Below are 144,179 nucleotides of genomic sequence, written 5' to 3'. Positions count from 1 at the left end.
GATGCCACAAATACATTTAACAAAAAAGATCTTCATTCATTCATATAAAGTAACATTTCATAATACCATTCATGTAACAATTTTCATAACATATTTTGAACATATCTTTATAAAGATAATACTCACAATGGGCTTGTTTCCAGTAATCCTCTACGAAAGTTCGTCCTACATAAACACATATGAACATTGATAATAAATTATGATCAATTGATTTACTTTTCTTTTCTAATCAAATTAATCGAATTACTCATCTTTTCTAATCAATTTACTTATATGGTTTCTAGTTTAATTTAATGCTAAATTAGACTTAATTAATGCATAGAGATTATTGGAAAATGAAAAACAAAAGAGAATACGAATAAAAAGATGCATTTAAAAATATGTTGAAACAGTGTGTCCACTCGAGCGGTGAATGCAAATACTCAGTAATTTTTTTCTGCAAAATAAGATATTGGTTGCCTCGAAAGTTCGCTTGAGCGGTTTGCAAAAATTTAGTTTTCAAAGACTACGAAAATAGCTTCCAAATTGCAATTCCAAGACTTCGGTTCAAACATGGCTTTGCTAAAAACATGTATTCTTTTTAATAATCAAGAAAACATGATCAATTTCAAACCATTTATAACCAAACTCTTTTAATTTCAAGATTAAACTCAAAAAAAATATTCATAAACTCATAATTTTCCAATTCTTCTTTCAAAACATTAAATTAATCCTTCAAAACTTTTGAAAGGCTATGATGCATGTGCAATTAAAACTCAAAACTAATGGAATTTATTCATGCATGTAGAAATGAAACTCTAATATATGCGAGACAACAAAAATCAAATCCAATTTTCAAATTAATTTCTATAATTTTGAACCTAGCTCAATTTCTTCATCCTTTTACTAATTCCATTCAAATTACATGAAATTAAACCCAATTACTTCTTAATTTCAGGTTTTAGGTGACTTATCTACAAGATTCAAGTTTCAATTTCTTACCTAGAGTCTCCAATTTGGTGAGATTTCTTGATTTCCTTCTTTTCTTCTTTATGCTTCTTCTCTTAAGCTCTTGATTTGGGTTCCAGCACAAGCTCTCTCTCTCTCTCCCACGATTTTCTTCAGCAAGACTATTGAAATAAAAAGGCCCAGCACGCTTGTACCCCTTTTTGATTTAATTTCTCCAAATTATAGAATTCTCTCCAACTTTCATCTTTCATAATTAATTGGATAGAATTAGATTAATTGCTAATGACTCATTAACTTAATTAGCTAATGACTCATTAACTTAATTAATCAATGATTAGGCTTAATTCATTTTGTTTAGTCTCAAATCAAATTACTTTCAATTAATTCTTGATTTAATCATTCTTAATTTATACCAATCTCACTCAGTCCTAATTAATTATGATTAATGTATAATTTAATTAATCTCAATTAAAGCTTAATTTAATCATTCCTAATTCTACTAATCTAAATCAAAATTTTAATTAAACTCTCATAACGCTTTATATGTTAAACTGATTCAATTAGGCTCGTCACTTATGGTTTCTCAAATCATCTCGGCTTTCAATTTCTGATTCAAAATAAAATCTCCCATTAAACGAATCACTATATACATGAATTCTAATTAAGTAATCATGTCTAACTCCAATCAATTAGAATTAATTCTTGATTTATATTATTAAATTAATCTCAATTAAGCTAATTTAATTTTATATAATTCCATTAATTCCGATTGATGTTCTCATAAAATACCCAAAATACTCAACACATCAAATTAATGTTATTAAGCTTCTCAATTAATATTTCCCTAAGTATGGATCTAATATTTTCTTAAATCTTATAATTCTTGACACGTGTATTTCCCTCACATTCTTAACCAATTGTATTCATTTCCAATTAATTTCTATTTACTAATTTACATTTCTATCCCTTGATATTATGAGGTACGCAAATTCAATTAAATATTTTTATTGATGTTAATGATTATTTTAACAAGGAATTCATGTGCACACAACTTATTCACTATATTCTTTTTCAAGTAATAAATTATTTATTCTATATAATCAAATAGCTTAATTTTGGTTTAAGGTATTGAAAAGTGCCTAATATTAATTATCATTATTGGCATTATTGGAGGTGTTACATTAATAATTAGAGAGCATATGAATGTGGTTGAACCAGCCTATCCAGGTCTTATTCTGAAAATGAGATAACTGGACAATTGCTTGAGGATTCAACTCTTAGCCTTTTGTATCCTGCGGGTGCTCCACTTTCTTCATCTCTCCCCGAGCTTGCGCTATCTATTCTGATTCTGAATGTGCCACTCCATGAATCACATTGATTATGCCCCTTAGGTGTTCTGCTTTCCCTTCATTTCCTCCTTGTTGGGTGTTTTGCCTAGCACAATGCTGATCTCCTATGAAGTCATTTAAGTGTCCAACTACTGTCATCTTATCTAAGTATCGTTCAAACGAAAAGCAGTCCTCTATTTTGTGGCCTACGTCGTCATGGTAGTCACATTTTGCCCTCTAGTTCCTTGCTTTTCGATCTCCTTTTATCTTGGTTGGCCACTTGAACCAGGGCTTGTTCTTAATTTCTGGTAGGATTTGCCAAATTGGAAGCTTGAACACCGTCTGGATGGCATAGTCTGAATCCTTATTTTTGCTGATCTGAGGTTTGTTGTCTTTCACCTCCTTGCATTGCACGTTCGTCCTCTGTGTGCTAATTTGCGCACTCACCTGCTTCATTGATATCTGATCTTCCTCCAACTTGCTGCACTGATCTATCTTTATTTGTAGTTCAACAATTGTCCTGGTTGGCTTCTTGGATAATGACTGCCGCAATTTGTCTTCAGGTGCCAGACCTTGCTTGAAGGTTGAGATAACCTATGAAGCACGGACACGGACACGGACACGCATACGGACACGGACACGGACACGGGACACAGCAATTTCTAAAAAATGGGGACACGGACACGGCAGGGGACACGGCAAATTTTTTAATTTTTTTTATAAATATTTTTATTTTAATACATATTAATTATTTTATTTATTTATTATATTTTTTAAATAATGTGTTCCAATTAATTGTTTTATTTTATTTTCATACATGTGCTTATTTTTTTCATTTATTAATATGTATAAGTATATATTATCTTATACTATGTTATATAATAACTATTATATAATAGTTATAATATATAATAATAATAGTTATTATATATGAGTATTATTATATAATAATAATAGTTATAATATATAATAATAACTAATATATATGAGTATTATTATATAATAATAATAGTATTATTATATAATAATAATAGTTATTATATAATATATGATGAATCAGAAGAGGAGAAGATAAAGACGGGAGAGAACTGAGGGAGGCAGACGGAAGCAAGACAGAAGCGCGAGAGAGGGAGGCGATCGCGATCGCGATCGCGATCGCGATGGAGAGAGAGGATCGCGATCGCGAGGGAGAGAAAAAAGGCGAGAGAGAGAGAGAGAGAGTTCTGAGACGACAAAGGGGCGAGAGAGAGAGAGAGAGAGATCTGAGAAGGCAAAGGCGAGAGACAGAGCTCGTCGAAGTCAAATGGGGCTCTGGATCGTCGCTGATCAGGTTTGTACTCGTTTTTCCTTTCATTTTACTCTTGTCGCTATGTCGTTGTGTCCATGGCATGTCCAGATTTGGACACGCGTGTTCCCGCAGTGTCTCTTCCGTATCCCTTGTAAAAAAATAAATTAAATTAAGGGGACACGCCAGATGCCGTGTCCCGTACGTGTCTCCGGCGTGTCCCCGTGTCCCCGGCGTGTCCCCGTATCCGACACCCCCACGGCTTCCATTTTGGCGTGTCCATGCTTCATAGGAGATAACCACCTTATATGAATAGTCTTCCTCCGCGTTTCCCAATACAATTGAGCATACTGTTTGATAGTTACTCTAGTGTCTTTTTTAAAGCCATCAGGGTGTCAAGTCCCTTAGCCTGTTTATTGTTGGCTATGAAGCGTTCAATAAACTTATCAGTGCCTTATTTTTGTTCCAGAAAGCCATAGCATGGCGGTAGTAACGCAAGTGATCCAAGGGCTCTGTCCGTCCATCATACAATTCAAACTTTGGGATGTTGAATTTCTTGGGTGGTTCTACGCTGGCAATTCTTTTAGTGAACGGTGAGACTAGCAGGACCGGTCTTTTGTTGGTTGCTCTAAATACGATTCCTTTGGACACCTTTCGAGCAGGATTCTCGGCCTTAGGTTTTACTTGATTGACCTTCTCAATATGATGAATGGCTGTCCTCCGCGGGTCCCTGTGGCTGGCAGCCCTGTGACTGGTCCTGTCACATGGGTTCATTTGTCTCGAAGTAGCGATAAAAGTTCTAAAGTGCATCTTTGTCTGCTCTTAGGTTGCTCTCTCTTACCTTTTAATATTTAAAAAGGCTCTCATATCCTCCAAAGGGAAATCAAAACTTTGGGTTGGTCCTGATCTCCTTGGGCATTTCCCTTGTGCAATTTCCCTCCTATGCAAGAAAGACCTCACGTCATCCGAATAGGCATAATTTTCAAAATGATGTTCATTTTGTTTAGAAGAGGTTGGATTGCGCTTTTCTGAATGGGGAAAACTACTAGCAACATGGCTAGATTCTCCTGCCCTACGTGTTGGTGCAAGTCTTTGGGCTACTTCAGGTCGTGGCTTTCCCTTAGGTTGGTGGGAAGGTTTCTTTCTAGGGGGGCGTAAGCCTCCTTCAGCTTGCTGTTCATGCGTAGGTGGTTGGTTTTGTCCCTGCTTCAAGATTCTGACTTGGTTGGCCAATTCCTTAAGCTATTGACCCATGGTTGATCACGGCAGGTTAGTTCTTGCATTCAGTTGCTGCATTCGGAGTATTCAATAGTGGGCAAGTCATATATCTCTCGATTACGTTGTTCTTGTGACATTTCAACGTCAACTGGACATCTTCATTGGGTTGGGAAATGTGGTTCGTCTGGTTCTTCTCCAGCTGGAAGATTGACGTTTTTCACCACCATGTGTGCACTGAACTCTTCACAGTTAGAACAAGGCTTTTTGCTGCAGATTTTCCACAGATGGTGCCAAATTATAATGGGTAAAAACTGGTACCACCTTGTTGCGGCAGTGCTCTGGCGATTGTTGAACTCTTTGGAACCTACAAACACTCACAAAAGATAAAGGGACTAGCTAGGGAGCAGTCTGAGAACACTTCGATGCCTAAGTTAATAAACAAGTAGACAAAGGAACAGAATGTATGCGTATGAGTACAAGTAAGGTTTTTCTTCTTTTTTTCAAGTAAGGTTTTTTTTTTTTTTTTTTTTTTTTTTTTGAACATGAAAAAAGGATGTTCTGAGGTGTCATCACTACATTCGTAGACCCAGGCCCCGGGGGGGTAGCTGGTTGCCAGCCTGATTTAATCCTATGGGTTGCCAGCCTGATTTAACCCAACCCCTAGGACCCAGGCCCCGGGATAGCTGGTTGCCAGCCTGATTTAACCCAACCCATAGGAAGGGACCCGCCACTGAGACACTAGTGGAGCTCATCAACCGCCCCAGCCACGGACAAGTTTCGATCGGAGTACAGTGCGAGGCCGCAGAAGCGAGCCCCTGGAAAATCTAGGATTTTTCGCGCCCCCCAAGAGTCGAACTTGACTCATGGCTGTGGAAAGGCAATGCCTTCACCACTGGGCCACCACCCTCGGTGGTGAGTACAAGTAAGGTTGAATGTGTACCTTAACCATGGAAGTTACCTTTATTTACACTCTACTCCTCACGTCTTCCCATTTATTTAGGGATCATGTTCCATGTGGTTTTCTAGGAGTCAGTTGGGCCAATAATTTAGGAACACGCCTTCACTACTGCAGCTCGAGGGCGCGCTCCATGGTGCGCTGGTCCTGGTCCTTCACGTCTAGATCTGGGCCCAATATCCTAGCCTTGGTCTTTTTGGACCTAGACCCCTGGTCCTGGACCTCCAATCATGTGGACCTGTTACCCTGGATATGGATTTCTGGACTGACCCTATTGTAGCACATTTTTACCTCCCATAGCTTCAATGTCAATTTATACCAATATAAAAGGTGAAAAATAATATGAAATACATATATAAATAAACATTTTTCTTATATTCATATTGAGATGCAAAATATGGCAATTGTAAGATAAGCTATCTACACTTGTGAGAAACAAATTTTTTTTATTATTATTATTATTATATATTGTTCAAATTATTAAATTTTATACTTTGAAACCCATATTTCATAGATGCATTAGTGTAATTCGTGCAACTACCTAATCTTTTCTTAAAACAAGGGGGGTGAATCTATATAAAATGAAAATAACTAATAGAAAATACAAGTATATAAAGGAGTGTTTTGAAATCATAAGGGGAGCAATCATTTCTTCTTACCGCCTTCTAAATCCATCCTTAAGAATCATACCTCAACGTCAGATGAAAAATGTTATAGCTCAAAAATTTTGGACAGTCGTGTGGTTGTAGTGTGTTTTGGTGATCCCTAATCTATAAAAAATAAATAATAAAATAAAGAGAAAATTGGTGATAAATCTATGTTCTCACTCCTATAAGTCATTAAGGACAAGGGTACATAAGGATATTTATTGGTCAAAAGGATATTTGTCGGTTATGGTCACTAAGTCTATTTTCCCTATATGTTGAAATTCACTATGCCCATTTTTTCCTATCTGTTGAAATTCACCAAACAACCTATTTGTTGAAATTTACCAAGCTTATTTGCCTTATTTGTTGAAATTCACCAAGCCTATTTTTCATATCTGTTAAAATTCACCAAGCCTATTTTTCCTATCTATTGAAATTCACCAAGCCTATTTCCCCTTATCTGTTGAAAACAAAATCATTTTTACATGTAATATGACTTTAAAGCCTAGATATAGTTAAAAAAAACTCCCAAATCAAGATAATCTACAATCCCCTAATAGAATCTAACAATTAAAGATAACAAAGAAAATCTCCGAAGGTAAATTATCTCCAAACAACATGAAATCACCGAGCAGACTCAGACTTGTAGAAGTTGAATCAAAATAGATTAAAGATTCAAAGAGAGAGAGAGAGAGAGAGAGAGAGAGAGAGATACAAAAATGATGCCAAAAGTAAGATGTTCTCAATTGACAACTATAGTTGGTTTTGTGTGTGCACACAAAAGACAAGAACGTATCAATATGTATATATATATATATATATGAATAGATGTGTAATGAATGTTGCGAGTTGAAGTTCTCTCACATTTAAACCCTATCGGAGAACACATTTCTATGCTCAACCTTCCCCATATCGATTTGGATATTCGAAACAGCGATTGGGCGGTGTAATGCCCCCAAAATATTGAAACCCGATTTATTAGATATATTTCACATTCAAGACTAGATTCTCATATAAACATAATTTGCGTGCAGAAACAATAAATATTCTAGACAATACATTAATTAACGTTATTCTCAATCTTTGTATTTCATTCATAGCTTTCATTTGAGGAGGGGAAAAAAAAAGAAGAAAAAAGAAAAAAAAAAGAATCACATGCATTAGTACATTCACAATTCCTAAGACTTGAATTTATAGCATGTGATTACAATAATTTAAAGCGAACAAGTTTATGTTGTAAAGGCTACAAGTTCCAAGGCCTTGCCCAATTACATCAAAAGTGGGTTTCAAACCCAATACAAATAAGTCCTTGACTTTACAAGCACTATAACAAAAGAAAAAAAAACTTCACACACCAAAATTTTGCCAAGTCATTGCCTTAGCGAAGACATGCCGTCAATACCTAAAAATGGTTTTCCACACAGGGATGAGAATAAAGCCCCCTGCAAAGATATTATTAATGAAGTGCATGAAATTTAACAATATCATGAGGTGAAATGCAATGGGATGTTCCTCTAAGAAACCAATTATTATTAATCAAAGTGATTTAGAAATCGAACAAATTGAAGAAAGACTAAAGATTGGAAATTACCTACAAAAGATATAGATTGTCTTTATGATAAAAAATTTGAACTCAAACAAACGTATAAAATCAAAATTGTTGAACAAATTTTACCCGTAACCCAAGATAATCAGAATTTTCAATTGTTAGACTATAACACTATTCTCAAATTTCAAAAAAGATTCAACTTTTTACATCTTTGTTTAGTCCAAGTAGGAATCAAACACATGACCCGTATGCATCTCAACAAATCTATATTATGTACTCTCCATGACATGCGCCATCATGACTATGATGACTCCTTATTAGGAGTAATCAAATCCAGCTTAGCTTATAGACCCATATATTTCGAATGATTTCCTAATTTTGAAGTATCCTTACTTGATCCAACCATTCTCAACACTCTTACTTTAAATGTTCAAACAAAATGATACAAAATGGATTCTTCTTCCTTTAACATCATGGTTTGCTATCGAATTTACCTCAAAACTATGACTACATCTTGTCCTGGCTTTAAATATATTCCATCTAACCCACCCAAAAGAATCAACAATACTTTTCCAATCACACCAAGAACATACTGAAGTCATGATTCCTAAGGTCATAACCTGGCAAGAAGTCATACAAGCTGATGTGGAAGATGATGAAGATACTTGGGTCATTCCAAATGTTATATCTGCTTTAACTACACAACATCAAACTAATCCTGAAACGATTATGCAAAATTCGAATGGATTTGTAGTCCTTCGGTTTCAACTATCCAGATTTGTTAGATCTTAAGCATCTGATAGACCAAAATCTCAATCCTTACACTCTAACTCTACTTGGTCATACACCTCTTCAAACAGCACGATATTTGCCTTCACATTCTATCGATATACCTTTACACTCTACCCAACAACAACCAAATCAGATTTCTCATACAAATTATGAAGATTTTAGCCAATTTAATCAAGATATTGATTTTGATATAGACTCCTTATCCATCAATGTCATCCAAAACAATTTTACCATATATCATAAACTCATTTCCAAAGAATAAAATGCTCCTTATAATTTACAAAATAGAATCTATTTTAAACAACACAACTTGTCACAACAACAAACAATTAGGTCTAAATACTTTCTTACTTTACAAGCAATGCAAACACATGTGCCATTTTTCAATTGGTATTTCTATACCTATTGTTCTAATCACCATATTGAAGTCCCAATCACCCTACTTAATGAACATTTAAATGCCATACAGAAGAATTGGCATATTCTTAGTGGTGAAACTGTCCAATCTGTCTATCCTAGTAAAACTTGCACTTTACGAGGTACTGGATTTACTTTTTATGCTAAACCATACAATCGACCCCCTCTGGAAGGCACTCAATCATCCAAAACCGCACCGTCTACTTGTTTCGATGTTGAACAAGTTTATGAACAACTAAATTTTACCAACCTGCATCTCCAAACCATTGGTGAACAAACTACACGAACAGAAGAATGAGTTGATAAATTATATATTTTTGTACCTCCTGATCAAATCCGCCAACCTCCTCTAATCCAAAATTTACCTTACGCTGCCTATTCCTTTACTAGACCTTCTAATGAATTCCTTGCCGAACTACATAAATGAAAAGTCGTTCTAACAAAAGTCCTTGATAACAAAGATCCCATAACATATCCTATTGTCGACACCACTACTCCTTTTACTCCAAAAAGAGAAGGAAAAGAAAAAATATAACATGGCGGTACAATAAATGTTTTGCAAGATGATGTCCTCTTACACAATTTATATAAACAATTTACATCAAATTCTCCTATCTAAATCAATGAAACCTCTATGATATCTGCCCAACCACCAGTTTGTAATTATTACCCACGACCGACACCCGACGATCTTTAGCTCGAAGAACGACGTTTTGATATGCTCTTTTCTTATTTTGGTAGTGTTCTTCGAGAATGGAATCTGGATGGCAAATCTGATTATCAAATCCTCAATCTTGGCCAACATATGGCAATGGTTGCCAATGCTACTCTTGCCAAACATCCCTCTACAAATAGCAATGTAATCGTCACTCGCGTGCTTATCTCAGGTTTCACTAGCCAATTAAAAGGCTGGTGGGATAATTACCTTAATATTGAACAAAGACAAGCAGTTTTAACCGCTGTCAAACGAGATCAAACAGATACTCCAATCTTAAATTCGACTACTTGTCAACCAATCAGTGATGTAGTCACCGCTTTTGTGACCGCGATAACTCAACATTTTTTATCAAAAATACGCAAATTGTTCTTGAACAATCCAAAGAACTCCTAATCAATTTATGTTGTCCAACCCTTACCCATTTTCAATAGTATAAGGATATCTTCCTCTCAAAGCTATCCCAGTGTCGTGATGCTAATCAAGATTTTTGGAAAGAACAATTTGTTGCTAGACTCCCAACATTCTTTGCAGAAAAAGTTAAGACTAGAATTTGTGCAAAACATAATGGACAAATTCCTTACAATCAATATACATTTGGCGAATTGATATCCAAAATATGTGCTAAAGTTCTATCTCTCTGTAATGATATTAAACTTAAAAAAGAACGCAAAACTGGTCACACCGAACTAGGACAATTTTGTTACCAATTTTGTTACAATTCCATTTTACCACCTCTTACAAAATCTTCTTCGACCTAAAGAACTCCTATTCACAAATCTCGAAGGTATTCAAATAAAAAATAGTCTTATCAAAAATTTCAAACTTATAAGAACAAACCTTATTATAGAAAGTTCAATAATTCTAAATCCTACAATCCTTCAAAAGCTAACCCAAGTACTTCAAAGAAAACAACAACTTGCAAGAAATGTGGCAAAGCTGGTCATTATGCAAACAGATGTTTAACAAAAGAGAAAATCCACGAACTTGAAGTTTTTGGTGAATTCAAAAATCAATTAAAATCCATCATCCTCTTAGACAAAGAGCCTGAATCTAATATCGAATGTTCTGATGACACCTCCAATGATGAATTCCAAATTAATGCAATCGATAATGATATTCTCTTGTATTTTGATGAAGAGCCTGAAGAAGATCATCATGCACCTCCTCATGACTGTCCATGTCAATCCTCAAATGATTATTATAAAGCTATTTTAGAAATGAATGGTCTTAGTATCAATGTTTTAACTACACAAGAAAAAATGATCCTTGAATTTATTGATACTATTGATGATCTAGAAAAAAAAAAAAAAAAAACATGCTATGTTCAAATATTCTATTTCCAAACAACAACCCACTCAATCTTCAAACATTACACAAAAATTAAAATATGATACTTATGATTTCAAAGATGTTCTTGATAAAGTAAATAAAGTTCCTACTCCACTTAATACACCAACAATACAAGATTTACAAAATGAAACTCGCAATCTAAAGATTGATGTTCAAAATTTACAATCCAAAGTAATTACCCTTGAACAAAACTCTCGAGACGATTTTCTCGAAGATACATCATTTCCTTATGAACCCCACCTTCAAGAATCTTCAACCAAGAACCCTGACAAACAACCACTTGTAATTAATGATTATGTTAACTTACTCATCAATAGCATCTCGCTCCAAAGTGGTACATTGAAATCAAGGTAGTAATGCATGACTTTATTCTAACTACTAAGGCATTAGTTGATTCTAGTGCCGATCTCGATTGTATTCGTGAAGGCTTAGTACCTTTCAAATATTTTGAAAAGACAGATCAATCTTTAAGCATTGCCAATGGTGGCTCTATGGAAATCAATTACAAAATTTCTCATGCTCAAATTTGCAATCAAGGTATTTGTTTAAATACTGAATTCCTTCTTGTCAAAAATATGTCACAGTTAATTATATTAGAAACCTCATTCCTCACCATGATAGCTCCATTTACCATTTACCAATGAAGGAATTTCTATCGTCCTTATTAACCAAGACATTATTTTCAAATTTCTCATTCCTCCCTAAGAACATGAAATCAATAAACCAATCATTCTTTCATTTTAATAAAATACGAGGTGGTAAATATGACTCCAGAAATCCTTATGTATGTGTCTACTAGCAGTCTCACAGAACACTATTGAATCCATTTTACCGGCTCTTAACCAGAAGGAAATTGGAACCTACTTCGTGCGTATTTAAGGACTTTCACCATAGACCTAAAGCCAACTTAATTCTCAACCAAACCACACCCCCTAACCGAATTCACCAAGATATTTACCCCATTTTCTCAACACATTTCAATTGTTCTTAACAATTTTCAAAAGTTCACAATGAATTGAATCACATTGCCTTTCTCAAAATGCAATAAAATTGAAGTCATAAAAATCATGCGATGCTCAATGATTTGTATGTCTTTGTAAGTGTTTTGATTTCCCTAATTCACATGCAATTTTTGCAATACATCAGTGCAATCCTTCATCGATTGCCAAAACAATTATCTCTAATTCAATATTCAAAAATAGGCAATATATAGAGCATAATTTAATAACTCCCACAATTCCAAAATAGAATACCATTTCCCAAAATTTTCATAATATTATCATCTTTCAATACATAACTAAAGCTTATAATTTTCCCATGAATCTCATAGATTCTCAATTCTCAACACATTCTCAATATTTCACAATTCTAGGGTTTTGGAGGAAAATTTGGGGATTTCTTTAGTTAAGTGAAGAATTTTCAAATTAGCAAGCCATGAAGTATTTTGAGTGAAACAATTTGAAGAATTGATAGCCAAAAGAGAAATTCCTCACTTTTTATGCATTACATTAGTATATCAAACCCTAATTCTCCAAACATTACTAACTATCAAAATAGCACATAATAAAACTAAATAGCATACACAACGTTAAGAAAATTCCTACCTCAATAACTAGAAGAGAAGAGAAGAGAAGAGAAGACAAGCGAAGCAAAAGCCCTAATTTCCAAAATTATCGAATTTTGATCTTCTCCAATCAAAACGTAGCCCTCGAAATACTCGTCGTTTTGGCCTAAAAAGCTAGGGTCTGAAACTTAATGGATGTTGATGGATTAGAGAAAATGTGTGAGTTTGGCTGTGTTGGTAGAGAGAAAAAGGGTTGAGAGAGAGAGAGAGAGAGAGAGAGAGAGATGCGAATAGTAAGGGAAATGAGAAGGGTAGGATCAGATTTGAGGAGTTTGACATAATTTGAGACAAAAAACACAAAAGGCCGCATGTGTGGAAACCTTGTTGCACATGCGAGAACCCCCCTCCGTACATGCGGTTTGCTGCAACGAGTTTTGGCTTGAAGTTCAAATCTACCGCACGTGCAATCCCCAACCCAGAATCCTAATTCTCCCTTGCACTAAACCGCACGTGAGGGCTCCCCTGCCACACGTGCAAGAATGCCTGATGGTCCAAAATTTTTCTATAAGGCATTTCCACATTTCTCTGTTTCGTCTCTATGCCCAAAACTCCAAATAATAATAATAATAATAATAATAATAATAAATAAATAAAAATAACTCACCAAACAATATGTAAAGCTGGGCAAGGCTAAAGCACAAACAATAACACGGCACTCGATGCTCAAGGCTCGAAAGTAAAACAAATAGTCCAAAAAAGTACAATCAAATCAGGTCAACAACCCGAAACATCACAAGCGGTGATTGGTGCGGATTCGTGGATGATCTCCTGAATTTCCTTCAAGATTGCCGGAGTGAGGTCTCCAATAGAAGAGAGGTTGGATTTATAGTGGCGAGAGGTAAGGCAGAGAAAGAAAGAAGAAGACAAGGATAATGATTGCTCCAATGAAGATTCCAACACTACCCATAGTCGGAGTCCAAAAATTGAGGTGGGTTTTGAGAGCTTTGGGCACAATTTGTACGGAGTCTTTATGGGCCAAGTGTCCTTATGGACCCAAACAAAAAGACCTGTAAATCTAAAGTTCAAAAAATCTATAAAAAGGACCTATGAAGCTATTTAAATCTTAACTTGTAATTCCCCTCTCACATATGGTTTGAACTCTGACGTAAATATACTTGGTTGATTCACTATTTCCAGTCAACATAAGGGCTACCACAGTTTTTAGTCCACATCGCAGCCATATTTATTAAGCATTATGTAGTAGGATACTTATTTGGTATTTCATAACCTAATTCAATATATTAAAGTAAGAGAACAGTTAAGTTCCTTTGATAATTATAATTAGTATTTGTGTGAGTGATTTTCTGATTACACTACCCGTTTAGTAATTAGCTAGAGAGCACCGGCAGAATAGATGGCTTCAGCTAACCTGTAACAGAAAGAGAAGGCTCCGGTGGTGGTTTTATCACCCGGGGGCACCCCGACGATCAAGTTAGTATATCTCTCAAAGATAATCAAGTGCTAAACTCACTGCTCAAAGCATAAATTGCATACCTTAGACCCACGGGGGAGCCTCTCTTTTATAGTTAACTCAATCCTAGTCCCACTAGAAGCCTGACTTCTATGGACTCTAATTCAGTACTTACTTTGGACTCCTCAAGAGATAAAGATAAACTCCCTAAGAGCTTTATCCTCATCTTGACTAAGTCTCCTCTTTGTTCTAGGACTCTTGTCCCTTATCTCTTATCCGCTTATCTCGGATTCCGATATCTTCGAAGATAACCTCGGCTTGACCGAGATCACCTCGGCGTTATGACCCTGACATGTGACACCTCGGCTGACATGTCGGCGTCATCTTGCCACGTGTCGGTACTAAAAAATATATCCCCACAACTGCCGCCTAGGTTCTATTACCTCGGCATTCTGAGGTGATGGAACCTATATCATTCCGTTTTTCCAATACGTCGATCATTATTTTGGCCAACATGTCTTTGAAGAACAAGAACTTCAAGAATCCTTTCACGCGTATGAGCTGTCATACACCATAATTCAACCATTTTTAACCACGCATTTCCTTCTTATTGGTTCGTACCTGTGACGCGCCTGCAAGCCGTCTCTCTTTCACGTGCGCCGTCTGACGCATACGTTCTTCCAAGCATATTGATTACTTTTTGCCGCTGTTTTCATTTTCAACAAAACACCTCTTCGATTTTTCCCTTTCACTTTATTCTTGTTTCTGGAAAACTTTTTCTCTCTCTAACTTTCTCTTCTCGAGTCCACCATTGTTCAAGCTTCCTTGCTCTGAAACTTATTCCGTTCACCCCTTCCGGCGTGTTTTGCACCATTTCGTTGCTTCCACGACCGTCGTCTGACTTCAGCGATTTTTACACCGGCTTCATATTTTCTGGTAAGCAACTGTTTTCTTCTTATTCCAGTTCTTGATCTTTTCTGGAATTTCTTGTTATTACTACCTTGCTCAAACATTTAATTTGTGAATCATACATCTGAATGCGTTGATTTTACTTTTTGCTTATGCCTTGAATACATGTGCTGTTCATAGTTCTCTTGCACGTCTTGCCACTGTTCTTGGCCTTCAACCCTTTGTATTCTTCATGTTTTTGATAGTCCACCTCTGTTCTTGATTCTGAAACTTCGCCTTTGTTTTCTGTTTTTTGTGTCTTTTCCAAATCTGTGCCTTTAATCTTCATCTCCATAGTTTTAGGTTTGGGATTTGTCTGTAGAACCCACATTTTAGGAAGAACTGAAACATCCCTTACAAATTTCTGCATCAGTTCAAACCTAGGTTTTTTGCCGAGGTTCCAATAACCCTTTTTGAAACATCTTCTTTCTGAAATCCAATACCTTTAGTTATCCCAATATCATGGGTATGTGGAAACATCGGGTAGACACCCCTTCTAAGCTAGACTTTTTTAGGCAAGAGTTTGAAATCCCAGCCGATGTCAATCTGAGGTTGGCTGGGGATGATGACTCCATCACGCCTACTGATCACGCCATGCCCTTCCATATAGTTGCCTTTATTGAGTGTGGACTTCGGTTTCCACTTGACCATTTTTTCCGTCAAATCCTTCACTTCTATAAGTTGAACCCAATGCAACTCGTCATCAATTCTTACTGAGTTATTACTGGTACCATAGCTTTAGTTAAACAAGAGAATGCCAGGATTACACTTGCCGACTTCCAATACCGTTATACCATGTGTCGTCTTAGAAAAGACATGGACTATGTTTACTACCTTAAGCCGAGATCTACCGAATATAAAATCATAGCCGACCTCCCAGACTCCAACAAGGGAGGTGGAGACGATTACTTCATTGTCTCGGGCAATTGGGAGTTTCAACCAAACGACAACCTCCATCTTTATCCCCTAAGCCGCACTGTTTTGGGAGAAGGAGTTGGTAAGGGCCACCCTGCATAAGTTTCTTTTTATCTTCTTGTATAAAGTTTTCAATATTCTTGTTCTAATGTCTGTGCTGTTTTTATCTTTTGCAGTTCTTCCTCAACCTCTAAAGAATTTTTGCCAATCCTTCTATCCCAGCGAGGATTTGAAAAAACTTCTGAACTTACCAATTCACAAACGAAAGGCGCCTCTGCTCCTCAACTTTATTCCAACATACAGGTCCGCTTTGCCCGACGTCCCTAGGAGGAAGAAAAAAAGCCTTTCTCCACCATCTTCCACAACGCCACAGACCGCATCCACATCTCGGACAGACCAGGGATCAACCTATGATCCAGCCGAGCAACTGTCAACTTTTGCTCCATACTTGGTTCCAATATCACAACGCCGTCGCCGACGCCGAACAGTCTCTACTACCGAGATGGGTCGCCCAAAACCAGTTATAAAAGATTTTCTGGCCAGCATTCCATCATCTGTTGACGATCAACCAGCACAAACCCAACCTCCACCGAAGCCGAAAAGAATAAAGAAGGCTCAACCAAAGGCTAAGATAGCTCAGGTTGAATCTGAAGACACCTTGCCTATCTCAAAGTTGGCTGAGAGTGATAAATCTCAGCCTTCTGCTGGGAAGAGGCACTCTGAGTCTCAACCACCAGAATCCCAAAAACCAAAAAAGCCGAGGTCTTCTTCTGCAACAACCTCGAGATCAAAAAAACCTGATGCCCTCTGGGCCCTCTCAATTACTCTGGAAGACAAGCCTGTTATGGCAAGTGACAGTGTCGAGGATATTAATGTCAGCGTTGCGCTCAGTACTGCTCTGCTGTTACCAGGTGATTTGGAGCGAAACGCCTAGTACAGTGAGTATGAGAATTACGCTCTAATGCTTCAGCACTTTGTTCAGGTAGATGTCTTCTATTTCATAATTTTCTTCTTTCTTTCTCTTTATTTCGTGCTTTGAATATTCTCTAATACCTCTGTTTTCTTTCAGGCCATCCAACATGCCCACTCTTTCTCAATGTAGTCTTTTGAGAATCGGGAGAGGCTTGTCGAGATGAAGAGGGAGTTCTCTTCCCTCCAAAAGACCAACAAAGGTCTTCAATCAAAGATGAAAAAATTGGAAGACCAAGCCGAGGCTGCAATCAAAGCTCAGACCAATGCCGAAGAGAAGGCTGAGGCTGCTGAGGCTATCAGGAAAGTGGCTGAGTCTCAGAAGAGAGAAACCGAGGAAAAAATGGTCCAAGCCGAAAAGGAGCTTCAGGAGGCACTGGCCACCAAAGAAGCTGAAATAAAAGACGCCGACGAGAAGGCGTATGCCCATGGCATGGCCGACGTCACAGATGCCTACGAACAACAAGTGAAGGAGGCATGCAACAAGGGTTTCACCCTTGGTTGGATGTCCCTTCTAAAGAAACTTAATGTCCCAGAGGACTCACTACTGAGGAAAGCTGATGCCATTCCTCTTCCATTCCCTCCAACTCAACCTCCAAGTCAAGATGTCGGCGAATCTGAGTCTGAGGATGGTGATGAGGAAGAGGATGAGGCTTTGGTAAGAAAATCCAAAGATGCTAATGGGGCCAAGTCCCCTCTTCAGAATGAGCAAGTCCTAGACTTGACTCAGGATGAAGAAGGCGATGAGGTTAACAAAGACGCTGCTTATATGAAGGAATCAGCCGATGCCACCCTTGCTGATAAGAACCTTGACGACACTCTTACAGAAATTGACGCCGAGGTCGCGGCAGATAAGGCTGCTGAGATGTCTTCTCAACAAACATCTGATCTTCAAATTCAACCAACTAGTGGAGAGGAGTCTTAGCTTCTTGTTTTTCTTTTGCTTACTTGTATTTTTTTTCTTCTTTATCTTTTTGGAACAATGTAAGCCTTTGTATGGCCGATGTGTCCTTTTCTTGGTGAATGCTAATGCAACTTTTCTTTTTCTAAGTGCTTGCACTCTTGTCTTCTCTTCATTGCTTCTGCATGATTCTATACTTAGAATATTCTGCATCTTTTTCACATACTTTTTCTTCCTTGTATAATCTTCTCGGGGTGACACACCCTGGATAGATGAACGTCTTGGCTTTAATCTTAACTTGTAAACTTTTAACAAGTGTTGAACATCATACTGGTTTAACTTAACTTGTAAATTGTCCACAAATTTCAACAAGTGTTAAACAATGACTTCGGCTTAACTTCAACTTGTAAATTGTCCACAAATTTCAACAAGTGTTAAGCAATAATTTTGGTTTAACTTAACTTGCAAATTGTCCACAAATTTCAACAAGTGTTAAACAATGATTTCGGCTTAACTTTAACTTGTAAATTGTCCACAAATTTCAACAAGTGTTAAGCAATAATTTTGGTTTAACTTAACTTGTAAATTGTCCACAAATTCCAACAAGTGTTAAACAATGATTTCAGCTTAACTTCAACTTGTAAATTGTCCACAAATTTCAACAAGTGTTAAGCAATAATTTCGGTTTAACTTAACTTGTAAATTATCCACAAATTCCAACAAGTGTTAAACAATGATTTCGACTTAACTTCAACTTGTAAATTGTCAACAAATTTCAACAAGTGTTAAGTAATAATTTCGGTTTAACTTAACTTGTTAATTGTCCACAAATTTCAACAAGTGTTAAACAATGATTTCGGCTTAACTTTAACTTGTAAATTGTCCACAAATTTTAACAAGTATTAAGCAATAATTTCGGTTTAACTTAACTTGTAAATTGTCCACAAATTTCAACAAGTGTTAAATAATAATTTCGGTTTAACTTAACTTGTAAATTGTCCACAAATTTCAACAAATGTTAAACAATGATTTTGGTTTAACTTAACTTGTAAATTGTCCACAAATTTCAACAAGTGTTAAGCAATAATTTCGGTTTAACTTAACTTGTAAATTGTCCACAAATTTCAACAAGCGTTAAGCAATAATTTCGGTTTAACTTAACTTGTAAATTGTCTACAAATTTCAACAAGTGTTAAACAATGATTTCGGTTTAACTTCAACTTGTAAATTGTTCACAAATTTCAACAAGTGTTAAGCATATTCTTTTTCTCTCTGTCCCCTAATGTGAACCTGAGTTCCACTTGGGTTCTCATTATGCATGTATTCTAGAGACAATGTCAAGTTTTCTTGAAAAGAGAACAGAATCTTTATTTATTTACTTCGACGAATGGCAAAGGAACAAAGAAATTCTAATGATAGAAAAATTTCAAATTACAAGTGTTCCAAGGTCTTGGCAACTCTTTGCCCTCATTATCTTCAGGTCGATATGCCCCATTACCCAGTACCGAGGTGATTCTGTAGGGTCCTTCCCAGTTTGGGCCAAGCTTGCCCTCTCTGGGATCCTTCTTATTGCTGACGACTTTCCTCAGGACTAGGTCACCGACTTGAAATTCTCTTGGATTGACTTTCTTGTTATAAGTTTTTGCAAGTTGCTGCTGGTATGCTGCAAGCTAGATTGCAGCTTTCTCTCTTCTTTCTTCTAAAAGATCCAGATCTCGGGTTAACAGTACATCATTAGTCCCGTTTTCAACTCCCTGGGTTCTGATTCCTGGGATGCCGATCTCCAGCGGAATGACTGCTTCTGTGCCATAAGCCATAGCGAAGGGGAATTCTCCTGTTGATCTTCTTGGCGTAGTCCGATATGCCCAGAGTACATTGGGCAATTCGTCTACCCACTTGCCTTTTGTTGCCTGCAGCCTCTTCTTTATTCCATCCAAAATTACTTTGTTGGATGCTTCTGCTTGTCCATTGCTTTGTGGAAAGCTTGGGGTTGAAAAGTAGTTCTTGATCTTGAACTTTGCACAGAAGTTCTTGATTAGCTTGCTGTCAAATTGAGTTCTATTGTCTGCAACAATTGCTCTTGGAATTCCAAATCTGGTGATGATGTTTCTCCATATGAAGTTCTTGACATCCACATCTCGGATTTTAGCAAGAGGCTCTACTTCTATCCATTTTGTGAAGTAATCTGTTGCTACCAGCAAGTACTTTCTTTGTCCAGTTGCTTGGGGTAATTGGCCAACGAGATCCATGCCCCATTTGTCAAATGGCAAAGGACTGGATACAGGGTTCAGGTCAGCAGCTGGCTGGTGTATCAAGGGTGCAAACATTTGGCATTGTTCACACTTCTTCACGTAGGCTTCTGCATCTTTTTGCATGTAAGGCCACCAATACCCCTGGGTAATGGCCCTGTGAGCTAGTGATCTGCCCCCAGCGTGGCTTCCACAAATTCCTTCATGGATTTCGTATAAAAAATCTTCAACCTGTGAAGGGTGTATGCACCTTAAAAGGGGTCCAGTGAAGGATCTTCTATAGAGGTTTTCCTCTGCTGTTAGACTGAATCTTGCCGACTTCAATCTGATCTTGTGTGCCTCCTTGCGGTCGTCTGGCAGCTTTCCTTCTTTTAGGAATGCAACAATTGCGTCTATCCAGCTTGGTCCCATGTCTATGCACATTGCTTCATGCTCTGTGGTTACTGGTTCAATGCTTGGGCCCGACAGGTAGTCAATCATTATCCTTGCTTTTCTAGGTTGTACTGCACTAGCTAGGTTAGCCAACGCATCGACGTGGTTGTTGTCATCTCGGCTTACCTGAAGTAGTCGGCAATTCTGAAATAAGGCAGACAGTCTGATGACTTTCTTTGCATAGGCCGACATTCGTTCATCTCGGGCTGCAAACTCACCTGTTGTCTGGTTAACTATTAGTTGTGAATCACAAAAAACTATTACCTCATCTGCTTGCACTGTTGCTACCAACTTCAGTCCTGCAATGAGTGCTTCATACTCTGCTTTATTATTTGAGGCCTTGAACCCCAAACGAATTGACTGTTCTAGTACCTGCCCATCTGGGGATATCAATATTACTCATGCCCCCGCTTCTTGTCGGTTTGAACTCCCATCAACAAACAGTTGAAAGGAGTTGCCGATGTAAATGCTGCAGGGTCTGAGTTTGTCCTCTTTCCTTTGTTCTTTTGCCTTTGGCTGTGCTTCTCCTTGCTTGGTTGGACATCGCTCTTCTTGGCTCAACGGAGCCCGACGTCAGATGGATTCTGGTGTGAACTCAACCACGAAGTCGGCCAGAACCTGGCCTTTGATTGCTGTCCTTGGCCTGTACTCCAGATCATACTGGCCTAGGGTGACTGTCCATCTGGCTATTCTTCCTGTCAGGTCTCCTTGCTACAGTAAGGACTTCAAGGGGTGCTCTGTTAGCACCACAATTTTATGGGTCTGGAAGTAATGGTTCAATTTCTTTGAAGCCATTACTAAAGCTAGTGCCAATTTCTCTAAGGGTAGATCTATTGTTTCTGCATCGGCTAGGGTTTTGCTTACATAGTAAACAGCCCTTTGCTTCCCTTTTTCTTCTCGGATTAGTACTGCACTTATCCCGTGTTCTGAAACGGCTAAGTACAGAAACAGCTCCTCCTCAAGTTCTGGATTTGAAAGAACTAGAGCTGTGGTCAAGTACTTTTTCAGGTCGGCCAAAGCGGCTTCGCATTCTTCTGTCCACAAGAAGTCTGTGGCTTTCTTTATCAAGTTGAAGAAAGGTTTGCACTTATCTGAGCTTCTGCTGATGAATCTGTTCAGGGTTGCAGCCCTTCCAGTTAGCATCTGCACTTGCTTTGCCGACGTCAAGCTCTTCAACTCTAAGATGGCCTTGATCTGATCTGGGCTAGCCTCGATGCCCCTTTTGGTCACCAGGTATCCTAAAAACTTACCAGATCCAACTCCGAATGCACACTTCGATGCATTGAGTCGGAGTCGATATGTTTTAAGGATTTCAAAGATTGTTTTCAGATCGGCAAGATGACCCTCAGGCTCCTTGGTCTTAACGACCATGTCGTCGATGTAAATTTCTACTGTTCGGCCAATCAGGTGCTTGAACATTTTGGTTACCAGCCTTTGGTAAGTTGCTCCTGCGTTTTTTAACCCGAAAGGCATTACTCTGTAACAGTATAGGCCTTTTGGGGTGATAAATGCTGTCTTCTCTTCGTCTGGGGAGTACATGGCTATCTGGTGGTACCCCCTGTAGGCATCTAGGAAGCTCATCCTTCCATGTCCAGATGTGGCGTCCACCAGCTGGTCGATCTTGGGTAGAGGAAAGCTGTCTTTAGGACAGGCTTTGTTGAGGCTGGTGAAGTCTACGCAGACCCTCCATTCACCGTTCTTCTTCTTTACCACCACTGTATTGGATAGCCATGTGGGGTAGTGTACTTCTCTAATGGCCCTGGCCTCTAGGAGCCTGTCTACTTCTTCTTTTACTGTTTCGACGTGCATCAACGTCGGTCTTCTGGCTCGTTGAATTATAGGTTTGGCCGACCTGTCAACATTCAGTTTGTCGCACGTGACCTCGGGGTCAATGCCAGGCATTCATAAGGTGTCCAAGCAAACACCTCAATATTTGCTCTCCAAAAAGTTTCCAACTCCTTTTCCTCTTCTTCGGCTAAGCCCGAGCCGAGAAGAAAGAAGCGTTCTTCATCCCCATCCTGGACGAGGATTTTCTTCCGTGCCTCTTCGCTCTTCTCGGCTGGCTTTTTGCCGACGTCTTCTAGGACTTCCACGTCCTCATCTTCAATTTTTGCCTTCTCTGGCTCTCGTACGCTACAGGTAGATTTCATTGCTGCCATGGAGCAATTCTTCGCCTGCAGCTGATCGCCTCTGACTTCTTCTATCCCATGCACTGTTGGGAATCGCAATAGTTGATGCAATGTTGAGGGAACTGCCCACATTGTATGCAACCATGGCCTCCCCAAGATGATGTTGTAAGGGGAGGGTGTGTCGATGATGGTGAATTCTGTCTTGATCTTCCTGGTGCCAGCCTGCACCTCCAAGCTTACTACTCCCAGAGGCCATGTCGGCGTTCTATTGAACCCAACCATTGGGCCATTGGACTGTTCCATATCATCTTGGTGAAGGCCGAGCTCTTTGTAACATCGGACGTACATGATGTCACAAGAGCTGCCTTGATCAATCAGAATGCGTTTCACTTGGCACTCCCCAACCTGGAGGGATACTACCAAGGCATCATTATGCGGATGTTAGACTGTCTCTAGGTCGGCTTCAGTAAAGGTTATCATTGGTCCTTGGCGTTCCTCTACCCGATGTCTTTTTTCCCTGACTTGGTAGACATGTTGCAAGTGCTTCACTTTCTGGGTCTCTCCTCGGATTTCATTTTCGTTGACCTTCGAGTGGATTACATTGATTATCCGAGGTCCTCCTGCATGCGGCTGTTGTGCTGGGGGAGGTGGGACTGCTGGTGCCTGAGGCAATCTTGCCCGTTCTTCCTTTGTTCTGGTCTCATCGACAAGGTCTCTCAGATGTCCTTGTCTCACCGGATCTTCCAAATATGTTTTCAGGGCTCTACAACCCTAAGTTGTATGCCCATCTTCATTATGGTAGGCACAATGCCTGCCAATGTTTCTTCCCATGAACTCTCCTAGAGTCTTTTCTGGTGTTCTGAAATAGGGCTGGTTCTGAATTTGATCCAGGACTTTGGGAATTGGGATTCGGAACACAGTTATTACTGCTTGTGTGGCCCTCAGTTCTGCCTCTTGCCTGCTCGTTCCGTTGTTACCTCGACCTCGCTTCGGCGAGCCATTTCCTTTCTCTTGTTTTATCTCTTTAGTTCCCGATGTGTCTTCTTCGGCTCTGGCGTACTTCTCGATTCTGCCATGAGCTCCTCCATACTTTTTGGCAATGTCTTTGCCAGAGACTTTCGTAGTGGACAGTTGTCTTTCAAGCCGTTCTTGAAAGATACGACTGCCACCTCTTGATTATATTCGGGTATTCGATTGAACACCTCATAGTATCTTTTTGCATAGGCCCTAAGGCCTTCATCCTTGCTGATCTTCAAAGCCATTAATACGTTCACCCTTAATGGCTGTAACTTGTTTGTCACAAACCTGGCCACAAACATCTCGGCCAGGCCTTCCCAAGTCTTTACGCTTCCCTTCGGTAGTTTGTGGAACCAATCTGATGCAATCTCCCCGAAGGATGAGGGAAACACTTTGCAGAGCAACAGCTCGTTCCCACTATACAATGCCATTGAATTCAAATATAATCCAACGTGGAAGTTGGGGTCTGACTTTCCATCGTATATTTGAAACCTTGGCATACTGAATCGCTTTGGTGCCTCAAATCTGTCTAATTCCATCGAGAATGGTGTCCTCGGCTTATCTGGAGAGGTTACCTCGGCTTCGGCATTCTGTTGCTTCCTCTTGAGGTAATCTCTTAAGTCTTCTTTGCTCCGCCCAGGAGCTCAGCTATCTTTCGACTTTAGTCTTTTCGGTATACTACTCTCGGCCTCGTGGTGAGCCCTTTTCGATCCTTCTCCATAAGTTGTGTCGAAACACAATGCCTGCCCCTGAACATGCCGATGTCCTTTGGGGTCTGCCTCCTTTGTGCGATGCGTCCTCTGTGATCATTCTCTTCTTGATTCTCTTTGTCCGTCCTCTCTAGAAGGTCGGTGAGAGTATCTCTCGTCTCCATTGTGCTGAGGGGCTACGGGGATTGTTTTCTGTCCTCCCTTTTGGGTATTGGCCACTGGAATCAGCGTGTTGTGCAGCGGGTATGGTGGCTGCATGACGTTATTTTGCATCATGAAATTGACGATCGACTGCAGGTCTGCCAATTTGTTTGCCATCTCTTTTACCTCTTCGTCCCTCCGTAGGCACCTATCCTTCCAAACTTGGAGGTCGTCTTCGTTGTAGTACTTGTTTTGATCAGGTTTCTTTGGTGCGTCGCTAGTCTGGCCGATGTCTTTTGCTCCGTGATTTTGTTCATGAGTTTCTGCGTTCGACCTTTCTCCTTCGCCATCGAGGTCAATAGGTCTTCCACTCCCAGCAGGAGTGTTGTCCCCAATCTTTTTCTTCTGTCCGTTACTGGCCATCTATTCTACGTTCGATTCCCATAGACGGCGCCAAATTGTGTGAGTGATTTTCTGATCACACTGCCCGTTTAGTAATCAGCTAGAGAGCACCGATAGAATAGATGGCTTCAGCTAACCTGTAATAGAAAGAGAAAGCTCCGATGGTGGTTCTACCACCCGGGGGCACTCCGACGATCAAGTCAGTATATCTCTCAAAGATAATCAAGTGCTAAACTCACTGCTCAAAGCATAAATTGCATACCTTAGACCCACGGGGGTGCCTCTCTTTTATAGTTAACTCAATCCTAGTCCCACTAGAAGCCTGACTTCTATGGACTCCAATTCAGTACTTACTTTGGACTCCTCAAGAGATAAAGATAAACTTCCTAAGAGTTTTATCTTCATCTTGACTAAGTCTCCTCTTTATTCTAGGACTCTTGTCCCTTATCTCTTATCCGCTTATCTCGGATTCCGATATCTTTGGAGATAACCTCGGCTTGACCGAGATCACCTCGGCGTTATGACCCTGACACGTGACACGTCGGCTGACACGTCGGCGTCACCTTGCCACATGTCGGTACTCAAAAATATATCCCCACAGTATCATCTAAAAATTTAGAGAAATTATAAAAATAAAAATCTTAATGTATGACTTTTGTAACAATATAAATTCTGAAATTTTTCATTTTATCAATTTAAATCTTAATATTTAAGTTTTTTTTTTTTAAATTTAAACAATTTGTCTATTTTCGTTAAGTAAAACTTATCAAAAAAATAGTATATTGTCAATAAATTCAACGGAAATTGTATTTTAAACATTTTATAGACACATGCATTGAGTTTAATGGCTAAAACACTCTTTCTTTTCGATTTTACTTAACAACATAAGCAAATGATTTAAATTGTAAACAAATCAAAAAATTATAGTTTAAATTGACAAAATTAAAAATTAGGATTTATTTTTTTACAAAGAGTCAAACTTAGGGTTTTTTTTTTTTTTTTTTTAGTGACTCTAAAATATAAGTCTTTTTTTTTTTAAGAAATAGGAAAAATTATAAAATAAAATCTCAAAATTTGACCCTTGTAACAAAATAAATCTTGAGTTTTTAATTTTGTCAATTTAAATCCTAATATTTTAATTCGCTTTCAATCTAAACCATTCATCTACTTTTATTAAGTAAAACTGATGAATTTTTTTTTTTGGTCATTAAACTAAATGTAAATATACATAAAATGACTAAAATACTATTTTTCTATCAATTTTATTAACAAAATAAACAAATGGATTACATTAAAAATAAATTTAAAAATTAGAATTTAAATTGACAAAATTAAAAACTCATATTTTATTTTGTTAAAAGAGTCAAATTCTAAGAGTATTTTTTTTTTTTTTCCAACAAACTAAGTAGAAAAATACTTAATTTATACTGATTGAATTTATAACTACTTATAGATATGCACCATTATGACTACACCACTTTGCAATCACAACCATCACCCTCACACCTGTGAGCATATTATGTTAATCATGGAAATGTATTTTAGATTGATTGTGAATATTAGATTGATTGTAATTCCTATTTTAGATTTGGGTTAGGATTGCTATATATATTGGTTGTAATCTTTGTATTAGAACAATTGGATATACAAGTTTATTCAGAATCTTACATGGTATCAGAGCAAAACGATAATTGATGTCGTAGTGGCTAGGGTTTCGCACAATTTGGTCTCTCTGTTTGGTGCTTTAGTTAGCTTGAAGTCGTCGACTGGTTCGACGTTGTTCGACGACCCATCTGGTTCTCCATCAGCTTCTGCTCTTCGATCTCGCCTTTGAAGCTGAAAGTTAAAGTCGAGTTGGAGCTTTGGTTCACATCTCTCTCGCTTGCCGTCGTCGACAGGCTCTGGTTTGGAATCACATTTTCTCTCTCTCTCTCTCTCTCTCTCTCTCTCTCTCTCTTTTGCTTGTTGTCATCGACAGACTCTGGTTCGGGATCACGTTTTCTCGCTGAAATTACACCATCATCTGTGACTCTCTAATCTGGGCTTAATCGTGATCGCGATTGCGAGGGCTCGTTTCTCACTCTCTCTCTCTCTAATCTATTTGGCTTGGAGTTCTCCTCTGCTTTGTGGTTGGTTTGGTCACATCTGTTTGGCTTATTACAGTTTGGCCTATCCAGTCTTTCGCTTTTACACTTTGCTCCATCAGTTATCTCTTTTGTTTTGGTTCATTATGATGTTGGATATCCATCAGCTTTAGCCTTCTGCAAAGCCCAAGAAAGAGCCATTGGCATTAGATGAGTGTGCCTTCTTCCATCAGAGGGGCCATTGGAAGTATCACTGTCCCAAGAAGAGATGTCTTCCTGGCTCATCTTCTCAGCAATCTCGGACCCAGTTTTTCCCTTATTCTTTGAGTAATTTTCAAGCTTCCGTCGGTTCTACTGCAGCTGTTCCAACTCCTAATCCTGACTTGGCTTCCTTGAGAGCTCAGATTAATCAGCTTCAACATACACTGTCTACCTCACAGCCCTCCCTGTCTGCCTCTATTGTTTCCTCTCTTCATTCAAGTTTGCTTGAGACTTCTTTAGATATCTCTTCGTCTGTCTGGATTTTTTACTCTGCTGTTTCTCATTATATGACTCCTAATCTCTTCTTATTTCAAAATTGTACTCCCCCTCCCTCTCTTATTACTGTTAATGCCACTAATAGGTCTGGTATGTTTGTTATATCTGTTGGGTCTGTCTTACCATCTGCTATGTCTGTTGTCTCTATTCCATCTATCATTTATGTTCCTTAGTTATCTGTTAGTTTATTATCTATCAGTCAGTTTGATTCCCCCGATTTTGATGTTGTCTTCTTTTTTTCTATCTATTTTGTGTAGGATCGAATATCCAAGCAGCAGATTGGGACTGGCCGTAGGGTTAGAGACTTCTATGTGGTGAAGAGCCTACATCTGCCAAAATGTAGGCTCCGTCTAGTCCGTTCTACTTGTGGCATTCTAGATTAGGGCATTTGTCTACTCCACTTACGGTCTTTAGCTCAGTCTGGTATATTGGGTAAAGTTTCTCCTAGTGAACTTACTGAGTGTCGGGGGTATAAACCTACCAAAATGACAGCCTTACCTTTTCGTAAAAGTACTTCCATGTCTGATATACCGTTTTCTTTAGTTTATATTGATGTTTGGGGCCTTTCTCCTGTTCTTACCAAAGGCAGTTCTGCATACTATGTGTTATTTGTTGATGACTACACCCATTGCACTTGGGTTTATCTTATAACTCATAAGTTTGACTTTTATCAGATATACCGTACTTTTCAGTCTATGATCACTACTCAATTTGGGTCTACAATTAAAGTGTTATGGTCTGACTTGGTGGGGAATATTTAAAAAATGAGTTCTGTGAGTATTTGGCCAATTTGGGTACCATTCTCCAAACTTCCTGTACTAATACACTTGCCCTAAATGGTCGAGCCGAGCGTAAACACCGTTATCTCCTTGAGATAGCTAGGTCTCTTCTTCTCTCTGTCTCAGTCCCAGCTCCGTTTTGGGGAGAAGCAGTTCTTACTGCTGCTTTTCTTGTCAACTATATGCTTACTTCCCTTCTTTCTGGTCGATCTCCTTATGAGGCTCTGTTCTCTCAACTTTCCAATTACTCCCTCCTTCGTATATTTAGGTCTGCTTGTTTTTTCCTTCTTCCTCGTAAAGATCAAACCAAACTTATTGCCCGGTTTGTCCTATATGTCTTTTTGGGTTATAGTCCTACTTAGAAAGGCTATCGATGTTACGACCCTATTTTTCGTCATCTTTATGTCTCCCGTCATGTTTCTTTTCTCGAACGTCTGCCTTACTTTCAGCTTTCTCCTGTCACTGCTCCAGCTTCCAAAGAGGATTTGGTTTACATCGACCCATTTCCTTCTAAGGTACCATCTGATGAATACATCTCTACTGTTCCTCTTGAGCTCGTTTCATCTTCTCCACCTTCCAACCCTTCTGTTGAGTATTTTTCCACTGACTTCCCCAAGGCTATTCCTACTTCACCTTTGACCACTTCTCCTCCTCCGTTGTTAGTCTATTCTCGTCGTAAGCCTTCTCCTCCACCAGTTTGTCTCTACCCCTGCTGTTGATCATCTTGCTTCTGACGACTCTGATCCTGCTGTACACCGATATCCTACCCGAGCACGTCATTCTCCAAATAGGTTGAGTTGATCTAATACATGTTTTTCTGCTTCCTATTATACTTTTTTGTCTGCTATTCACTCTTTTGCAGAACCTCGGTCTTACAAGGAGGCTTGTCAAGATCCTCATTGGGTTCAAGCTATAGAAGATGAGTTGTTTGCTTTACAGAAAACTTGTACTTGGGAGTTGGTTGCTTTACCTACTAGTAAGAATCTGGTTGGTTACAAATGGGCCTACAAAGTCAAAACTCATTCTAATTGTTCTCTTGAGCGCTACAAAGCTCATCTAGTTGCCAAAGGTTTCTTATAGGAGTATGGTATTGATTATGAGGAAACCTTTGCTCCTGTTGCCAAGATGACTATTGTTCGTGCTTTGATCTCTATTGCTGCTGTTCATTCTTGGCCTCTTTATCAGATGGATGTTAAAAATACCTTTCTTAATGGCCATCTCACTGAGGAGGTTTACATGAGTCCTCCGCTTGGCCTTCACCATTCCTCTGGACAGGTTTGTCGCCTTTAACGTGCTGTGTATGGTCTGAAGCAGTCTCCTCATGCTTGGTATGATCGTTTTCAGACTACTGTTACTGAGCTTAGGTTTCATCCTTGTGTCCCAGACTCTGCTTTATTTCTTCTCCACACCTCTGCTGGATTTGTTGCATTATTACTATATGTGAATGATATGATCGTCACTATTTGTCGCCTTTAACGTGCTGTGTATGGTTTGCTGCAGCAAGTTTTGGGTTGAAGTTCAAATCTGCCGCACGTGCAGGCCCCAACCTAGAATCCCAATTCTCTCTTGCACTAAACTGCACATGCGAGCTCCCCTGCCACACGTGCAAGAATGCCTGATGGTCCAAAATTTTTCTCCAAGGCATTTGCACACTTCTCTGTTTCGTCTCTATGCTCAAAACTCAAAATAATAATAATAATAAAAAATAAGTAAATAAAAATAACTCGCCAAACAATATGTAAAGTTGGGCAAGGCTAAAAGCACAAACAATAACGCGACACTCGATGCTCAAGGCTCGAAAGTAAAACAAATAGTCCAAAAAAGTACAACCAAGTCAGGTCAACAACCCGAGACATCACAAGCGGTGATTGGTGTAGATTCATGGACGATTTCCTTCGAGATTGCTAGAGTGAGGTCTCCAATAGAGGAGAGGTTGGATTTATAGTGGCGAGAGGTAAGGCAGAGAGAGAGGAAGAAGAAGACGAGGAAGAAGATTGCTCCCATGAAGATTCCAATCACTACCCATATTGGAGTCCGAAGATAGAGGTGGGTTTTGAGAGCTTTGGGCACAATTTGTACAGAGTCTTTATGGACCCAAGCGTGTCCTTATGACCCAAACAAAAAGACCTGTGGATCTGTAGTCTTAAAAATCTATAAAAAGGACCTATGAAACTATTTAAATCTTAACTTGTAATTCCCCTCTCACATATAGTTTGAAATCTGACGTAAATATATTTGGTTGATTCACTAATTCCGGTCAACATAAGGGCAACTACAGTATTTAGTCCACATCACAGCCATATTTATTAACCATTATGTAGTAGGATACTTATTTGGTATTTCATAACCTAATTCAATATATTAAAGTAAGAAAACAATTAAGTTCCTTTGATAATTATAATTAGTATCATCTAAAAATTAGAGAAATTATAAAAATAAAAATAAAAATAAAAATCTTAAGGTATGACTTTTGTAACAATATAAATTTTGAAAATTTTCATTTCATCAATTCAAATCTTAATATATATATATATATATATATTTAAAATTTAAATAATTTGCCTATTTTCGTTAAGTAAAACTTATCAAAAAATAGTATTTTCGTCATTAAATTCAATGGAAATGGTATTTTAAATATTTCATAGACACATACATTGAGTTTAATAGCTAAAATAGTCATTTTTATCGATTTTACTTAACAAAAATAAGCTAATGATTTAAATTGTAAACAAATCAAAGATTATGATTTAAATTGACAAAATTAAAAAATTAGAATTTATTTTGTTACAAAGAATCAAACCTAGGGGTTTTTTTTTTTTTTTTTAAGAAATAGGAAAAATTATAAAATAAAATCTCAAAATTTGACCTTTATAACGAAATAAATCTTGAGTTTTTAATTTTGTCAATTTAAATCCTAATATTTTAATTCGTTTTCAATCTAAACCATTCATCTACTTTCATTTCGTAAAACTGATGATTTTTTTTTTTTTTTTTTTTTTTTGTCATTAAGTAGAAAAATACTTAATTTATACTGATTGAATTTATAACTACTCATAGATATGCACCATTATGACTACACCACTTTGCAATCACCACCATCACCCACACACGTGTGAGCATATTATATTAATCATGGAAATGTATTTTAGATTGATTGTGAATATTAGATTGATTGCATTTCCTATTTTAGATTAGGGTTATAATCACTATGTATATTGGTTGTAATCTTTGTATTAGAATAATTGAATTTACAAGTTTATTCAGAATCTTACATGGTATCAAAGCAACATGATCGTTGATCTCATAGTGGCTTGGGTTTCACACAATTTGGTCTCTCCGTTTGGTGCTTCAGTTGGCTTGAAGTCGTCGACTGGCTCGACGACCGATTTGGTTCTCCATCAGCTTCTGCTCTTCGATTTCACCTTTGAAGCTGAAAGTCAAAATCGAGTTGGTTCAAAATCACGTTCTCTCTCTCTCTCTCTCTCTCTCTCTCTCTCTCTCTCTCTCTCAGTTGCTGTCACCGACAGACTATGGTTCGGAATCACGTTTTCTCATTGAAATCGCACCATCATCTGTGACTCTCTGATCTGGGCTTAATCACGATCGCGATTGCGAGGTCTAATTTCTCACTCTATTTCTCTAATCTGTTTGGCTTGGAGTTCTCCTCTACTTCGTGATTGGTTTGGTCACATCTGTTTGGCTTATTATAGTTTGCCTTATCCAGTCTTTCGCTTTTACACTTTGTTCCATTAGCTATCTCTTTTGCTTTGGTTCATTATGATGCTGGATACCCATCAGCTTCAGCCTTCTGCAAAGCCCAAGATGGCATTAGATAAGTGTGCCTTCTACTATCAGAGGGGCCATTGGAAGTATCACTGTTCCAAAAAAGGATGTCTGTTTGGCTCATCTTCTCAGCAATCTCAGATCCAGTTTTGCCCTTCTTCTCTGAGTAATTTTCAAGCTTTTGTCGGTTCTACTGCATTTGTTCCAGCTCCTGATCCTGACTTGGCTTCCTTGAGAGCTTAGATTAATCAGCTTCAGCATACATTGTCTACCTCACAGCCCTCCTTGTATGCCCCTATTGTTTCCTCTCTTCATTCAAATTTGCTTGGGACTTCTTCAGGTATCTCTTCATCTGTCTGAATTTTTTACTCTAGTGCTTCTCATTATATGACTCCCAATCTCTTCTTACTTCAAAATTGTACTCCCTCTCCCTCTCCTATTACTGTTAATGCCGCTAATGGGTATGGTATGTCTGTTATATCTGTTGGGTCTGTCTTACCATCTGCTATGTCTATTGTCTCTATTCCATCTGTTCTTTATGTTCCTCAGTTATCTGTCAGTTTATTATCTATCAGTCAGCTTGATTCATCCGATTTTGATGTTATCTTCTTTTCTTCTATCTATTTTGTGCAAGATCGAATATCCAAGCGGCATATTGGGACTGGCCGCAGAGTTAGAGACCTTTATGTGGTGAAGAGCCTACATCTGCCTATGGCCCCCTCTTCGACTGCCTTTTCCTCTTTTCAGTTAGATTCTCTGTCTAGTCCTTTCTACTTGTGGCATTCTAGATTAGGGCATTTGTTTACTAACCATTTACGGTCTTTAGCTCAGTCTGGTATATTGGGTAAAGTTTCTCCTAGTGAACTTACTGAGTGTCGGAGGTGTAAACTTGCCAAAATGACAACCTTACATTTTCGTAAAAATACTTCCTTATCTGATATACCGTTTTCTTTAGTTCATACTGATGTTTGGGGTCGTTCTCCTGTTCTCACCAAACGGGGTTCTGCATACTATGTGTCATTTGTTGATAACTGCACTCGTTGCACTTGGATTTATCTTATGACTCATAAGTTTGATTTCTATCAGATATATCGTACCTTTCAGTCTATGATCACTGCTCAGTTTGGGTCTACAATTAAAGCGTTACGGTTTGACTTGGGTGGGGAATATTTAAAAAATGAGTTCTGTGAGTATTTGGCCAATTTGGGTACCATTCACCAAACTTCTTGTACTGATACACTTGCCCCAGATGGTTGAGCCGAGTGTAAATACCGGCATCTCCTTTAGATAGCTAGGTCTCTTCTTCTCTCTGCCTTAGTCCCATCTCCGTTTTGGAAAGAAGCAGTTCTTACTACTATTTTTCTTGTCAACCATATGCTTACTCCCCTTTTTTTTTGGTTGGTCTCCTTATGAGGCTCTGTTCTCTCAACTTTCCAATTACTTCCTCCTTCATGTGTTTGGGTCTACTTGTTTTGTCATTCTTCCTGATAAAGATCAAATCAAACTTAGTGCCCGGTTTGTCCAATATGTCTTTTTGGGTTATAATCCTACTCAAAAAGGCTATCGGTGTTACGACCCTATTTCCCGTCATCTTTATGTCTCCCGTTATGTTTCTTTTCTCGAACGTCTACCTTACTTTCAGCTTCCTCCTGTCACTGCTCCAATTTCCAAAGAGGATTTGGTTCACATTGACCCATTTCCTTCTAAGGTACCATCTGATGAGTACATCTCTACTGTTCCTCCTAAGCTTATTTCATCTTCTCCACCTTCTAACCCTTCTATTGAGTATCTTTCCACTAACTTCCCCAAGGCTATTCCTACTTCACCTTTGACCACTTCTCCTCCTCCTCCGTTGTTAGTCTATTCTCGTCGCAAGGCTTCTCCTCCACCGGTTGTCTCTACCTCTGCTGCTAATCATCTTGCTTCTAACGACTCTAATCCTACTATACACCAATATCCTACTCAAGCACGACGTCTTCCAAATAGGTTGGGTTGGTCTAATACATGTTTTTCTGCTTCCTATCGTACCTTTTGTCTGTTATTCACTCTTTTGCAGAACCTCGGTCTTACAAGGAGGCCTGTTAGGATCCTCATTGGGTTCAAGCTATAGAGGATGAGTTGTTTGCTTTACAAAAAACTAGTACTTGGGAGTTGGTTACTTTGTCTGCTGGTAAGAATTTGGTTGGTTACAAATGGGTCTACAAAGTCAAGACTCATTCTAATTGTTCTCTTAAGCGCCACAAAGCTCGTCTAGTTGCCAAAGGTTCTTACAGGAGTATGGTATTAATTATGAGAAAACCTTTGCTCCTGTTGCCAAGATGACTACTGTTCATGCTTTGATCTCTATTGCTGCTGTTCGTTCTTGGCCTCTTTATCAGATAGATGTTAAGAATGCTTTTCTTAATGGCCATCTCACTGAGGAGGTTTACTTGAGTCCTCCCTCTGGCCTTCACCATTCCTCTAGACAGGTTTGTCACCTTTGGCGTGCTCTGTATGGTCTGAAGCAGTCTCCTTGTGCTTAGTATGATCGTTTTTAGACTACTGTTATTGAGCTTAAGGTTTCATCCTTGTGCCCTGGACTCTGCTTTATTTCTTCTCCACACCTCCGCTGGATTTACTGCATTATTACTATATGTAAATGATATGATCATCACTAGTTCTGACGCTTCTACTATATCTGAGGTCAAGCAACATCTTTGCCGCACCTTTGAAATGAAGGATCTGGGCGAATTGTGGTATTTTCTTGGTACTGAGGTAATTTCTTCTCCCAATGGCTACTTTCTATCTCAGGCCAAGTATGCCAATGAGGTTATTCATCGTGTTGATCTTACTGACACTAAGATTTGTGATAACCCCATTGAGCTTAATGTAAAGCTCAACACTATTGATGGTGTTCTTTTGGATGATCCTACTTTCTATCGAGAGCTCGTGGGTTGCTTAGTCTATCTGACAATTACTCATCCTAATCTTGCCTATGTTGTTCATGTGGTTAGTCAATTTGTCTCTCTGCTCCTCGCGTTACCCATTGGGCTGCTTTGGTTCACATTCTTCGCTATCTCTGGGGCACTATATTTCAAGGTTTACTATTGTCTTCTACTTCCTCTTTGGACTTGGTGGCTTATGTTGATTTTGATTGGTCTAATGATGTCACTGATCGCAAGTTTACTTCTGACTTTTGCATGTTTCTTGGTGATTCCTTGATTTCTTGGAAGGCAAAAGAAACAGACTGTTGTAGCGCGTTCCACTGCCAAGGCTAAGTACCGTGCCATTGCTCCTGCCATTGCTGAGATTGTTTGGCTTCGTTGTCTCTTGATTGAGTTGGGTGTCCTTCAATTTTCTCCAACCTCTTTTTACTGTGACAACCGTAGTGCTATTTAGATTTCACATAACACTGTCTTTTATGAGCGAACGAAGCACATTGAGATTGATTGTCATTTTGTACGTCAGCATCTGCAGTCTGGCTCCATCTCGCTTCCTTTCATCTCTTTGGCATTCTAACTTGCTGATTTCTTTAGGAAGACTCACACCACTGTTCGCTTTCAGTTTCTTCTTGACAAACTATCAGTGTTTTATGTTAAAACACCTTGGGTTTGAGCAAGGGTGTAAGCACATCATGTTAATTATGGAAATGTATTTTAAATTGATTGTGAATATTAGATTGATTGTATTTCCTATTTCAGATTAGGGTTAGGATTGCTATATATATTGGTAGTAATCTTTGTATTAGAACAATTGAATGTACAAGTTTATTCAGAATCTTACAACACCAACCACCACTGTTGTCATTTTTACTGCCACCATAACTACTGCTACCACCACCACCACCGCTATCGTTGTCACGGATAACCCCCATCATTTCACTACCACACCACACCAACACCCACCAACAACCACTCTCTCTCCACCAACACCACCGCCACCATCTCCATTGACACCATAACCACCACCATCACCTCACCACCACAATATAAAAATTATAATAAAAAATTTAAAAATATAATTTTCAAATTGCATTTTTCATATATCAAACAACTTATTTTAGTTCAACATTAAATTTTTTATCCAACAAATTATTACAAAATTCACTATTTAATTTTATCAGATCACCTTAATTGGACTCTTAACTCAAAGGTTCACCTCTTATTGGCCTCACAGTATACACATACATATATATATATATATATAGTCTGCATTTATACATTTTGAAACACTCCGTAATAAATGATAAATTATATGAATATATACATATATTACAAAAGGAGAAAACTATTAAACAACCCAAAGCAATATTTTTATTTTATTGTTTTGTCGAAGATAACGTTAATATATTTGGTATAATTAGATTACAACTAAAAGGTTCATTACTACATCAATTCAAACCATTGATCTCCCACTCACTACATCTGAAAGTGTAACTATTAGACCATTAGACCACACCCCAATATCTAACAACCCAAAGCATTTGTTCAGTACCAAACTTGAAAACCATAACTTCTGTACATGGGATAAGAAATAAGGGTGCAAAACATTAATTTGAAGGAAGATTTGTGGGGAATAGAATAAAAGAAATAAACTTAGGCCTCGTTTGGCAAGTGACTCTTTTAGCTAAAAAGTCAAAAAGTTACTAAAAAAACTAAAAAGCCAACAATTCATATAAAAAAATCAAAAATTCTTTTTTCTCTCTACTTTTTGCACATCTTTTCGTAAAAAGTCAAAAAAATCACCTCAAATATACTAATTTTTTTTACATCACATTTTAGCTAAAAGTCAAAAAGTTACTAAAAAAACCTGTTCCCAAACAATGCCTTAAACTTCATTGATTTTTCCTTCTCTTTTCAACAAATCCCTCTTCAAATCATCAATCCAAACATGGGTTAAATGTAAATGTGGAGAGGTGTTTGACCACATGAAATAAAAGATTTTCACCGAATGGGACACAAGTATAAAATAATCACAGAATGAGATATATGTATGAGATAAAAACTAGACCCCACTTATCTAAGACCCATACCTTTGTCAAACATCTATATCTTATTCTGTGAAAATCTTCCATATTCGAAGCATAACTGATTTGGAATATAAGATGAGAGCATTCAGGATAGATGAACAAGGAAGCCTAAAGATTGAACATTACTACGTTTCTGATTAATAAAACAACTAACAAACTACAAGATCTTAGATCTTTACAGTTGTATCACGCTGCAGTAACTGTATTGCCTAGTGACAGCAAAGAGTTACCTTATACACAAAGGTCAAAGATAAACAAGAACGTTTCACCTTGAACAGCATATATGTAGCAACAACTTTAACAACCATTGAAGATCAGAGCACTTGGAGACTCTGCTAAAGCATCAAACTGCAATCAACTTCCTGCATATTTACAAGTTGAACTTCCCGGTCAAAGAGAGAGTTCTTAATATCAAGTCCTCCGACGTCGTTTATCAACTGGATGGAACGGAAGTCTGACACCAGAGTTGGGTGGAGGCCCAAGAATTGAGGCAGCGTTGAACCCCATTGAAGAACTCAGACCCCTTTCAAGAGGCCTGGCCGGTGGTGGTGATGGTCCCTTGGTTGGACAATGAAATGTAGGATGGAAAGCTTGGGAAGAAAACGATTGATAGGTAGCAGAAGGGAATCCAGGCCGTGGAGGGCCTTGAGCTGAAGTTCGGAAAGTTGGGTTTGGAAGTTCAGAGGACATAGTAGTTGATGCCCTAACTGTTTCTACCAATGATTGCCTCCGTAGCTCGGGGGGGCACCATTCAGGCATGTCATCATCGTCATCAAAAAGATTCTTAGGAGGGGCAAACACAGTAGCTGCACCAACCAGAGTAGTTGTAACTTTGTTTTGAATGCTTTGTCTTTCTTCCCTACTGGGGAAAACCGGGATCTGGGGCTCACCCTCACAATTTTTTTTCAAAGAAGGCCTGGGAAGCATCGAATGATCCAATACATTAGGTGTTCCTGGCAGCACTGACCTACCAGTATTTCTAATTCCTTCAGTTAGAGGTATCTTGTCCAACAACACAGTACCTGAAGGCTTGCTCATATTGGTTTGAGAAATTCCACACACAGTCGTGAAGTCATATTCAGGAAGATCATCATCATCAGACAAAGATGTGATTTCTTTCAGTAATTCAGATGCTTTGGGTTGCTCTGATCCTGAGCAGCAGGTTAGATGAGTTTCAACCACAGGTTTTGGAAGTCCCACTGGAGTGGATGTTGAATCACCTGGGACTGAAGAAGTAGTGAGCAAAGAATTAGGACCCAAGAACGAATTACTGATCTCAATCGGGATTTTGCTGGAGTTATTGACATTCTTGCTTTCACAACCACTTTTCCCCACACCCTCACTAGATGCTTGAGTTGGTTTCGTGACAGACAAATGTTTTTCTGCAGCTTGAAGCATTGGAGAGTCAGAAGGAGAGTTTAGAGGCTGTGAAGAGTTGCTCTTACTCTCTGGTTTCTTCACAACAGAATTTGAAGATGTTTTGTTTCTCCGCCACACTACACAACCTATCATTGAGTCCCGGTTGTCCTCAACTGCTGCCATGCCCTTGAAGAAACCATATTTTGCAAGAATTGTTATTATGGCGTCACTGCGAGGACAGATGTAAAGATCGATCCCTGGTGAGAGCTTTGCAAACCCAACTCTCTCCCCTTTCTTGTATCCTTTTGCAATCTGATAATGAGAATGACAGGAAAGAATAAAATATTATCCAATTAACAGAGAAACAATAATGCATATGTAGATTCAGAATGCTGTAAATTTTGAAATAATTTACACGCACCTCTTTCATGCCTTTGAGACCGGTTTCAGAAGATCCTTCCTTCCAGCAAAGTGAAATTACCTAAGAAAAATGAATGACTCCTTTTAGCATTTCACCTTAAAAGAGATAGTAGGTAGATATGCAGGTTTTTATTTTGTAACAAATTGAATCTTTGCAACACACAGAAGGTCATGCTTGTATTCTAAAAGATCTAGCAAGTTCGACATAATAGAGAACCCCCATCCAACATAAAACTATATTAGAAATGAGAAGTCTGAAATAAACATCCACTGAACTAAACAGCCTAAGCTCCTAGGTTCATAGCTTGGCCAACAAAACTGGCCGGTATTACAAAATAACCATGCATAGCTAAAATTTTTCTTTTTTTCTTTTTTTTTTTAAAAGTGGTTTCTTCCTTCTCGATTTTCAATAAATTGTTCTATGCAGTCTGTCACAGGTTCAGCCATCGAAGTGTCGGGTATCATTGCATCATTATTTTCACTAAGAAAAATGATCTCGCAAGAACCTAAGACTAGAATTGTGTTTGGCAAGGAGATGACAGTATACACAAATAGCACTGAATCATCAGGATCTCAAGAGAACTTAAACCTCTCCAGAGAGTTTGCCAGACTGGGTTCCCTATGCTTTCCACATCTCCATAATAAAGTCAATCTCCAAATCATCCATCATTAACACCCTCTTGCAAATTCATGAATAAATTAACTGCACAATTGGCATTAAAACCCTCTTGCTAATGTAATTTCCAGAGTTCAGAAAGATCTAACAATGGGCATATTCATTCAACTTTTTTGTCTTTGCTTTTCCCTTTTTACCCCCCAGCTTTTTCCTTTTTTTTTTGGTTTTTCCCTGCTTAGCCACATGCAAAGTTTATGATACATACTTTCATATTTTTCCAAAGTCAATGGTTACCAAACACCACACAGTTAAATACATTAGAAATAATTGGAGGCTATTCAAATTTCAAGTACCTCTTTAGGACACTATTTAATACAGGATTGTTTAGCTCCATAATTGAATTCATGATTAATTCCCCATCTTTTAACAGCCACCCAATGATCAAAATGCCAGAAGAGAGAAGGATTTCAGTGTCAAACTTGGAGAATTACAACAAATGAAATAACTCCAGTTGTGAGTAAAAGTTACTGAGATTTAATGGAATTGTTGTACATAGGATTAGGTAATTTATATTTATTATTGTCAGAAAACAGTGGACAATTGACTAAGTTGCTCCCATCTGTTTTCTCTGGTTACTGGTACTCTCGAAAACAATATGTGCTTCTTTACAATTTGCAAAGAATCATATCGTTAATTTTTACATTGCATTCAATCATTTCAGATATCTGTCCTGTAATATGAAAAGAATTTAAGTGGATCAGACAGTGTATCTTTTTCTTTCAAGAGAAACATAAATTTGTTTTAAGCTTAAAATTTTGGTATAATGCCTGCGATCCTCAAGCTGTGTTTGGATCAAGGTTTGAATGGGAATTTGTGGAGGGAAAGAAAAAGAGAAGCGAAAAGAGAAGGGAATAAAAAATAAAAAATATATATAAAAAGCTTATATTTCATTCACATTTCCCTTCCTTTTTTCTTTCCCTCCACAAATCCTTGACCGATACACAGCCTTAAAGCAGATATTGTTAACACAATAATCTCATCTTCAAGGTTTGAGTCTAAACACAATAATTCTTGACTGTTTAGTTATTTTCCTTCATCAAACACTTGTCTTTTCCTAATCTGAGAGGAAGTTGATTAGATTAATTGGAGAAACAGGCCTTGTATCAGATGTTTCCTCTAAAAAATAGAAAATAAAAAAAGTAGTGATAAATGTATGAATAATATTAGTTGAATAGTCAATTTCAACTTTTTGGAAGAAATCTAATGAGGTTTCCTGGTACTATAATGTTTTAGTGAAATTCTTCTAGAGAAAAAATGGGTCTCCACTGCTCTTCACGTGGTCATACAATGACAAAGTGATTGTGTGTCAACGACAAAGTTGCCATGTGTCAACGAAAAAGTGGTCGTGTGTCAACCTATGAGACCCAGAAGAAGATGTTGAAAACATTGATGAAGAGTCAACAGAAAGAGTATCACAACAGATTTGTGGAAATCAGGGCAAAATATCCGCTATATGGTAATTATAACTCATTTTATTAACGATGATTGGCAATTACAAAAGCATTCAACTTTTGCAATGTACCACCTCCACATACTGGTGTTATCATTGTTGGTGCCCTTCACAAATGTTTAGTTGAATGGGGCTTTGAAAACAAGGTGGCTACTGAGTAGACAATGCTTTGAGGGTCTTAAAAGAATACTTTGCATTGAATAAGAAATTAGCTTTAGGCCGTGAACTTTTCCATGTGTGTTGTGCATACAATATCATCACCTTGGTGAAATTGGAGATATTGTTGATGGTGTTCAGGAAGGTGTAAAGTATTTGGCTGCATCAGAAGCATACCTTATTCAATTCAAGTAGATTGCTAAGCAGTTGAAATCACCTTCAAAAATAAATTTTTTGGATTGTCCTACACTATAGACTGGAGGGTTATTGCTGTGGAGTGTAAAGATATCTTCCCTAGTATGAAAGGGATTTGGGTTTCGTTTACGTGCCTAGCCTTGAAAATTGGGTAAAAGTTGAAAATGTATGTCAATTTGTTCACAAATATCATTTCTTGAAGTGAATCACAGAGGTTTAGAGGATGAAAGAAAGTCAGTGGAAGACAATGAGTACATTCAAGCAATGGCTTCGAAGATGAAGATAAAGCTTGACAAATATTAGGGTCAATGCAATTTGTTGATTGTTTTCTTGGATCCAAGATACAAAATGATGCTTGTTGAGTTTTATTTACTAGAGAACTACCCGGAGGCTGAAGCTTTTAGAAATATTTCTATGGTTTGTCAGGCTCTATGTGAACTCTACGATGAGTATTTTCCTATTCCTACTTCACTAAATGCACAGGAAGTTGATTCTTCTAATAGTTCTATGCATGGTAATGGAAAAACTGTTGTGATGGGAAAATGCAAAGTAGAATATTTTGTTAGAAAAGTCAACACCATTTAGCCTGCGAAATTTGACTTGGAAATTTAATTCGAAAATTTTTATATTTGTAATGAAGGTTCAAAAATCTATTTTGATGCATTAGAGTCATAATCGTATATTATCCAACATGGCATGTGACATATTGTCAGTTCCCACCTCCATCGCTTCAAAATACACATTCAATGCTAGAGGTAAAGTTATTGATCCTTATCATGCAACATTGTCAGTAAAAACAATTCAAATATTACTCCGTGGAGCTGACAGCGTACATGCATTACTTGACTGAAGAAACCATCGGATATAAGTATAATCTTTTGTTCTATACAATGAAAAAGCCCATAATAATCAGTTTACGTGAAAATATATATATATTAAAATGAAAATTTTTTCTTTTTTTAATAGACTACAGAACCATATATCAAGGAGATTTTACTGCCTTCATGGTCAATACAATGAGCCTTCTTGTAGTTGGACCAAGGTTTTAAAAACCGGACCAGACCGGCCGGTTCGACCGGTTGAACCATCGACCGGTCGGGATTCCAGTCCGTATACACCCACTAAACCTTTTGAAACAAAAAACAGGCCTATTTTGTGACAACCGGAAAAACCGGCGGTTGAATCGCCGAACCGGTCGACCCGGATGCGGTTCACTTGGTCAATAAAGTTGAATTTTTTTCTTTTTTTTATTATTCTTTCTTTCTTTATTTCTTTTCTTTCTTTCTTTCTTATTTTACATATATATATATATATATATATTATATAAGAAAATTTTAATTGGAAATTCTCTTTTAAGGATCTCCTTTTGTGAGGAATCCCATTGAGAGCTTGAAATTATTGTGAAAGCCTCTACCTATTTATAAGAAAAAAATTCTTCCAAAAAACTCAAGAAATCTATATGGGATCAATCAAATTTATTGGAAGGAAACTTAAAATTTTGATATCCCTCCAAAATTTTTGCTCTTCTTTCAATCAAATTATTTGAATTAAAATTATATGGAGGGCATATTGAATATTTGATTTATTCTTCCAAAATTAAAATTAATAATATTTTAAATTATATCTTTATATTTTTTAGTAAAAGAAGTATTAGGAGAAATATTTAAGATTATTTAATTTTTTTAATTTATAATTTTATTACTTATATTTTTATTTAAATATAATTTTAATATATTTATGACGTCACGGTTCGATTCCGGTTCAACCCGACGGTTGAACCAGTGACCCGTCCACCCGATCCTTTTTCCAGTTCACTCACCGGTCTGGTTTTTAAAACATTGGTTGGACATCCTTGAGAGGAATTTTTTATTTGTAATTTCTTTCATTGAATTAATGAGTTGTTCATATTTATTATTTTAAATGCTTTAAGCTAAAATTAATCTATCAAATGGGACTCATTTTGGAGAATTGCAGGTTTATGCGTGTACCAATTTGGAGACATTAGCAGACATTTTAATTGATCTTTTTTTCTTATTAAGATGGACCTTAGAAACTCTTTTGCTTTAAAATATATATATATATATATATATATTTGAGTGCTTGACTTTCTATTTTGCACAACTTATGTTCAAGTTTTTTGTTGACCATGTGTAGTTATATATATATTTGCTAGATGTTAATGCAATTGAAGTTCAATGAGTTGTTCATATTTATTATTTTAAATGCTTTAAGCTAAAATTAATCTATCAAATGGGACTCATTTTGGAGAATTGCAGGTTTATGCGTGTACCAATTTGGAGACATTAGCAGACATTTTAATTGATCTTTTTTTCTTATTAAGATGGACCTTAGAAACTCTTTTGCTTTAAAATATATATATATATATATATATTTGAGTGCTTGACTTTCTATTTTGCACAACTTACGTTCAAGTTTTTTGTTGACCATGTGTAGTTATATATATATATTTGCTAGATGTTAATGCAATTGAAGTTGGAATATGTTGTTTTATGTTTTGTTCAGATTAATTTACTTTGTTTTGTGATTGATTTTCCTTATTTTTCTATGTTCTGCTGATTGATTTTCATAATTCGCTGAGATTGTTTATACAATGTTTGTCCTCCTTTTGATTTGCTTCTGCATTAGGGTGTTATGTTTAAGTCTTTGAGCTCTATGGATTGTCTGGTCTTTTATTGTTCATAGTTTGATTCCATTGTGTGTTCAAGCATAAGCTCAAACTCCATCATTTGTAAACGAGCTAAATTGACACAAGCTGAAACTGCTAAAGTATCAAACGAGCCAAGCTTGAGCTCAACTTGAGCTTGAACTTGACAAAATTTCACCGATCCAAGCCAAGCCGAGGACCTTGTCTTGCCTGCAGCCTTACATGTCTACACCCAAAATAGCTAAAACTCCGGTTCATGGTATTTTATATTACACTTTTTTTGTATTACAAGATGATCCCTCCAATTTGCAAGGTCAAGGAAAGGCATAGTAAGTAGTCTTTCTGGTCCTTTTCTTCATAAGTCATTTTGTTTCCTTCATAAGCTGGTTACCAAAGCTGGTGGTTGGTTTAATAGATTTTTAAGCATGCACATTTGAGTTATACTAGCCAGCCAAGTATTAATAATGAAGTTTTATAATTAAGCTATGGATTCATATCTAATTCTTAGGATGTTAGAACCTAATCTCATGGGTATGGCTTAAGCATTCAATTTTGGTGATGTTTGCTAAATGGGTGGTAAACCGCCAAAGAAATGTGGTATTGTTGATTTAAAAGGAAGCTAGTGGAAAACAAGGGCACTCTTCATGCCAAATAGAGTGAAGCATAATAATTAAGTGACAAAAATAATTTATGAGATTCAATTATTGTGCATGAAAGTTATTCCATTTTCCAGGATTTTGTTCCTCTCCTAAAGGAGATAGACTACTAGTTCTAAGTGATGGTTGGTCATGATTGACAGTCTAGGAAACATGACTAGAACATTAATTTCAATAAGAGTCAGATGGATGCAATTTCCGAAGTGGCTTAACTTAGTTTAATGATAAAGTTGAAAACCTTGTATAGTTAAGGCTCATTCTTTGGTTCTAAACTGACAGCTTCTCTCACCCACTGCTTTTAGAATGAATTACAGTGTAACATGAAGGTGAAGTTTACAACCATTTTGTAATGCACTCCATATGAAGTGACAGAACTAATATAGCAAGGAAGGCTACTAACTTCTAAGTCAATAAATCATTTAAACAATTAACAAAATGGCAAGACTATGATTTAAGTAGAATGAGAACCAGATGTTCTAAGAAGCATGGACACGGACACATGACACGACACGGATACGACACAAACACGCCGACATGATAATTTTAAAAAAATGTAGGACACGACACGCGGGGGACACGGATAAAATATATAATTTTATATATTTATTATATGTTATATATATGAATATATCATTCAAAAATAATAAAAAAATGTAATATGACATTAATCCCTATAAATTTATATGATTTTTGTTTTATTATTGTATCTTAAATTGTTTTGTTCAAATTTATAATTAGTTTCACACGTGTCTAATTGATAGACATGTGTGTTTAAGAGATGTATACGTGTGTCTTCTAAGTGTCCAAAGAGTGTCCGGGTCTTTAAAAGATAGGACACGTTATAAAAAGTGTCAGACACGTGTCGGGAAAGTGTCCAAAGAGTGTCGGTGTCCGACACGGACACGACACGACACGGATACGTTACCTTTTTAGAAGTGTCCGTGCTTCTTAGCAGATGTTTATATTTTCCAACTAAAGAAGGGAGACATGAAAAACAAATAACATCTTTGGTGCTGAAAATGCTGATATGTTCCAAAACATGGTGTACACTTTCGTTCCAAAAATGAGAATTTAGCGATCTAAAGTGATTCCAAAATTTGTCCATTATATATTCTAAAAAATTTATTATAGGAGGAAAAAAAACAAATATAATGAACTAAAATCTAGAGAGAAAAAATGGAGTTTTTGCACAACCGAATATAAAGGGTATATTTGGTAATATTTACGTTTTCAGTTTATATTTACAAAAATTTTATAAACTGATTTTTGTTTATTTTTAGAAAAACATAAACTACAAATGCGTTTGGTAATTGACAAAATGTTTTAAAAAATTTAAAAATATAAAAAGAGTGAGAAATGACAAATGGTGGCAAGTGGCAGCGGAAGATGGTGGTGGAAAGTGGTGACGGTGGGTGGTGGGTGGTGGTGGTCGGTGGGTGGGTGACGGTGGCGGATGGTGGGTGGTATCGAGTGGGTGGTGGCGGCAGGTGGTGGCAGGTGGGTGGCGGAAGACGGGTGGTGGTGAGTGGTGGTGGGTGGGTGGGTGGGTGACAGTGGCGGGTGGTGGGTGATAGCGAGTGGGTGGTGGTGGTGGTGGCGGGTGGGTGACGGATAGCGGGTGGGTGACGGTGACGGTGACGGTGACGGGTGGTGGGTGGTAGCGAGTGGGTGGTGGTGGTGGTGGTGGTGGTGGCAGGTGGGTGGCGGGTGGCAGGTGGATGGCAGGTGGGTGGTGTTTGGTGGTGAGTGGTAGTGGCAGGTGGGTGGTGAGTGATGGTGCAGGTGGTGGTGGGGAGTGGGTGGTGGTAGCGGAAGACGTTGGTGGAAAATGGTGGCGGGTGGTGGCTAGTTTTGGGTGGTAAAAAAAAAAAAAAAACTCAAAACGGAAATATATTTTTTAAGTTTACATTTTTTAGCCAAATTTATAAACTGAGACCACTGATTTATAAATCAAAAATTTACCAAACAAGTTTTTATTTGAGTTTTTAAAATTTTTGTAAATATAAACAGAAAACTGAAAACGAAAGTGTTACCAAACGGCCCCAAAACAAATGGACCATAAAATTGTGTTTTTACATGATTATTTTATAACAATACTTTATGGATGTCTAACTATTAAAATATAATTGCTATTATATATTTATATAGTATCTTAAATTCGAATAGTGTGATCTATACAACACTACCCATATTGTACCACATGTTAGAGCATGTGGAAAACCTCATTTTCATTCCCGTTCCTCGTACCGGAACAATCCGTAGCTGCATGCATAGGATGGCTGAGTTGTCCATGGATCATCATCTCCATCATTGTGAGGTGGTTTGAGATATTTTTGGTATTTGCTCATTTCTATTTTTAGCATACAGCGGGTCATACCAAAATCTGTCCTCCAGTTTTAGGAGTGTTGGGGGTGTTGTGTGAAGAAGGTGAAAAAGGGGTGGATGGTGGCACCTTCATATGTGATGTGGTGTGTGTGAAGGAAGAGAAATCGGCAAGGATAGCAGTTTGCCCCTGCCTCGATCCGAGGACACATCCCTCACCCCACGTCCCGTAGGTTTTTCCCACCCTGATGAAGAATAGAGACAGGATGGGTTTTCTTTCCCCCAACTCAATTATATTTATTAAATCTCTTTGTATGTAATATATAATTTAATTTTCTTAAATATAATAAGACTAAAATACCAAAATATTAAACACTCATTGTCACTAATTTATCTCTCATCTTACATTTTTTAACTCTCATCACTTACCAATCATTATCCGTCATATCCGTCATCTAACATATCATCTCACTTTTATTAGTACTGCTATTCCCTAAGGTTGCAGAATTAACAAGCGCCAACCCATCTCCCCCCCCCCCCCCCAAAAGTATGGTTTGGGGCCGCACACTATAAACATGTCCCCGTCCTCCCTCACCCCTGTTGCCATCCCTATATTGCATACCTTCGTGTACTTCCACTAGCTTTGATATAACATTACCCTCGAGTTGTGAATAACGGTTTGCTATTATTACTTCCCAGAGAAGAAAAATGTAAAATGACAAAAATCCAACATAAGTACTACTAATGAATTTCAACGATAATTGACCAGTCAAGTTAGTCGGAGGGTTTTGTTTAGTAACAGATTTTCAAAAATGGTTAACCATAGTAAAGTTAGTAGCAGAACTTAGCTTCTTAGGTATCCATCAAATGTAAAAGAGCCACAGCATGGAAAAAACATGGCAACAAGGTAAAGTGAAAGTACCACCATGGCCTCATGGGCAGAGCTATTAACTAAGGGCTATTGGGAGCAACTCAAAATTTATGTTTTTACATGATTTTTAAAAATGGTTTTAATTTTCCCCCTAAGGTTTTATTTGCCAATTTTTTGATAAAGTTCTTGAAATTGCTGATTTAAACTCAACTTTAAGCCTCTCACACTCCCCTTTTTTTAAAATCTTTTGGCCTCTTACAAGGGGAGTATGAGAGGCTAGAAGTGAAATGTAAAAAAAATCGTGCTTTATTTTCTTCCCTTATTTCTCTTTCCTTTTGTCTCTCTCTATTTCCTCTCTTGTTTCCTAACAACACCATTTGCTCTTGTAAAGGCCAACCTGTCTTTTCATGTTCTCTCAAAAAACTTAAGTGATGCACAATATACAATCTTTTCTACTCACTTTTCAGTTAGTTTTGTGAAATTATATTATTGAACTATTAACTTTACTTATTTGCCGATTTGTGTTTACGTTATATGAATTGGTTTTTCATTTTAATTTTTTAAGAGTACAAGAACATCATATTATAACTCCGCCGGAGTTGTTAACAACTCCGCCGGTCCCAAGCCCGGGTTAAGGAGGAGGGTTGTGTGTTAGGTAGCCGACAGCCAACACGTAAAAAAAGCCGCTCGGATCCCTTATGAAAATGAATCCTACTTTGAATCGTTTAAATGCTAGGTCGTTCCCCTCAAGTAACGTGTTGCGCCTACCTCCGGATGTTTCGAAAAGTGAGCAAGGGGCGCCGCATCGACGCTTGGGTGCGGTGAAACATGGGCAAAGGTTCTCGTGTTTTTCTGGACGAGCACGGGTAAAGAAGCTAGTCCAAGACTATAGGTTTAGGATAGCCACTTAGAACATAGGAACCTTAACTGGTAAGACAATGAAATTGATAGATGTTATGATTAGGAGGAGAGTTAGTATAGCTTGCATACAAGAAACTAAGTGGATGGGAGAGAAAGCTAAGGAAATTGAAGATACCGGTTTTAAATTATATTATAGTGGTAAGGATAGACGCAGGAATGGGGTAGGTTTCGTGGAAAGTGCAGTGGTGGTCTCTAGGAAAGGGAATAGGATTATACTAGTTAAACTAGTTATTGGAGGGAATATAGTGAACATTATTACTGCATACGCCTCTTAAGTAGGGTTAGATGATCAGACTAAGAGGGATTTTTGAGAGCAAATGGATGAGATCTTACAGGAGATACCAGAAAACTTGGTTATAGGTGGAGATTTTAATGGCCATGTGGGCATAGATAAACTAGGTTATGAAAGGATGCATGGTGGATACGGTTTTGGTGATAAAAATGAGACTGGAGAGAGTACCTTAGATTTTGCGTTGGCTTCTGACCTGGTGGTAGCCAATACTATGTATAAGAAAAGGGAGGAGCATTTGATAACCTTTAAGAGTGGATTAGTTAAGAGCCAAATAGATTACTTCTTAGTGAGAAAAGTGAACCGCCTAAAATGCAATGATTGTAAGGTGATCCCTGGAGAGAGTCTGGTCTCTCAACATAGGATTTTGGTACTAGATTTATGTTTTAGAGGGCAATACCAAGCTAGGAAGGATGGTGGGCGTCGTAGGACGAGATGGTGGGACCTAAAAAGGAATAAAATAAAAATATTTAAGAATCGAATGGATAAGGAAGGTACTTGGGACTTAGTAGGTGATGCTAACACTATGTGGAACTCGATGGCCAATTGTATGAGGAGAATCTCAAGAGAAGTGCTTGGAGAGTCGAAAGGAACGGGACCCAGCTCTAGGGAAACTTGGTGGTAGAGGGAAGAGGTTCAAGCGGTAGTTAAGGCAAAAAAAGAGTGCTTTAAAAAGTGGCAGAAGGATAGAACTGAGGAAAACCTTGAGAGCTATAGATTGGCTAATAAGGAGGTCAAGAAAGTAGTTAGAGACTTAGGGATTGTTTGGGATGACCTAAATAAGTGCACTTTTTGTCTTTTTACGAAAAGATGTGCAGAAAAGTAGAGAGGTGATGTGATGGAAAAAAGATAAAAGGATGGATTATTTTGCAATTGCCAAACTTGGCCTAAGTTGAAAGCTTATGATGACCTATACACTAGACTAGATAGTAAAGAGGGAGAGAAGAGGATATACAAACTTGCTAAGATACGGGAAAGGAAAACAAGAGATTTGAATCAAGTAAAGTGCGTCAAGAGTGAGGATTCTAAGGTATTGGTGAAGGATGATGCGATTAAGGAAAGATGGAAGAATTATTTTGAGAAACTATTAAATGAGGAACATGGAGGTACGACAATAGGGGAAGAAATAGCCAGTAATACGATAAACCAAGACTATAGGTTTTATCGCAGGATTAGGAACTTTGAAGTGGAGATTGCACTTAAGAAGATGAAATCAAATAAAGCTTTAGGACCCGATGATATCCCTATTGAAGCTTGGAAGTATTTGGGTAAAAAAGGAGTTGCTTGGTTGACTAGGTTGTTTAGCAAAATTTTGTTAACTAGGAACATGCCAGATGAGTGGAGGAAGAGTATTTTAGTGCCAATCTATAAGAATAAAGGTGATGTCCAGAATTGTAACAACTATAGAGGAATCAAGCTAATGTGTCATATAATGAAAGTGTGGGAGAGGGTGATGGAACACCGATTGCGAGACATAACAGAGGTGTCAGAGAATCAATTTGGGTTTATGCCTGGTAGGTCAACAATGGAAGCGATCTATCTTTTGAGGAGAGTAATAGAAAAGAATAAAAAAAAAGAAAAGAGACATTCATATGGTATTTATCGACCTTGAGAAAGCATATGACAGAGTGGCCCGGGATATAATATGGTGGGTCTTAGAGAAGAAAGGGGTGACAAAAGGTTACATTGACGTGATTAGGGACATGTATGAAGGGGTGGTGACCACTATTAGATTGCCAGCTGGAGAGACAAATGAATTTCCCATCATTGTAGGGTTACACCAAGGATCTACCTTAACTCCTTATCTTTTTGCATTAGTTATGAACGAGTTGACGATAAATATTCAGGATGACGTGTCATGGTGTATGCTTTTTGCAGACGATACTATGCTAGTGGATGAGACTAGAGGAGTTAACACAAAGTTGGAGATTTGGAGAAAAGCTCTTGAATCTAAAGGATTCCGAATAAGTAGAACTAAGACAGAGTACATGGAGTGTAAATTTAGTAACAGTAACAATGAAAGCAGAGAAGAAGTGAAGATTGAGAACCAAGAACTGCCTAAGAGTGAACATTTTCGCTATTTAGGGTCAATTATCACAACAGCGGGAGAGATTGATGCAGATGTGGCCTATAGGATTAAGGCGGGATGGTGTAAGTGGAGAAGTGCGTCTGGGTATTGTGCGATAAACGAATACCCACTAAACTAAAATGTAAGTTTTATAGAACGGCTATTAGACCAGTTATGTTGTATGAGACGGAGTGTTGGGCAACCAAGAAACAACATGTAGATAAGATGAGTGTGGCTGAAATGAGGATGCTAAGGTGGATGTGTGGTAAGACTAGACAAGACAGGATTAGGAATGAGTGTATTCGGGAATGGGTAGGAGTAGCACCGATAGAAAATAAATTGAGAGAGAATCGATTGAGATGGTTTGGTCATATTCAACGGAGATCAACAGAGGCAGTAGTGAAGAGATGCGATGCTGTAACGGTAGATGGAAGTGTTAGGGGACGGGGTAGGCCTAGATTAACGTTGACTAGCGTTATAAATAGATATATGAATCTACTTAACTTGACTAATGAAATGACCTTTGATAGGGCCGCGTGGAGAAGAAGGATTCATGTAGCCGATCCCATTTGATGGGACTTAAGGCTTGGTTTGGTTTGGTTTGGTTTACAAGAACATCATATTATAGTTCTAGCCTAAGGGAGATGGGTTGCTGAATCAAACCAGCCAATAGGTGGGGTATTCAAGCGTCCCAACCACTGGGACATCAAAACGACTTTGTTTTCATTTTTATTATTCAAAATATTTGCTTATTTTGATTGCCAATTAAAAAAAACAAAAAACAAAAAAAAGACATAGTTCTACACTTCTAAGTAGCCCCTCGCAGGATAAAAGTCCTGGAACCGCCCCCAAGTACCACAGTGGTTTCTACGGAAACTGTTCAGCAATAGAATAATGTTGATGCTAGTAGGGAAACTATTGGGAATAATTAAGAAAAAACTAAAGTGAATATTGTAATAAGAAAAGCAAATCATGTCGAGAAAAAAAAATGTACATATATGTTACGTATTATTACAAGAAATATTTGATGTGATTAAAAAAACAAAACCCGCAGGGCAGAAAAGGCCATGAATGCCATGGAGAAAGCATTTCTATAACCTGTTGGTCCTGTTCTAGTAGTGAAAAAACTTAGTTGTTATTCCTTATCAGGGACGTGGATTTTGGGAACTCTACAAGATATAAATATAAAATTATGTATTTAACTGAGACTGAGAGAAAGGGACTAATGAAATTGTTGGATCAACAATTGCAGAGATGTGAAACAAACAGACAAGAATAATACTAATGGGTAGAAAAAACAGATTGTTTTGGGCTCAACCACCAGAAGTGAGCATGGAAGTGAAGATTACTTTAAGAGGATATCTGTAAGCAAAGACGGGGATTATTTCTCAACTCAGGTTTTTAGATGTTTTTCAAGTACCGTTCCTCTCATCTTCTAGATACCATTACTATAGAACAAATTCTACCAAACCATGTTAAATATTGTGTGTTTTTCTTCTGTAGTATATTTTTGAATTGTTAGGACAGTTACACATCCATTAAATCAATTTTTGGACTTTGTACGTCATATATAAGGTTGAATTGGATAAAGGCTCTAGTCTTCTCTTGTATTTGTCCTATGTGCATATGCCATGCCCCCTTGATGTTTTTATTTGTGTAGAAAGAATTTATTTTACTTCTGAACAAACCAAATCAAAATAAAAGAGAAGCAAAGAAAACAAAGAGGGGCAGCGACTGCAGAACCGTCATTCACATGAATGGTAGTCTAACCGATCTCAAGCAAGGGGACTTATTAGTATGCCTATAAGTATCATCACTTCAACTGTTGTCTCTGAAGTTTACAATAATTTTATAACTGAGATTTTATATGTTTTTTCCATGAGTTCCAGAATATTTCCGGATAAATTTCTCTCTTTTGCCTCATGTATTATGAATTGATGGCACTCATCTCCAAAACAACATTTTGAACCATGATCAATTAACTCAGTCATTCTTCAGATGCACACAGAACAGCAAAGGTTCACAATAAGCAGGTCACACATCATAGGACGCCAGATAACAGTGGAGGAAGTTCCATAATTTTCTTAAAGTTTACGCCTTTGCCATAATAAAATTACTGCCTATTTTGTTGATGTGCCACACAATCATTAGTGACCAAACTAGCCTTGAGATTTTGTGAATCCAAGGTCATCCATGTTTTTATTTATTTATCTATTTCCTTCCTCTAAGAAAAGAACTATGAATAAAAGCAAGGCATCTCAAAAAAGCTTAAAATCAACCTAGATGGTCAATAAGCCAAACAGACAAGGCATCCTGCAATGGAGATTCTTTCTCCTGGTATCTTTTGATGAACAAATTTTCTTCTCAAACATAAATATGTAATTCACATGCAAAAACAACCACAAGAGTATTATATTATATTTGTGAATAGATTCCAATTACTAAATCTCATGTGAAAAATAAACATATTTGAATGAATACTGAAAATTCCAAGAGAAATAAGGATCGTATAGGTTGTAAAAAATTCGCATAAGTTAGTGGTGACGTAGTAGAAGAAGTCAGAAAGGAGCTATTGCTTTTCATCACTAACAGACCGTCATTTATTTGTTCCAATTCTTCAAGCAGGCAAATGCAACTCTACAAGACCAATTCTAATTGCCTCTACGGTAATTGTTTTTCCCAACTTCAGTTTTTTGTTGCATAAGGGACGAAGATGCTGAAGATATCTTTTGTAAAGGTGAATCATGCATTCATCATAATTTAAGCAGCTTATTTCCTAATTACACAAAATGATAACAATATCTTACCATCAATCCCCTATTGCGTGAGCGAGGAAGATCTTGGATATATTTTTCGAAAGCCTCTAATCTTACTTTCCCTTTAACTTCTACAGATTCACCCCAGTTGGTATCAAGCAACTTCTCACCACTACACAAATTATCATTGACAAGGTTACCAAATGAGCATTCAACCTTAAAGAATACATAATATAGCTTGTTCAGCCACAGCTTATCATTGCAAAAAATGTTCTACAAAATTCTACTAGAAAAAGATCATTGAATTGGGTGTCCAATAAACTGGGTGGCTAAGTTTAAGTGCATCAATGCAATCAAGTTATAAGAACCAAGGCAAACACAATAAAAAAAAACACCCATCAAAGTAAGTAGAAAATGTTATATCATATGAATAAAATGTCAACAGATTAGCTCAGGTGGTACTCTTAGATTAAAAACAAAATCATTTTCTTCCAACCACAACAACTTAAGACGAGGATGCCTACAACAAACGACACAGAAAAAACTAACACGACACTATACAAAATATAGGGTCCAACACAAACAAATGAAAAGCAATACAAAGAATCTTCTAAATCTATTGCTAACTAGAACAAATATAGCAGATGAGAGAATAGTTATTTTCTGTTCTCATGTTATTCTATTAATATTTACTTAAGTTGAGGATACAATGGTCATATTGCAATGTTAAGGTTTGTGTATATATTTTGCTAATGTAGAGTTGAGTACACAATTCTCAATATATATAAAAGTTCTTCCTCTTCTCTTGTCTCTTCTTCTTCCTCTTAAATTCTAACCCTAAATTTCTTCATTTTGCATTCTAACTTTGTATCAAAGCAATCTATTATTCATTAGAAAGTGTTCTACAGGTTCTGGAGATTGAGCTGAGGTGACCGAGACGTGCTGATGTCATCAGCTGTACGATGATGTCAACATAACGCAAGCACTGTATGGACAAAACCCACACCCCTAGACTTGAAATTCTCTCCTGAGATTTATGGTGATTTTTGTGGAATTTTTTTATCATCTCTGATGTGAGTTTTCCATTTTCAAATGTTTTTCGTGTTTTTTGGTGCCTCTTTGAATCTAGATTTGGGCCTTGTTTTTGCTAGTTCTTCTTGCTGAAAGCAGACCTATAGGAGCCAAAAATTCTCTCTCTAGTGATATTTGGTATTAATTTGTTGTTTTGCTGCTGTTGGATTTGTATTTGGTTCAATTTTGTGACTCAATCTGGTTCGGCAGACTCAGTTTTTCATTTCTACCTATTGGAATTTGCTATATAGGGGCTAAAATCCTTCTAGTGAGCGATATTTGCTCTTCAGTTGTTGATTCATGCTGGTGGCTTGTTGTGTTGGTTTAATTTGGGTCTAAATCTGTTTGGTAGATCTGTGTTTCCCTCACTCATGCCTATTTTGGATTCTTGGTTTTTTTAGCTAATTATGTTGTCTATATTGGTTGTTGTGGGTGCTGTTGTGGGTATGGACTATTTGCAAGTATTTTGCTACATTCGTGTTCTTTTGTTGAGTATTTTGTGTGAATGATCGTCATGGCTGAGATAGAGGCTATGCGTATGGCTATGGCTGTGGGTAAAGATGATGACATGCCTAAATCTATCACTATCAAGAAATTGATTTGTGCCAATTATTTAGCTTGAGCTCATGTTGTTTCTTACGTGGCAAGAAGTCCCACTTCCTTAGCAAGCTCCCTCTTGCCACTGATGATAAAGCTTATGATGATTGCTGAAGTGAGGATTCCTGTATTATGGGTAGGATTTGGCATAGTTTGGAACCACATGTTACTACTACTGTGGAATTTTGTGATACTTCTAAGGAAATTTGGGACTCCCTTGCTAAATCTTTTTCGAATAAAAGTAATGTCTATCAGGTCTATGAGTTATATGAGCAGATCTTTACTATGCGCCAATCTGGTCGATCCCTTCCCGATTATTATAGTCTCAAGACCTTGTGGGATCAGTTATTGCAGCCTATATTATATGGACTCAGGTACCGGTTTCGGGTGCTGGTATGTAGATGTCGAACTCACCAAACTATAAATTTAAGGGTACGCAAACTTGGCAAAGAAATGTCATATTTTCATATTTTTAATCAAGTATGTGAGATAAAATGGTGCTATATGTAACTTATAGCAATTATTCAATAATATGTACATATAATATTAGTGTATATACAATTATATAAGAAATATCCGTTAAAAAGTATCTGATACATATCACATATCCTTATCCGAGTGTCAAATGTCTGTCACGGGTATTTGATTTATTTTTAAGAGTCCATGTAACAAATTGCACCATTCCCTTCACTAAGTTGAGTGTTAGTATCAGTACGAGTATGTATAGTTTTAGGTAATTTTAGTACTTTTTGGTCATGGGTTGTAGGGGTGTATTGTCAATATATAGGTTTCAGGTTTAATATGTTGCAAAGAGTTTCTATTATCTTTATGAGTTAGCGGTAGTATAGCAATTTCAGTATTTTTTGGATATAGACTGTAGGACTGCCCATAAGGCGTCATATAGATCAAGTTATGTAACTGAGTCTTTATTTATAAGTTTTATTCGGGATTAAATACATTTTCGAAGTCAAAGTCAGTTTCAAATAGGAAGTCAAATCCTTTCAGGACAAGGAGTTTCCAGAATCTTATATAGAGTATTTGTAGAGCTTTTGAAGATTCTTTGAGATTGCGAAATGTAATTCTAACCCTCACTGTGATGCCTATGGAATCAAGATGCATAGACTTTTTCTTCCTCTTTTTAATTTTTCTACTCCTTTAAAACCACAACACCAAATCTGTATTTTCTGCTATTCAACCTTCAAGCATCATAGTTCTCTAACCTTAGCATGCTAGCTTGCCAAAAAAAAAAAATTAACTAAATCAAAGTACTGTTCACAATTCCCAAAACAGCACCCAAACAACCCCTAAATCCTTGTGTTTTCATCCTCCAAACCCTACCCTTTGTTACACCATACAAAACCCTTTAAACCCCTATATTTTTACTAACTTTCAGCCACAAAAACCAATTTAAAATCAGCCACGAGAGCTTACTTTTCTGCTGCAACATATCAGTTTTGAGCTCAATATTGTAGTTCCAGCAACCTTCAACTTGAGAAATCAACTCAAAATTCACAGTTTTCCATCTAGAAATCCTAGAATTCTTCTTTTACCTTGTAGAACCCTTACTCTAAAGGCTTTCCATAACCAAAATCCACCACAACTCCTACTGTAGGAAGCCTTAAACCCTATTTTCTAATCTGTCCTACATTAAACTTACTAGAAATATGTCCCACTAAAAACTAAGATATGTCTCTTATCTTCTTCCGCAACTCTCAGAATACAACCCCAATAAGCTGTTAACATGCCATGAATTTGAACCCCAAATCACTTAATTTCAAATTCATCAATCCAAACACAACCTTAATATGAAAGCATAGTGATCTAGTGTCAACTTTGTACATCTACCTCAAAAATGAACCATGATACTGTTTTGTTATGAATTACCATCCCACTTGTTTCAGTTATATTCCACACTTCCTCTCCACTCTACCCTTGGCCAAATAACAAGGCACTTGATCACATCAAAGTTGTCAAGTCAAATAACAACAGCAGATAACTTACTTACAAAGGAACTCATCCCTAAAAGGTCATCTATGTTCAATTTTTCCCTCAAACTAAATACATCATCAACAAAGGTAGAGGTTCCAATTCTAGGAGAAGTGGTGGTGCGAAGAAGCATTTATATAAACTCAGAAATCCATAGAATTTCTCAAATTCAGAAGGCTCCCACTATGGAGTTCATGATTCATTCTAGTTATTTTACCTCACAAAATTTCAACTTCTTTAAAACCTCAACCACTGGGAATTGATGAGATATTTACTTCTCCTTCTTTAAAAGAACACATTTCCTTTGCCTCCCCAGCTGAGAGATGCTAGAGTTCAGATAATTGTAACACCCCCATAAAAGAAAGACATAAACTAGACATAATGATTCCATCCAATACACAATTCTACCTTGATAAATCAGTTTCCACAAATAGCATTTCATTTTGTATGAGAGGTATACAAAAGCGTTCACATGCAATTTATATTCAGTCTCCTAAAAGGGTGAATCTATAGCACGTGCAACAATTACAAGTAAATAAAATAACAACAAAACGCATGCCCAAAGACTACAACTTCCAAGGCTTAAGCCTAGTTACACACAAAAAGGTTATCAAACCCAACACATTTAGCCCTTGGCCCTCAATATACTCTACGCCTTCAACTAGGCGGGATCACCATATCTTTTCTAGCACAAATCCGCTAGGGGTGAGCACAAAATCTAGTAGAGATATCTTAACAAAGTATATATGTTTAAGCAGTCTCGTATATATAAATGCGATGCCATGACATGTTCAAATATCAAAATTCTCCATTTCATCTAAAACACACGTTGTGTTTCTTCCAAAAGTTCATTTTTCTTCATAAGATTCAAATAATAATGAGTGATAAATACGACTCAAGAAATCCCTAGGTTGGTGTCTGCAAGTAGGCATAACAAGCACTACCAAATCCCTGCTTTACTGGCTCCTAACCGGAAGGCACGTGGTACCTTCTCCGCGCATGTTTTTGGTCATTCACCCTGGACACTCAAGCCAACTTAAACAACATCAACTAGAACCCCTATCCAGACTTACCAAACGTATTTACCCCAAATGTTACCATAACAACTGTTATTTTCTCAAAACAATAAATTTATTTCCAAGGCATAGCCACAATTGAACAATATTTAAAACAATGCAAATGCATGAAATGAGAGGTGATTACATATAAGTATCTCATTTGTACAAACACCACCATAAATCTCAACATTTGTTCAAAGCAAACTTCCATTCAATGATTCTCAAAAGAAAGCATAACAAATATAATCCATGTGACATTTATACCTTTTTATGTTCACAATCACTATTCCATTCATATTTCAATGTATACCATTTCAAGGCCAATAACATTTTCCAACAACAACAATTATTCATCTATGAATGTCCCAATTTCACAATCAATATAAGGAAATTTCTATCAATTTCTTGAGAAATGTAACACTAATTTCGTAGATATTTCATAAAATCCATTTTTTTACAAATTTCTTCAAAACTAGGGTTTGTCCCAAAAAGGTTTTTCTTTCCTTCATAAATTCTTCTCGCACAATGTTTTCCAAGGGTTTTATAAGTTCATAAAACATCTCTAATTTGAACATTCTCACAAGGAAAGTCATTTTCATCAACAATTACAAACCCACATTACAAAAATCCATGCCACTATCGAAATTTTAAAAGGGAAGAACTAGACATGCTAAAATCATATATATAACTCAAAGAACTCCCCACCTCAAGACTTTGAGAAGAAAAGATGAAAAGCTTCGAAACCAACAGCGTCAAAATCCAATCTCCATCATACACAATGTAGTCCTCGACGATCTCTCCAAAATTAAAGAAGGCACTATGGTCGAAATCTCAATGGATGAAGAGAGATTAAAAAATTAAATGAAGTGAGTGGAGTATTTCTAGAGAGAGATGAGAGAAAAGAGAGTGAGAGTTAATGTAGAGAGACAGAGATAGAGATAGAAGTGAAAAGTGAAAGAAAAGTGTAAGGGCTTAACTTTTGAGTGATTGGACACATTTTTCGGAGCAGACTGCAGATAGACCGCTCGAGCGACCAAACTTGCGCTCGAGCGAGCAATTCAAATTTGAGGACCGCTCGAGCGAAGAATACCAACTCCCAGAATCTCCCTGCCCCCCTATAAAAGACCGCTTGAGCAGTCTCAACCTGAAAGTGAGACAGAACCACCTTAAACATTCCCACCTTCCCAATTTCACTCCAACTCCCAAAAGTACAAGATGACATCTCGAGACACACTAAAATATACATACACGAATAATCACAAGGAAGAATAGATAACAACACCAGACTCAAAAGAAGATAGAAATTATAGATAAATATACTCAAGTTGCTTTAAAAGGACTTGGGGCACCACATAATAGTGGTACTTTTTTCAATATTGAAAACTATGCAACCCAGAAGTTAAGGCTCTCCTGAGGCCAATATCTCCCAAAAAGTTTAATACTAATGAAAATTGCCAAGCTAGGACTGACAAAGCCTTCACGCCGGATACTGTCCTCTTTATGGAATAAGTAGTTAAACCACAAATACCCCTTGATTAGAGGGGCAAGGGGTGATTAGAGGTTTTAACATTTCTAATTGAAGGTAACTCTAATTATAATGTAGTGTGCAGAATATAGAGAACTTGTGGTCCTTGCTCCTATAGCAAACTCCATAGAAGCAGCAGTTATTGCATGGTTTCCTAGATTGGTGCATGTTAAGGTAGCTATTTTTTTAATCACTTATGTTGTGTTTGGTTAGGGGATTGGGGAAGGGGAAGGGAAAGGGAAAAAGTAAATGAAATGTAAAAAAAATACTTACATTTCACCTAGTTTCACATACCTTTTCCCTTTCCCTTTCCATTTCCATTTCCAAATCCCTTCCCAAATCCCCCAACCAAACACAGCATTATGACATCAATTTTACCCTTGAGGACCCGAAGAGGCTCATTTCATTGTTGAGGGGCTACTCTAGTATTCTTTGTTTCTTTCTTCCTTTTCTCTTTTAACATTGAAGAACAATCTTACATCCTTCTTCCTCATGTTCTACATTTTCTCTCTCAAAAACTACATTCCTTACTAGAAAATATGTCTCTAGTCACCATTATACTCCATTTCAGATTAAGGCTCATTATTTTCCATCCCCAATTATTTGGGTATTCACCCAATTCATACAAACATTTTCTTTTCACATGGTATAATGCCACAAGCAATGCTATTGATTTGCTTAATATACAGCTCATTCCTCTTCCCAGTTGCCCCTTCTTTTTTTTGATAAATAAAATATTATTGAAGAAAAGCATCAAGAAGATGCTAAAGAATACAAAAAAGTGTCACCAGAAAAAACACAACCTAACCAATTACATCATCAAGAAAATCTAAAAATAAAAACAAATCAAGATCCACACGACTTGACACCCAACCACACAAGACTCGCAAAAACCTAACTTCAAGAAACAGAACGAGCAACTTCTTGAAAAACAAGCAGATTCCGCTCCAACCACATTTAACATAGAGGGGCCAAAGCCCAAGCCTTACAATGCCGCTGCCCAACTCCGCCCCACTCCAACTCCAAAGCATCTCCATCACCCCTTTCTGTTGCACCCACAAAACTCCAGAAGTAGAAAAAACAAGCGACCACAAACGGTGAGCTACCGGACAATGAATCAACAACTGATTCACCAATTCGGCATCACCACAACATAGACAACACCAATTAACCAAAATATGCCCACGTCGAACCAGATTATCAATTGTAAGGATCCAACCAAAAGCTGCTGACCACACGAAGAAAGCCACCTTAAAAGTAACACCAATAATCCAAACTCGCCGCCAAGGAAACTCTCCCACCCTTCCTCCACATAAAGTCAATAAAAAGAGGACACCAAAAAAACGCCTTTATAACCCAAACCCCCCCAAACCAAACCATCCTCTCCCCTCCCCTCCCCTATACATGCAACCCATGAAGAAAACACATAATATCCAACAATTGGCCCAACTACCAATCTTGACCAGCAGATGCAATCGAAGATCCGATACCACCCCATTTCCAACACCACTTCTTCCCAAATAAGAAGCCACCATAGCATCTGGATCCACAGCAAGTCGAAAAATCAACAGGTACTGAATATCTAAAGTCACTTCACATCACCAACGGTCCTTCCAAAATGTCACCCTAATTCCCAAACCCACCCAGAACCGGATATGTTCCCAAAACTCTCCTCGACCAAGCCAAATACCCTTCCACAAAACACAACCGTGAGACCCACCCATCCTTGTACACCACTCCTATGTTACCTAGAACATGGATCATTCCGATACATGGAACGGGAATGCGGTACGCCACATGCTCTAAAATATGATACAATAGGAGTAGACTTACATATATATTACCCTTAAGATTTTAAGGTATTTCTAGAATAATTTTCTTTTAAATATTAAGTATCCAATATATATATTTTCATGTAGCAAATCATTTCTATAAAAATTATGACCCATTTTTATATTTTTGTCTTATCAAAACTACACTCACCTTACATTTTAATTCAAATATTTGATTTTTTTTTCCCCTAAGGTAATATTTAAAGAAATATATTGGAAAAAACTTTTTGGGATCATTTTGGATCACTAAATTTACCGTTTTAGAACGAAAGTGTACCATGTTTCGGAACATGCGTACCAATACGTAATTCGCTAGGTATTAGAGTTTCTGGTAACATAGCACCACTCCCCTTTACCCAACCCGTACTTCACAACTACCACCCTACGCCATAATTGATCACTATCCCAAGCAAACTGCCACAACCACTTTCCCAACGAAACCAAATTAACTTATAATCTCCTTACCCCGAAACCCCCCACCACCTTTGGATGAAAAATCCCATCCCAACACACTAGATGATATCTAAAGTAACACGCACCACTTCCCCACAAAAAGTCCCATTGCAACTTTTCCAAACAGCGAGCCACCAACACCGAAATGACATGCACTAACTTTAAATAAGTCGGAATACTTCCTAGCACACTCCTAATCAGAGTCAATCTCCCATCCTTAGACAAATACTACCACCGCTTCCAACCCGCCAGCTAACATTGAACTCTTTCCAACACACAATCCCACACCACCTTAGCCTTAAAAGAAGCCCCCAAAGGCAACCCCAAATAATTCACTGGCAAAGCTAACACTCTGTAATCCAAAACAACCGCTAAAGATTGAAGTTGATCCACCTCCCCAATCGAAATCAATTCCGACTTCCCAAGATTCACTTTCAGACCAAAAAGTTGCCTCAAAACATAACAAAACACAACGAAGATAACCCAACTGCTCCAACTCCGCCCCACAGAAAATCAAGACATCATCTGCATACAAGAGATGAGAAACAACCAACGGCTCAACACCTACAACACCTACCTAGAAACCCTCCAACAATCCACCGCCCACCGCCCTAGACACCAGCCTGCTAAATGCCCCTATAACCAGAATGAAAAGAAGCAAGGATAGCTAGCCACCTTGTCGCAAACAACGGAAAGTCAGGCAAAAATTTGCTTGCGTGCCATTAATGAGCACCGACATCCTCACTGTCGAAATACAGAAATAAATCCATCTCCTCCGCATAGCTCCAAAACCCATATGCTCCATTATAGACAACAAGAACCCCCAACTAACATTATCATAGGCTGTCTCAATGTCCAACTTGCAAATCAACCTCGGCTCTCCTGTCAGATACAGGAATCAACACTCATTAGCCATCAAAAGAACATCTAAAATCTAACGACCCCCAACAAAGGCATTTTGAGCTCACAAACCCCGACACCACCCGAAGCCAATTGGCTAAAACCCTAGTCAAAATCTTGTATACACTCCCCAACAAACTAATAGGCCTGAACTAGCAAATATCCTCAGCTCCTGCCACTTTAGGAATCAAAGCAAGAAAAGTCGCATTAAAACTTTTCTTAAATTGACCCGACTGGTAGAACTGCTCCATCGAAACCATCACGTCAACCTTCACTATCTCCCAACAATGCTGAAGGAAAGCCAACGAAAAGCCATTCGAACCAAGAGCCTTATTACCTCTCTTCCCCTTCAAAGCCCCTAACACCTCGTTCTTCAGAAAACAGCAACTCCAAAATCGTAGCCTTTGCCAGAAAGCACAATAAACTCCAAACCCTCAACCCCCAGCTACCACTCCTCCCTAACCGATCTGAATAAGTTCTGACAGAAACCAACAATCCCAGATCCCACCTCCTCCTCAAAGGACAACTCCACCCCATTCACTCGAATCTTCCTAATCTGATTCCGCTGCAGATGAGCATTACGGTCCCCTTCCTTCAACCACAAACATCTAGATTTCTGCCGAAAACTAATCTCCTCCAATCTTGCAATACGAGCATACTCACTCCTAACTGCTTCCTGCCGAACAACATCCTCCGAAGACAAACCACTATCAGCCTCAATAATATCCGATTCCCACAACTGAACTAACACCGCCGCCTTCTACCCCACCAACAGCCCAAAAACCTCCTTATTCCAAGATTTCAAATATGCCTTCAATAACTTCAGCTTCTGAGCTAATCGGCAACTAGGAGAACCAGAAACCAAATAGTTCGACCATTAGCCACTTAACCTCTCCACAGAACCCTCAAATCGCAACCACATATTCTCAAAACGGAACGGAGTAGGACCACTACGAATACCCCCATTGTCAAGCAAAATAAGCCAATGATCAGACACTGGGTAGTGTAAACGACGCCAAGTCACCCCCAAAAAATGATTCCTAACACCAAGAAACGATCAATACGAGATAAAGCTTGACCCCCAGACCAAGTATAAACCCCACCCTACATTGGCAAGTCCACCAATAGCAACTCATCAATAAAAGAAGAGAACACCCTCATAGCTCCCGTGATCTGACCACCACCGGACAGCTCAAGCGGCCAATGTACCACATTAAAATCACCCTCCACACACCAAGGAACCGCCCAATAAAATGCAATACTCTCCAACTCCTCCCAAAAGAAACGCCTCTCTACTTTACAAACTGTCCCATACACCCCTGTGAAAACCTACCAGAAATCATCCTCCACACATCTAAGCAAACAAGACACCGAAAAAGCTCGTACCTCCTCTTCCTCCTCCTACACCACCACCCTACTAACGAAAATCATTTGAGTCTCTTGAAGACACACCACATCCGCCTTAGCACCATGCACCGCAACCCGAACCACATCATGTTTCCCAAATCATTCAACTCCCACACATTCCAGGATAAAATCTTCAATCTCATTTTGTCACCAATTGATTTTGTTGCCCCCCTCTGACCTCCCGCACCTCTTTTCCAACCCTCTTATCATAATTAATATAACATTCCAGATTCCGCAACTCCCCAGTACCTTTCTGATGTTGAACCTCCTTTGACAGAACACTACTACGCCAAGAGGCCTCTATAGCTGAAAACAGACTGAAAGCCTCCGTCTCATGACCTTCAAAAGACACCCAACACCCGGCTAACCTCGCTAATACGAAACAAAACCCAATCTGACACCTTCTGTGGTGAAGGTACAAAATTCTCGAAATGAACTTCGCCACTATCCTCCCTGAAACCAACGTTCTTCACTGCCAAAGGCTGTAACACTAAAAACCCACCTAACCCCACCTCCGAAGCGACCTCATCCAACCCCAACGAAGACCCTCCATCATCAAACAAAAAGGAATTAGGTCTTCCCAATTTCTTTTTCAGTCTTGAGTCTTAACACTATGGATATAACATATTATCGCATGATAACCTCATCATTTCGAGCTGATGCGAGGTAATAATTAAGCACTATAAATAACAAGAAATAGTTCTCTAGCAAGATATCTTGCGAATGAAGAAACCGCCATGCTCGGGTATACTATCAATAACAAACAAGCTCGTGTATCAGAATCTTATGATTAACGATTCAGTTCACAATTCGATTTGCGATTCACGCATGAATCAATACAAATCTATAGGCGAGTCTATTTTTGAATAAAATCTATGGTGAATCGCATGATTCACAATTGAATCATGATTCAATTCACTTTGTAAGATTTATACAATTCTTTAAAATTGTCATGTCTGGTAGACTTCAACCTTTTTTTTCTCTTTATTTTAGTGAAAATGACATAATACAAACTTCTAAGAGTGTTTAGTACGAAAATAACCAATATCTATGCATGATTAGTTGTTATTTTAGTGATCAAAGGGTTTTTCAAGGATTCAATCACATCTAGTTAGATCCAACATGTTCTTAACTTTTCTTTTTTCACTAAAAAAATTATCATAATATGTCTTCTAAAATTTAAGTAACTAGCTCACATGAATTGTCTATTGTTGTTTTAGTGAAATAAATATAGTTCAGATTGTTTAATTTTACATGGATCAGGGAAGTTAAAACCACTAGTTCCACATAAAAAAATTTCCTTCTACTTTTTTTGAATAATAAACAAATGCACCTTCCAAAGTGCTTTGGGTTTTAATATAAAACATTCTGCTAAATTCTTTCTTCTTATAAAACATTCCGCTTAATTCTTTCTTCTTATAATTATATGATGTATAGCATTCCTAGGTCCATGTTTTGAATGTCAAGAGATTATATTATGATTTTTGAATAATTTTATAGTTGGTGGGATTTGGGACCTACATCTCCTTACGTCTTCATAATTAGATGGTGTGATATAAGAATTATTTTATAACATGGGCCAAAATCAATTTACTTTGTGTTTTCTTTCAAATATACGATTGTTCGTTACTTTCTATATTTTGTACTAAATCTCAGTGATTCTCGATTCGATTCGATTCACAATTCAAAAAATTAGGATTTTGATTCACGATACAATTCACAATTTGACAAATATGCAAACAAGTGTCCTTTAGTTTTTCCTATTTGTAGATGTTAAGGAAGAGAATCATCAAAAGACCACCATTCACCAGTTTATAGATTTAATATCACACAAGCCATCATTTGTTTCCTGTTCATTAATCAAATTTAACCGATTAAAAATAAAAGCAGGCAGCTGAACCGAAAGAATCCAGGGTTATGTTGGGCAAACCCTTATGAAACTGCCAATGGTATAGCATGTTACATCTAAGGGGGTATAAGAATGGGTTTGTGTCGAACAATGAACAAAAATGTCATTTCCTGCCATATAAAGCCAATATGAATCTCAGATTTTGAAGTAATGCTAAGAAAGCCATACTGGCATCCTGATTTAAATTTTCTGGGGTTCAGAACAAGAATTGGACACCCCATCTCTATAGATTATACAGCCATTGCGCATCAACACTGGCAAGCTGGTGGAATATCAAGAACCTCAACTACCATTTTTCCAAACTAGACGTAACATGCAAGTTTAGAATTCAGCGAACATTTACCAGGAACTAGCTACCTAGAACAAGATTTGAACTCTCAACATCATAAAATGTCATTGATTTTGGACCAGAAGTGTCTCTCCAACCTCATTAAATTCAGGCTAGAAGGATAGGGTTGGTCAACATGAAAGCACCACCACAGATGTCCACAAATATTAAGTTCTCATATAAAATTTAAAAATGTTTACCATATTTAGGATTTCAACAAGGAATTTGGCATTCATAGGGGAAGAAAATAAAATAAAATTAACTCTATTAAAACCTTGAAACTACATATCTGTGGAAGAAAATAAAATATAGATATGAAAAGGTACATCAAGCAACAAAGGAGGCAAAATTATGCACGAATTTTACCCTTTTTTTAATTTTTTTTGATAACCAAGTGTTTGGGCCAGTTTAATTAATACACAAAATATTTACTATTTGATATAAGAGAGAGAGAGAGAGAGAGAGAGAGAGAGGAAATAAAAATCAAGGACAATAAAAAAGCAGTGGAGAGGCAAATTCAAAACAATTTTTAAAACAAAAGTGTAGAATTTAGTATTTTCCAAACACTAACTGGAGAAATTTTGAAAAACAATTTACAAACTACAACTAAGAAGGTAATTTCCAAATGTCGGTGGGGGCAACTTCATCACCAGTGCTTGTAATATACCTGATGATAACAGCAGGTCACACTATGTAGAAAATTGAGCCAAAAATATAAACGTAAAAGAAGAAAACAAAAATACAAGGGAAAAAAACATTGATTGGCCTGAATTACTTTCTCCTTGTTATTTCATAAAAGATGTAAGGTTTGCAATTAGTTAACTAATTGCACCACAGTATATATATTATTTTGCATGAACCATATTATCCAAGCTCCTCTAGAGTCCAAGCTTTTTCCTAGTTAATTCTCAATAAAATGGGTATCAGCATACTTTGGCAGATGTAGAAATGGTGATACATAGATTGAAGATATTACTGCGTAGTTCCTCTTTTTTGCTTGACCGGGCTCTCTTAGATTTTACGGGAGAGTTTAATATTGGTTGATTATTTTTCATCTTGACGTTGCAAACTCCTAGTATACAAAGCCTGCCTTCCCTCTCGGCACCTTTCGTGAAAGTCTTCTACCTATTGAAAAAATAAGGTCACTCTTCAATATATGGTCCTCCAAAGGAGGAATTCACAACTTTTGAACCTTGCATATGCAGTTAAATGTTTAAATTTGATAACCCCAGGGGCTTGGCCTAGTGGCAAGGCCTTGGGTCTTGGGGGTGTCCTTCTTCCAAGGTTCAGGGATCGAAACCTCTTAGGTGTTAACAATTCCTTGGGGCCATCAAACTGGAGGGAAAACCTTTAAATTAACCGTAGTGTACTTGCAGAAAACTCCTTGTCGAGGGCCTGTGCAATCCTGAGAATTAGTCGGGCTTTGATCCGAACACCCCAATCCCAATCAATAAAAATAAATAAAAATAAAATGTTTAAATTTGATGTCAAGATACACACCACCTATGGGGATCAATAAGAACATTTAGTTTCTTTTAGCATGAATGCTTTGTTTTATGATTCGATTGTTGACAGAAAAATAGTGAACAGCTCCAGGCAAGTTGCAATAAATCCTATGGAATGTCAAAAATTGCCAATCTGCTCCAGCAACTTCTGTGTAGAAATCGAGCTCATTTCCAAAAGGAAAATGATAATCTTCATCAGATCAATAAGAAGGGTAGGAAAGGAAAAACACGTATGAGGATATGTTGGGTGAGATGGAAGTTTATTGTGCTTTTCAATAACCAAGAATAATAGAATTAAAGGAACTGGTTTCCTTTTAATTTAGTTTAGTGACAAAGTGAAATTAATACATTCAAGTTGTAATGTATTGCATGTGTTTTGTCAGTAAGGGTACCGTTGTAAGTCTTGTCAGCCCTAAGGTGGTTTCCTTTTAATTTAGTTTAGTGACAAAGTGAAATTAATACATTCAAGTTGTAATGTATTGCAAGTGTTTTGTCAGTAAGGGTACCGTTGTAAGTCTTGTCAGCCCTAAGGCAGCCTTCTTAGTAGCTGGTTACTTATAAACCAGTTCTATTGAGGTGGCTGCTTATAAGCAACTTCTTGTTGATGTGATGCAAGTCACTTGTCACTTATCATTGATAGGACAACTTATGCTGCTTATCACATGCTTGTAGCTTTCCTTATTTCTAAATTCTTTATCATGCAGGAACCTCTTTTATGTAGTCCACGTATAACGTTGCACTCCATCATATGAAACATAATCTTTCAATAACAATGTTTCCAATCAATGTATTTTCTTCCAATCATATTTCCATATTAGCCTGGTTATGAATCAAGCCTTCCTTGCTGGAAATAACAAAGTAAAATCTAATTTTTCCCATATTTTCAGACTTCATCTATCTGAGTTTTATTAGGATAAGCCTTCAATTCTATTCATTTGAGCCTTCAACTGAGAACATTATTTTCTAGTACTCACAACCAAAGTTTGCAATTTTCTTCTTCAACATAGCTAACATGGAACATGATGAAAAATAATTAAGCTCATAGTATAAAGATTGAAAATGTTGGACACACTGCTGATAATCTGAAGACTGAGACTGGAAACTCATGGAAAGAATAGATAAAAATGTTCGTTTGCAATGAATTAAAGATTTGGCAGCCAACTCTTTCAAAGAGAATGTCACCTGAAGCTATCGAAACATGTGAAAAAATAAAAATGATATTGAAAAAAACATCAATAGTGGTTGATGCAATAGTATTCAAAAAAAATTTAAAAAGATAAAACACAATACTAAACTCAAGGATATCAGAGTTATAGACGCAAGTGGGGTAATTTTTGTCTGCCAAACCAAAATAAAGGTACTGCAAAATTACAACTAGTCCCCCATCTAAATTTCGTCATTGAAAGTGTATTTAGCTGTTTACATGCAAGCAAAGATATCATCATTTTTTCTTTTGACAAAGACGGCAAAATCAAATGGACAGTGCAAAATCTACTCCTAAGATGCAAAGTAAGAGATTTCACCATAAAGTTTGAGATTGTGTGGGGATTAATGTGATCAAGATCCAAGGCTACCTTGTGCAGGATATGTGATTTATTGTAATTTCTTGCAAGAAGGAAACGAAAATAGGATTTAAAAAGCTAGATCTCTTTTAATGTAGTTGAGCAATTAACTATGAAAAGCATGGACACTTCAAAATTGGTGTTGTAGCCATATTGGAAACCTATGGGATATGAACACAGAGGGGACACATGTCCGGCACACCTAATGGTGTGTCCATTTTTTAAATCTTTTTTTTTTTACTAGACACTGGGGCCACACTTCGAGACATGTCAAGGTCTCAGTTTTAATTTTCCAAAGCTAATTTAGAGGGTCATATCATAATATTTGAAAACATATGGACTGAATTTAAAAAATAATAATATTTATATAACTCATATCAAATCATTCACAATACAACACCGATCTAACCACAATTGCAAAGCTGAGAAACTAGCTTCTAACAATCCCTAAAGCCCTGTTAGCCACCTATGGGATATGGACACAGAGGGGACATATATCCGACACACCTAATGGCATGTCCATTCTTTTATCCCTTTTTTTTTCATCAAACACAGTGGGGGCACGCTTCGAGACATCTGTGCTTCATAGACGATAAAGTACTATTGTCAAATATAAGTGGTTTCCATTAGTTAGGACACTAGCACAAGTTTTAAGAGGTAATACTTACAAACATAGTTATCAAATCGGGATTCGAATTGTGAATCAAAATGGCTTCGTACCGAATCGCGAATCGAATCGTGAATCGTAAAGATTCGGTCACTTTTTCTGTGTTACTTAGAAAAATATATCTACACTCTTGGATGTTAAATACATCTTATAAATATGAAATATTTAGACTTAAATCAATGAAAATGTTGTTTTTAATGATGGTCACATAGTTTAATAGGTAAGAAATTAACAAAGGTCCCTATGAAAGATCACCATCTTACCTTTTTCCCATTTTTTTGATATTTCTTATCAACAATTCTTAATAAAGATAGTAAACAAAAACAAAGTCTCAATTTCCAAAGTAACAATAATATTGATATTTAGACAATAAGCGTACATACTTTTCTAAGTAACAATGACCAAAATAACAAAATTATTTATTTTAAAAGCCTAAAACATTTTAAAAAGTATAAGTGAAATCACCCGTGTAATATTCAACTATACTTAATTTAATAAAATAGTAGTAGATAATTCATGGTGTAAGTTACCTTATTAATCTTAAAGCATATATATTATGATTTTTAACGGGGGGAAAAAAAATGAGAAGAAGGGTTAAAAACATGTTGAGTCTGACTAAATCTGATTGGGTCCTATTAAAAACTCCATGATCACTAAAATGACAACAAATCATATATATGTATTGGTTATTTTGATACTAAGCGCTATTAAAAGTTGTATTATGTCATTTTCAAGATAAAGGCAGAGAAAAAAATAGTCAAAAATATATCGGACATAATAGTTTCAAAAATTGCATGAATCGTAAAAAATGAATCGAATCGTGAATCGATTGTGAATCGTGCGATTCACTATAGATTCACTTCCAAAATAAATTCACCCATAGATCCGTATCGATTTTGCAAAAATTATTAATCGAATCGCGAATCATAAAATTCTGATAACAGGCTTATAAATCACTAGTCATTTAAGTGATTGATTGGAGGTCGTTTGTCATGTTGTAACTCACTTTTCACTTGCTTGTTATTGAAGTGACGGCTTATAAGCTGCTTATCTCCTGCTTGTAGGTTTCTTTATTACCATGTCATTCATTATGAAGTAACCTCTTTATGTAGCCTATATATAAAATTATACTACCTCCCAAGAAAATACGGTTTGCAGATAATAAAATTTCAGGTTAAGGTTAGCAAATATCCTATTTCCATAACTTCTAAGGCTTAATTTTGATCCCCAGAGCTTATGGAATTCAAACATTGCTAAAAATTGCAGATAGCAGTCCTAAAATTTGATTTTTGCATAGTTTTCGATCTGATTCAAGTTTTAGTTGGCTCTACCTTCTTTTGTAGTTGTTGGAGCCTCAAACTGACTACATTCAATATATTAGCATCAACCACCTCGCTTCAATTGGCCACATTAAGTTTCAAAAGTTTCAAAAGAAGGAATAATCTTAAAAAGCATGCAGCACAATTTGAGCAACTCAACCACAAACTTGCCAGGCTCCTCCTGATTACCCCATTAGGTCAGCCCCAATTGCAATGGCTAATGTCCTACAGAATACTCTTCTACTGACCAAATGGAAATATAAGATACTTGATAATAGTAGGAGAGATACTTGATAATAGTAGGAGATCCATAATTATATGCTATTGTATCCATGAAGCAAAACAGATTAAACAGATAGATTTGTTCCATGAAAAAAATTGCCAGAACATTATTAGGCCTGGGAATGTAACCAAATTCCAATATACTGGCAGAGATATGATCCACCTGTATGGTAAGAGGAACTTATGGGCCATAACCTAATAGATCAATGTGTTGCTGTTTACTGCTGCCTGAAACTTCTCCCACAAAAGAGAAGTTAAGCATAAAAGTGAAGGCTACAAGGCTCTGTCAAATTCAGTTTAACAGATTTAAATTTGCATTTGGGATACCCCTCAAGACAGTAGATATTCCATTCCAATAATTTTCAACCATTTGAAAGCCAAGGGAGAAAAAATTGGAATCATGCGATATTATATTCATATTCATTTGCTAGACATGAGAAGTAAGGAAAATGATTTTCTGAATATTAATTTACTTCAAATGAGATTGTTGTGAAAGCAAAAACCAACAGATTTGGCTGCAAATAAACTAAACCAGTTTCCTTCATATTATTATGGAAGTTTGGGATTAGTTTTACTCATCCTCTTACCAAACACATTGATATAGCCTCATCAAACTAATGTAGTGCAGCCTGAAATTTCTCTAACGAATAGAGGGGGGAAATGAGAAAATGAAGGTTATAAAGCTCTGTTGAGTTAAAGTTAAATTGGATGCTTTGGAATAATGCCAAAGATTCCACAACCAAAAGGAAAAGAAAGGTTATACTTGTGCTAAAACATAGTGCTTGTTACAAAGCCAGACAAGAAAACTCAACTAAACAATTATAAAAAAATAAAAAAAAACTCGTAACAGTTTACTTTATTTTTATTTTCTTTTCTTTTGTTACTCATTGGAACTTTGTTTCTAATCTCCCATATCAAAACAAACAAAGAATAATAACAATAAGAAAAAAATTGAATAAATTTCAGAATGGTTGCATTCAAATCATTAACAATTCATGTACAAGAAAAATAATGTGATCAATTAAGAATTGGGTATAAAAATAGAAATTGCATAATAAAGTAGTCGAATAAACCTTTTAAAGAAAGCAACAGCAGACACGGTCACAGAAGAATTTAATTGAAGAGGCCCATCCCAGAGCTTTTCAGAAACAACTGAAGCTGCTTTTCCAAGATGTGATTTACTCTTTTCATCTGGTCCACTCTTCTGACCATTCTCAACAATGTTAGCAGGACTAGCAGTTTTAGATGAAGACTCCTCCGGCAAGGGATGCTTCAAATTCATCATATCTGATGCTTCTGTCTTCTCCTTTATTTTGACAGAGCCATCCCCAAGGCTTTGTTCTTCAGTTTCAAATTTTTTTCCTAAACAAGCACCCAAAGACCCACTGCTGCCAAATTGCACTTCATTTTGCAACAAACTAATGTTTCGATTTTGTTCAATGCAAAGTGAAGATCCCAAAGAGGCTGCTTCTATGGTCGGGACATAGTTAATTCCCCCATTGTTTGTGCAGTGACTACTTTGTCTCAATTCATAAGAGATTTCAGACTCTTTGTTTTCCTGAGAACATGTTCTTCTATCCATATCATCAGAATGTCCCTTGGGCTTAAGAAAACTCTGTTGCAAGATTTCCGCACTCACACTTTTTGATGGTGTATTGCACATTCCCAGTGCCATTTGGTCTGTGACATGATTCTTGATCCCGAAGCTCATTAGCTCCTCAAAATGAGAAGCACCTTGAACTTTTCCGGTATGTGCATCAAATGGTTTCGAAAAGGGAAAGGATGTATAACCTTCACTTAGGCCTAACATATTATGTGCCTGAGGTTGCCAATTTGATACCACAACAGACTCCCCAGCCTGCATATTGAATGAGTCAAAAGATCCTTTGTATTCTAAAGGATGAGGAGGAACATGTGAAAAAGCATTGCTCATATTTTTTGATCCATTTCCATGGAAACTCTCATTACTAGTCATCCAAGAACCTGAATAGCAATTCTGATGATGAAAATGATCGTTCTCAAATTGATGCCTGGAAGTTGTTGGTTCAATTGCCTTTGTTTGGTTTAAACACAAACCATGAGTATTCTCTTCTTCTTGTGCCCCTGAAAGCAAATTAGCCTGTTCTGCATTTGACTTCCAAGGACTGCAATATTGAAAATTTGATTCAGATATGGCACCTGGCTGATCCATGAGTGTTGATTTCCTTTTTCTTGATGATCCACCAAGAGAATCTACATCAAAATTCCCAGAGGGAGGTCTAAGTATTCTGTTCTCCGTGTGATCACCCTGAAACCTTTGAGGAGGGCAAGTCTGACCAGGTAACATTACATTCTCTTGTTTCTCATGCCGCATATCTTCAAAATAAAATCCCTGCCAAGCTTCATCAGCTACAAGCAACCATGCCGATCTAGGTTAACGGATGACCCGAAACCTGTAAAAAGAATATCACCACCAATCAATGGCAACTAAACAAAAATTTGACTATCACACAGCTACAGAAGAAGTTACCACTGTGCTGGAACTACTTACAATCTTTTTTGCAAAGGCTAATATTTTTTCTTCCATCGACTAATAAAAATTTTATAATGTGAATAAGATCTTGATCATGTTTATGTTTGGGTAGTACAAATTAAAATTTACCCCATGAACCTAAACTGACAACCTTTTTCTAATGTTTGTTAGTAAATAAAATAATCAACAGAAATTGCTGCTCATGAAAATAACTTAGCTGATGGGTCCTCTATAGGTCTTTCAGGTTGAAGATTATCTTCACGACTTCACCCGGGTTTCAAAACATGACTCTTAACTTCATCATTTGGAAAAAATCATACTTTATTTCCATCAACTATTGGGGGCATGTTGGTATTTGGGTAAGTGCTCAATAACTACATAAGTTATCCCCAAAATCCAACACCTTTCATCAAAGAAACCGAACTCAATGTTACTCCTACAATTATAACACTGGATTCTCTTGTTTCCTCGCCATCTATAAATCCCAACAAACAATTCCCTTTTGGTTGAGTAACACTCAACATTTACCGTTAATAACCGAAGAAGAGCCCCAAGCTCAGGAATAGAACTCTACTAAATCAAGCCCCTGTCATTCCAAAACCTTTTCCCTGCACTTTGACCTGTGATTTAAAAACAAACCATCTAAACTAGCTGTTTTTCCAGAGAATTCCAGCCTCTTCACTGCAAATCCAGGAAGTCCTTTCAATAACCCAACCCAATCTCCAACCAATTTGTCTATAAACCCTAAAAACTTTCTTCTACCTATTTATTAGAACTCTAGACCTAAAAAACTTAAACCCGTCAATGAAATCAACCATAGACAGCCTCCATCAAAATTTCCTAAACCTATCTTACATCAATGTTGTTTGTCTAGTCTCATTTATTTCTTCCACAGACATCAAATGTTGTAAAGTATTGCGCATATAAGAAATATAGCTAAAACTTTTATAAGAAATAACAACGACAAATTACATCTTCCACACAGATTCCATACAAACAACTGATACTTCTTCCCCGTCCCCTCTCCCCGCCCTTCTTTTTTGGTGCCAAGCAACAACAAACTGCACTGTAAATTAGCTAACTAGCACCTAAATATTCCATTCCCTTCAGGTGGTAGTTTTACACTGAACGAGGCAGCCCACCAAGTATTTTCACACTTCAAGTTGGGGGTTTGATCCATCAATATAAACATGAAAGGTGCCAAAGTTTCAAACTGATCCTCTTGGACCTCTGGACTCATTGTCTAGCATACTATTAATAAAACACTGATACTCGTAACATTTTGCTTTCATAGACTATTTACTTCAAATTTAATGCTTTCATGCATGGTGGTTAGAATCATATGATTCACAATTCAATTCAATTCATATGATTCGATATGAGTTTCAACAAAAACAATTTCAATCATGCTGTTGAATTGAAAATTGAGTCAATCGTGCGATTCAATTTACTATTCATTGTGATTCACTATGATTGATTCATTACGATTCACACGATTCAAATATATTTCTATTTTTGTTTACATAAGCATGAAAGAACGTTGTTTTCGCCAAACTATGGAAATATATAGAAGAGATTAATTAGTCATATTGATATACATGATTTTATATGTATATACATATATATAATTGAGTCATATTGATAATTTACTTTATTTTAAACGTTGAATGTATTTTTATATGTATATAAATATATAGAATTATATATCATATTAAATGAAATGAATCTTACGATTCACTATCCTAACAAAACGATTCACGATTTTTTTTTTTTTTTTTTACACTAAACGATTCATGATTAAATTCAAAATTTGACAATAATGCTTTCATGTATAGAATATTAGGTCAGGAAACGGAAGACCTTTAAACAAATTCTACTTTGATAAAGCATAATATTATGAAAAGGAGAATATTATGAACAATGTTAGTGAAAGCGTGAGGTGCATTTAAGTGCTAAGACCTCCTGGAGCCTAGTGTCATGGCCTTAGACTTCGCAAGCCTACCGTGCGGCCTTAGATGCTTTTCAACCCTCTTGGTTGCACCTAAGTCAGCCTTACCCACTCAACCACACTAACACACACAGTTTAGGTGGAAGAATGCCTTCACTATACAAGTTAACTTTACAAGTATAGTCGTGTACAAAGCTTTCAAGACTCTCACACTCACACTCACAAGTGCTTCACTCTTAGAGCTCTCTTGGATCTCCAGGTCTCTAGGTGCCTAGCAAATGAGACCCCTCACCCTTATATAGCCATACCCCTCCTCAATGGACGGCTAGGATCATTTTGATCCAACGGCTACAAACTCTCATCTAGAACACTCCATAGAACTATCTAGGACAACTACCCCTTCTACTACAATCTAGAACTCTTTTACACTAGTGTAGTACATGGTAGGCCTCTCCAGGATAATCTAGGATGTTCCAGACCCATCCAGACTCCTCTGGACACTCTAAGGTTCTTCCACATTCTGGAATCTTCCAGGCCACTCCGGACCCTTCCACCATGTTCTAGAGTCTTCCAGCATACTCTAGCCCGTTCTCGCTCCTTTCGGAACCTTCCAGCGCATTTGGCCACTTCAAATGCTGCCCTTCGTGTCACATAATTTCTCGGGGCGTGACACTAGGCACAAAGCATGAGCGCACACATGATTGCAGAAAGCACACACTTTAAAAAAAATAATGTATCACCATAAAAAAGTTTTAAAAATCAATTAGCAAATATATTTATCCTTACAACTAAAATTGTTGGTTTTATGTAATTGTACAAAGGTTGTAGATGCAAATTTTACATTGGCTTGTTCAATTTTTTAAAAATCTATATAAATTTGATAACAATTATTAATGGATAATATGAAAATCAAGACTAGTGTGATCATATAACATATAGCATAGCTTTTGAATAGTTTCTCTTGTTTACAAAATATTCACAACCATGATATTTGATAGCCATGATCAAATAAAGTACATGTTAAATCAAAATATACCCAAAATGCAAAGACCAAAAAGCACTAGAATGGTGTTTGTTATCATATCATAATACTGGCATTGTATCATAACATAATATTGGTATTTGTATAACAAATCAACGGCCTATTCATATTTGTCCAAAAAAATAAAAATAAAAATAAAAAATTCAACGGCCTATTCATATAAAGGTTATAATAAATAAATTATATATTTTTTCAAAACGAAAAATATATATAAAAGAACTTCTTTTAACTACTAAAAGCGCTTTGCTGGTGTGTTTTAAGTGCATTTTACCAACATTGACTACAAATTGATTGAAAGACCATCCATATTACGATGGCGACATGTTTGGGGAAAGAATGTAGGTGGTGAAACAAGGGAAAAGAGTTCGCTGCTTGGTTCATCTACTTGGCCAGGAGCCTGGGTGGGTATGTGAAATGATGAGGGCTGTTGTGAAAAGGATTGGGGAAAGGCTTTCAGGGAAGCATAGGGCTGAACAAGGAGGTGTTGTGTATGAACCATTACAATTGATAGGGGGAGCATAGATGTTGTTGTGGAAGTTGTGGAGGATAAGAGGAAGAGTAAGTGCTCATCTTCCTAGAGCATAGGAGGTGAAAGAGTGGGGTAGTGTGGTTAGGGCATTGGAGGAGTTCAGCAATTGTTGTCAAAGGCAAGGCTCAACTTCTTTTATTAGTTCCAAGATGATTTGGAGACCAATCCAAAAGAGGAGATGAGCAAGACTAGTGGACTAGAGAACGGTGTATCTGTAGACTGCCCAAAAAAGGAAAGGTCCAGCACGCCAAGTAAGTCTTCAAACTTAATCAAAAAGGGTTGGCATTCGGAGTTATCCATCTTCTTTTGGGCTACACTCTAAAAAGTGTGTTTCTATTATGAGTCATTAGTGCAGAGGTAAGGACGTGTATTCTAGTGGCCAAGACAAAGATGTAGGAGAAAAGGAGAGAAGCGTAAGGGGTTGACATGATCGGCATGTGGGTGGTTGCTCAAATGGCATTGATGAGCTGGTGAATTATAGCCAATAAAGGAGTAATTGGGGATTTATGGATAGCGAGGAGAGGGACATAATGGAGGCTGATGATTATTCTGTTGTAAGGGTATATGGAGTGGGTGACGGGAAAGTGAGTGGGAGTAGTTTTCTAGGGCAGGGGCTATGCCAAAGAAGGGTGCTGTGATGGTTCCTGTCGATTGGACCCCATAACATTTAGTAGACCAAAAAGGGGAGGTGATTTAAAGGTTGTGCAAGGTGGTCTAATGCCAATTCCTGAGGATGGAAATCCAGAGGTGGGTCCTAGATTGGGTCATCAAAAAAGTGAAAAGGTTTATTCAAATACTTGGGAGTTTCCTATGAAGGTTACAAGCAAGATGTGATGAAATTGTTATAGGATGGAGGTCTCAGACCAAGTAACACGTGCAGTGAACAGGGGCTAGCTCAAGCTCTCAAATTTAACAAACAATTTTAGCCATGAGCCTGGAAATCAACTCATATAAATTTGATCCAGATATTTGCTAGAAGAGAGCTGGATGCCTGAATATGTGGAGCATCTTGGTTTTAGGAAATATTCAACACCACTTCAACCTTTGTTTAAGATACCCTTTCAAACCACATAAAGAATGATATTTTTGGACATTTATGCCTATGAAACAGTGTAGACAACGAGTTTGGAGGAGAGCCATCAAAATAGAGTGGGCATCACAAATGATATGTGGACTTCTACTGATCAAAATTAAAGGTACATGTCTATCATGACAATTTATTGATGATTTTTAGTCATTACAAAGAGCTTATAAAAGGGAGTTGATAATTAGAAAGTAAAATCTAAAACATACATTCCCAACTTTCCAATAAGAACCTTTTTAAATTTAATTTATGTCATTTTAGCCTCATAACGTAAGCAAAAGTTGCATCAAACACACTAGGACACATTTCCAAAATTGAAAAATCACATCCAAAAAAATACAAACTATAAGTAGCACCAATAAAGTGCACCAAATAGGCCCTCTACATTTTGACGTATCTTTTTTAATTTTTCTCATTTATATTTTCTAAATTTATTTAGCTTCATTTGCATGTTGTTGATAATTATTCATTAATGTTGTATTTTAAGTTTGTTTATTTGTCATGTCCACATACAAAAGATGTTCTTTGTGAAGCTTAAATTATTTTATGATGAATTGGAATATTAATAGAAAAACTTCCATCATTGTCGATAATTGTTCCACCAATGATGTCATAGTCTTGAAAGATTTTGTTAGCTAAGTTAAGTGGTAGTTCCCTTTTATTGAGTGGGAGTTTGCTTCATATCCGTTGTTGCAAACATGTATTCTTAATTTGATTGTCAACGATGGATTAGATGTGAAAAGAGGACGTGTTAAAGAAAAATCAGGTGAGATTAGTGTACTGGAGAGAAAAACCTAAAAGACAGGAAACTTTTGAAGAAACAAACGGCCAATTACATATTTCAAGTGCTAAGAAATTAGGACTTGATTGTTCAACTAGGTAGAATTCAACATATTTCATGTTTCAAACTGCCTTCATGTATATGAATATCTTTTCCCACATGAAACAAAGAAAGACCCAGTATAAGACCATAGCACCTTGCCAAGTGAGGATGAATGGGAGTTTTGCAAGAGAAATTTGGGGAAGGTTGAAAATATTTTATAATGTGAGAGTTGTTTTCTAGAACTAAAAATCCCATAACCAATGTTTGTTTTCCAAATATATATGAGATTAGGATGGAATTGTCTCAATGGCTCTCTTGTTCTATTGAGCCAGTTAAATCAATGGCATAAAAAATGGTGGTCAAAAAAATATCAGGCAATAAACATGATATTACAAGAAATGTTGTTGTACTTGATTCGAGGTAAAAAAATGAGTGTATTGGAGTTCTATTTTGATTGGAGACAATGATGCAAGGGAAATTGAGAGAGTTCACCAACCTTTTATGATTTGTTGCATGAGTAACAAGACATAATTAATTTGAGGAGCAAGGCTAGTAGTGAATCTACTACGAGTTCAAATCAATGTTGGTAAAAGTATAAGGCACACTTAAGCACAAAGACCTCCTAGGCCCTAAATGCAAAGTTCAAAGTCAAGCTTGATTGACATAAAATCAAAATTTTCAAAAATAATGTATTATGACAAACGATTCATAATAAATAAATAAAAAGTTATAGAAAATCAAATAACAATATATTTAACCTTTTAGCTAACCTCTCCAAAATACTGATAAGGTTGTGTCAAGAGAATCCATTATTTTTAACTTCCTAGAGATTTGAGAGCAATTTGAAAAGAGAGAGGACTAATGTTTGTTTTTTTCTTTCCTGATTTTGGTGAACTTATTCCCTCTTCTAGTACTTGATCACTGTAAGAGGGGTTAACACAAGACATGGAATTAAGTGCGCCCAATCGAAGTCCAGTAAAAAAACCCAAAATAAATGGGCTCGCGGAAATCATCGGCCAATAAGCCCAAGTGAATCCTACTAAATGGGCCCGAAAGAGAGTAAACAAATTGAGCTGAGGAGGAGCCAACAAGCCCATATCTCTAAAGAAAGCCCATCCAAGAAGGCCTAGATCATATGGGCATCCAAGAGAATTAACCATTGCATTTAGAAGAGGTAAAACCCTCAGAGGAGATCCGTTCTCCGAGATAATTGCTTTGTCTCGAAATGGTTTGAATCCACGAACCTAGAGAGTTATTGAGCTCGGACTCACCTAGAGATTTGAAGCATTTGGCTTCGAACGAATTCAAAAGCAATCTAGAAGTTACTTCGTTAATGAGCCCCAGAACACTTGCGGGCTTGGAGCTTTCCAAAATCGACACACTAGAACCATGGAAGCCTCAAGTATTTTCTAGGGATTGAGGTGGCTCGCTCACGACAAGGGATTTCTTTATCTCAAAGGAAGTACACTCTTGACCTACTTCAGGATATTGGTATGTTAGGGTGTAAACTCCTACTCCTATAGATCCTAATGTCAAGCTCACATTAGAGTTTGGTGAGTTGCTAAAGGACCCAAGCATGTATCAGCGTCTTGTTAGGCGTCTCATTTATTTGACCAACACTAAACCTAACTTGACATTTGCGGTTAGTGTTGTTAGTCAATTCATGCATGCACCTCATACATAATATCTTGATTTGGTTCATCACATTTTGAGATATTTGAAGACCTCTCTTGGCTTGAGATTATTCTTCATAGCTGATCCTCAGTCTGGACTCTCCTTTTTCATTGATGCTGACTATGCATGATCTAGAATTGGTAGGCGTTCTACTTTTGACTTTTGCACTTTCTATGGGGATCATCTTATATCATGGAAAAGTAAGAAGCAGGCAATTGTTTCTAAGTCTTCTGCAGAAGCCGAGTATTGGGCTATGGCACAAGTAACATATGAGATTCTATGCCTTCATTCTATTCTAGCAGAGTAGGGATTTGAGGAGACTGCTCCTACCTCTTCGTTTTGTGACTGTCTGCTATTATGTTATCTTCTAATTCTGTCCTACATAAGCATACTAATCATATAGAGGTTGATATACATTTCATTCAAGAAAAGGTTCAGACTGATATTGTGAGTCCATCCTTTCTCTTCTTCTCAACAGTTAACAGACATGTTCACTAAGTCTATAGACCCGACATTACTCAAGTCATCAATTAGCAAGCTACATTTATTGAGTATTTTGAGACCAGCTTGAGGGAGAATGTTGAATTTAGGAAATAACAATATTGTAATAGTTAGAATATAAAATGAAGGAATTTAGGGTTGGGATTTAGGAGGAAGAGGAGGAAGAAGACGAAGTTTTGTATATTGAAATAAGCATTAGCCTCAACTTTACATCAGTCAAATATATATACAAAACCCTTACATAACAATATGACCATCGTACCCTCAACTTAAGTAAATATTAACAATAGAACAAAAGAACAAAATTCAGCATTCTAACACTCCTCCTCAAAGTGGAGCATAGAGATCGAACATGCCCAGCTTGACGGATAAACGACAAAACAAAGGCCGAGCCAAAGGCTTGGTTAGAATATCACCCAATTGATCCTCAAAACAAACAGGAGGAGTCACAAGTTGTTTGTGGAGTAAGAGATCACGAATAAAATGGCAATCAACTTCAACATGTTTGGTGCGTTCATGAAACACATGATTATTGGCAATGAAGATAGTAGCTTGATTGTCACAAGACATGGTCATAGGAGTGGGAACAGAAAAGTCAAAATCTTAGAAAAGAAGACTGAACCCAGAGCATCTCAAAAGCATTATGAGCCATGGCACGATACTCAGCCTTGGCACTAGAAGGAGCAACAACAGTCTGTTTCTTGCTACGCCAAGTAACAAGATTACCACCAACAAAAATACAATAGCCTGAGGTGGAACGGTGGTCAGTCTTATTACCAACCCAAAAGGCAGCACTGAAGCCAATGACAGACAAAGAGGAAGAGGGGCGATAGAGCAAACCCTGACCGGGAGCACGCTTTAAGTATTGCAAGATGCGACACACAACCACAAAATGGGGTTGATGGGGAGCATGCATAAATTGACTGACCACACTCATGGCATAGGTAAATATGAAGACGAATGACAGTGAGATAGATTAACTTCCTAACCAACCGACGATAACGACCAATATCGGGCAATAAGTCTCCAGTGTCACCGTCAAGCTTGACACTAGAATCCATGGGAGTATCACTGAGGCGAGTGCCTAAGAAGCCAATCTCAGTAAGAAGATCAAGAACATACTTCTGTTAAGAAAGAAACAAGCCCTGAGAAGAGCGAGCAACTTTAATCCCAAGAAAATACCGAAAAAGGCCCAAGTCTTTCGTGTGAAATTGTTGTCCCAAATACTTGTCCCAAATACTGCTTCAAATCAGCAATATAATACCAATGGAGTCACTCCCTGAAATGATGATGTCATCCACATAGACAATAAGAACAATACTCCCAGTAGACGCGTGGCGAACAAAAACAGAGTGATCAAAGGTTGAACGGTGAAATCCATAAGCAAGCACCACAACACTAAAGCGATTAAACCAGGCACGAGGGAACTACTTAAAACCATGCAAGGCCTTCCGCAATCGACAAACAAGATGCTCTTGGCTGGGAACAACATAGCCAGGGGATTGATCCATATAGACCTCCTCTTGGAGATCACCATGGAGAAAGGCATTCTTGATATCAAGCTGATATAAAGGCCAAGACTAATTAACTGCAACAGAGAGAAGAATCTAAACATAATTAAGACGAGCCACAGGAGTGAAAGTCTCCAAGTAATCAACACCATAGATCTGGGTGTAGCCTTTAGCTAACAGGCGAGCCTTAAGTCGCTCAATAGTTCCATCAGGAAGATACTTAACAGTATAGATCCAACGACAACCCACAATAGATTTGCCAGATGGCAGAGAGGTAAGTTCCCATGTCTGATTCTGATGAAGAGCATGCATTCCTCATCCATGGCATGCTTCCAACCAGAGATGGACATAGCCTGTTGATAGGTGCGAGAATGGAAATACTAGACATGCTACAAGCAAACTAGTGAAGACCAGGAGAGAGGCGATCATAAGAAATGAAATGAGCAATAAGATGTTGAGTGCAAGTTCGTTTACCTTTGCGGAGTGCAATAGGAAGATCATCAGATGGCATATCAGCAAGTGGAATAGGGGCCTCAGACGAAGGAGATGAACTGGTCGGGCCATAAGGCACAATGTGACGAGCCTGAGACCGTTGATAAACCTGCAAAGGAGGGATAGAAGCGAGAGGAGATGGAGAGGACATAGGAGTGGAGGTGAAAGGAGTATAAGAAGGAAGAGTAGGAGTGAAAGAGGCTGGCTCCCCCACATGAGAAGAGAGAAGATCAAGAGATAACTGTTATCCAAAGGAAGAAAAAAACGGAGTAAACTCAAAAAATGAAACGTCAACAACACTGACAAAGTAGTGACGTAATTCAAGATGATAACACCAATACCCTTTCTAAGTGCGAGAATAGCCTAAGAACAAACACTTGCGTGCTCAAGGAGATAACTTATCCAAACCAAGGTCAAGAACATAGACAAAAGCCACACAACCAAAAATGCGATGAGATAAAGGAAAATGAGATGTTATGGGATATAACAGAGAATAGGGAGATGTGTGTACAACACTAGAGGGCATGCGGTTAATAAGCAAACAAGCGGTGAGAACTGCATTGCCCCCAAAACTGTTTGGGGACATGCATATTAAACATCAGGGTGCAAGCAACATCTAACAAATGGCGGTGTTTCTGCTCTGCAACACCATTTTGAGATGTATGAGAACAACTAGTTTGATGGATAATACCATAAGTATCACAAAGGGTAGTTACAATAGATTGCACATATTCTAAGGCATTATCAGATTGAAATATCTTAATAAGTTGGCCAAATTGAGTAAAGATTTCATTATAAAACTTAGGGATGATGGAAGGCAAATCAGATCTATGTTTCATTAAAAACAACCAAGTCATCCGACAGTAATCATCTACAAAAATAACAAAATAAAAGAACCCATTAACAGTGAGAGTTCTAGAAGGACCTCAAATATTTGTATGAACAAGAGCAAACGACTCAGACACACAACTAACACTACGACTAGGAAAAGAACTACGATGATGCTTCCCAAATTGATAGGCTTCACACTCAATCTGAGAAACATGACTCAAGCCCAGAACAGCTAACTTGAGCTTAGCCAAGGAGGGATGACCCAAGCAAAAATGCCACTGAAGGGGAGATACACTAGCACTCAACACAACAGATGGAGGATGAAGAGAGGTCTCAATGTCGAAAAAGTATAAACCATCCTTCTCATGCCTCGAACCAATCATCCTCTTGGTCTGGAGGTCCTGCAAAACACATGAAGTAGGAGAAAAGGTTATCGAACAATGGAGAGCTTGAATTAATTGGCTAACAGAAAGCAAATTAAATGAAAATTTAGGAACATAAAGACCAGAAGGTAAAGAAAGGGATAGAGAGGGATGGAGTGGACCTTGACCACAGACAGGCCGAGAAGATCCATCAGCTAGCATAATGATATGATCAACAAGTCTAAAAGTATCAAAAAGAGAGGAATTACCAGAGACATGGGAACTAGCACCAGAGTCTAGGAGCCAAGGCTGAGGGGACTTAGCCACACATGCAATATTACCTGAACTAGCCATGGTAGCAGTAGAGGATGAAGGTAGACTAGGCCGGAAAGACTGGACAAGAGCAGTAAGCTCACTAATCTGAGTAGTGAGTGTCTCATGAGAATTAACCAGAGAAGCATTCGAGCCAGTGGACAACAAGGAAGATTGTGAGGATGGGACATCCATAACATGATGGACATGATCAGATTTGCCATATTTCTGCCAACACCCAGGTTCAGTATGACCTTGGGAACCACAATGAGTACACTTGCGATCACCACGTGTATGAGAACTAGAACCACTACTACCGCCACCACTATGAGGTCCACCTCCACGAGAGCCCCATGAACCAGAATAAGAGCCCCGGGAACCAGATGAACCATGAAACCCCCGCAAGTAGACCCATGATCACCACTACTAGAAACCAATGCAGAAGATGATAAAGTAGAGGACCCAGAAGTGGATTGTGCTTATCCCAATGAAGAGCGTAACAGACTAGAATAGGCATTGGCAGCTGAAGGTGAAGTCTCACTTGCAAGAATCTAATCCTTGAACCCTCGCAACTCAGGATCTAAGCCAAAAGTAAAGAAGCCATCATAAACTCCTCCCAATGTTGCTTCTGCTTGTTCACATCAGTAGTGAACGGTCGATGCTGCAGTAATTGATCCCACAAAGTCTTGAAACTACTATAATAATCAGGGAGAGACCGTCCAGATTGGCGTATAGCAAAAATCTATTCATATAACTCATAGACCCGAGAGGCATTACTTTGATTTGAAAAAGATTCAGTAAGGGAGTCCCAAATGTCCTTAGAGGTATCACAAAATTCCACGGTAGTCGCAACATGTGGTTCTAGACTATGCCAAATCCAACCCATAATACAAGAATCCTCACTACACCAATCATCATAAGCTGGATCATCAGTAAGAGGCGAGAGTTCGCTAATGAAGCGGGACTTCTTCTCACCACGTAAGAAAATCTTGACGGCATGGGCCCAAGCCAAATAATTGGCACCATTCAATTTCTTGGTAGTGATAGATTTAGGCATGTCTTCATCCTTACCCGTAGTTATAGCCTTAGCCTCAATCTCAACCATAATGATCAATCACCAATATAGACACAGAACTAGCTCAAAAAAACAAAAATTCACAACAAAAATAGACAAGAGTAAGGAGAGCACAGGTCTGCCACCAGATTTAGACCCAAATTAGATTAACACACCAACTCAATAATAGAAATCAAGAAATAGATGACAAATATCCCTTGCTAGAAGGATTTCAGCCCTTATATAGGAACCCTCAATAGGTAAAAGTGAAGAAACAGTGCTGCTGGACCACAAAATACGCAATAATCGAACAAAACATCAACCCAACAATAGCAAAACCTCAAATTAAGATCAAAAAACCCTAGGGTGATGATATTCGGCTCCTAAGGAAGAGGTTCCAGCAAGAAAAAATTAAAAAAAACAATCCCAATAGCAGATTTGAAAAACAGTCCCAAAAACATGAAAAAACTTTCAAAAATCTAAAACTCAAATCAGAGATGATCAAAAAATTCCACAAAAATTACCATAAATATCAGGAGGCAATTTCGAGTCTAGGGGTGAAGGACCCGTCCATACAGTGCATACATCATGCTGACGTCATCGCACGACTGATGACATCAACACGTCTCGATCACCTTAAATCGATTTCCAGAGTCTGTACAAACCTTTTTAATGAAAAATAGGTTGCTCTGATACCAAGTTAAAATGTAAAATGAAGGAATTTAGGATAGAGATTTAGGAGGAAGAAGAAGAAGAAGAAGAAGTTTTATATATTGAAATAAGCATTAGCCTCAGTCAAATATATATACAAAACCCTAACATAGCAATATGACCATCATACCCTCAACTTAAGTAAATATTAACAATAGAACAAAAGAACAAAATTCAATATTCTAACAGTAATTAAAGTAGTGTGTATAAAATCGGTGATTGTGTGTAAATCACGGATTTAGTGCCTTTATAGTTTCGTTTCCTATTTTTGTAATATTGTTTCATTATATATACATGGCTCTACCTCATTCATAGATAAGCCAAAAACATTATTTGCATTCTTTTTGGTTTCGTGTGGCTAAGAAAAAGGATTCGCCGCGAAGTTGATGTCATTCTCGAGGGTTTTATCATTCTCAGAGTTATCTAGACTAGAGAAATAAATGAGAGATCCTTGGGAAACCACTTCCTCGGATGAATTGTTTACAGAGAATATTCGCCCCATGTGCTTCCATGTGTTACCTTAATCGATTACCACCTCCTCGAAGGGGTAGCTTTTGAGTTGTCTATAAATAGGCACTCACACATAACTTTGAGAGGACAATTAGAGTCATCTCCATAGTTGATTGATCCTTGAGAGTGAAAGTGGGAGATCCATGGGAGCTATTGCCAATCCTCTCTCTAATCTCTTTGCCTTCTTCACCAAATCTTTCATCCTCCATCATCTCCATTCTCTTGAGTTATTGCTACTACTACAGAATCTTAGCCTCACCCTTCCATTTCTAGAGAATTCATGAGTTTTCTAGCGAGCTTCGAATATTCCAGGGAGCCTTCAAACTTTCCGGCAACCTTCGAACTTTCAAACGACATTCCCGAACCCCTTTCATACAATCACATTTTTAATAATAAAAAAAATTGTCGACCGATCAAAAACAAAATTGAGGGTCCATCCAATACTATTATGATCTAAAGATTACGACTTAAAAGATTACACCAAAAAAATTGCAATTTGAACTTATTAAAAAATGCAAAAAAAAAATATAGTGCTCTAAGCACACTTTTGTAAGTGTGTTTCGCTTTAACTATTAAAAGCTTTTTTATTGTTGCACTTTAAGAATTTTTTTACCAACAATTCAAATTTCAAGTACTTTAAGACACTATATGAGTATGATTTGTTTCTTAGTAAGGAGGAAAAAATGGGTAATAAAATGTAGAATGTAAGATTAGAATTGGACAAATATTTAGACGATGTCTTACCAAGAACCCCAAGCTTTGATGTCTCAAGTTGGTGCCAGCGGAAATCTAATGTACTGAAGTATCCAATCTTACAGGTACTAACTAGGGATATTTTAACTATAACGGTAAAACTCAGGGTTTCCAAACCTTATTTTAAATGAACATTACCTAGTTTGGGATTATTTGAATCCAAATCCTTCTTGTCATGATTTATGGAATCGATCATTTATTTGTTTCTTTTCAGTGCGCCCAAGGTTGAAAGGATTTGATTGAACCTTGTTTATTGGCCCCGTTTGGTGTAGCTGTTAAAACAAGCTTATAGATTATAACTTAACAGATTATAGATTATGACTTTAATCAGAAGTTGTTAATCTGTTTGATGTAGCTGTTGGATTATAGATTTAAGTTGCTGAGTAGTGTTTGTTAAATAAGCTGTGAAATAGCTTTTTCAATTAATTTTTATTTTTTGTTTGTCTACATTTCTCATAAAAAAAAAATAATAATAATCTATAGTCCATTTGAGTCTTTTTCTATTTTTAAAAAAATAAAAAATAAAAAAATTTAAGAGTATAACCATAAATTAACATGTCCACAGCAGAAGTTGATAATCAGAAGCAAGGGGTGTGCAGCTTCTCAAAATCAGCTTTTTTGAGTTAAAATAAACTGTTAGAATCAGAAGCTGTTTGAAATAAGTTTAACCAAACAGTCCAAAATAACTTTTTCCAAGCTAAAAGCCATAAGTTGGCTCTGAAAAGCTGAAACAAACACCCCCATTATATTGTTGATTTGTATTTCATTTTAATGATTGGGAATGAAAAATTTAGATTTAAAACCAAAATCTGAAGTTATTGCTTGAGTGGTGGAAAAGTGTTGTACGAACAGATTGAGTCAAAGCACAAGGGTAATTTGTACAGCAGATTCACGCAAGCAATCTTAAGGTTCCACATGAGCAAAGATAGAGCCTTGCGAGCTAGTCTTCTCTGTAAATATCCGCTCAAGAAGCCCAAGGGATCTGCATGACCAGCACGTCAAGGGTTTGGGTTTTCACAACGACGTGGCAGCCTCTCCTCCACACCTTTTCCCACTTTTTGACACAATTTTACATTAGATTTTACACTATTTTCTCAGTTACTCTCTCTATATCTCTCTCTTCTCTTTCTCTCTTTCCACCATTGTTGAGAACTTCAAGCTTGGGTTTGATCAAGTTAGAGTGAGGGTTCGTTTTTGGTCCAAGAATTAAAGTTGTGGAGCACACCGAAGGCTTCACCTCCATCTTTCCAAATTTGCATTTCACCAAGGTTTCACACCTAGGGTTTTCTTTCCTCTCCTCCCTTTGGTTGAGGCAGGGATTCTTTTCACTTTTCTATATGTTATTATGTATTTTCTTTGTTTTCATCTCTATGTGCTACATCTTCTTAGAATAATGCATCTACCGATGTTTTTGTTGCTTAAAGTTGTAATTTGTGTTATTTCTAGCATGACTGATTGATAATTTGAGTATTGGACTAGTTTGGAGAAAAAGCCCCAAATTTGAGAAATTACATACTTGAAATTACAAATTTGCATGCCTAGAATTTCATTGGAGCAAAATTGACATAAACGATATCTATTTTGTTGCACTCTTGAATAATCACACATGGGTGTATTGAGTATAGACCGGGTGAATTGATTTTTATATTGGGCACTACCACGTGTGGTATGAATATTCTGTGTACTGGTTTGTGAAATTTAGCAAGTTCGGCTTGAGGCTTCAGAATGAAAGATCAGATCCTTCATTCTTGGCCAAATGGATAACAAATCCTTCCGGCTAACAACGGGAAAAGCAATCACTTTGCTTGGTTCCTCTTTTCCAAAAACACTTTTCAGAAAATTCTAATTTCTTATTTTTCGTGTATTTTTGTTTTTACTGAATTTTTAAAAATATTTTAAGCAATTTTTTTTACTTTTTAAACATAACTAACATAAATATACCTAAAAAGTAAAAACATTGTGAAAAAAATCTTTTAAAAATTCACTAAATACCAAAAATACAAAAATACAAAAAAAAAACGAGAATTCAATACATTTTTTGTATTTTTAGATATTTATTAATTTTTTAAAATATTTTTTCATAAATTTTTTACTTTTTAGATACATCTAAGTAAGGTGCATCTAAAAAGTAAAAAAATGTCTAAAATTTTAAAAATATTCACTAAGAAATAAAAAAACTCAGTTTTCAAAAAACTTAATCGAAAAAACTCAAACCAAACACACTGAATAATTTTGCATGACTAACTCCAATGAGAAGTGCACGGAAGTGGGGTCACGCAAACTGAGTGTCTGTATGGTGTGGTTGAGTATAAATCAAATCATTGAACTCATTATGGAGAAAATGTATGATTATCAGATTGCACCTGTTTATTTAAAATGTAATTTTTGTTCTAGTTCATTCTCATGCACCATCATCCATCGTTTTACACATGTTGACATCCCATAGATTTAACTGTACACCTACACCATTGTACTCCATAATTGCATATAGAACTGTAGAAGATTATCTCCTACTGGGTTTGTGAACTCACCCCTTAATTTTCAAGAGCTGAGCCCAAACCCAAGGGACAGTTGTGATCTCTCGTGGCTATTTATGCATGTAACAATAAATAGTGAACTCTCTTCACTTAAGATTATTTTGGTTGTCGTATTGATTGGAGCAGAGTAAAGGGACGTGGAGTGGTACTCATTTTAGATAAAATTTTCACCCTGTACCCTACTACAAGACTTGGAGCTATTATGAGAAATCCCGATTCTTTTGTTATTGGAATGCAATTCTAAAATCTATTTGTAAGGCTCGGGTTGTAAGCCTTAGAAGATTCTTTGTTTGTATGACTATTTTTGGATTATAGAAGCTTTAGTTGGGAATGATTTTGTGAATGAACGTACAAGGTGCATGTACAATCACCAGACCATGCCATAGCAAATGCACTACATAAATATATTCAAATCAAATTCTTTTATTAAAAGGTAACTCATTACTCATTAATAATCTCATTTAATTAACCTCTCAAGTGTCTTGTCAAGTACATCATCATAGTATTAAATTATTGCTCACAAATCCAGGTCATCAGACCCAGGGCGTGACAATAGTTGTATCCACTACTGCTCTTATGTCTGGATTTAGCACTAATAGTAGGCTGGTGTATCCACATCAGAGTAGACTTCATTACCAGACATTCGAAGCATTAATGTGTGCACAAAGTTGGTTGTAGGCTGCAACGATTGACGATAATCAACATATAATAATTTCATTTTTTCTACCTGCATTTAACAATTCCAATATTTATTTTGTGATTTGTCTTTTTAGGTGATTCAATGATGGAATTACTTGACTATGCCACAATATATGATGATATAGACTTAGACAAGTGGAGCAGAGCATGACTCATGCGGTAATTGCCATCATAACTTACATTTATTGTTGTGTTGACATTATGGCATACATTTGTTATTTGATTGTAATCATAGGCTTGAAGTATATTAGTAATACAACTTATTACTTTTCTTTTTATTCTATTTCAAGAGCATAAAAGCCGGAAATTGGATTTAAGAATTAAAGCTGGAGTTGCTGACTAGCCACTGTTAAGTTGCTGACTTACTGCCGCCGCTCTTGCTTCTGTTAAGTTGCGGATTTACTTCCGTTGTGCTCACAGCTGTGAGTGGCTAACTTAACGTTGTTGAGCTTGCTGTTGTTGGGGGCTGCTGGTTATTTTTATTTAAATTTTTGTTTTGGTCCAGAACACTAGATTAGAATTGTCATTTTGAACATTGAAATACTAGTTTATCAGACTGTAGTTTTGATTGCCGAGTTGTCTCTCTTTTTTCCATGGACAAAGGGGGTATTGACAGACAATCTCGTGTCTTGGACCTATATTAATTACTACCAGCTGATGCTACGTATTTCATGTTTGTTGTGGCTATGTTTTAAAGTAGTATTAGCATGTGCTTGAAGAAACTTTGAATCTGTTGTGTCTACTGCCCACTGTTGTATAATTGCATTATTGACAAAAACAGTCAACAGTACTAGCTTAATGACATTGTTATAGAATATAAATCGAAATTGGGATAAAAATTAAATGTTTCAAAACAATAACAAGCAGATTGCAGACCCAGGCAGGAGACAGCTGGGTGGGAAAAACCACCATTAGGGATTGGGATGGTAGGACGAAAATATATCCCACTAGGGATGGCAAGAAAATATCTTATTTAGGGATTGAGGATGGGGTTAGTCAAAACTGACCCCACCGGCACCCCACCCTGCCCTGTTTCCAACCCTAATGTGGAGCGAGTCTGTTTGGGGGGTTAATGGTCTAGCTGGGGTCCAGGTGATGTGGAATTCTAGGGTGTTGGAGAAAAAGGATGATAAGGTTGCAGAGTATTCAATTCCCTGTCTGTACATAAATGTGGAGGATGGACTCATTTGGGCCTTACAAGGTGTCTATGGTCCTATAGAGAATACAGACAAAATTACATGGGAAAAGCTATCTAGACTCTAGAGTGAAGAAGTCTTCTGTGAGAGGGGATTTCCATGTCGTAAGCCTCATGAGAACCTAGCATGTGAAGGCATCAACAGTCCTTGGTTGATTTGCCTTTGGATGGAGCAAGGCATACTTGGAGCAGCAATCATACCTGTCCAGGATTGATCGTCTCCAGAGGAAGAAGAGCATTATATAGATGTGAGCCAATCTTGTCTACCTAGGCCAACATTGGAACATGTGCCTATTCTTCTTGATTGCAGTGGCCTATCAAGCAGGCCAAGCCATTTTCACAATGAGAATATGTGACTCCGGAAGCAGGGGTTTGTGGATATGGAGAAATAATGGTGGGAGGGGTGTAGGGTAGTAGGATCCCCATTGCCTTACTAGAAAGACACAGAATGTTAAAGAGAACTTGAAGTCCTCAAATAAGGAATTGTTAGTAAAGGTAGAAGTGACGATTGCTCCTGAAAGAAAAAAGGATTTTGGACAAGGGAGAAAAAGAGAGGCTCTCCTTAAAAGAAAGGTGAGAAGGGTGGATACAGAAGGCAATATGCTGCAAGTTTGTTCCCTTGGTCTCAGAGAAGGGGATATAAATACAAAAGTTTCCACAGGATGGCTAATACTCAGATTGAGAGATCATATTGGGAGGCTTGGCATTGATGGGGTGGAACAAGCTATGGAGGAGGTGGTCTCTCGTGACAATGTGAATTTTTATAATAGGTTGTATGCATGGCCAAAGGTGAGATGACCTTTTTTATTGATGGTTTGGAGTTTTCTTCTATTGATGAGGAGGCGATGGGCTTGCTTGAGAGAACTTTCATGGAGTATGAGGTGCTTAAGGCTCTGAACAGCCTTAATGGGGACAAGGCTCTGATTTCAATATGGCATTCTTCCAGCAGTGCAAGGGTTTTTTTATGAAGCTTGCAGGGAACTGAGACTTCCAAGGTGTATGTTGCTTTGCTTTGAGGTGATATCAAGACTTTAGCTTAACTTGGCCAAGAGTGAGCTTATCTCACTGAGTAGTGTGGATGCTTTGGCTATAAAATTGGGGTGTTAGGTAGGCAACCTTCTTATTTGTGTCTTCTGCTTGGGGCTTCCTTCAAAGCCAAGGCGATTTGGGAACCAAGGCAGTGGAAAGATTTGAGAACAGGTTCTTTGTTGAAAGAGGCAGTACTTGTCTAAGGGTGGTCGGGTCTTTTATTAAGAGCACATTGTCCAACTTGCCCACGTATTTCATTAATCATTAACTGTTGAAAAAATTGATGAGGGATTTCCTTTGTGTGTTTTGAAAGGAAGATTGGCGGAAGAGCACGAGTATCATCTAGTTGATTGAAAAGTAATACATTTGCCTAAAGAGGAAGGTAGGTTGGGCAATAGGGGAATGGTTATGCTTATGGTTATAGAGGTTTCCTTTTAAGAGAGAAGAGTTTTGTGGAGGATGGTGGTGGGAAGTACGGGAGTGATAGGTATAAGGGTCTGCAGAGCCTAGAGGGCCTTATGAGGTGGGGATTTGAAAGGGCAATATGAAGGCATGGCATGATTACCGTAAACTTACATCTATCAGTGTTGTTATCGGGTGAGATTTTGACAAGGTAGTTGGTGTGGACATAGTGCTTCAAGAGAAGTCTTTCTTGATATATATATATATATATAGTTGTTGTGAATAAAGGACCTTTTGTTAAAGAGTGTTGGCCTTTGGATCAGGGAAGTGTAGTATGGGCTTCGAAGTTAGGAGGGCTTTACAGAGCTGGGAGGTGGATTCAGGAGCAAAGTTGCTTGGCTTGCTTTCAGGATGTCCTATTCAAGCGAGGACAAAGTATTCTTTGGTTTGGGTTAGAAGTTGAATGGCTGATTCACAGTGGCTTCTGTCTATAGGAGTCTTATTGGGCAAGGAGATAGTTGCTTAGAGGAGTCTGCTTGGCTTGCTTTCAGGATATTGTATTCAAGCTAACGTGTGTTACTACATGTTGAAAACCCAACCTGACCAATTGCCACCATACCATTCCCAATGTTATATAGAAAAAAAAAATATTGAGAGGTATAGCCTCCATAAGTACCAGACAAGACTAGCCAGAAAAAAACATTTGCTACAATGGAGGGTTGGTCGTTTCAATTTAATGTGCCAACGGCACAATTCATGTCATGGTATTGAGAAATGTTATGATCCCACACAATGTGAGGCAGAACAGAAACAACAATGTGTAACACGGCTTGCTATCGAATGTGGTACAGTAACAGAGGCTCGTATAGATCACATATAAGAATATATAAAAATGCATATTTTTATACTTATGTTCAAGTTTTCTAATATTAAAATTAGTTGTGTAAAAACACATCTGCGTGCATCCTATATGAGCTATCAATGTGTTATTGCAACCTTTTTTGTAGCTATTCTCCTACCAAATTTCACTCTATAAATTCTCTCAATTTGGAAATTAGGGAAAGAAGGTTGGATCACTTTGAATCACAAAATTTAGTATTGTGGAACGTAAGTTTACAATGTTTCAAATGTAATTTCCAAAACATAAACACTTAGTTGTCGTTTGGTAACGTTTACAGTTTTTTATTTCTTGTTTACAGAAACATTAAATAAATTATGTTTATTTTTGCTAAAAATGAAAACAAAAAAACAAAAAAAAAAAAAAAAAAAAAAACAACTTTGGTACACTTGAGTTTTAAAATTTATTCCCCCAAAAAAAAAAAGTTTTAAAATTTTGTTTTGAAAAAAAGTGAAGGGGCTGCCAATAGGAGGTGTTAGCGGAAGGTAGTTATTGATAATCACATATTATGGCCAGATGTGATTATTGACCGCATGGATGTGATAATCAGAAGTTGTTTCCAACCGCTAGAGGTGGTTGGCAGTGGCCGGAGATGGTTGTTGGTCACTGGAGAAGATGGCCAAAGGTGGTTGCAATGGTTAGAGATAGTGGACAGCAGCCGAAGCTGGTGGCCAATGATGGATTCAAGCAAGAGATGGTGGCCAAAGATGGGTGGTGCCTGGACGGGGTGGAAGAAAAAAAAATTCATTTCATGATTACAACAGTTTAAGAAATTTTGTAAATTGTTAACAAGTTTTAAAAAATGAAAATAGATACCAAACGAGTTTTTATTTACAATTTTCAGAAATTTTGTAAATATAAACAAAAAACTGTAACCATAAACGTCACGAAAAACACCCTTAAAGAGTTACTATTTTCTAGTAACTAGAGGTGTTTAGGGAACGGCATAACTCGACCCACCCACTTGACACGAACAAGATACGAACAGTTTCCAAAACCACTTTGCTGGGCTCAGTCCATAAGAAGTAAGTTTTCCAGGTTTTGGTTCAAGGGGCAGGTATTGATATTTTGAACTTGTCAAAACCGACCAAACCGGCTATATTTACAATCAAATTTACCATGCTATGTGTTTTAATCCTTTTGACAGTAGAGATAACACATTATCTCACCTAACCCTATCACTCAAAAGTCAAAGTCTTCTCCAACAGACCATTGGTCTCTCTCTCTCTCTCTCTCTTTCTCTAAGAAAACCCTAACCCTAAAATGATCTCAGTCCAAAACTCCCCTCAGTCATCACGTTATACTCTTAATCTCCCATTGTGATCATAATCTGAAAGCGAGTCTCTCAAAATCGAGTTTCCGGTGGTGCATTCATCTCAAACTAACATAAACCCAAGGTCAGGTTTTTGTGTTTTTATTTGAAACTTTTTGTTACTAGTTCTTACATCAAGAAGTTGAATGATCATTGATGTGTATCCATATTGTTTTCTTCTATTTTTCAAATTTTGGGTGTCAAATTTGATTGTTATTGCAGGACCCTCCTTACTTTGGCATCCCCTCAGCTCTGCTGCTTCAACCACCTCTCATAGCCTGAGGTCAACAACCTATGTCCCTCAACTCTCTCTTTCTCATTTAGGTCTCTGCATACTCTATAATTAAGACAGTTCTAATGTCTAAGTATCTATTGAATCGGTCTCTGCTTCTTTTATTTAAGCATGTTCTCCGTTCAATTTTTTTTTTTTTTTTAATTAACTTTGCTCTAATGCTCTTGCCTCTTGGGTTTTTTTCATGTATACTCTGAATTTTTTTTTTTTTTTAAGCATGCTTAGGTCTCGTTTGGCAAGTTAACATTTTAGCCAAAAAGCCAAAAAGAATATAACCTATACAAAAAAGTCAAAGATTTCATTTTCTCTCTACTTTTTGCACATCTTTTCGTAAAAAGCCAAAAAGCCACCCCAAACATACTAGTTTTTTTTACCTCATATTTTAACCAAAAAGCCAAAAAATTAATAAAATAGTCTATTCCCAAACGAGGCCTTAGTTTCTTTTTTTGAAAGTTTTTATTTTCACACATGCTCCCTGTACATGTTTTTTAAATTAGCTTCGCTCTTCATCTCTTGGTCTTTTAGTTCACATACTCTTTTCTCTTTTTTAAGCATGACCTTCTTTCTTTCTTTTTTTCGCATGTACTCTAATATTTTGATTACTTGTATTTACATTGGTTCTAAACAATAGACACTTCAACATTAGAGCAATGTATCCAGTAGCATGCTCTAATGCTATGTTGTTTGTATATCTAGTAGCAATCATAGATCTAATGCTCTATTGCTTGTATATTTAGTAACATGGTCATGGTTGATGGTCTCTTGCTTTATGTTACTTCAAAATGTTTCTTTGATGAAATGTTTGTGATCCAAACATGAGCAATTGGCTAAAAAATATTCAAAAGAGGACGAATTGTTGTCTTTAATGGTCAAATATATGAAAGCAAAATTTGACGAGTATTGAGGGAATGGGAGATAAAATATATCTTCTAGTATTGTTGTGGTGATTCTTGATCCCAAAAAAAAAAAAAAAAAAAAAAAAATTGGTGTGTCTGCTTTTCCCAATTGTATGGGCCTAAAATGGTAAATCAAAAGATGGGTTAAGTGAGAGATCATTTAACTCGTTCACTTACAACATCTCAATTCAATTCATATTTGGAAGTAGAATATTCTATCTTGTGCAAGTCTGAGGTGGATATGTACTTAGCTAACTTTCGTTAAGGTGCAAAAGATGAGAAGTTTGATATATTGGGATGGTGGAAAACTAATTCCTCAAAATATCAAGTGTTGCCACAAGTGGCACATGATGGGTTAGCCATGCCTATTTGCTGCTTCAGAGTCAACATTTAGTACGGAGGATGCCGCAAGGCATGGATGACATTGAACGATTTGATCAATATGAATCAGGCTCTATTATCAAAATCTTACAATTCGCGATTCAATTTGCAATTTATCAAAAATAGATACAAATCTCTGGGTGAATCTATTTCGGGATAGAATCAATTGAGAATTGCATGATTTACAAACAATTCACAATTTGATTCACTTTTTACGATTTATACAATTTTTTAAACTATATTATCTGACACATTCTAACCCTTTTTTACTTTCTTTTTGGTGAAAATAATATACAATACAACTTGTTAAGAGTGTCTAGTATAAAATAACCAATACTTATGCTTGATTTGTTGTTATTTTGGTGATCAAAGAGTTTTCAATAGAATTTAATCAGATCTAGTTAAACACAAAATGTCCTTTACCTTTTTTCTCATTTTTTTTTCCTCCAAAAAAAGTCATAATACATCTTCTGAAGAAACTTAATGTTAAAGTAACTTACACCCATGAATTATCTATTGCTATTTTAGTGAAATAAATATTGTCCAGTATTACATTATTCGGGTCAATCGGACCCAATAATTTCAAAACTTTTTTTTTCTATGAACTTCTTTTGAATAATAACCATGCACTCCTTTTAAATTGTTTTTAAGTTTCAAAATAAATAAAAAAAAATTCACTTAATTCTTTCTTCATATCATACTCTATAAGGGTTCCTAGTTCAGTTTTTGAATGTCAAGAGAGATTATAATATGGTTTGAATAATTATCCAGTAGGTTGGATTTGGACCCGCGCCTCTTGATATAAAGGCAGTGTCTGCCCAGTTAGATAGTATAATCATATCCTTGACAAGAACTATTTTATGTCCATCATTGTGAATGGGAGAGCATGGAACACTTTTCCGGCATCTAGGGGGTTAAGGTAGGGCAACCCCCTGTCCCCTTTTCTTTTTATATTGGTAGTGGATGTGTTGGGAGAATGATTGATAAGGCTGGGGAAAAGGGTGTGGTTGAGGGTTTTGTAGTTGGAAGGGATAAGATTTGTGTTTCTCATTTATAGTTTGTGAATGATACTATCCTTTTTTTCATCGGGAGAGTAAAGTGAGGTTGGTAATCTTTTAGCACTTACAAGAATTTTTAATTAAAATTGTGTCTTGTCTTAAGGTCAATCTTCATAAGAGTAGTGTTGTTGGTAAGGATGGCAAAACACCCCGACCCAACGGGTCCCCGACCCTCTCCAAACCTAATAAAATGGGTTTGGGAGTTTCTCAATAGGCTAGGGTCAGGTTTGGGGTGAGAATAAAAGACCCGATAGGATTCGAGTCAGGTATGGGGAGGATAATCCCGACTCAATTATATGTATTATGTATTATTAAAAAAATGTCTCATTTTTTTATATATTTTTATTATTTTTGAATGATATAAAAAAATTATGGATCATTTTTTTTCCTTCTATTTTAAGTTTTCTTGATGATACCACACTTTTCTCTCTCCATTTATTCTACAATTCCACTAAAATCAATGTCAAACAACACCAATTGTTATATATAAGTAATTTTTCATCCAAAGTTATAAAATTAAAATTCAATACTAAAAATATAAGTTGTAAAGTTATATTGAGCAGGAGGGTCAGGGTGGGATTATACTAAGTGGGGGTGGGACGAGAGTGGGAGAGAGGTCGGGTAGGGTCAAGAATGAGACAATGTTCACAAAACAAGAGTGGGGGTGCAGTAAGGGTCCCCCAACCCATACCCACCCCCCCGTTGCCATCCCTAGTTGTTGGTATTAATCTGAAGCAAGGTTATGTCCAAGAGGTGGCAAACATTTAAGGATGTCCCATTGAGAATTAATTACCTTTCAAGTATTTGGGGTTACTATTGGGGGGAGATCCTTGGTCAGAGTCTTTCTAGAATCCTCCAAGTGTTTGTACGCATATGCTTTTAATTGATTTTTGGGGCCTTTGTGGCAATAGAAAAGCCAAATCATTGTGGTCCTACATTGTCTTTGCTATCTTCTAGATTATTTGGTTGGAGAGGGATGAACGAATTTTTGAAGACAAGGAGGCAGATTCGGGTGCATTATGGGGGAAGGCATGTCACTTGGCTTCTTTTTTGGGCTTATTTCTCTCCCCATTTAAAGGGGTTCCGCTTTTTATGATTTCCAAGGATTGGATAGCTATTTGTCAATCTTTAGTTTTTTGGAATGCTTACTTATTTATCGTCTTCTTTTGTCTTTGTTGTTTTCTCTTGTATGAGGACACCTTGTCCTCCCTTTGTCATATCTTTTTAATTAATAAATAAATTTCTTTTTGTTGCTATTCTAAAACATAACAAAATCAATTTATTTTATTATTTTCATATATACGATTATGTAACATCATTTTTTTATAATTTGCATTGAATCTTTAACGATTCTCAATTGAATTTGATTCACAATTCACAAAGTTAGGATTTTGATTAAAGATACGATTCTCGATTTGATAATAGTGGAAATCAGGTAATAGTGTGTAGTTAACTTTCTATAAATTTCTGCGATCAATATTGACTATTACTTATTTTCGGTTTTTCTAGGATCAAACACAAGCTCAAGCCCAACCCCAACAAGCACTATTAATGTTTAGCATTTTTATTATTATTATCATTTTTTTTTTATTTTTGATAACTGAGTATCCAAGGCAGCTTTTGCACACCACTAATCCTAGAGCCCTAAAGTTAACGACTGGGCAAACCTCCAAGTGACACAAACTTGAGACCTTAGATATTATCCTCAAGTCTTTATACCCGTTTGGCCAAACCCTTGGGGTTATAGCATTGAAAACGGCTTCATAAAGAAATTGTATAAAATGTTGCTTACATTTTTGTATCTTTTCCCTTTGTATTTAGAATCTCAAATTGAATTTCAATTTCTTTCTTATACAAAGCAAGAGCATGTAGAAGCACAGATTTCTGGTTTTTAATGCACAACATTTTTTTGTCCTTTGTATAGCCAGTATTCTAGTTTCTCATATGGATTAATGTAACTAATTCTAAACAATAACAGACTTGGGTTGCTTTCTTTTTTAACTTTTTATTTTGTAGCTGGCAATACTATGGCTGTTGCTGGCTATGTTTTTTAATTTTTGTGATAAGTTGTATTGTTCAATGTTCAGTGCCTCGTGCCTTAGCCAACTGCTTAACCAGCTGCTAGAGTCCAGTCAACCTTACACTTACAGGAAATTTGGCTTTTAGGAACTAGCTTTAGCTTTTAAATTTTGGATATTTAGGACATTTAGCTTTTGAATTCTGGATCTTTAGCAAGTAGTTAAAACTTATTTTTTGTGGCAGGTAGGCTATTTAGCCATTTTTAATGTTATTTTCAAATTGTGTATATTGAATTTTCAAATTCTGGGTATTTAAGCTTCAGGTAATTGATTTAAAGTTTTGATGTTATTGATGAATACTGCTGAAGTTACAATTTTTGTTTTTGAGCAAATAAAGCCATACAGTTTTTGTTTTCTTTGAAATTGGCTATTAACAATGAGAAAATAAGTTCGAAACCGGCTCATTTTGGGCCAATTTACTTCAAAATGTGGGCTACTAACCATAATTAATGACGAAAATATTGTACTGACCCAAAATTAATGAGAAAAATATCGGTAGGCTCCTTCAAGACAGCAAATACCAAATTAAGATACACAACAAAATAGTGTTCGCTAAAAAAGGCGCTACATGATAGACCATAATGCGATATACAGTGTCAATGGTCTCCAACAAGGCAAACAACACATGATTGAATTGCTAGCAACCATTACATCGCTTTTCAAAAATCAATCATAAATTGAACCTTTTACATAATTAAGCACTCATAAAATTGAATTTTTAATGCCACTTTTGAATTTGACATGACATGTAGAAAGTTTGTATTTGACAATAGTATATGTTACTTGGAACGTGAGTCGTTCCGGTTCGTGGAATGGAAACGGGAACGTGATACGATAGGGGTAGACTTGTATACATTATATTTAAGAATTTAAGGCCCTGTTTGTTTTCAGAAATAGAATGGAGGGAATTCATAGTGAGGGGATTAATAGTGAGGGGATTGATAGTGAGGAATTGTTAAATTATTTTTATATAAAATAATAAAACAAATAAAAATATAAAAAATTAAACATTAATATTTTTAAAAAAAATCCCAATATATAAAAAATAAAAAAATTTCTAATCCCCTCACTATTTTTCTAATACCATCTCTATCTCCTCCTTACTAATCCCCCTTCCAAGGGGACTACTAATACCAAGGGATTAATAGTCCCCCTCCCCATCTCTCAAAACAAACACCCCGTTAGTAATACCAAGAGATTAGTAATTCCAATCCCCTCCCTATAACCCCAAACAAACGGAGCCTAAGATATTTCTAGAGTAATTTTCTTTTAACTATTAGGCATCCAATAAAATGTAATTATTTTTTCATGTAGCAAAACATTTCTACGAGCATTATGGCTCATTTTTTATGTTTTATCTTGTCAAAACTTAACTCACATTATATTTTAGTTCATTATATTTGATTTTTTTCCTCTTAAAAAATCATTTAAGGAAATATATTGAAAAAAACTTTTGGGATCGCTTCGGATTACTAAATTTACCGTTTTGGAACGAAAATGTACCATGTTTTAGAACGTACATATCAATACATAATTAGTTAGGGTATTAGTGTTTTTTCGGTAACACAAGTAAAGGAAAAGGCCAACAAAATATTTATAAATAAAATAATAAAATAAAATATAGAGACAAAAGCCAACAAAATGACACGCGTTAAAATCTGAGGAGGGGCCATAGAAAAACCCTCAAAAAAAGGTTATCCATAATGAATGGAGAGTATATTCAACTTATAGGGTTTAGAGTATTAGTGTTTTTTGGTAACACAAGTAAAGAAAAAGGCCAACAAAATATTTGTAAATAAAATATAGAGACAGAAACCAACAAAAAGACACATGTTGAAATCTGAAGCGGAGGGGCCATACAAAAACCCTCAAAAAAAGGTTATCCACGACGAAAGGAGAGTATATTCAACTTATAGGCAAAAATCTTTTCAGACAAGTGATATTTTGCATGTGGTAAGATTTTTTTTTTTTTTTTAATTACATATCTTTTGATAGTCATAATTAAGACTCTTAGCAAAGCTTAGCAATTTTGATTTGCAGAATTAAAACTTCATTCCTTTTGTTTGTTATTTTCTATAAAGATATTAAAGATTGTTTTGTTCACCACAACATATAAGAACCAAAATTTTGTTTGTCCCCAAAAGTGAAACATTTTGCTAAAAGAAACATTTAGGGACAATTCCTGTCATCACAAGCGTCGTACCTAAAAAGTCGTCCCCAAAAGTTTTTTTTTAAAAAAAAAAAAAAAACTTTTAGTTAGAGCTGCAAACGAGCCAAGCCGAGCTGAGGCAAACCTTGCTAAGCTCGAGGTCGGCTCGTTTGCTTATCGAGCTCGTTTATTGAGCTAAGCTCGAGCTCAGCTCAACTCGTTAATATTAATGAACTCAAACTCGAACTCAGGCTCGGCTCGGCCCGATGAGATTTTTTTTTAACATATTATCTATATTATTTAAATAAAAATTAATATTTATATTATTTAACATATTATTTATATATTATTCAATATATAAATAATACATTTATTATATAATTTAAATAAAGATAAACCAACCCAGCTTATTCAAGCTTGAGGTTGGCTCGGTTACTAAACGAGCCTAATATTCAAGCTCAAACTCGGTTCGTTTACTAAACGAGCCGAACCGAGCCCTTAACAAGCCAAGCCAAGCCTGTTCGTGAAGAGTTCAGTTCATTTGCACCTCTACTTTTAGCGACAAAATTTTAAAAATGTAACTAATAAATGCACTTTTAGGGGGCAACAATTTAATGCCAAAAAAGTTTCCTTTCAGACACACAAATTTTGGTCCCAAAAGGATAGTATAATTCAACAATAAATATCTAATTTTGTCACTAAAAATACAACAATAACAGCTAAATGAACCTAAAGGCAAAAAAGAAAAAACAATATACAGATGTGTGACATCCACCAATGAAAACATTGAAGGATTGTAGAATAGAAAGTAACTATGACATAAAAGAGAAATACCTTAGAATGGTGTTAATCCTCATAGGTACTAAGATTTTCATGGTTGTTTTGCTCAAGTCAAATATTAAGAGCTCCTCCCGATTCCCCACCCCAAAAAAAGCATGGGAGAAAAACTTATATTTAAAAAGAAACCAATATTTAAAAGTATGACCCATAAATGGTAATTTCAAACAACAGTGAAGTATTAAGTACAAAAGAAGTGGACCAGAATGTAATGCATATGGGAATGCAAAAATATATATCAGGGTCATGCAATTTTCAATGTGTACGCGTAGGGAATTATTTTTAAAGCACAATTTCGCATTGAACCTTAACCAAGAAAGTGGAGCAAGAAATTTGGTTGCTTTCACAAATTAAGTAAAAATGATAACTTCTTCAATTCCATCATATGGATCCACAAATCCAAGATCCAATTTCTGGGCCTTTCCACTCTAAAAATTCACTTCAAATTTCTGGGCCTTGACTTGGAGAGAGAAATTTGGTTGCTTTCACAAATCATGTAGGAAATGAAAACTTCAATTCCATCATATGGGTTTACAAATCCAAAACCTTATTTTTATTTTCTTTTATTCCTGAATTTGTCAAATAATCTAAAACAGAAAGAAAGAAAGAAAGAGTTCCCTTCTCCTCCAAAATTTCACTGGGCTTTCACTAAGAGCAAGAAATTTGGTTGCTTTCACACTTTAAGTAGGAAATGGCAACTTCTTCAATTCCATTGTATGGGTTGACAAATCGAAAACCTAAGTTTTCAATTTTTCTTGAATTTGTCAAATATCTAAAACACATTTTCTTTCTCCTCCAACATTTCACTTCAAATTTCTGGGTTTCTAGTTGGAACTTTTAGCAAACAAGTGGATAGACGGACCAGTCTAAATCAAAGTAGAAACAGCAACATATTAAGCGATCCCATGTCAAAACTTCTCGGTTAATCAAAGTTAAACCAAATCAATCGCATTCAGACTCTTAAATCCAAGAAAACGCATGATATAGGTATATATATAGTATAGAAATAGATACCTAGCCAAATGCATGAAAGATATAAACTTCAATCAGAGTAAAAGCAAACCTTATTCAATAGATTTGCGTCCCTAGGGTTTCGATTTCCATCTCTCCCTCTATCTGTCCGTGTGCCAGTCGCTATCTATATCCCGATATTTCCAAATTTGTTTGACTCTCGCTCTCTCTCTCTAGATTGAAGAAGTGACGAGGGTTTTAGAGGGATGAGAAAGTTTGTGGGCCTATTGGAACTGGGCAAACTTAAGGATCAGTTTGGCTTATTTTTAATGGGAAAAACTACTAAGAAGTTTTTTTTGAAAAAACTTATAGTCTATTTAATTCCATAATCTTTTATTTATACCCAAAAGTCCTATAATGTTATTCTTCTTCTCTGCCTCTCTTCTTTTCTGCCTCTTTTGATCTTTGTGATTTCGGTAATCATTGACGGGTAACCATATCTTACTTCTTCTCTTTCTCTTTTTGATATATAGTCACCGACGACCAACGACTACCATCGATTAGAATTTACCGACAATCACCGACCGTCGACTCCTTACTGATATATTTTCGACAAAGAAGATGAGTAGATCTACTTAGAGCATCTCCAACCCACTAGGCATATCATGCTTGTTAGTCAAAATGCCTAGTATAACTTATTTTTTTCAACTCCAATGCACTAGACATATGATTAGGCATTTTAGCTCAACTCACATTCACTAGCTACATGTAGCTAGCCTTCAAGACTAGGCAAAATATATTTATTTCCCTCCATCTTTGTTGCTGATGTGGCATTTTATAAAATTAATAGTATTTAGATGAATAGCTAAAATAAAGAGCATGGTTTAAGTAGAAATATGAAATAGTTGATAGGCAAAATAAAATATATACTTTATAGTAATATTTAGATAGGTAAAATGCCTATTACCGTTGGAGATGCTCTTAGATCAGATTTAACTAGATCTAAACAAAAAATAGTTGTCGGTGTACAATTCTCTCTCTATATCTGCCTTTCTCCTTCGATCTCTTATTTTTTTCTACATTTTCTCTGCTATACACTTCTCTTTTTCTGCTCTAATTGAAAAAAATTTTAAGAAATAACACTGGCGATGAACTCTTTTTCTTTTTCTACATTTTCTTTTTTAGTAAACATTCTTAACACTCCGATGAACTTCCGGCGATACTTCGGCGACTTCTCGACGATACTCCTGGTGATGTTGAACATTCCAACGAGTCTCCGATGACCGTTTGACGGAAGTCCGATGGTAGTAGGATATAACAGTGTTTGTAAATTAAATAAAAAAAAATTAGTAATAATTAAAAATATATAGGACTAATTGGTGCGAGTGTTTTGTTTGAGGATTAGATGGGTCTTGAATTTTGTAGATAGAACTTATTGGTAAGTTCCCCTTTTTAAAGATGACTTTTTGAGTGTATTTCGTTTTTAGTTTCTAGTTTATATTTATAAAAATTTTAAAAATTGTCATAAAAATTTATTTGATAATTTTTTTAATTTATAAATGATTGACTCAATTTATAAATTTAAGAAAAAAATGTAAACTCATAAAATGAGTTTACGTTAGTTTTTAAATAGAAATTTAAAATTTTGACTAATAATTTTTTTTAATTAAATTTTTTTTTTGCAAATAATTTTTTCCAATTATTTTTTTTTCAATTAAGTTTTTTTTTCAAATAATTTTTTTTCCAATTAAGTTTTTTTTCAGATAATTTTTTTTCCAATTAATTTTTTTTTTCAATTATAATGTGTATGATCCCATTGTCATAAATAATAAAAAATAAATATAAATATTTTAGGCATGAACAAACATATTTTTTAGTTTATGATTTTAAAAATTTTCAACTTTTTGTTCAAACCAAACGCGTTTGTAGTTTATATTTTTCTAAAAATAAACAAGTTTATAAAATTTTTGTAAATATAAACCAAAAACGTAAACGTTACCAAACGCTACCTAAATGTTTCTACCTTTTTATTTTGGACTTTCCAATTCTTTGGCCCCCCCATCAAAATTGTTTCTCTCTTTATTTTTATTTTTTATTTTTTTGGACCCTACCATAATCCCAAATATACCCTCTGAACCCCGCTCCTACACCTGCAACTCCTTTTTCCTTCCTCCAACTGCTCCTCCCTCACTCTGACGACCCTCTCCCAACGTCCCTCCATTACGAACAACCCCCTACTTTTCCTTCCGATTTCGACCCTCGCTCTTCTGGGACTTCTCTCACATTCTAGCAGGCACCACGACTCCTCTTTTTGCCTTCACAACCACTCTCACCGCCACTCGAAAAACCAATTCTAAACAAAAGCCTGATGTTCAGTAGTATATATCCAAACAAAAGGCATATGTTTAGTTGTGGAGCACCGAACATATTTAACAAGTTCGGCTTTGTGTAACTAAACAAAGAGAAATCGACCATACTGTGAGGTAAAAGAGAAATCGACGGGAAGAGAAAAAAAGAGTCGCGCACGAAAAAGAGAAAAGAGAGTAGGTTCCAGAGAATGAAGATGAAGATTGCAAAAGAAAGTTAATATGGGTTGCTCATCTATCTGGTTTTGAATATAGGTCGTTGGTGAGGATAAAGATTGCGATAATCAAGGTTATAGAGAGTGGGTGTCGTGACGGTAGGAAGTGGAAGTGGTAGTTTAGAGGCACTTGGCGAAAGTGGAAGTGGTGGTGGGTTGGTCGCTGGAAGGTGTCAGTCGGAATGGAAGTAGTGGTAATATTAGGGTTAAAGTTAGACTTGGGAAGATGAGGATGGAGACAAAATTGAAATTTGACGTTAGGACAAAATTGTAATAAAATGAAATTAAAAAATGGGGGGTCCAAAGTAAAAAGGTTTGGGCAGTTAGTAGCCCTCTTTTTAAGGCTTTATGTAGGAAAAACATTTTTAGTCTGACTTTTTGACTATTTTAGTCTGGCTAAAAAAATTTTGTTTGGGATAAACTTTTAATTTTTTTGTAGTTTTGTCAGGGGGAAAAAAAAAAAAAAAGGTAAAATGATTATGGTTTAAAATGTGATATTTTATCTTACTGACTTTTTTGCCTCTTTTATATTTTAGTATGTAAATTAGTCTCCACCATCTTACCAAACAAAGGCTAAAAGATATGACTATTGTTTGAGATTCTAACGTAGTTTAGGGGTTGGCTCTTTTCTTTTATTTTCTTTTCTTTTTTTAAGTGATTTTTTATATTTTTCATAAGGTGAAAAAAATAATTAATGATTCTGTTTGATTTTTTTTAAATACAAATTAGTTTCACAAAAATAAACACTTTAAAGATATTTCTTAATTTTTTAGAAATTTTGTCCCAAAAAAGATAAAATCATGTGAATATGATTAGTATTTTATATTTTTTTACATCAAATTAATTTTCAATCTTTTGAAACAAATTTACAAAAATTAATTCTAAAAATCAAATCAAATAAAACGAATTTGTTTGAGAATAACTTTTTTAATTATATGAAAAAACATGAATGACTCAGGTGTATATCTTATTTTTTTAGTTTTTTTTTTAAATATTTTGATGACGTTTTAATTTTAAGTTTTTTTTCTTTTGACTTTCTTAACTTCTTTGGTAAATTACACTCACCTCTCTTAAAGTTTCAAAAAAATACAATGAGTCCTGCAAATTTGAAAGAATTTGTAACACTTTGTCCTCCTTGAGCTAATGAAATTTATTTTGATTCTCTTATTATTATAATTAGAACCTCCTTGATCGACATCAGAGTGTTGATTGGTGTGGTATTGTGATGGTAGGGTAGAATTGAACTAAAAACCTTGATACAGATAATCGTCCTTTGAGTAGTCATCACTCTTTTATAATTTTCTCTCTTCACACTTTGAATTTTGATGTGAGACTAAAACCATTGGAAAGCTTATTTCTGAGGTTTCAAATTAGATATAAGAACGACCCAAAATGGAGTTTGGATGAGAGAGTTATGTCCATTCAAAATTTACACACCTAAGCTATGGTTATAGTCTGTTTGAGTGCAAGTTTGACCGCTCGAGCGGTCTATAGACTGTGGCATCTCTGAAATTTAAATTGGAGAGAGATCCTACAAGTATTGATTCACCTCTCGAGCACACATTTGACCGCTCAAGTGGTCTGTTAAAAGTAGAGATACTGTAAGCCTCCATTCACCGTTCGAGCTCAGATTTGACTACTCGAGCGGTTTAAATCACCTTTTTGGTCAGATTTCTTATCATTTTTCACTTTCACTTTCACTTTCACTCTCTCTTCTCTCTTCTCTCTTCTTCTCCCATTTTCGAACCACCAAGCTTTTCAAGCATAGATTTCATCTTATTTTTCTTAAAATCTACCCCTAGTTCTTGAGGTAAAAACGTAAAACGCATCGATATCAACATTTTGAGCCTAGTAGATCACATTTTCATCATCGTCAAAGTTTAGGTCTTCACCTATTCACTCTCATCTTTGAGGTAGGAGTTCTCTTAACTTTATATATCTATGATTTGGTATGATTGTGTATTATTTTTGTAGTAATGGGTTTGTATGAGTTAGAGATTTTTGGATATAAATGTACTATTGTATGATATAGCGGCCCAAGTTAAGACCCGACCCTCTATACTCTTTCATTCAGAATATGGTGTTCATTGTGGTTGTTTATGCCCATTCTTTTCTTATATTGTTGTTTAGAGAGTTGATATTATGGTTGTGAGATTGTTTGAAATAGGTTGGGAGTTATTTTTTAAAAGGGATTTTGTTGTGTTCTTTTTAGGAGTGCTCGAACGATCTTTGGTTCCTTTCAGTATCTGTATTTGTATCTGAACTTTTGGGAATGGGGTGTTCTTCGCTCGAGCAATAGTTTGGTCACTCGAGCGATTTTTTGTGTCTACCGCTTAAGCGGTATTTCTTTTGCCCGAGCGGTATCTTTGTAGGTCTGAACTATTGGAAGGGGGTCATTGTACGTTCGAGCCATGATTTGGTCGCTCGAACGATTCCGTGTATTTGATGCTCGAGCAGTGTTTCGATTGCTCGAGCGGTCTGTGCGTATATCAATATGGGAAAATGATATTTTCTTTTACTTTTTGATCTCTCTCTCTCTCTAGAAAGTTTCTTTATCAAATTTTTTCACTCTCTCTGTGACGGCACCGACATGCATATCATTAAGTGCATTATTATTATGTGAAATTGCATGTTTATGTGCTTTAATTTTTTCTTATATCTGTTTGTTGTTGGAATATCTATTGAAAAATCATATTCGAATTTGAAATTGAAGACCTAAATGAATCCATAAATAGAAATTGATGAGTTAAATAGGCTAATTTGAATATTTAGAACTTTTTGGGAAGTTTTTAGAATAAATCATTAGAATTGAGTGGGGTTAATTAGTCTTAAGCTAGCTTAATTAATTTGAACTAATCTAAAATATATATATATATATATATATATATGATATAAGAGTAGGGAAGAGTTCATGATCAACATTTTGCTAAAATTATAGAGAGAGAGAGAGAGAGAGAGAGAGAGAGAGTTTTCAAACTCTAGAGAAAGAAAGAGAATAAGAAGAATTGAAGAATTGGTGAAGTAGAACTCTAAATTCAAACTCTAGGTGTGTATTTAACTTCTAATTCTTGAGTTTAATCCAACTAAGAAGTGTATTCAATGTGAGAATTAAGATTTTGTAAGAGAATTTGTAGAATTAACTTGAAAATAGTGAGAATTGGCTTAAAATGACATGCATGCATAATTTCGTCATAATTCATTATCCTAAGCATGAATTCTAACATTTTTGTTTGATTTGAAGTTAAATTGTATTTATCTCTTTGATTTTGAGAAGTTTGAAGGCTTGAGTTCATATTTTGAGAATTTTGAAGAAAAGAGTTTGGAACACCACACGCATGGAGATTTTGGTTTCAATTTTGGCAATACATGGTGTTTTTAGCTAATGGTTTCAAATTGATTTTATATTTATGTTTATTTTTCTAAGTGTTTTCAAGAGTTTGTATCAACCATGGAAGTTTTTCACTTAGAAACTTATATTTTGAAGCTTAAAACATTGTTTTGAAAATCCAAAATTCGACTACATCGCTTAAGCGATGAAATCTTCGCTCAAGCGCACTTAGAGATCATCTAGTATTTTTGCAGAACATTGCACAATCGCTCGAACGACCAAGCGTCCGCTCGAGCGAACTCAGTTTTCATTACACTTGGCTCGAGGGACCATCGAGCCTAGATTTCAAGCATCCAGCACTTTTGCAGACCATGCAAACCGCTTGAACGACCAAAGGACCGCTCGAGCGAACTGCCCTATTTCAGCAACTTTTGAACAACACTTTCTTGTGCATAATTTCATTCTCTTATTATTTTAGGAATCCTTGGGCATTGTTTAGGCATCACTAAGGAAAGCATAACCTAGAACCTATTTAAGAAATTGAATTAAGATATAATGTTGTTTGAACATCGTGTTTCAATGCGTATTTGCTATGTATTTTGTGTAGGTTGGTCACTCGAAGCTTACATTAGTTCAAGCCCACTGTGCGTAGTATCTCTATAAAATATGTTTGAAATGTATTTTGAATTATTTCAAGAATGATATCTATGAAATGTTATTTTTATATGAATGAATGAATGTCCTATTTGACAAGTATTCGTGACATCCTTTAGTGAGGCCCTCGCATGGAGGAAACAATACCATGACCCTTTGATTATTGGATTACAAAGATATCTGATGAATGACTTGAATGGTCTCTTCGTTAAACCTTTATGGTCCCTTTTGTTTAGACCTTGATGGTCATTTTGTTAGACCTGGATAGTCCCTTTGATTTAGGCCTTCAGGCCTCTTTGTTACTCTATTAGATGTACCGTGTATGATGTATGATTAATGGTTTTTGATATGATAAATGATCGATTTGAATTTGTTATATGATTATTTGGAAATCCAAGATATCATTTGTAATGTGTTGGACTTCATGATTTAATTTCTTTATTTTGATATTACTCACTGGACTCTAACTCACCCCTCTTCTTTATATATATGTAGATGAGCATGTGGATCGTCAAGCCTAAAGTTGCTTTGGGAGTCCACCCTTTTTGAGAAGCCATTCGAGAAGTGCCTCCGTGATGGGGTGTTGCTTGTTCTCCCGCAGAGACAAGCTTTTGTCAAACCTTTTGTGAAATCTTTTGTTTTGCTATTTGAAGAGCATGTTTATGTGTTTGGAGTTGAAGTTTAAAGTTAATGTAAATATTGTAGTGTGATTTGAGATGTTAATTATCTATATAAGTGATGAACTTTATCATGTAAGCACCGCTCAATGGACTTGTTTATTTATTGTTATTGCTTCTGCTAAGCCTCATTTATTATTAAACAATTTGATTTTGTCATTGAGGCCGTAAGTGATCTATGATTACTGGCCGGCCATAACCTAGACCTCTAGGGGCGGGTTCAGGTCACGACACATTCTCTTTAGTTCTTGTCTAAACATCCTTATACACTCAAATCCATTGGTCTTGCCACCGTAGTGCTTTGGGAAAAAGTGTAGAGCTTATAAAGTTGAACATTCTAATCGGAAAAGTTCTAGTTTTCGGTTCCGTCAAACTTTGGGTCTTGTTCATCTCTCCTTCTAATCTTGAGGTTGGGATTTCATCAATCTCTTTGTATGATTCTTAGCCTTGTTATGTGTTCCTTGAAAGAGTGGAGACTTGGGGGTTGTGGGTTTAATTTAAGGTTTGATTTGGATTGGTTTTGGGAGTATAAAGATGGGTTTTCAAATGGTATAATTTATGTTGGCATGTGTGTACTTGGTGAAAGTCTAAAAACCCGCACGGTTAGGAGCCGATCCTTTCAGTTAGTACTGGTAAAATGGCTTTGGTAGTACTTGTATAGCTTACTAGTAGATACGTACCTAGAGATTTCCAATGTTGTATATCCATTACCCTGTTTTTTGATTTTAAAAAGTATTATTTTATGAATTGATTTATAATCATGGCATTGCATTGTTTTGAAAGAAAAAAGTGTAACGTTTTGGTAAATGGCATTCATATGCATTCACCATATGACTTTATTAAGTATCATACAGTATGTTAAGGTATTCTCTACTAGGTTTTAACTCATTCTATTTGGGAACCAACTTTCAAGTGCTGATGGTATACCTCTGCCAAGGATTTAGCTTAGGAGGATCTTGGAGTTGAAGGCTCATTTGTCATTCTTTTACTGTAAATGTCTTTTGTACAAGCCTCGGGCTTTTTATTTGTTTGGGCATGACTCACTTTTGTCTTGGAAATATGTAGCCATTAAGGTATGAACTTATCGGAATTTCCTTTCATTTCTATATATTCAGAATTTAGAGTTTATGAATGTATAATGCATGTGGCATCTTTTGTAATGTTTTCAAGAGAATTAATGAATGACTGAAATCTTATTAGTTTTTCACATATCTGGTGTACCTTATGGGATTATCTATTGTTATATTTTGGGGGCGTTACATATAAAAAGGTTTTTTCACTCAAATCTTTGAAATGTTTTGTATAGATCTAGAGTGTGTGGTGTTAAATTGTTGATTTTGGCTGAGATGAAGTAGAAAAAGAGGATAACCCCTCAATTTTCTCTAAAACCCTAGGTTTGAGATTTGTTTAAAAGAGAACTTGCAAACTAACCAAGGTTTCATAGTGAGATTAAGATTGATTTTATGTTGAAAAACACTTGGGAATATGGAATTTCATAGAGATTTGATTTAATTTAAATTGTTGATAATGATGGAAATTTTTGTGTTATGAAAATATAATAATTTTGTTTATATACAATATTAGTTATGAAAGATGAATTTTTATAACTAAAAGATGATGGAAATGAGGATGACATGAAAACAAAGACAAAGAAATTAAGAGGATGTTGATGAATTGAGACATGTTTAGAAATGATGAGATGTAGGTGATGATAATGATGATGACAATGTTGTTATTTTTTTAATTTCTTGATAGAAGTTAATGTTTTGACTATTGATGAAGGTTATCATGTGATTTATTGTTGAATGAAATTAAACCTTAGGCAAATCATAACGTTTGCAAACTCATGCATTACATTGCATTCTCATGGTTTTGGATCAAGTGTCGAGTTATTTAAAAGTTGGTGTGGTTCTGAAAATGCATTGTCTGTGTTGAGTTGCCCAATTGCCCTTTTGTGCTCGAAGGCTAGAAAATATGGGAATATTATCATAATATTGTTGAGGTGCCTAATTGCCCTTATGTACTTGGTGCCGGTAAATGTGGGGGATATTGTTGAATATATTGTTGGGGGTCCAATTGCCCCTCCGTGTTCAATGGCCAGTAAATGTGGAAATAGTTTTGACAACATAATGGGTGTCCAATAGCCCCTTCGTACTTGATGCCGGTAAATGTGAAAATGAATTAGACATGGGTTTTAAACTTGTACATTGAGCATTGGTTTTCAAAAGAAGTAAGTTCTAGGTGTTGTACATAACACATGCATTGTATGGTCATAATGATAACAAACATTTATATATATTGTTAAGATTATTCCTACTAGACTTAAAAGCTCACCCCCTTTTATGAGCTGGATATTAAAAAATTACAGGTGATGATGATGTACTTCCACCCCATTAAGAAACAAGTGGAGATCTAGAGAGAGCACTGAAACTTCTTTTGATATTTCTTTATTTACAACTATTAAGCTTACTTGCCGGAATACGATTATATTTTGTTGTGATCAAGGCCCTTGGCCTTGCAAGATGTTATTATGGGAATTGAAAAATAATTACTCTAAATTGATCTTACAAAATAATGATATTGAATAAAATACATTCTGAAAATAGGTTTTATACAATTTCAAAATTTATATATATATATATATATATATTAAAATACTGAAGAAGAAGAAGAAGATGAAGAAAATAGCCTGAGTGCTTCGAAGAGGCACGTCAAAGACACTGTCCTAAAGTCGTTATGCACTCCCTCCGTGTAGGTTCTAACGATCACAAACGACTCCAAGATACAACCTAAGAATTCACAGGAATCTGACACAATGCACAGTTGCACCAGATGGATTTGCCAAGTCTGTATTAATTGCCCAGAAATATAGAAAATACAGCAAAGAAGAGAAAGAGAATGCAATCAAAATACGTTGTTTTTTATCCTGAGTAAGAGTCCTCTTTTAAATTGATTCTTTGATGTCTGTTGGAAACAGACACACCTATTCATTTTGAAAACAATACAAGTTTAAAAAAATTAAAACAAATAAGACTATTAAAATAAATAAATAAATACAAAATAATAATAATAAAATAAAAAATAAAGTTTTGAAGCTTTTAAGAAATCTCCAACAATCCCCCACAAGATTCAAAACTTTATAAAATCGTCAAATAAATAGAAAAACAATAATGGTAACATGGACAACACTATGACCATACAATGGGTGTAGGTGTTTTTCAAACTTGAACCTCACTTAGTGTTAATAGTTTTATTCTGAAAGAATCTTAGTGAATCAGGTCTTGAACTAAATCCTTTTTACTAGAATTCAACATGTCACACATATGGTATGATACATAACTTTGGCGCAGGTTAGCACTATTAGCAGCCGCGTGCTCAATCTTGATTTTCATAAGAGTTTTAGGAAATAGCCCTATTCCCATGGTTGTGGCTTCACGATGCTCTCACTTAGGTGAATTCTCCAAAGATAGAAGTGACCGATGTCTATCTTGCGAGAGTATGCTTGCCTTGGATTCATTTAGAGTAAATACTCTTCCTTAGCCATCACATTTACATTAATATTGATATCTTAGGGATGAGCAGGAGAATATAAATAATAAATTTGCGGAGAAGTGGTTCGGAAATACTCACGCTCGCGATCCTCAGCTAATCACCTGAAAAGGAATGAACACTCCGGTCGGGGGTGCCGGGATTAGTACTCCGACGGATAAGTCAATGTATACTCTTTTGGTTGTTTATACCTCAAGTTAGATTTTTTCTCACATACCTCACTTTGGCTATTGTTCCTCTATTTATATACGCTCCCGATCCTCAAGGGAGGAACCACTCTTAATCCGTCGTGTGATTGTTCACTCGGCCCTCCTTTTGTCCTATTCCAACTTTCACTCGGCTCCTTCCTCAACTGGTTTTGTGGCCGATTAGGATACTCGGCATCTAGAACGTAGAAGACGGGCGAATATAGCATATATCCTGATTTTCTAAATATGTACTCGGCCTATCTATATCCCCTGATTATTCAGCTCCCACAATTGCCCCCCAAACACCCCACTAACACCAGTTAGTCGGCGTGTTTGGTTTCGAACTTGGAAAGTCAAAAATTCAGCAGTTAACCTCATTTCAATGTGTGTCAGAACGCACACGCTTTTTGGTTATCATTACAATTTCCCGTCTCTTTGTACGCTTCCTCCATTTAATATGATTTAAAACTTTGTCTCTTCGAATGTATGTTTTGAATACTCAAAAGTTTCTGGTTCACCTTCTAGTGCAACTCCTTCACTTTGCAACCTCTGTAACTTCCTCTTGTTTCTCATTTTCCCTTCTGCTTCCTGTAAGTTTTCTTCTCCTTCACTTCCAATCCCGTTTCCTTGTTTACTTTTAGTTTTTCATAATCCTTAGGCTGGCTAGGATGGCAAAACATTTGAAAGAGCTCCTTTCTGTGAATCGAATTTCTGGCTTTCGACGCCATTATTCCATCCCCAATAACGTCTATTTGTCACTTTTGGCAGACAGCACCACTGATATGGAGAGGACTGATGAGAGTACAATCATCTTTTCTCTTCTATCGATTGCTGAGGGCAGAGTCTGTTTTCCCCTTCACTCATTTTTAAGGGTCGTCCTTCGACACTGGGGCCTAATTTCTTCCCAGCCTAACGTGAATTTTTTCTGCATCATAATGGGGATTATAGAGTTGAACGGACGTCTTATGATTAACCTATGTATACCTACAATTCGGCATTGTTATGCCTTAGCCAAATCTACTAGCCGATTGGGGCGCTATTTTCTTAGGGCCAAAGATACCGATCATCACTTAGTGACTATGCTTGCCAGCTTTGGCAAGCGTGTTGACGATGTGATGGTCGTTGTCCGAGGCAACTGGGAATTCGGCGAGGGTAAAGATCGCCTAAGTCCCATGCTAAGGCGAAAAGGCGAACTAGGTGGCTGAATAGCTCATTTTCGTTTCTTCTATTACCATATATGTATTCGGCTCTCCTTCCATGTTCTTACTGTTTTGTTTATGCAGGCAACGATTTGAAGAAAGTGTTGGTTTCAGCCGACGACGCTATACTTGTGGAAATTAAAATCGCACTACAGTTTGTCGCCCGTCCAAACCTTCAGAAACAAGGGAGGGCGGCCCACATTCTTTTGCGATACGAGCCGACGTACGCAACATTTTCGGCGGCAGATCACATTCCAATTCCGAGAGGTGAAGATCATCTTACAGCCCTTATTTTCCCCAGCTTCAAAAACCTAAGACAGATTGGTTTAGAAGCCTCTGATTCGGAACACGTGGAAGAACAAGAAGTCGAACCAGTCATCGAGGACCAGAACTAGTTGGAAGCTGAGGTAGATGAAGATCTTAACTCGGCCTTTGAGGAAGCCAGACTCGAGTTGTCTGACCCTTTTTCCACATTAGGCCGACGGGATGTCTCATTCGAAGACATTTTTATAAACTTGGGAGACTTTCCCTGCGCTTATCTTGAGGATATGGCCAGGGAATCGCTCACGCAACTTGCTCGGAGGAAAAACACCGAAAGGATGGCTGCCAGGAGAAGAGCCGAGGCTGTCCGATCGAAAACTCCACCTGCCACGGTCATTGAGTCTTCTCCGCCTGTTATTGCAGAAGAAACGGCTTAGATCGAAACCGCCAAGATGGAGCAGGTGGAACGGGCGGATGAGGCTGAGCAAAAAGGAGAAAAGTACCCCGCCAAGCAAGAAGCCATGCACGATGAGGACCAAAGCGACAAACGGCCACACCTTGAGGAATCAGACTTGGTTGTTCCGTTCACTGTTCAACCAAGGATAAGAAATATGCTGATTGCCTCTGACGTGTCAGCTTTGAAGGACCTGGCTGTGGCCTTAAGTATGGCCTTCTCAATATCCCTGCCGGTTGACAGAGCTGCATTTCGCGCAGAGCCAGATGTAATGCTAATTGCTTTGGCCGCTCAGTCGGCCTTATCGGTACATTACTTGCCTTATCTGCAGTCTTCTGTCTAAATACATATATATGTATAAATATTTTTCTTATTCTTTGTTTGTTGTAATTCTATTTCCTTGTTCTCTAGACAGTGGGCAGGATAGCCGAGATCGACTGCCATCAACATGATGCCATAGAGCAGATTGACCTCTTGAAAGTTAAAATTGACAATAAAAAGAACAAGGTTGTGGTAGCCTCTCAAAGGGCCGATTATGAGGCAGCGCAAGCGGCGGAGGAACGAGTGAGAGCCGACTCTGAGGCCGAGCAAGCGAGAAATTCTGACCAATTAAGGCTTGTTGCCGAGGAGAGGGCAAAGACGAGCGAGGATGCGCTCAAGTTAGCCCAGGAGGTAATCGCCAAGCTGGAAGCCAACTTGGAAGAATCGAAGAAGGCAAAGGCAATAGCCGACTCCGAGACTTCCAAAGCATTCCAAGCTGGGAAGGATGCCGCCTTGGAAAGCTATATGGAAGAAGTGCCGAAGTTCGAAAATCGGGGCTTCAAACATGGCTGGGTCAAAGCCCTTACTGCTGCGAATGTGACATTGGCGCAGCTGATTCCATATGAGCAGGTGGACCAGCCGCTGGCGTCTGACCTTGAAGATTGATTAAGGCTTATTGTGGTTTTTGGTAGGCATCTTAGATGCACAGTTTTTGTCGGTTTTTGTTAGTAGATTTTCACTTCTTTAAATGTAAGCTAATTTTCATGTGTAAAATGACTGCTATTAGCGCTCAATTTATTAATGAAAATTTTCTATGCTCTCAAGTTTACTGTATATACTATTTGTCTTTAATTCATTAATGACAATTCCTTATGCTCTTTTGTTTGTTATACGAGTAAATAGTATATCCGATAAGTCAACCGAATCAATTAAACATCCTCTGCCTCTTTGCTCTTTAGCCAAATAACTAAAAGAATCAGTAGTTAACAATTTGTAAAGGTGTATGAAAATTTAATAGACTAACAAGTGAAACGGCTTAAGGGTTCAGCGTCTGGCCGATTATAGCCATGCACGAACTGGGACGCTGAATGATATTGGAGGCTCATGAAGCGACTGGGGCACTCAACCCCCTCGGTGCAAGGGCTTGCCCTATGGCCGATTAGATTAATGAATCTGCCTTTGCCCCAGCTAGTGCATGAACTAGGACGCCAAATGATATTAGCTCATGGAGCGTCTGGGGCACTCAACCCGATCGGCGCAAGGGCTTGCCTTATGTCCAATTAGATTAATGAATCTGCCCTTGCCCCAGCTAGTGCATGAACTGGGACGCCGAATGATATTGGAGGCTCATGGATTGGCTGGGGCACTTAACCCGATCGGCGCAAGGGCTTGCCTTATGGCCGATTAGATTAATGAACCTGCTCTTGCCCCAGCTGGTGCATGAGTTGGGACGCCGAATATCGGTGGCTCATTGAATGGCTGGGGCATATGATTCAATCAGCACCAGGCTTTTAAAATTTTAGCATTAATAAGATTGCTTCGGAGGTGCTGCACTTGTAGGGAACAAATGGGGTGAGTGCTTCGTATGCGTAGGTCCCATTAGTGTGTTCAAACTCGACTTACTCCAGTCTATTGAGAAAGGGTAAATAACTGTGAATGTCAAATAGACTATTCTTCAATAGTAGAGGAGAGGGGAGGACATTGACTGAGCTGGACGCAGAGATGAATTGAAGTGGTGAGCTTATGCGCACGGGCAATAGGATGTCGAAGGAACGGGAGAGACTCTAGTCCCACGTCGTCGAAGTAGGTCACCCAGAAGGGAAAAACAACAATGGGGCAACTCCCCTCAACCGTGTTCGAGGGGAGAATCCGGTGCGACACCTCGCCCGTTGAGTTTTACAGTTTTTGTGGGGAACAAACCAATGATGGAAGCGGATTTAATTGTGCACGATCCAAATGTGGCAGTCAAGTTCGTTCGACAGATTTTTCCACTAGAAGTCCAGCAGTCAATGGTCGGTTGACCGGATTTCGAAGTGTTTCGGGAAGGCATCCATGGAGTGGTGAGAGGGCTGTATACTGCCTATGAAGTCGGCATACGTCTACGTATCGCGCGGTGGGAGATAGAGTAGAAGGATGAATGCATTCGGAACTTAGAAGCTCGCACGGAGAAGGGTAAGCGTGAATTGATGGCCAAGATTGCCGAGACACATTCGGCCGGCCCAGCTAACCCAATTGTGGAGAAATGGGTGACCCAACGATTGATAAGTCATGTGATTGTCGATCGAGATACGGCAAGTATGTTTGCAATAGAGACTACGAGGGCCACGGCTTATGAACGAGGCTTCCACACGGCCGAAAAGTTGGGATAGACAAGACGAAGGAAAAGCTTGCTGTGGAAGTTTGTCGATGCGAGAATCGGGGATTCAAGCACGGGTGGGTTAAGGCCCTCCGTGGCACGGAGGCTCTTCGGGCAACAGGCATTAACTCGGCGTCACCGTTATACCAGAATAACGATTTTCCTTTTGCGACTTACGAAGTCGAAAAAAGCGACGACGAAGGTGACGTCGAATAAAAATGAATCTATTGTAGTGTTTTTAACGCAAGTTGAATGTAAACTATGTAATCTCGATCAATTTAATAAAACGTATCATTTTAAATACTAGAATATTGTTTATACTATTTACTATTTTTCGCCTATTGCGTTTGTGCTCGTTAGTCATAATACAAATGAAAGAAACGCCGAGTTCCGAGGTGTCTTGTTTTGGCCAATTATGATTTCTATGAAAGGTCTCCGCATCCGGAGGCTCATTCGGAGACTTGTTCTGGCTAATCATGATATCCGCGAAGGGCGCTCCGAATTCGGAGACTTATTCGGCCTAAGCATGTCTTGCACGGATGGGGCTCCGAATCCGGAGGCTCATCTCAGCTTATCGTGATATCCACGAAGGGCGCTCCGAATCCGAAGACTTGTTCGGCCCAAAAGTGTCATTCATTGATGGGGCTCCAGATCCGGAGACTTATATCTTGGCCAATCGTGATATCCACGAATGGTGCTCCGAATCTGGAGACTTGTTCGGCCGAAAAGTGTCATTCACTGATGGGGCTCCGGATTTGGGGACTTATATCTTGGCCAATCGTGATATCCACGAAGGGCGCTCCGAATTCGGAGACTTATTCGGCCCAAGCGTGTCTTGCACGGATGTGGCTCTGAATCCGGAGGCTTATCTCTCAGCCTATTGTGATATCCACGAAGGGTGCTCCAAATTCGGAGACTTGTTCGCCCCAAAAGTGTCATTCACTGATGGGGTTCCGAATCTGGAGACTTATATCTTGGCCAATTGTGATATCCACGAAGGGCGCTCCGAATTTGGAGACTTATTCGGCCCAAGTGTGTCTTGCACGGATGGGGCTCCGAATCCGGAGGCTTATCTCTCGGCCTATTGTGACATCCATGAAGGGCGCTCCGAATTTGGAGACTTATTCGGCCCAAGTGTGTCTTGCACGGATGGGGCTCCGAATCTGGAGGCTTATCTCTCGGCCTATTGTGATATCCATGAAGGGTGCTCCGAATTCGGAGACTTGTTCGGCCCAAAAGTGTCATTCACTGATGGGGCTCCGAATCCGGAGACTTATATCTTGGCCAATCATGATATCCACGAAGGGCGCTCCGAATTCGGAGACTTATTCGGCCCAAGTGTGTCTTGCACGGATGGGGCTCCGAATCCGGAGGCTTATCTCTCGGCCTATTCTGATATCCACAAAGGGTGCTCCGAATTCGGAGACTTGTTCGGTCCAAAAGTGTCATTCACTGATGGGGCTCCGAATCCGGAGACTTATATCTGGGCCAATCGTGACATCCACGAAGGGCGCTCCGAATTCGGAGACTTATTTGGCCCAAGTGTGTCTTGCACGGATGGGGCTTCGAATCCGGAGGCTTATATCTTAGCCAATCGTGATATCTACGAAGGGCACTCTGAATTCAGAGACTTGTTCGGCCCAAAAGTGTCATTCACTGATGGGGCTCCGAATCCGGAGGCTCATCTCTTGGCCTATCGTGATATCCACGAAAGGCGCTCCGAATTCGGAGACTTGTTCGGCCTAAAAGTGTCATTCACTGATGGGGCTCCGAATCTAGAGGCTTATATCTTGGCCAATCGTGATATCCACGAAGGGTGCTCCGAATTCGGAGACTTATTCGGCCCAAGCGTGTCTTGCACGGATGGGGCTCCAAATCTGGAGGCTTATATCTTGGCCAATCGTGATATCCACGAAGGGCGCTCTGAATCCAGAGACTTGTTCGGCCCAAAAGTGTCATTCACTGATGAGGCTCCAAATCCGGAGACTTATATCTTGGCCAATTGTGATATCCACGAACGGCACTCCGAATTCGGAGACTTATTCGGGCGAAGCGTGTCTTGCACGGATGGGGCTCCGAATCTGGAAGCTTATATCTTGGGCAATCGTGATATCTACGAAGGGCGCTCCGAATCCGGAGGCTTATAACTTGATGAATTGAATTTCACAGTGAGAAAATAAGAGACTTTGCATTACAAAAATGAAATTTGTAGACGGTGAACATTCAAATCAAGTATCATGCCCCACAAGTAGGGTTAATGATAGAATTTACGCAAATGCGTGGAATTCCAAGGGCGTGGCAGACTCTTCCTAGACATGTCTTTGAGCCGATATGCCCTTGTGCCGGCAATTGACTCAATTTGATAGGGGCCGTCCCAATTGGGACCTAGCTTTCCGTCGGCGGGGTTCTTAGTAGCGGGAATAGCTTTTTTCAGGACCAGTTCTCCGGGTATATAACGTCGCAGATGCACACGTTGATTGTATGCTTTAGCGAGCTGCTGTTGATACCGTGCCATAGACGTGAGGACTCGGTCTCGTCGTTCTTCAATCAGAGTTAGATCCAAAGCTAGCATCATGTCGTTATGGCCCAAGTCAAAGACCTTCGTTTTCAGAATGGCTAGGCCGATCTCCAGGGGGACAATTGCCTGAGTCCCAAAGCATAGGGCAAACAACATTTCTCCAGTTGATCGCCTTGGTGTAGTGTGATGAGCCCACAACACACTGGGGAGCTCTTCAACCCACTTTCCTTTAGCTTTCTCTAACCGTTTCTTGATGTCATCCAAAATGGCTTTGTTGGAGGCTTCAGCTTAACTATTGCTCTGTGGATAAACAGAGGTGGAGAAATAGGGCCGTATACCATACTTGCTGCACAATTCTCGGTAGACGCTGCAATCAAATTGGGTGCCGTTGTCTGAAATAAGTGCTCTTAGAATACTAAATCGTGTTATGATATTTCTCTATACAAAACGCTTCACATCAGTATCTCGAATGTGTGTTAGTGCCTTCGCTTCGACCAATTTCATGAATAATCTGTCGCGACAATCAAAAATCGCTTGTTGCCCGGGGCACGAGGTAATGGTCCGACGATGTCAAGTCCCTATTGGGCTTAACTCTTCAGCAAGCAAATGGGTCAAAGGGGAGAAGTTCTGGCACTGTTCACATTTCTTGACGTAACACTCGGCATTAGCTCTAATTGTCGGCCAATAATACCCCTGTGTCACAGCTCGATGAGCCAAAGAGCATCCGCCAAAATGGGTACCACAACTACCTTCATGTATTTCAATCAGGAGTTCCTCGACTTTATCCGGATGAACACATTCTAGGTATGGACCAGAAAGGGATTTCTTGTATAGCTTTTCTTGCGAATCCAAGTAATATCACAAGGCTTTATTTCGCAGTTTGTGTGCTTTTTTCTTATCCGTCGGGAGCTGTTCGGAAGACAAGAATGTAGCGATAAGGTCCATCCAACTTGGCCCTAATTCTTTAACATTGATCTGGACTAACTCCAAAGGGCTGATGCTCGGTTTAGGGATGAACCCTATTTCAATTGTCCGTTTAATCTGAGTTGATGGCAAAGGCTAATCAAGCCAGGGCGTCTGCATGTGTGTTTTGATCTCGGGTTATTTGGTTCAATTCATGATGGTGGAATTTTCCCAGCAAGGAACTCATCGTTTTCATGTAAGTTGCCATATGGTCGTTTTTGGCCGCGTATTCCCCCTTCAACTGATTTGATGACTAACTTTGAGTCACAAAAGATAAGCAAACGCTGAGCACCCAAGAGATGTGCATTCCGTAAGCCGGTTAGTAATGCTTCATATTCGGTCTCGTTGTTCGATGCTTCAAAGCTGAGTTTGACTGCTTGCTCGATTATTGCCCGGTCGGGAGCCATGATTACTACACCTGCCCCACTGGCACGTTAGCTGGATGATCCGTCATAGTACAGCTGCCAAATGTCCCCCACGTAAATTCTCTAATTTGGCTTAGGTTGAATTTGATCAGACTTATAGTCGGCGAGGCATCCAGTGAATTCGGCCACAAAGTCGGCGAGCACTTGCCCCTTGATCGAGGTTCTGGGTAGAAATTGAATATCATACTAGCTGAGCTCCAGAGCTCATTTTGAAATGCGCCCTGATGCTTCTGAACTACGGAGTACTGACCGGACGGGGTAGTTCGTGAGTACCCCAATGGTACGCCCCTGAAAATAATGCATCAATTTTCTTGCTGCCATGACGAGAGCAAGGATGAGTTTCTCGAACGGAAGGTAACGTGTTTCGGCGTCAACCATTGCTTTGCTCACATAATAGACTGGCCGCTGTTCCCCAAGTTCTTCTTTTATCAGTACGGCACTGACAGCCCAGTCAGAAACTGCCAGATATAAAATGAGCGGATCACCTGCCGAAGGTGTTGTCAAGAGTGAAACTTATCGGAGGTAAGTCTTCAAACCGTTCAAAGCGGCTTTGCACTCAGAGGTCCATTCAAAAGCTTTACCTTGTCGAAGGGTATGAAAGAATTGTCGACGATGATCTGTGGAACGACTGTTGAACCTGTTGAGTGCGGCGGCCATCTCCATCAGCTTTTGAACCTCTTTGACCAACTGAGGAGGGCCAAGTTCTAGGATTGCTGTGATTTGCCTTGGGTTGGCTTCGATTTCGCAGTGGTTAACAATGAAGCCAAGGAATTTGCCGGATTCGATCCTGAATGCATATTTGAAGGCGTTCAGCTTCATTTTGTACTTGCGTAGAATGCCAAATGTCTCTTCCAGATCGGCCAAGTGAGTTTGCTCTTCTTTGGACTTGACCACCATATCGTCAATATACACTTCCATAATACAGCCGAGTTGCTCCTTAAACATGGCGGTGACTAGTCGCTGGTAAGTTGCCCTTATATTCTTCAGCCCGAAAGGCATAACCTTATAACAATAGGTCCCTCTTGGGATGAGGAATGCAGTTTTCTTTTGGTCCTCCGGATGCATGGCAATTTGATGGTAGCCTCTGTAGGCATCCAGGAAGCTCATACGTTGATGATGTGAGGTGGCATCTACGAGTTGGTCTATTTTGGGGAGGGGAAAGCAATCCTTGGGACAAGCTTTGTTTAACTCCGTGAAATCCACACAAACACGCAAAGTCCCATTTTTCTTCTTTACAACCACAGTGTTCGACATCCATGTGGGATAGGTCACTTCCCAGATCGCCCCGGCATCAAGCAACCGGTTAACTTCTTCAACAGCAGCAGCAGTGTGTTCTACGGCTGTACGCCGGCTTTTCTGAATAATCAGTTTACATTTGGGATCAACGTTTAAACGATGCTGAGAAACAGATGGATCCACCCCCGGCATTTCATACGGCGACCACGCGAATACATCAAGGTTGCCGAGTAAGAAGGAAATTAGCTGCTGCCTATCGACTTTATTCAGGGTAGCGCCGACCATGAAGAACTTGTCAGGATTTTCGTCAATTTTAACTCGATCCAGGGCCTCGGTTGCCTTTTCACTTGGGAGCCGCCCAACATCGTTGAGGCTCTCTCGATCCGGCACCTCAATAGAATTCACTTCCAGCTCTCTTGGCGTTTTTGCGGCAAGAAGATAACATGCTTGTGTCGATTTTTGGGAACCACGAATTTGTTCAATGTCGCGTTCAGTTGGGAAGCGAAGTAGTTGATGATAGGTGCTTGGCACGACCTCCATGGTATGTAGCCAAGTTCGTCCCATGATGAGATTGTACGGTGAAGGAAGCTTGACAATCAAAAATTCCACATCCACTGATCAGGAGCCCGCTTGGACTAGAAGCGTGATTTTGCCCAACAGATATTACAGATTAGCGTTAAAGCCGAATAACGAATAGTGAGCTAGAGACAAGTCTGACTCAGTGAAGCCAAGTTTGATGAAGGTCTTGTAGTACATAACTTCCGAAGTGCTCCCCTGGTCAATGAGAACATGTTCAACAGTGAATCGGTTTACGTATAGTTTGGTGACCGGGATCAATGTGGGGGAGCGTTACACCGGCCAAATCTAAATCATCGAAAGTAATACTCACAGCTTCATGGGGCCGTTTCGCTGGAGTGATTTGCTTATGGGGATTAGGATGCAACTGAATTATGTGTACGGCGGAGGTTGTCGACAAGCTGTATATCATATGAATTACGCCGAGCGGAGGTAAATCCTACCGTAAAGCTACTATTTTGGTTGAGTTGTTCTTTCAGATGCGTTGCTTAAGTTGACTGTCTTGTACTAACTCCTTAAGGTGATCTTTCAAAGCATAGCAGCTGTCAGTATTATGATCGTGGTCTTTGTGATATTCGCACCGCCTATCCCGTCTCCTTGTGTCGGGAGGTCCCACCATCTTGGGTGGCCATTTGTAGAACGGCAGATGTTGAACTTTAGACATAACTGTGCTAATCGGCTCCGACAACTTCGTATACTTCTTGTCCGTGCACCTTATGCACCTGCTATCCACTTGAAGTTGTTCATTAGCCCGGTGTGGACATTGGTCATTTGAGCGGCGTGAATCTTGTCTTTGGTCTCGTTTAGTCCGTTTTCGTGGTTCAGGGCTTCGTGATGGTACATAATTTATTGGCTGAAAGATTTCAGATAGGGCCGTCTTGTTGGCCTTGTGCTCGGCTTTGACCCGCAAAGCGTTATCTTCCACTTTGCAGTATTCCTCGACTTTCTTCATTAACGACCAGACTGTTTTAGAGGGCCTTCTGGTCAAGGAACTACGGAGGGCTCTATCAGGATGAAACCCTATTTTAAAGGCGGTGATGGCCATGGAGTCATTGCAGGCATCATCTACGAGATTAAAACATTCCCAATAGCGCGCCGAATACGCTCGTAAGGTTTCCCCTAGTTTGATTTGCATTGCCCAGAGAGAATCGGCTTGCTTTGGCTGGACCTCATTGGTAATGAACCTTGCCCTGAAGATTTTTGGAGTTGATGGAAGCTCTTAATTGATGTTGGTTCCAATTTATAATACCATCTAACGGCCAATGGTCCCAAACTGCTCGGAAATATTCGGCACATGAGGGCCTCATCGTCTACATGCAGCGTCATGGCTTACTTATAATGACAGATGTGATCAGTGGGATTCGATTTCCTGTCGTATAGGGTGAACGATGGAGCTTTGAACTTTTTGGGTGGTACTGCCCTTGCAATCCGTCGCACAAAGAGGTCTTGTTGATCCTCTTCGTCTGAATCATTTCTTCTGCGCTGATTCCATGCACGCGGACTTTCTTCAGAAGAGGTGGAGATTTCGACTTGTCCCTTCTTTGTAGGTTCTGGAGATGATGAGTCAGAATCACTGCCACTATCGTGTCTCCGAACTTGAGGTTGTCGACCGTCCTTTCTCAGAGGTCAGCCAGGGTCTTGGCGTGTAGCTTGTTGGGATTTTGCCACCTCCAAGGCCAAATCCTGTCGAAGGCGTTCGTTCTCAGCCATCATGTTTTCCAACCTTTGTTCGTTTTGTTTTGCTTGATCCATAATCACTTGCATTGTCTCATGTGCTGAAGTTGAAGGTGAGTCGAAGTTTAAGGCCCTTCGTGCGGTAATATTCTCTGGTCCAAGCATATTGCTTGGAGTGGTATCATCTTGTGGTGTAAGGTCGTCAGCGACTACCGGAGGATCTTCCGTCACGCCCGCCATGGATATGCTGGAGTATTCCCACAGACGACGGCTATTGTGGAAAAGTGGTTCGGAAATACTCTTTTGATCCTGTAGGACGCTTGTGACCCTCAGCTAGTCACCTGAAAAGGAATGAACACTCCGGTCGGGAGTGCCGGGATTAGCACTCCGACGGATAAGTCAATGTATACTCTTTTGGTTGCTTATACCTCAAGTTAGATTTTTTCTCACATACCTCACTTTGGCTGTTGTTCCTCTATTTATATACGCTCCTGGTCCTCAGCGTAGGACCCACTCTTGATCTGTCATGTGATTGTTCACTCGACCCTCCTTTTGTCCTATTCCAACTTTCACTCAGTTCCTTGCTCAACTGGCTTTGTGGCTGATTAGGATACTCGGCATCTAGAATGTAGAAGACGGGCGAATATAGTATATATCCTGATTTTCTAAATATGTACTCGGCCTATATGCATCCCCTGATTATTCGGCTCCCACAAAATTTAATAAGGTCTCCTTCTTTAAAGTGTTGGAATACGAGTCACACTATAAGGATTATTCCTATCCGTTGAACTTCCTTCATAGGGTCTCCAATCACAGAAGTCGGGTTACTTCCTTAATTGACTCCCTATGGGCTTCAACCCACCCCCCCTCGATAAATCAAAGATTACACTCTTAGATAAACATTTTGTTAACTGAACAACAATATTCTTTTCAGATTTCATATAATTCAAATATACAACTTTTTTATTCAACTTGCATATGTCTATTCATCTTTTTATTAGTACGTGCTTGTCTCACAAGTTTTATTACAGCTCTATTGTCATAATATATGGAAATAGCAGGTATAGGATTTTTCACAAATGAAATATCAATGAGTAAATTTTTAATCCACTCAGCTTCAGTACATGTAGTATCTAAGGCTATAAGTTTTGATTCTGTTGTACTTCTAAAGATAACAGTTTGTTTTTTAGAACCCCAAGATATTGCTGCTCCACCTAACATAAATATATACCCAGTAGTAGACTTAACATCTAAGTTATTTGTTATCCAATTAGCATTGCTATAACCTTCTACCACATTAGGAAAACCACTAAAGCAAAGTGAATAATCTAGAGTTCCTCTTAGATATTTAAAAACTCCTTCCACAATAATCCAATGATCTTTACTAGAATTATGAGTATGTCTACTTAATCTCCCAACAGCATAGGCAATATCAAGTCTAGTCTTATTAGCAATATAGAGAAGTGATCCAATAATTTGAATTTAAGTTGAGATACAGGTACACCATTATTTTTCTTCAAATTCATGCTAGGATCAAAAGGAGACGAAACAGGTTTGAGATTATAATAATCAAACTTTTTTAGCATTTTCTCTAGGATTCCAGATTGATTTAATGTAATACCTTTGGTTGTTTTCCCTAATTTCATACCCAAAATTATATAAGCTTCTCCTCCAGAATCTAACCACCAATCTTGATATTCAAAAGTAGAATTAATTTCAGGATTATAACTAAAAGATGGTTCGACAATTCTTTCTTTCTCCAAAATCACATTTACTTGAGCATTATGACCTTGATTTCTTTGCTTATTGTTGAACATTGGTTTATACTCATCAGTCTTCTTAAAAAAACAATCCTTAGCATAATGATTGGTTCTTCCACATACATAACACAACCTTTTGCCACTCCCTTGTCCCTTAAAATTATTAACATTGGCTTGATAGTTGTTATTATGGTGTTTTCCATTTTGACCGCTAGATTTAAACTTAAAGTTGTTCTTGAAAATTTTATCTTTAGGTTGAAAGGTATTCCTATTGTTGGAACTATTCTTATTCTCATTCTCCACCAAATTTACCTTAGGAGTTTTCTGTTTTCTAGTTTCTAGATTTGACCTATGCTTCTCTTCCACCCTAAGTGTATTGATTAGTTGAGTTAATAACAAATCTCCTTGTTTGTGCCTAAGACGCTTACCAAAGTCATTCCAAGATGGAGATAATTTATCGATAAGGCAAGACACTTTAAACTCCTCACTAAAACTTGTCCCTTTATTTTCTACTTTTCTAAGTAATTCTTGAAACTCGTGTATTTGGTCTCCTACAAGTATGTCATCTTTCATTTTATACCCATTAAAATTAGAGACAATGAACCTATCAATACTAGCATCTATAGTTCCATATTCGACCTCTAAGGTTTTCCATAGTTCTTTTGTAGTCGAGGTGGTTGACTGATACACATCATATAAATGGTCAGACAAAACACTAAGGATTCTGTTATAACAATGAAATTTAATTTGTTCGGGTGACAACCAAGATCCAACAAAATCCTGATCTTCTATAGCAGACATAAGACCCAACGCGGTCAACCAATAATTTGTTTGTTTTTGCCATCTTTCAAAATTGTTACCATTAAAATTTTCAGGTTTCACACTAACATTTTCTTCTAAATTAGCTATAAAAATAAATAAGTTAAGGTACAAGAGAGCAAACAATTATAAAACCTCTAAGAGATAACAATCAAACAATCACAGATGTTATTAAATTTATAATTGACAATTAACATCCAACAACTCAATAATATATATTTATAAAAGATGACAAAGACAAAATCTTGATACAAATTAAGCCTGTAATATAAATGTTTTATTATTATTTTCCTCTTATTTTATTATATCATAAATCATAAAAAACATTAAAGAAACAAACAGGTTTACACGGAATTTCATGCAACAAACAAATAGTTTTATACAACAGTTTTACATGGATTGTTTTCAGAAAATTATGAGGTTTTAGAAAAGAAAAAAAAAAGAAAAATAGTCAACAAGTTAAAAAATTATCATTAATGATATGTTAATGGCACTTAGGATTAATCAATAAAAGTTAATCAAAACAACTATGTTTATGCCCAGTAAGATTAACAAAAGGAATAAACTATGCAAGTCAATGAAAATAGGGTTTTGTACAGAACACTAAGAATTGAATTTATAGAAAATGTAATAATATTTTTTTTAAAAAAAAAAACTTAACAACTTTAGATTGTTGTGTGAATTGAAAAATAATTACTCTAAATCGATCTTACAAAATAATGATATTGAATAAAATAGATTCTGAAAATAGGTTTTATACAGTTTCAAAAATTATGTATACATATATACATAATTCAAAATACTGAAGAAGAAGAGGAAGATTCAAAAAATAGCCTGTGTGATTCGGAGAGGCACGTCAAAGAGGTTGTCCTAAAGTCGTTATGTGCTCCCTCTGTGTAGATTCTAACGATCACAAACGACTACAAGATACAACCTAAGAATTCACAGGAATCTGACACATTGCACAGTTACACCAGATGGATTTGCCAAGTCTGTATCAGTAACAAAGAAGAGAAAGAGAATGTAATCAAAATACGTTGTTTTTTTTTCCTGAGTAGGAGTCCTCTTTTAAATAGACTCTTTGATGTCTGTTGGGAACAGACATACCCATTCATTTTGAAAACAAATACAAGTTTAAAAAGATTCAAACAAATAAGACTATTAAAAGAAAGAAATAAATAAATACAAAAAATAATAATAAAATAAAATAAAAAAATAAAAAATAAAGTTTTGAAGCTTTTAAGAAATCTCCAACAGATGTAAGCACTTATAACATTTTTTTTATGTACACTTCTTTCTTTCTGTTTTTCCATGTATTATAATCTAATGTAAGTACTCTGACGAATAATTTATGAGAAATGGATGAGTTTTGGTTTATAAAATTGTTTTATTTTATTTCTTATTCACATTTATGTTATGAAATTAGGTAATTGTGACCCCCCAAAATAGAAAATATCAGAGAATATATTAACAAATAAATACAGGGTTTTTTTAAGATTACAAGTGTGACGCCTTAAAATCTACTCTAAGATTGAAGTCTAGGAAAGATCACTATGAGTCCTTCGGTCAATAACTGAGTAAGATCCTAGAAAAGATCGAAGCAGTCAAAATAGTCTCCCTTATAAGTCCAATCTCTTTAGATAGTAGAGCTATCTTTTCTACAGATCTTAACAATATATTAACACAAGGTCTACATAAGTTGACGAAAAATAAACTTAGGTTACAAAGATATATATAGATATATAAGTAAAACAATACAATAAAAGTCTTAATATTGCAAACTCAAAATGAGACTACAAAAAGAGATTTAACAACACTGTAGGGGGAGTGGATTTGGGATACTCCTTTATCCAAGCAGATCCTAGAGCAGTCCTTTGATGGTCACCTGAAACAAAAGAACAACTCTGGTTGGGGGTGCCGAAATTAGTACTTCGACAATCAAGTTAGTTTTCACCCCCCAAATATATTGGTTACTTTTTTTTCTTAAGTAAACTATTTAGAACATACCTCATTCATGAGCCCTCTCTTTCATTTTATAGAGTTTCTCCTCCGGTTTTTATCTCCTACTATGCATCCCCTGTAGGGGCCCATTTCTCTATTGCACTGTATGGCGAGGAATCGACAACTAGACGAGACGCTGACTTATCTGAGCTACTCTGCTCAGCTATCAAATGTTGAGGCTTGTTATTTAGCGGTTGTTCTATCCAATCTTAGTCGGCTCTAATTCGGCCCAATAGTCCTGCCTAATGGGCTGACCTCAAATTGGGCCCAATTGTGTTGGGCTAAGTTACTAAGACCCGTGTCCTTTGGGCTACTGTAAATTTGGCTCCCACAATTGCCCTCCGAGTATTCGATTATGTGTGGTTTTGTGCAGTTGGCATATTCGGTCAGCGAAGGGTCAGTTTGACGTTTTGAAGCGCTTTGGAGTCTGGGAATGCGGTGGACACGCCTTTTTACTGTCGTGCCAGAAAAGATGTGATGAAAAGGAATGATTATTGTTTCCCACCTTTTCGTACTTTTTCTACATTAAATGCGATTTGAACTCCTTCCATCCGTTCGTTTCATATGGGACTTTATTGTTGCTCAAGATATATGATCTTTTAACTCCAAGGCCTCATCTGCAACCTTACTCGTTCTTCCTCTTGCTTGCCACCCTTTCATTTCTGTTTGTAAGTCTTCTAAGCTCTATTCTTTTCTTTTTTCATTTGTGTGCTTTTAGTCCTTCGCATTTCCTTTTTTGTTATCTTTTACTCCAATCCTCCAATGGTGAATCACCTAAAGGCTCTTCTTTCTGAAGATAGAGTTGTTGCCTTTCGTCATTTTTCCATCCTTGATGACGTTCAACTATCCCTAGTCGGAGATGGTGAAGTTGACATGGAGAGGACTGAAGAAAACACCATTGTCTGTTGGCGATTGCCGAGGGAGGAGTCTGTTTCCCCCTTCACCCTACCCTTAGGTCTATATTACATTATTAGGGTGAGACCCCTAACTTTTGTAAACTCTATTAAATCCCTAAATTTTGAGTTATTATAATAAAGCCCTTTGTTCTTTGTTTATTTACAAATTTAACCATATAATTGAAGACGCATCCAAATCGACCCCGATAGCTTAGTAATCGTTTTTACACGCTAATATTAATTATTTAACTATAAGGCCCCTAACCTTTGTAATTTTATTTAGACCCTTACTTTTGAACTATTTCAATATAGACCATCGATCCCTTATTTATTTTCAATTTTAGCTGTAGAGCTGAAAACGTACGCCAACCGAAAACTCGCAAATCTTGATTGAACCCGAGAACTCAGGGATCGTGACCAAAGCCCTAATAATAATTAAATTAATTTCCTAACTATATTTGCTGATCAAAAAAACCCTAGGCTTTCGGTTCTCATTACGACTAGCCGTTTAATTCGAAATAAAGAAACTTTAACCGAATTGAAGATCAAAATCCTAATTAAATTAAATACTACACTTAAATAAATGTTTCAATACATGAATTATACCCAAAGCCCTCACATTTTTATTAAATCGCTAATTGACCCCAAACTAGTACTAATATATACATATATATACACTTGTACCTTTAAACCTATATTATACACTATGTTTTGCAATGTCCAACAATTGTACACAAGAAAAAAATAAATCAATTCCCTCAAATCAGCTCACATGGCCAGCCACCCTAGGGAATAGAAAATTATATAACTTTTTCAAATCATATCCATGAAATCAAGGAAAAGTGTTGGCAAGTACCCCCAAAACATGGAACCATGACTCCACCCTAAGTCCACTCCTAACCAAATCCTAACTAGCTCATGATTAATTGTATAATTAAGGCCTCTAACCATTCACCATTCCATTAGATTCCAAGTAAATCTAAAATATCCAATCCAATTCTAACCAATGGGCACTTTAGACCTTTTGCACTAATTTTCCTATAAAAGAAACCTCACCCTTAGCATTTTACATACAAGAACACACATACAAACACTTCATTCAGCTGAGAGAAAGAGAGGGGAAGAGGGTGAGCTTGCTAGAAGAAAGGAAAGAAAGAGAAGGTCTTGTTAACTAACCAACCAAGCCTCAAGTAAGCCACAACACAACTCTCTCTTTTATTTTTATTTTTCAAATACATGTTATTAGAGTCTTGAAACTATATTTTAAGAAGTGTTGTAATGGTGTTCATGTGTTCAAAGTTGATGAATTGGGTTTTAATCCTTCTTCTATTCGTATTTTCTCTTAATAGATGCAAAACTACATTTTTCTTCCCATATCTCACATTATTTCTAAAGGCATACCATCACTCTAAAAATATGAGTTGTTGATACATTATTTAGTATGTTTTCATCACAAAAGAAGTGGAAAATTTCCTTTAGTTGGCCCCTTTTCTCACCAATCTTCTTATTTTGAGTATTGTGCATGAAAAATTTATTTTACAACCAACTTTTAAAAATTCTAGAAAAATGTAGAAAACTCTCCTAGACTTCGGGTTTATGTCCAAATCTTCCTTAAAGAGTTATCTTTTAGGAAAAATTGGTTTCATCGAAAAAGAGTGAGTAGTTTTTGAGAAAATCCGATTTTCGTAATGGTTGATGAATTTGGACAGTGCTGGAGTGTTTCTTAAATAACTAAAAATATAGAAAATTTATTTCATTTTCGAAACCTATTTTGAAAACTAGATTAAATTCTCTATGAACCATAGAAAGGACGAGTTTGGGAAAAAATTGAAATAGCCCTTTTGATTTTAATCTTTAAGATGTACTGAATCTGGAAATTTTATTTTTCATTGGTGTTTTATGCTCTAGTGTTCATGAATATGCTTATTAATATATGATTATGTCTTGATATGATATTACATATGTCACGGTTATATACCTATTATTTTTGTCCTTCGATGATGCTTACATCTATGCAAATTATTCCTTTGTTACTTGTTTGTACTAACCAACTTAAAACGTTAATCTTAACGGAAAACTTAATGTGGTGGCTAATGGGGTTTCGATCACATGAGCACTACTATGAGATAAAGTTATGTTCAAATTGAATTGATTAGCAAGACGTGCTCCCCTTGAAAGTAAAGTCTTGCATAAGTGGTTTTTGAAACCCTTGAACGGAATGGTTGTATTCGGACCCTAGGTATTTTGGTGTAACGAGGGATTTGGGAAAGGCCGATTATTATCATCTCTTTTGAGGCCTTTTGGTTGGCGCTACGTGGTAGATAATCGTTGGTAGGCTCCGAGGTGAGTTCTGCAACAAAGCAGTAAAAGAGGGGGCATATCGAATAATCCGCGTCCGATTCTTGTGGTTGGAGGGACGAAGTCTCTTTGGGAGATTTCTAGATTACTAACATCTAACCTTGTAATCCTATATTATCGAATGATTATCATGCTTCATTACTTGCTTGTTATAATTGTAATGGTGTATTGGATTGGGAAAAATGGGCGGGGTGTGTGTGTGTTTATTGGGCATTCAAAGCTCATGGCGTTTCATGCCCGGTATTGAAGACTATTAGACCGATCGAAGATAAAGCTGAAGCATTTGAGGACGTATGGCTATCCTAGGAGGATTAGAAGCTAGTTTGTAAATGTGTTTGGAGATTGTAAGTGATAGATCCCATGTTGTATTTAAGACATGATTTTGTAATTATTACACACACACACACACACACACACACACACACACACACACACACACATATATCTTATATACTACCTATTCCTTTTTTTATTGTCAACTCATGTAGACCTTGTGTTAATATCTTGTTAAGATCTATCAAAAGGGTAGCTTTGCTAAAGGTGGTTGGACTTTGAAGGGAGGCTATATTGCCTCCTTCGACATTCTTAGGATCTTACTTGGTTATTAACCAAATGACTCATTAGTAACGTTTCCTATTTTATAATCTTAGATAAACCCGGTATTTATTTGTTAATATATTCTCTGATGTTCCTGATTTTTAGGGCGTCACATGGGGTTTGATCCCATTCCAGCCAAACGTCAATTTCTACCGAATCATAATGGGTGTCATAGAGTTGAATCGCCGCCTCCGTCTTGACCTATGGATTTCGGCCATTCAGCACTGTTACGTCCTTGCCAAATCTTCTGGTCGGCAAGGGCGATACTTCCTGAGAGCAAAAGACACCAATCACCATTTGGTCACCATGCATGCTAGCTCTGGTAAAAGAGTAGATGACGTGTTGGAGGTCGTTCGCGGCAATTGGGCGTTTGGCGAGGGGGAAGATCGCCAAACTCTTGTGCCTAGGCGCAAGGGCAAACCAGGTCACCGATTACTTCACACTAATTTCTATTTTTATTCGGTATTCACTCTTTTGACCGTTTCTTTCTTGTGCAGGCAACAATCTCAAAAGGTCCCTTACTTCCACAGACAAACTTGTGCTTGCCCGAGTAAAGATTGTCCTTGACTTCGTCGGCCGCCCGAATTTACAAGGACAAGGTTGGGTTGCACATATATTACTGAGATATGACCCATCCTATTCGAATTTTTCGATGATCGATCATATCCCCACTTCGAGAGGCGAACAACAACTTGAGGCTCTCGTATTTCCCAGTTTTGTCAATCTGAGGGATATCTGCATTGGGGACTCGTTAGCCAGTGAATAGGTTGACGGCGACCAATAGGTCGATCAAGGCGTTGATTAAGGCGGTGGAGTAAAAGTCGCCATCGCCAAACAAGTCGACAGAGACGAAAGCGCCAAGTCGGATGTTCGTCAAGCTGAAGCAACAAGGGAACTGCATTTGGATTTCGAACAAGTCAGCTCCAGCAAGCTAATCAAAATTGGCAGCCCGCAAGAAGAGGATATTTTTATTGACTTGGACAACTTGCCTGGAGTCGGCTCGGAAGACATGGCTGAAGAATCCCTTGGCTTGGAGTAATTGATGATAAGTGACCGGTACTACTTGTATTGCGTAAAGCATGTTCAGCCCATGATTATGTTGTAAGGCGAAGGGAGTTTGACAACCAAGAACTGAACCTCCAGAGTTTTGGTGCTTGCACGTACTGGTAGGACAATCTTTCCAAGGGGGTACTCTAGGTTAGTGTTAAAGCCAAAGAGAGGGTACTCGGCTGGTGTAGACACCCCATTTTTGACCGTCCTCAAGACTTGGACGTCACCGTTTGAACACCCGGTGATCATCCATGTTTGTGTTCGTTTGGAGTTCCCGAAGGTCTCGGCTACGCGCCTTGCCTCGGGATCTCCGAACACGCTTGTTTAGTGTCTGGTTTTATACCAAACACTTGTGTTTTGCCTTGGAGGGGCAGGGAATGCCTTGTGAGGCATCCCCACACATCACCGGCTGTTCAGGGGTGCCGCCGGCCTTGGTTTCTTAAAATCAATGGCCGGTCGGTATAATATACTGCCAATCGGCACTTTTCTTTGCCGGCGACATCTTTTGCTGGCCGGTGTGACTCCTTTGCACCCTTGAGGCATGGTGCATGGTGCATGCCAGCTGTGCCAGCTGGAATGCACCATCACTCCTCCCCGTGCAGTTTTGGCTGGTTTGAGCCTTTGAACCCCTTGGTTCCTTCTAGAAGGATGAACCCTTGGCTAAGCTTCTTGGAGAAGCTTTGACAGCTGTTTTAGCTTCTTCAAGAAGCCTAGACTCCTTTGCACCCTTTGCCCCTTTCACTTGGCTTCTTGGAGAAGCCAAGAACCATTTGCTTAGTCTATATATAGAGCCCTCCTCCTCCATTGTTTAAGGTTGGAGTTTTAAACCTAAAAAACCAGAGCTCATATACATATATCTGCTAGATATATCATCTCTCTTTATATTTCCCACTCTCTCCTCCCTTAGTGTGTGTTTGGTAGCCCAAAAGTGCATTTTGGCCTTACTTTTGCACTAAAACACACACCATTACACCTTGCTCCGAGATTGAGAGGCTTGGGGGGTTGATTCTTGAGTTTTTGGACTGATTTTGATCAAAAGAAGAGGGCTGCATTGGCTGTTCTTGAGGTGTTCTTCAAGGGTAATCACTTTGCTTTAGTTTCCCCAAACTTGCACTAGTTTTTTACCTGTCTTGCTTGCTGATTTAGGCTTTGTGCATAACATAAACAAAGCTCATATTTTCATGCTTAAGAACTTTCATTAAGGTTGTTTTGTGGTTTGAGTTCAAACTCACCGTCTTAGGCCTTATTTGGCCTTTTTGGTGCCTCCTTTGTGAGGCCTTGTTTGCTTGAGTATCTTGGTCTTCTCACCACTAAAAACCAGTGGATTTTCAGTGGTGAGGAAGGTGGTTTGAAGTCTTGTATAGGGGAGGGACACCCCTCTCCCTTCATTGCCTCATTTCCTTGTCTTTTGGCTTAAAGGTTAACATGCATGCTTGATTGATTTTGGCCCTATTTCAGAGTTTTTTGGGTGTCTCTAGGTCATATGTCATCTCTGTTTTTGGTCGGATTTGTGCCCTTTTGCATGCTTAACATACTTGCTTTACATTCCTCTATTTGGCCTAGAAATGCATCTTGTGTTTAAGCCATGATTCTTGCATGTGTTAGCCTAATTTCATGAAGGTATTGGCATTATTCTACCATGTTTAAGGCTTGTTGGCCATCTGTTTCAGTCATGCTTGCCATGTTTGGTGTCATCCTTTTGTGTTTTGGCTTGTAAGCCTTGAGTATATTGGCCCTCTAACATGTGTAGCTTAGACCATCCTCATGATTTGGCATCATTTAGGGCCGTATTTCAGTCCATAAATCATGTTTGTATGCCTGCATATGTGACCTCTTTCATGCTTTGAGGTTGTGCCCTTTTATGCCTAGAAATGAGTTTTGGTGCATGCATCTCATTGGAGCCACTTAAGCTGCCATATTAGTGGGTTTTTGGAGTCCATTTTTGCATGCTAAAATTCTGTTTTTACTTGTCTAATTCATGCCATGAATGGTCATATTGGTGGAAGTGAAGTGCCTCTTTTTGTGCCTTAGCCTTAGGTCCATTGGCTTGCGTGTTGGCATGAGTGTTTGTCCATCATTTTGGGCACTTTTGGCCACTGTTTTGGGGTGGATTGAGGTCTGCCCCTTTTGGTTTAAGTCCACCATTGCATGCTTATCATATGCTTGTTGCTTATTTGGTTCACTAAGGTGTTGTCCCATGCTAGCCTTATGGCATATTGGTCCATATTTGCATCACATTTGCATCTTACATGCCTAGCATTGTATGTTTGCCATAGTAGTTGCATGGCATTTGGCATGCCTTGCATAGTTAGTATCATGTTGCATTTTGAGCCATGTTTGCATAACATGCATTGCATTACTTGGTTTGGGGTGTCAAACCAAGTGTGAGGGTTAAGGAGCGTTCATACTATAAGTGATGTAATGCGTCTTAACTCTCGGTCACCGGGGCCCTTGATTTAGACATGATAGGGTCTTGGTTCTCATTTGTATGTTGCATGCATTTTTACATCAAATGGCAAGCTTGATCACTTAGGCCATCATGCACAATTGATTGCTCGAGGATCGAGGGCCATGCTTCCCTGAGTTCAAAGCATGATGGGAAACATGACCATACTCACATGTGCCTGAAATCCCATGCCATATACTGTCTGCCCTCTGTTGCTATCAAAACTGTCTTCTGCAGGAAGTTTCTGCCGACCGGCAGAATTCAATGCCGACCAGCCATTGGTGAATGGCCGATAACTCCAACAGCAACCGATGGAAACTATACATGGCCGGTGGGAATTTCCTCCAGCCGATGGTATTCTATAGTATGCAAGGAACCTTTCCTGGAACTGTGGCACTGTTCAGAGAAGCAAGGCAGTGAAAACAGAGGCAGTAATGGTATGGTACGGGCTTTCCGGGCGAGACGGGTTCGAGCATGCATCATTCGCGCATCCCAAGGCGGGGGCTGTGGCCACCTTTCTTTTTATATTCATTCTGTTAATTAATTAGAAATTCTATAATAATTTATGCGTTTATTATTCGGGCTGTAATATTTATTTGGACCCTCCGAGTGAGGGCAATTGTGTAATAAGTGTGCGTGAGTGTGTGTATGTCTTCCAACCCCACGTCTTTCTTCCCTTTTATTTACCCGCTTATGATGGTAGACTAGGGCATATTTAAATTAGCATACCTTATGCTATGCATGCGTGCATTCATACATTTGTCTTGCATGCACCGGGCTCGGCGCATCATGCTAACTGCATTAGTATTTCAAATCTAACTTGAATACATGCTACTTGTGCATTTTCACATGCCACGTTTAGGTTAGCCGAGCCTATTCTAATTGCATCCTGCATGTGTTGCATTAGTCAATTTGACATGAACTAGGACCATGCATGTTGGCTAACTAGTTTATTGTTTTGGCTCGGAGTACTCGGTAAGCATTTATGCTTTAGCATATCTCATGCGTGTGAATGCTATCATGACAGCATGCTTACCATGTGGCTAGATGCTTATGTGATAAACTGTTTGAATGCCTGTGGGTGAAGGTTGGATTGTCTGAGTTGGAAACACTCGTTGAAATCTGTGTTTTAGCCTACTTGCGGGTAGCAAATTCCAAAACATTTTCCCAAAACAAACGGATATGCAATGCTTATTTCCAAATTAGGCGATCTAGTCTATACTTGTTTGCTGTGCGCATAACATAGTAATTCTAGGCTAATAATGGGATAAGAACACATAACGTTTTCAAAATGGATATCACGGTTAGTAGAGGCCGATCTTCGGATCGGGCGAAAGGGGGTGCTCATAGCTGACCTTCCCCAATCGTACCCTAGCTCCCGAGCCGAGGCAACTCTGGTGATGACAGACATGTGGCCTTCGGCACCGAGTCAGGGTTTCCTAAATTCCCTCATAAAAAATATTTAGGTGGCGACTCTGTATCTGGCAAAGCAGTCCATGTTTGGCACTTCTTTTCTAAAAATCTGTTTCTCAAAACGATTTGCCGGATTTGGACTCTTTGGTTCATATTAAGAACCGTGACACAAAATCGAGTCCGAACTGTAACAGCGGGCCCCCCCTCGCGGGCGCGTGCTACAGCTGGCAACAAGTTTGCATCATTCAAGCCGAGTTTGAGGATTTATTTCAGAAGTGCTTCCCTGGTCAATTAGAATGCACTCAACGACAAACTTATTAACTGGCAGCGATTACTAGAGCGTTATCATGCGGAGTGGTAACTCCCTCGAGATCGACATCTAAAAAGTTGATCTCATTTGATAGGCGAGGTCGTTTGATTGGCCAGCCGGCCTCAAGGGTAGAGTCGGCAACTTGTAGCTGAACCACATTCACGCCGAGAGATGAGGGTATGCTGTATATCATGTGAATTACGCCGACGGGCTGTGAGTCGAGACGTACGGTGAGCACACTTGGTGGGTTCTCTGTCTTTGGAAGGTATTCAGTTAGTCAGCCTCCTTGGATCAACTCCTCTAGATGATTTTTCAAAGCATAAAATTTATCGGTCGGGTGTCCATAGTCTTTATGATACTCGCACCTTTGATCCCTTCACCTCTTATCGGGCAGTCCGAACATTTTACCCGGCCACTTAAAGAATGGATGATGTTGAATTATGCTAAGAATTTTGCTTATTAGGTCGGTGAACTCTGTATATTGTTTATCCGGCCACTTTGGGTGCCTGCTTTCTAGTTGATACTGTTCATCCCGCTGTCATGGATCCTGACGGTTCTCTCTCCTAGATCGGCCCCTTTTATCCGGACTCCTTCTTGACGAAGTTCTCTCCAGCAGCACTGCTTTCGATTCCTCGACCTGTAGGTTGGTTCTAACCCTGATTGCATCGTTCTTCACCTTGTAGTATTCTCTCACTTTTTTCATCAGGGACTAGACCATTTTAGGAGGCCTTCGAGTTAGTAAGCTTCTGAGCAGGCTGTTTGGATGCAGCTCCATCTTGAAGGCTGTGACTTCCATGGAATCGTTAAAATCATCGGCTATGAGATTAAAGCACTTCCAATAACGAGCTGAATACTCATGCAAGGTTTCTGTCACGACCCCAAACCGCCCCTACTAGTTTGGTACCGTGATGGCCAGTAATCTGGGATTACCGAAGGCCAACCTCCAAAATTCACACACAAACAGAGTATAATTATATATGGGGCTCACAAGTGCGGAAGCAATAATTTTAAAGTACAGGTGGTCCATAAGAGCAGTGCGTAAGTTACATGGAATGGCATACAACTTTACATAATATTACAACTTGGATACAAATACAATAAAGTACAAAATACATTTTACATCTTGATCAAAAGGCTTCTTCGGCCGACATGTGTAAATTACAAGCATTATAAGCCGAGAAGCATGATTTTCAAGACTGCCGACGTGAATACAAGTTAGGCCGACATAACAAAAACCCAAAACAAGCTTGCGAGTCACACCTAGGCGTCACCGCCTTCCTGCTCATCACCTACATATATATAGAGAGGGTGAGCTTGGATACTCAGTGAATGGTATAAGAAATAAAGGGGTTTGCATGACTGGTATTCAAGATCTTTATCGAACAATGCATAACATAATTAGTACAAGTCAAAGGATGGACCAAGTCCATCTAGCAAATCTGTCAAGTTTCAAAGGATGCTTACTAACATCATTATAATACAAGTGATGACATCTCGGCAAACAAAACCCACGTGGTGAACCGTCAGTGGCAAACAAGACAAGACAAGGCAAGACAATGGAGATATCTCAATTCAATGGTGTCGTTGCATTATAGTCCCCGGAGACTAAGGACTTGTGCTACTAAGGCTTAGAGTCCCCTATCACGTACGGACTTCCAAACTTTGTGCTACCAATGCTTATAGTCCCTTAGCACGTACGAACTTCCAAACTTTGTGCTACAAATGCTTATAGTCCCTTAGCACGTACGGACTTCCCAAGAATGTCATCAAAACAAGATAATACAAATATATTTTCCAACTAGGAATAACCATTCA

The 144,179-nt window shown here is 37.6% G+C and overlaps 1 protein-coding gene and 2 long non-coding RNA genes across 7 annotated transcripts in view; all 3 read right to left on the bottom strand.

The window, feature by feature from the left end:
* The window catches only part of LOC114293086 (uncharacterized), a 1,815-nt gene extending 672 nt beyond the window's left edge, over positions 1-1,143 (bottom strand). The window contains exons 1-2 of the long non-coding RNA XR_003639939.2: positions 982-1,143; positions 127-165 (exon numbers count right to left, since the gene is read on the bottom strand). This is a non-coding gene — a long non-coding RNA (uncharacterized LOC114293086). The remainder of the gene's footprint in view (positions 1-126; positions 166-981) is intronic.
* A 10,025-nt stretch (positions 1,144-11,168) lies between these two features.
* LOC145806439 (uncharacterized) lies at positions 11,169-13,042 on the bottom strand. Its single transcript, XR_014349579.1, has 2 exons — positions 12,812-13,042; positions 11,169-11,472 (listed from the first exon to the last, which is right to left on the bottom strand). It is a non-coding gene; the product is annotated as an uncharacterized LOC145806439 (long non-coding RNA).
* A 24,313-nt stretch (positions 13,043-37,355) lies between these two features.
* LOC114293079 (uncharacterized) lies at positions 37,356-106,131 on the bottom strand. 5 transcript variants are annotated; one of them, XM_082903415.1, is made up of 6 exons: positions 105,927-106,092; positions 85,493-85,799; positions 73,525-74,883; positions 54,102-54,222; positions 39,027-39,086; positions 37,356-38,917 (listed from the first exon to the last, which is right to left on the bottom strand). In XM_082903415.1, the coding sequence occupies exons 3-6, from the start codon at positions 74,802-74,804 to the stop codon at positions 37,658-37,660; spliced, it is 2,721 nt and encodes a 906-aa protein (XP_082759541.1). In that variant the 5' UTR covers positions 74,805-74,883; positions 85,493-85,799; positions 105,927-106,092; the 3' UTR covers positions 37,356-37,657. The 5 variants fall into 5 exon arrangements, with proteins under 5 accessions (XP_082759541.1, XP_028092908.2, XP_028092907.2 ...); XM_028237107.2 differs by lacking the exon at positions 85,493-85,799 and adding an exon at positions 104,861-104,973 and having other exon boundaries at positions 105,927-106,053; XM_028237106.2 differs by lacking the exon at positions 85,493-85,799 and having other exon boundaries at positions 105,927-106,131.
* Positions 106,132-144,179: the final 38,048 nt, after the last annotated feature.

The sequence above is a fragment of the Camellia sinensis genome, chromosome 13 (assembly GCF_055761805.1).
Source record: "Camellia sinensis isolate YWXY chromosome 13, ASM5576180v1, whole genome shotgun sequence".
Lineage (NCBI taxonomy): Eukaryota > Viridiplantae > Streptophyta > Magnoliopsida > Ericales > Theaceae > Camellia > Camellia sinensis.
This window is presented reverse-complemented; position numbering and strand designations above follow the sequence as displayed.

What these genes read in the sequence shown, in the direction of transcription:
- LOC114293079 (XM_028237106.2), bottom strand. Translation starts at nt 74,804, where the DNA reads ATGCGGCATGAGAAACAAGAGAATGTAATGTTACCTGGTCAGACTTGC. An exon ending in GCTGTTGCTTTCTTTAAAAG is followed by an intron (nt 54,223 to 73,524) that starts GTTTATTCGACT and finishes TAATTTGTGTAG; the next exon opens with TGGTGAGAAGTTGCTTGATA. An exon ending in CACGCAATAGGGGATTGATG is followed by an intron (nt 39,087 to 54,101) that starts GTAAGATATTGT and finishes CATTTTTCTTAG; the next exon opens with GTAATTTCACTTTGCTGGAA.